Source organism: Chroicocephalus ridibundus, chromosome 3 (assembly GCF_963924245.1).
Source record: "Chroicocephalus ridibundus chromosome 3, bChrRid1.1, whole genome shotgun sequence".
Lineage (NCBI taxonomy): Eukaryota > Metazoa > Chordata > Aves > Charadriiformes > Laridae > Chroicocephalus > Chroicocephalus ridibundus.
Window position 1 is genome coordinate 49,641,415 of NC_086286.1, and position 144,179 is coordinate 49,785,593.

At 42.4% G+C, this 144,179-nt stretch overlaps 2 protein-coding genes across 6 annotated transcripts; one reads left to right on the forward strand and one right to left on the reverse strand.

The window, feature by feature from the left end:
* Nucleotides 1–19,583: 19,583 nt before the first annotated feature.
* Nucleotides 19,584–72,232, reverse strand: FAM120B (family with sequence similarity 120 member B). 3 transcript variants are annotated; one of them, XM_063329104.1, is made up of 11 exons: nt 72,199–72,232; nt 67,727–68,772; nt 64,277–64,457; nt 58,484–58,579; nt 52,363–52,535; nt 48,230–48,322; nt 31,309–31,515; nt 27,287–27,395; nt 25,905–26,018; nt 23,766–23,844; nt 19,584–21,509 (listed from the first exon to the last, which is right to left on the reverse strand). In XM_063329104.1, the coding sequence occupies exons 2-10, from the start codon at nt 68,744–68,746 to the stop codon at nt 23,783–23,785; spliced, it is 2,055 nt and encodes a 684-aa protein (XP_063185174.1). In that variant the 5' UTR covers nt 68,747–68,772; nt 72,199–72,232; the 3' UTR covers nt 19,584–21,509; nt 23,766–23,782. The 3 variants fall into 3 exon arrangements, with proteins under 3 accessions (XP_063185174.1, XP_063185173.1, XP_063185175.1); XM_063329103.1 differs by lacking the exon at nt 72,199–72,232 and adding an exon at nt 70,628–71,144; XM_063329105.1 differs by lacking the exon at nt 72,199–72,232 and adding an exon at nt 70,628–71,135 and having other exon boundaries at nt 68,573–68,772.
* Nucleotides 72,233–74,581: 2,349 nt separating this feature from the next.
* On the forward strand, nt 74,582–87,285 carry DLL1 (delta like canonical Notch ligand 1). Of its 3 annotated transcripts, none has more exons than XM_063329100.1 (11): nt 74,582–74,644; nt 79,561–79,851; nt 80,061–80,372; nt 80,615–80,675; nt 80,948–81,205; nt 83,682–83,742; nt 84,222–84,352; nt 84,493–84,662; nt 84,811–85,027; nt 85,743–86,535; nt 86,645–87,025. In XM_063329100.1, exons 2-11 carry the CDS (start codon nt 79,792–79,794, stop codon nt 86,820–86,822), a joined length of 2,241 nt encoding a protein of 746 aa, XP_063185170.1. In that variant the 5' UTR covers nt 74,582–74,644; nt 79,561–79,791; the 3' UTR covers nt 86,823–87,025. The 3 variants fall into 3 exon arrangements, with proteins under 3 accessions (XP_063185170.1, XP_063185169.1, XP_063185172.1); XM_063329099.1 differs by lacking the exon at nt 74,582–74,644 and adding an exon at nt 78,456–79,093; XM_063329102.1 differs by lacking the exon at nt 74,582–74,644 and adding an exon at nt 87,152–87,285 and having other exon boundaries at nt 79,289–79,851; nt 86,645–86,759.
* The last annotated feature ends 56,894 nt before the right edge of the window (nt 87,286–144,179 follow it).

The following is a 144,179-nucleotide window of genomic DNA, read 5'->3' on the forward strand; positions in this document are numbered from 1 at the left end:
TGGTGAACTTTGCTTCTGCCTCTGACACACGCCTCTTTTATTGCAGATTTGAAATATTAGTGGCACACCAATGAAAGTAAGCAGTAAAGGGAGAAGGAGTGAACATCTTTGAAACAGTACAGAAAATGCACACACTTCATACAATTTCACAAGACCAAGCTCTAATCTAAAGGCACATCTGAGAATGCATTTGCAAATACTCTTCTGAAAGCTGGCTAAGTCTGCAACCAGATTCTGTTTCAGGATGTTGCCAAATGCTTGAACAAAAATGAAGCACCACAGATTCAGGATTATGAGAAGTATGAATAACCATGGCCAAAAATAGGTCTTTTGGGATGTCATTGGATCAAAGCAGTAAGGCAACAATGACTGAGAAGGGAGAAACTTCTAGGAAAACAAACAGGATCCAAGGAATATGAATGTGTCTTTCACCAGAAAAAAGCCCAAAACTTAAAAAACCCAGCTCCCAAAACACCTCCCCCCAAATACTTGAAAAGACGAAGGACTAGTAACCACCTGTAAAATGTAATACACCATATGCTGAATGTTGCAAAGAACCAGGAACCTTTACATTTTCAATAGAGAAACTGTGGGTGCAAGCATTCATTAATTACTGGTGATGTTGCTATTTGTACGTTAAAGCAAAGACAGCCAAAATAACAGAGCTGAAGAATACCAGATGGATAATCCAAATTCTGAATATTCTTCAGGAAAGAAACCCTTTGTACACCAAGTGATCTTTGCATTTATGATAGTCTTTGTTAACCCAGGTATGATAGCAACTTCTAGCTCAATGCAATAGTGATTCTATCAAAAAAGAAAACATGTAAACCAATAAATAATATTTCAACTGAGAAACAAAACCTTTGGAGCCTGAAAGACCAGGTTTGAAGGAGACACTAGGTATGTATCAGCCAGGGTGACAAAGGGAAACAGATCACGTATCCAGACAACTTGTTGATGGATATGCTTGCCAAAGATAATTTAGTGCTGAACACAGAGCTGAAAGCAACCAAGTAAAAATCAATAGGCATCCAAGCGGTGCTGTGCAGAGCAGTTTTACAGAGGACAGCAGACATCAAAGTATGCAGTGAGAGTGAGCTGTGGCCTTTTCAGCCCTCGGAACTGAATTAAGTCAAACGCACATGGCTTCCTCATACAATGCTAACAGGATAGAAGGAAGACTTAAGCCCATCAGCAAGAACAGAGCAACGGATAAACCTCTTTGACTAAGACTTAGTTTATTTAGTCAGATGGGGGGAAAAAAAAAACGATCCACCAAAGCCCCCCCTGAAACCATCACTATCCCATCTGTCTGTGTTATTAACAAAGACTTGTCCAAAGGCTGAGTGGTGTTAACAAGGCATCTCTGCTCATTTGAACTATGCAAAGGTGCAGAAAGTCATAAAGTTAATACATTGTTAAACATTTACCAGACAATAACAACAAAAGGTGGTGAGAAATCCAAAAGGATCCACTACCAGCATTTATTTCAAGGACACAACTGCAGGCTGTGAAATCCAAATAAGAGACAAATTTTTCTCTTGTCCCATCAGCAAGTCAAACTGCATCAAATTCTTCCTTAAAAGATGGGGTGTGTGTTTGTGTAAATCACAAAGGTAAAGCATACCGCATCTCAATTCAACTATGATCCTCTCTTTCTTCCTAACAAGAGACCGCCCCAAGAAAACAGAACTTCTGAGTACCATTGAAGAAAAAAGCTGTGTGTCATACTGCATGCTCAAATGATGGGTAAAATCCAGCAGTAATACAGATCTTGTCTAATCCATTAGAAAGCCAGAAAACAGACACAAAACATCACTCACTGACAGTAATATAATAGTGTGCTCCCCCGGGACTGACGCATGGGGAGTACTGATTGGCCTGCATGTCTTTTTGGGATGCAATGCTGTTAGTGTTTTTTTTCAGACAAAGGAAAACTGGGAGCCCTATAACTCATGCAAAGAAAATGCCATTATCAATATAACTTTTCAGTGTTTGGACAACCCTGGGAGCTTTCATCAGGCTTCTTTCAGAAATCACAAGAATTCACATGCCATCTGTTTGTCCCTAAAAGTGCAACAACTGATGCCATTATCAACCCTTCTCTGCCAAAAGGGATGAAATCGACTCCAGCCAGCTTCCCCCATGCAAAGATTGCTTATTCCAGCATGAACTGCATGCAAACTATTAAGCAGGAATTTGGAGATGATTCCTGCAATGTGAACCCACTCTGCTGGATCCAACAAGTTATGGCTGGACAACTGATGCCAAAGGGAATTTGGACATTCAGTGGATGCCTGAATCATCATCACCCAAAACTGTCTTGAAGCTTATGAATTACAGATGTGTAATGTCCATTCCTGCCAAATTGATGAATGCTTATGCATTAGTAATGGATTCAAATGCACAAAGATATGCAAGTTCCAAGCCATACCAACTAAGTGACTGATGGTGGAAAAGATCAGAGTTTGCAAGATCACTCCAGTAAATTTGGCAGAGAAAGGTGAAAAAGAGAATAATTGTGTTATCTGCAATACCATGTTCAAGAAGCGTAGTGTTATACAAGACCTGTGAAATAAACATATGACATGCTTCCATAGAGGGAAAATTCCCTACTTGTGTTCAGAGTCTCTTTTTTACTCACAAACTATATAATCAAAGTTGAGGATCATCATCAAAAACACGCTTAGCAGCACTGAACTACGCCACTGAGAAAGCTACCACATCCAGAGTCTAGAGGTAGAAACACCTGCAAGGAACTTTGTAAGAATTTTGACCACAGGAACCATCAGCAAGAGGAATGAATGACCTTGCCTCACCGGCTGTTGGCTGGACAAGACACTCACTTTACTTTGTAAGATCTCCTCAAGTGGCTTCTTTTGGAAGATGATCCAGCTGCTAAAAATGGTCAAATTTACCAAATGGGAAAACAGACAATAAGCTAGTGCTAACAGAAAAAAAAAAAAAAGTGCTCCTGCTCTTTCTCTGGCCTGGGTGCTCAGTTCTGTTCTTGGTGGTACACGTGCTATCTACTGACACAAGGATTTGTGTAGTCCTGCAGTGAACTTGACTGGGAAAAATGGATCCACCTATGTTCCCTCCATCCTCCCACCCCAAACTCTGAAGTAATCTGAGAAGGTTATTTCCAGCTGAATCTGCTCCAGTTCACCATTAGGCTGCAAAAAGAAAAGCATGGTAAAAGGAAGAGAATAATACAAGGGTGAGAACAAGCAGCCACAGGCAGAGGAAGTGTGGAACTACTGCTTTTATCAACACTGACAACTTATGCCGGCTTAAAGTATTTATCTGACTACAATCCTGGGATCTTCTAAATAGCATCTCATTTCAGCTTATATATTACCACTCCATAATCCTGTCATCACCGCCTGGAGCTGGTCAAAACACTGCAAGGGAAGAGTTTTTGGAAAAGAGAGTTTCTTTTTCAAAAACTAAACTCTAGCCTTTCTTCAGGTGTCAAAAGGACTGAATACCTGAAGACTACTCCTGCACATCTAGATCCAACGTGATTCCTCACCCCAAAATATCTTGCCTCTGCCCTTGACAAGCATGACTTCCCAATTTCCCAGCACCCAAAGTCTAAATCAGAGAACATTCTATTGGGAAGACAGCTGAAGGGACTGAGAAGGAAAACCCAGAATAAACTTGTGAAAGCCAAAACTGAATAAATCCATCGGGCATATTCATAGACCATTTTGCCCTCGTGGCTGACTAACGTAGCTTCAGCACTCCTCTCCCCAAGCTACGGAAGTGACAACCATTACCCATTTCCCTCTTTCCTCTCACAGCACACACAGTCTGTTGTCCATGTCTGATAGTGTGCAAAACCTGTGCAGGTCTCTCGCCTCCGGTGGGAAAAACAAGCAGACTTCACACAGCTCTGATCACTTATTTCTGCTCACCAACGGTGTCGGCAGCAAGTGCCAGCTTGAAAGCCTTCAGACAGGATTTTAAAATAAATGTTTTTCTGTCCATCAGCCCCCTACCCCAGGATGCCTCCATTTTTCACATTGCTATAAAAAAAACACTTCGCCCTGAGCTGCAGCTCACTAGCAACAATTTTGCTTGTACTTTTTTGTGAAATTGATTGTTGGGCCAAAACTTTTCCATTCAGCACCAGTCCCTCTGGCATCTGCATGCTCATTTACTTCACCGGAATCCAAAGTTTCTTTGAGATCAGGGGGTTTTGCGTGTGAAAAAACACTCATGCCAGTTCAGATGATGGTGTTAACCTTCTCGGTGTTCAGGTGATGAAAGGGGTCTCATTTCAATCTAATGACCCAAACCCACCTTTGCTGTAACAGCCTCCTATCCCAGGCAGCCTATAAGACTGTCTGAAAAATGCCTGGAGCTCTGGGAGTCATTCTCTTTCTCTCCTTCCTCTCTCTGGGCACTTGCATCAGCGCTGAAAATAATACCAGAAACGATAAGAAATTCCTACTGGAGGGAGGGACGGTGCGTCCGGGAGGGAGGCAGGTAACGCAGCTCCCTCCTTCTCCCCAGCAGATCCTCCCCTCAACGGCCGCGCGCACGAAAGGTTTTATGAAAGTGACATATGTCTAATTGGCTGAAAGGTAATATTCAAAGGCCCGCCGCTCCTCTCTCAGCTCAGGGACTGCAGCTGGCAAAGTGTTAAATCAGTTAACAGTTGGGCCCATTACCGCGCTGCACCACTGCTGCTGCTGCTGCTGTTACCGGGGCTGCTGCCCAGTTTGGCTCATTGAGCTCCCCAGTCAATGGAGAAGGCATCTCTATTGTGCACCTCAAAGCATGCTCACAGCCCCTGAAAGAGAAACAGGCCCCAAACTACTGGGGCAGATCGTATGACAGGATTACTTGCTTGTTGTTCCTCTTTCTTTTTTTCTTCTTTAAAGGACTTCTATTGGACTACAGGAAGGAATTACGTGAGGGGGAGACCATATTACATAGTGACAGCTGGAAAACTGGGGATTGCAGACTAGTAACAGAGCTGAGTTCCTTCTGTGCCGGCTGGACACCTACCTAAGGCATCTTTTAATTAATTTGTGCGGAGAGCGATCTCCAGAACCCAGGCAGTGCAGAGCAAATCCTCGCGCAACTGATGTTAGTGGCAGCCTGCCCCCCGCGCTGCGGCGAGGATGGGATTTTTTCACAAAAGCACACTCAATGGCCCCGTTTTGCAAACCTTAGAGTACAGCAGTGGAAGCAACTATTTCTTGTTCTTACAGGATCCAACCCTCTCGACTCAGGAAATGTGTTAAAGCTGTGATTGAGCAGATCTCTGAATGCCGAACGCTCCAGCCACAGCAGAGATCAGGTTCTTGGCTGCTAAAAATCAGTATTTCTCTAATGGTGTCAATAGACATCGACTGGCTGCGGAATTTCCTCAGCAGCCCAACAGTGCTTCTGTAACTGGTTCTGATACCCATGTCTAAGCAACATCAAACAGGCAATTTATATCCGCCCCTTTGCTTTTTGCAAGCCAAGGCTATGTGTGACCATCTCAGAAACCTGCACGTGTGCTTGCAATAAAACAAGCTGTGTCTGCTGCAGGCAGACACAGCACCAGGGACCTCCACCACCACTTCAGATGACAACAATAACTGCTACCCTTGAAGGCAGCAAGGGCATCGCTATCTGTAATTTCAACATGACCTTAGTTGTTACGCTCTCCTAGAAACGTGCAGACATTACAAATTTCTGGTTAAGTACACACATATGCCTCACCTCACCTTGTTAGTGGCATCTCAAAGCTTCGAAACTCTTTAATTTACCATTCTCACTGTTCAAATACCACTCAGTAAAGCCACGCTGTAATCTATCTTCTCAGCCACATGTAGAAACCAGTGCAACCATTTAATCTGAGCCTAAAAACTGAACAAAACATGCAGTCCTGTTCTGCATGAAAACAGTACTTTCAGTTCGGAGCTGCAAATCCTGCTGGAGGCTGGGCAGATGGTGGCTCATGCTACCAGTTCTTCGTGTTTTTTGACTGAGGGAAAATCAAGTTGTCAAATCTTAAAGCAAAGTGTTAAATTCTGCATTGTTTTGATTCAAAATGCATAGCAGTCCAGGCGTGTAACGCCAGCAAAACCCCCAAGCTCTATGACATTCTTGGAGGGGAGAAAAGTTTGGCCCAATTTTCATCTATGTCCTGGCACATTTGCACCATTCTGGCAACAAATAAGGACACCAAAGTGGATTTGAAAACAGACCGGCACCACACGAGTTGCCACAAGGGAGGGTATAAATTTAGAGTGCTGAGGCTCCATTGTGGTAATTGTGATAAACTGCAGATAAATGCTTTTATCATAACCACAACAAAGGCAAGGTAAGAGACCCAGCTTGCCACTCAAAAAAAGCGCAGAGCACTACCTCACACGCGCCACGGAATAAGACCCAACACTCAGGCACTCACCACAAAGCAGATGAGGCAATGTAAATCCCCACCCTTGCTGGCCTTGCGGTAATTTGTTCGTGAACTCGTCCCCGGGGTGAATAAAACCAGGCTGTTGTGCCAGAACATCCTGAAATAGCAACATATGCTGAAGCTGCACATTATTATTAACACCTAGAATTATGTCAGTATGTATCATATCTTATCCTGCTGTACCACACACATCATGTAGTCTCTGAGCACACAGCATTATTGTACTATTCAGTCATTTAATTAAAACAATAATTGATGTACAGGGTGAAAAATAAATAGCCCTTTTTCTGAAGAGCTTAGGCTTATGAAAAGATGGTACAGATATCTGACAGGATGCATGAAAAAATGGCAAGGGGAATTTTGTGCTAGGAACAGAAGAAAAGAGGACTTTAGAAACACGAGAAGCGAGGGGAGCTGGCAGAAAGGCCAGCCAGAGTACAACTGATCGGCCAGGCTACAGGCACCTTTGACAGAGGACTGTGGTAGCAGACAGAAAGGATAGTTTGGAGGACAGAAAGGCTAAAAAGTTCACTTTTGCTATGTAGGGACTGCAAAGGGATAACATATCTCAGAAAATATTTTGGGAAAACAGGAGAGAGGCAACGCTGGACAGAAGGGAAAGGAGAGGAATGGAAGGACGATGGGAGAGTCTTTGTCCCCGAGGCTGGGGCTGACAGATCCTGGAGGTGACTGCTGTCATCCAGGGACCAAAACCCCACGGTCAGCAGGGAAAACACCGAGGAATACCAAAACAGCAAACAAGAGGCCAAGACATTTCACAGCTTCCGAGTGTTTAACACTGTCGAACACCTAGACTTTCCACATCCTAAAGGCCATTCCTTTTTACCTTTGTTATCATGGTCAGATTCACCAACAAAGTTCATTTATCAGACGCTGCTCTTTTCCCTTCACATATAAGATAGAAAGAACTACAGGACGCAGCCTACTTGGCCCTCGTGTCTGGTATGCAGCTCCCGTTGGCACCAGGGCTGAGCTGGGGCTCTTGGTGTGTAATGAAGGGCAATATGGTCTGGTGATCTCAGCAGGCGAGGGCTGGGAGGTGGGCATGCCGCACTTCTGGTGCCAGCTCTCACACTTTGCTTTTCCCTCTTTAAAATGGGAATACCACCTGCCAGCCCCACAGCCTTGTCATGAGGATTGATTAAGGTTTGTAGACATTTTTAAGAGCGGGGGAAAGCTCACCAGACAGAGCGGCAAAAAGGCTGCGTGAGGGCAAACGGTTTTATTATCACTGCTACGGCTTAACGTGGCTTTCACTCCACAAACAGAGGTTTGCACCGTAAAGGAATGTAAATGTAAATTTGGATTCAGTTGTGCCTGAAAGATTTGGCTGTCAGGCACAGCTACAACGCACAGCAATTACAGAACCAGTGACTCTTAACCAAGGGAAAAGTTGCCCATCTCTTGCCTTTCGCTTGGCTCTAAAAATCCCTCCGTAGCCTTGCTATAGCTTCAGGGCTATAGGTTTTTCTGTGCTCTGCCAGTCACAGTTTCTTCTTACCACACAAACCTTCTAACCACCACCAAACATCCTCCCCCAACCCTGGGCTCCCATGGGAAAGCGTGCCTGCCCTTACATCCCAGCCTGTAATGCCAACAGTTTATCAGGGGCATGTTAGCTCTGCTGCAGCCTTTCACATTTGCCCTAAAACTTGTAACTTGAATTTTGACTGCACTCCCCCAGCAAGTCGAGGGAAAAGGCAGGGATGGGGCAACCCCTGTACCGCAGCGGGGCTGCCATTCCAGAGCACAGATAAAAGTGAAACCTGAGCGGAAAATGTTTGCGGTGCCACTGGCAATCAAGGGCCGGGTTGTCCCAGCAACGGGAACACTTCATCAGCTCAGCTAACAGATGGTCAGTGAGCAACAGGCAGCATATGTTCCAATAAGCACTGACATCAGCACAGATGGAGGGTGGGCAGGAGGCTGGCCCTGAAACATAACCTGACATTTCCTTCTCATTTGGTGCTGCATTGTTATAACTCACACAGGAAGATTAGCAGGGAAAAGTGAATAGCATTAGGGAATCTGCTCAGGAACCGATTACTAACACTTCACTGCAGTTTTAGATTTTTACTTAACCAGAGTGCAACATTGTTAACAACATTCAGGGGCAGAAAAGGAAAATGCAGTGGGTTTTAACGATGGGGCTTTATTTTCATCACAGGCGGGTTTTCCCAAGAACACTAATTAACAGATTGCCACCTTCTAGGACCCTAGATCTCCAGTTCCACTGATTTCTACAGCTTTTTCTTTTACTCCTTCCATCCCTCCTCCAACAGAATGCACCCAAATACCCCACAGGATTAAATAAACCCCCACAACACATTGTCACAAAGGGTATAACTTTCCTCAGCCCACAAATAAACTTTAATGGTTGCTACAAAAGACAGAAAAACAGCCAGAAAGAAAAAAAATAATAATCAAGCATATATCCCTGCTGATGAGCATTCAATAACAACTAGGAATCAAAGGAGACTATAGTCCTTGGAAATCAACAACAGATTGATCGGAGACACAGGGAATCAGTATGCAAACAGGTTACACACAAGTTGTATATTTATAGACTTGGCATTGAAGATAATGGGAAAGCACGCTGGCCGGCTCCAAAATGCCTCTTTGTGACAGACAGCAAGATGTCAAGTAGATACATCCAAATGATGTAAGCGTACAGCTGTATCGCAGGCAGATATTAAAGAAATGCAACATGCACAGCAACAACCTTCTGTTACCTCGTGAGATACCTTTAGAAGTCTTTTCCTCTGCTAACGCGTGGGAAAGTTTAGCAGGCACCTCCCTCCAATGCTAATGGGACTTGTATGTACATCCATCTCTTGTGTGAGCAGAAGAACAGACCCTCCAGTGAAGCCAGTCTACAGTCCTGGGGGACTGCCAAGCTGTTTTGGGGATGGCAAACCCTCACAACCCTGTTCCTTGTGCCTTTCTTTGGTGAGCACGGATTTGATCAGAGATTTGCAGTTTGGATAACCCTGTGTACACCCCCCTATTTATTAACATAGTTTCTTCTCTGAAGCTTTACCCAGATACTATGCAGTCCTATAGCCCATTCACATGAAGATCTCCTGCCGTTCCTCAAGCTATAATCTCTCTGAAAGGTGAATATCATCAGCCCTCTTTAAAAAAAAAGCAGCACAGGAAGTCAATTGCCCATATTTTCAAGTGTCTTCTAGTTTTGCACACCTCGGTATCTGGCCCCAGCATTACAGAGTTATTAGGGGTAATATTCCACACATTTAGTGGCCATCCACTACAGCAATCAGTGCCCAATGGATTTAAGCTTCATAGAGAACTCTAGAGATAGCGGGCTGTGCTCCAGCAGACGACAATGGGTAGCACAAGATGTTGGTATGCCTTGACCAAGGTCATAGAGTAAGTAAATGACAGGTCTAGGAAGGAGCAGAGGAATTAATCAGGTTTTCTAACTCTGTCCCATATCCTACTGATTAGACAGAATCCTCTTATGGAAGACCAAGTTAGATGCTCATCAACTCTGAAAACATGTGTTCAATGAGAACTCCCTAATGAAGCATGTATGCCAACAACCAAACAGACAATCACACACAAACTACAGATTTCTGCTTATGCAAGAAATCGCAAGCAAGGCATCCCAAGCACGTGCTCTTGTTGCTGACCTCCAGAGACACTCAGTGTAACTCTAGTAAAAACATTTAAGAATGCTTTTAACCTGAAAAGACTGAGTAGCTGAACCATTTCTGATTCATTTCAAGCACAAGGATGCCAGGCTGCTGAGATGTGCCCATTTTTATGCTCTGGGCTGCTTTATGCAATCAATGACTTTTAGCCTATCTGCAAGGCAACCTGGAAGTCTGGGATTGTCCTGTCAGAAGCTCACCTTCTTCAGTGTCATTTGGGGGACGCTTTTCCAGTCATAGGGGATGTTTCTTTCCCTTTCCTCCACCACACATGAGTAAAGCTTGTGCATACTTACTAGTTTGGTGCAGCTTCACTATCCCCATTACACCAATGACACTTAGTTCTTTGGCAAATCTTCACCGAGGTTAAAGCAGCATGGATCCTTTATTGATCAACGTGGTTCTTACATGGAAATTTAAGATGGTCAAAGATACACAAAGTCAAAATGAAAAATCCAAAGCATGTCTTTTAATTGCAGCAATAACGATGACTGTTTACTGCAGGGTGAGCACATACGACCAGTATCTGCCATTTGGAATGACATTTAACAAATGAAGACTTTTAGGATCCAGAAGGATTGGCCTGGTTTTGTATAATATGCTCTTTATCAGAAAAAGTATCTTCTGTATCTTTATTTGCACTATGTATGTTCTAAAATATGAGGCAAGTAGGACATCTGAATTAGTTATCCAACAAAACAGGCACGGAGCGTGCCATTTCCCCCCATGTATATAACTGTATGAGACAGGGTCTGGACAGAGATAATCTCTCTAGTAAAACTGGCAGCCTAAGGTTGTTAACATTGTTTAGATCTTCAGAACATTCCTGCCTCCACGTACATCCATCAAAGAATCAATCTGGCCAACGTACCTGAGCACCCCCTTCCAGTAATTCCCTCAGTTCTCTGAAGCAGTATGGATAAGGGCTTGGACAGCTGGCTAACCTGAGCAAGAAACAGGAAGAGAGGAGATGATTGCTTCCACCTCTCCTTCACTTTCCAACTTCCTCATTCCCAGAACAAGAAGCATCTTCACGTTTTGGGACCAGCACTATTCAATATCTTCATCAATGACACAGAGAGTGTGACTGAGTGTACCCTCAGCAAGTTTGCAGATGACACCAAGCTGCGTGGGGTGGTTGACATGCCTGAGGAATGGGAGGGACATGGGCAGGCTCAAGAAATGGGGCCATGTGAACCTCATGAAGTTCAATAAGGCCAAGTACAGGGTTCAGCACCTGGGTTGGGGCAACCCCCAGTATCAATACAGGATGGGGGATGAAGGGATTGAAAGCAGCCCTGTCGAGGAGGACTTGGGGGTACTGCTGGATGAAAAGCTGGACATGAGCCAACAATGTGCGCTCACACCCATAAAGCCAACCGTATCCCAGTCTGCATCAAAAGAAGTGTGGCCAGCAGGTCGAGGGAGGTGATTCTGTCCCTCTGCTCCTCTCTGGTGAGACCCTACCTGGAGTCTGAGCCCTCAGCACAGAAAAGACATGGACCTGTTGGAGCAGGTCCAGAGGGCACCTCTCCTATGAGGACAGGCTGAGAGAACTGGGGTTGTTCAGAGTGGAGAAAAGAAGGCTCTGGGGAGACTTTATTGTAGCCATTCAGTTCTTAAAGGGGGCCTACAGGACAAACTTTTCATCAGGGCCTGTTGTGACAGGACAAAGGGTTACAGCTTAACTAAAAGAGGGAAGATTTAGACTAGATATAAGGAAAAAAATTTTCACCATGAGGGTGGTGAAACACTGGCACAGGTTGCCCAGAGAGGTGGAAGATGCCCCATCCCTGGAAACATTCAAGGTCAGGTTGGACGGGGCTCTGAGCAACCCGATGTAGTTGAAGATGTCCCTGCTCATTGCAGGGGCATTGGACTAGATGATCTAAAAAGTCTCTTCCAACCGTAATGGTTCTATGATTCTAGACGACCTTTAAAGGTCCCCTCCAACCCAAACTATTCTATGATTCTATGTTTATTAAAATAAAGGTTATTCCTTTCTCCTGTTCACTGCCTTCATTCTGATTCACTGCAGCCACTATTCATAATGTAAGGCACCCACTTGCCAAAGGTTAATCTATATTGCTGATGACATTAAACTGGGTGGTGAGATGGACACGTCAGAAGGGAGAGCCATCTTACAGAAAGACTTGGATAGGCTGGAAGACTGGGCTAGCAAGAATAGCATGAAGTTTAACAGAGACAAGAGCAAAGTCCTGCACCTGGGATGACATAACCGAAGAGCCCAGCACAGTCCAGGATTTCTATGGCTGGGGAGCAGCCTTTCTGAAAGGGACCTGGGGTCCTGGTAGACAACAAGCTGAACATAAGTCAGCAGTGTGCTGCTGCAGCAACAAAACCAAATTGTATCCCGGGCTGCATTGGCAGAGGCATTACTATCAGAGACAGAGGCATGATGATCCCACTCTACTCAGTGCTTGTCAGGCCACATGTGGACTACTGCGTCCAGTTCTGGTCCCCGTAATTCAAGAAAGGCACGGACATCCTGTGCAAAAGAAGGCCACAAAGATGATCAAAGGGCTGGAGAACCTGTCCCGTGAGAAAAGACCTCACAGGATTAAGGTCTTTTCTCTCTGGAGAAGAGAAGGCTCAGAGGGGACCTCACCACAGTATTCTACTACTAAAAGGACAGCTACAAAGAGGACAGAGGCTCTATATTCATAAGGAGCCACATGGAGAAGACAAGGGGCAATGGTTACAAGTCGCTCTGGGAGAGCTTTCATCCTGATATAAAAAATAAATCCTTTGCAGTGAGAAAAATCATTCACAACAACCTCCCCAGAGATGTGGTAGAGACATCACTGGAGGTTTTCACGATATCATTGGAAAGGGTGACAGATAATCTTATCTAGGCTCCCTTTCCCATGAAAGGTTGGATGAGATTATGTTTGGACATCTTTTCCAACCTCGGCTGTTCTATGATTCTGTATCTCCCACTGCTTAATAAAGTTTTACAAAAGGCTTTTGGGAAGAGTCTGGGTTCACTTTAATATGGAGCAAGTCCTTCCACTAAAGGGAAGGCCCTGTGTTCCCTCACCTGCTCCCAGCTACCGGTTTCTGCCCCTCCATTGTGCTGGCACTAGCTTTTGTGCAGCCACAGCAGACAGATCGAGTAACTGATCAAAACCTAGTATTTATTTTTAGTTCCTTAAGCAGGTTAGCTTTCAGTCAAGCCAACTCCCTGACTTTGTAAACAAGGCATGAGCAAAGCAAGTCTGTGGACAGCAGTTTTCAATTTGCTATAAAGCAGTCCACTGGAAATTTTCAGGACAGACAACAGTAACATCAGTCGACTTCAACTTCTGTGGACATGAAGCCACAGAGATGACCAAGAATTAAATGGCAGACACTGACCAATGTGGGCCCTGTCTTGAATTTTAACCATTGAAGCTGCAAAGTACTAGCACAGACAGGACCCACAGCAAATACGCCATACTTACAAGTAAAATCTCTGACAGGATAGAGAAACGAAACCAGGGCATTAGAAAACACTTCACTGTGAGCTTCCTGAACATTTGCCTTTGGGACACGGAAAGTAGGGGTCATAAAATACAGAATAGTCCTTACTAAGAGCAGATCCTGGAGCCTATGAATGAGCACAGCAAATGGTGTAGTTGCTTTGCCTAACATCCCTATCAATATGAGGGCTTCAGTAATATGTTAAAGCACCGCAAATAGAGAGACCCCAGCAAAATTTGCTGTGAGGAAGCATAAACAGAGCAGTTCTAACGAGGCTCATGCAATGTTAGGAGCATATTTGTGCAGAGGCGGGCAAGCAATTGCAGGTGCCTGATCTTAATGCTAGCAACCGCTTCTTTTTGTCTGTACTGTAGCCAGGACTTGTGAGTGTGAGAGAGATTGAATGCTTTGTAATGAAGGTATATTGTAACATTTCTCTCCAGGTGGCACTTTGTTAACAACAATTAGATCCTGATTGATCTTTGAAGGGCTAATTCTTATGTGGTTTGCAAGGGTCCTACAAGGAGCAAGTGTTGAGTGGGGGCACTTTAAAAGTATTAGTGAGGAAAAAAAGAAGAATAGTGCCATAAGAAATTTGCAATACAATGCCCAAGCCTCCTTTGCACCCCATAGTAATTTGTTCTTATTCCTGTTATTATCCCCTCGGGCACTAATGGTCACTTTATTAATTAGTTGAAAATTGCATTCTAGGTCAAATGGCAGCTTTTTTCCCTCCCATTGTTGCAAATTGCTAGTGGTATGGCCCAGTAAATGGCAGTGTTACTGCAAAATGGGAAAGATCCTTTGCTTTTCAAGAGAAAGCCCGTGGACCAGCTGCACTTTCCGTGACATTTCTAAGCAGAGCATTTCCCCAGGCCTGCTTTTAAGCAGTTAGAAATTAAACAGAACTCACTGTCATTGTTAAGATTTCTAATCATAGGCTGTTACTGTATTTGCTCTCGCTCTCCTCACCCTCCCCCCACCATTTTAATTCTAGCCGAGCTTGTTTTCTAAGGTGCATCTCTGCAGTGCTTAGCCTCATTTTTCAGGAAAGTAGGCAGTGTGTTTAGGTGCCTTCGTTTCTGGTGCTCTAATGGAAATACTTTAGAGACATCTGCTTTAGCAGGAGGAGACAGATCCTTAGCAATTTCTGAGAAATAAGGTCCTGTCTGTGGCATCTGAAGTTAGAGACTCGAAAATTACAAATCGCTCTTGAAAATATTTGCTGGCTACTGAATGTAGAAATAGAGCAAACCACAGTCTCAGAAAACAAAGTGGGAAATTACAGATTTTGTGAAAGTTTTTCATAAAGAAAACTCCTACTGAGGACAATAGATGTTTAGCCTTTAAACCAGAGGATCAGCCCACCAGAAGTGAACATCAAAGCAGTCTATTTTCCATTAACTACTTTCTGCAGCCTACTGTGCTGGATGCAATCTGTCATGCGAGTTTGTAGTCCAGCAGTCAGGAAAGCTACCAGAAGTCAGAAGGCCTGGGCTAATTTCCCAGCACTGTCAGACTAACATATCTAAAAGGGTGCAGTTAATCTCAACACAGTTGTACAAGCCATCTAAGACAAAACCTAGCCCTTAATTTCTATTTTTCAAGCAATTCTGGCTTCATATTCTCTTAATCTTCTTCTGTAAAGTTACCTTTAAACTGATTTACCTCCTCTTCTGGCCCAATTTAAAACCAACAGAATCCAGGGGAAAATACTCCCTCTGGCCCTTCAAAGACTTAACCGAACTCAGAAAAAAGAGTAAGGTAACTTTTTGTATGGGAGAAAAACGCTACAGAGTCTCTTACAGAAAATTCACACGCGCCACCCTCACATACCTAGAAGTACAACTGTTTTAGGCTTCAAACTACCCACTCTTGAAGGACAGATCATATCCAGCACACAGAAAGGCAAATGCATCTTATTCTCCAGCAGGCTGGACACTCATCCTCTCAAAATCTAAATGCTGTGGGCAGGCACCAGCTGTAGCCCCTAAGTGAGCACTACAGAGGGCAGTTAACAACCCCTTGAATCACTGCACTCCTGGAGCACAAGCAACAGAAGAGAAGCTTCCCCCCCCACCCCCCGCCTTGCCCCGATCCTAATTTCTAAAACAACAAGCTACCAGCCTTGCTAGGTAGCTCTCTGCAGACAGATGGGGGCATTTATCAGGGAGGGGGATGGTGGACTGATGAAGCAATAACACATTAGTGTAAACAAATGCACAATCACAAATTTGGGATTTCTTTCCTACTCCAAACAAGTAAGTGTTAGGACACACAAACTGGCTTCTATTAGCACTTAATACTTTCTTTCTTTGATGCTTTTTTTTTTTTTAATTTGCTTGGAGCAAGTTTCTCACAGCCCTATTTGTTGCCAAGAATTAATATAGTAATCACTAATGCAAATAAGGAAAAGTTCATTCTCAGAGTAAAAGGAGGATGAATTTGCAGATTATTAATTACTTTTTGTTTGACCACTTCAGGAAATCATTCAAAATGTAACCTTTATGTAAAGCATAAACCACAATCAGTGTCTAGGCTTGCAGATGGGTCACTTACAGCTGCAAAATGAGCCTAGATATGCAGAGAGTCAATTAAAAAAATATAACTAGATTATGTGTATTGCAACCATCATGGAAGTATGCCCTAGGTTTCTGAATTGTTTTTAAAACCTAGAACTTTTGGCCTAGCAGCACTAGCCACCTTCTTAATACTCTGCTGCTGTGCATCAACTGTGTAGCTGCCCCCCCTCTTTTGTTTGGAAATGAAATGTCGCTAGTGGATTTTTTTGAACCTCTCTTATTTGCTCCTTTGTGGAGTCACCCCTCTGCATAGGAAAGGCAGAGTAGAAATTAAATCACACCTACAAAATGAAGGCTTTGTTAAGGAGAGAAGTATTGCAATTTGCCCAAAGATGGTTAAGGTTCTGAGCCAGCCTTATCACCATATTTAAATGCGATGATCTTTCATATGCGTATTACATAACAGGAGGTTTAGCTTTATCACCAGCGTGCCTCAAACCTGGGTAAACTTTACTCAGTTTGAAAACCCTCCAGCAGAATGTAGATCAGAAGGACTAAAGGATCTGATGGGTAATTAAACCAGAGGGCAAAGATGATTATCAAAAGGCATCACATTATACATTTACATCCTTTTAGATGAGCCGCATCATCATCACAAATGAAAATTAAAAGTATTCTCAGAAAGTAAATACAGAACCTGCTGGGGCTCTGCTATTAACAAACAAACAAACAAACAAACCGTTGACTAAAATAAAGCTTGATCTGATAAAGCTAACTCCTGAATGGTTACCTTAACTTAAATTTTCCAAATGCCATAAATGACGTGAAAGTTTCTCATCACTTTTCTAAAAATTATGATTGCTTTCACTGAACGCTGTCTTTTTGAGCTACCTACAGTATATTTAGAAATCACATCTGAGATCAGAACAGTTCTTACAGTACAGTTTTGCTCTTTAATAAGAGTCCAAAGGCCAGCAGCATACTTGGCTACCTAACTTTTGAGACAGGGGGCACCATTCTCTATTAAAAAGCCTTCAGTTATCAAGCATTTTCAGAGGGCTTATATACAGGATTGGTTTCTGTGCCTAGTATTTCTTGTGTCTTCTGGCATGAAAAAGAGAAGATGAATACATTTGAAATATCAACATATTTCATAACAAAATTCATACCTAGATTAAGTATATTAACATTAAATATATCCCTTTTTATCTATGTGATCACTACTAATAATAGGTCATTCAATAAGTGATCTCATGACTAACTGTGGGAGAATAAAAAGAACCAACACAAAGATAAAAGGCTAAAAATATTAAATGTTGTACGCGTCTCTTGTATTCTATGTCTCTTCCTTGCTTCCTAGACCATGTAATTTTCATGTTTGTGATTGTATTAGATTAGCAAATCAAGTCCTTCATCTCTGAAGGACTGGTGAGCAGTAGTTGCAAATGTAGTCAACAAGGAGAGGAGAGTCTTTTGGTGATGCTTACTGATGAAACACAATTTTGATGTCAAATATGAACACCCAGGGCAGAATGCAACACTCTGTGATAAATTCTGCAGTCAGAGCAGTTCTTTGGCCCCAGTTAAATGTCTACCTCCCTATTTGTAGTATATAGAGATATGGGAGACAGAAATTACTGCACCTGAAGTCCCGCCTGCACTCTGATTTCAAGTGCATTAAAGAGTTTTCAGTTGTGCACTACCGTAATTCCTATTCATGCAATGAGCAGTGCTTAATACAAGATCAGGAGCAGTTCTTGGTTTTGATTCCTCACCTGAACAAACAAGCATTCAAAACTGTAGGGTTGTTTTTTTTTTAATACAATAAAGATATGTTTAGCCAGTTGGCACAAGCAAAACCAAACATTAATCCTTAATTTTGTAGTAAGATCAAATAACACACATAGGCTGATGAGTACTAAGGCAGAATACCCTGCTAGTTCCCTTTTTGTCTTTTACAGACAACTCTTCAACTCATCATGTGTTTTCTCAACTGCAGAGCCCCCCAAAAAATACACACTTCCAGGTAAAAAATCCTAGCCAAGACACTGTAGGTTAAACTTAACACCTAATGTCTTACCTAGGACTTCAAAAGCAGTACAGGCCAGCAGGGCTCTAGGAGTATCAGTTGCAGGAACGTACTCTTTAACAAATGAGATTCCATGTTCTGAACCAGCTTCACTTTTGTGGCATGTAATGTTGAAACACAGTGTACTCAGTAGCCTGATTATGAATGAGAAATGTCTGGATGTCAGCTGCAAGGTCTAAGAAAGCAATGAGTGCAAGCTCCTAATTGTATAGAGATAAAAAAAGGCATTTTACTGGTTGCCGCTCTTTTCACTTTTTCGGCAGCAAGTAATCCCACAGGCCATAGGCACTGTTTTGACACTGTCCAATCACTATGGTAGCTACAGGCAAACTTTCTGACCACCTGTGCTGTCTGGGCCTTAAAGCCCACTGTCATGGAACAGCAAGGGTGGGCTCCTCCACAAGGGAAGCAAGGCAGCAGCTGCCAGTGACAACACAGGTAGGGCAGTGACTGCACTGGTAAGGGTGCAGCCCCACAGTACCTGAGCAAGAGCAGAGTAGGTCTGATGATGGTAATCAGGTTCACACCACAGTCCTGTGATCGCTGGGCAAGTCCATGGTGGTGATGCACGTCCCAGGTCAAAGCAGGAAGTCAGCAAGGCAAGGGCAGAATCAGCAAGGTACCAGGCTCAACACAGGCATGTCTGCAAAGTAGATTAGGCAAGGACCAAGGGCGAGGACCTGAGCTTAAATGCATGTCTTGAGCCGAGGGGCAGAGGCCTCCCATGAGACTTTTCACAGCTTTCTCACACAGGTCTTTCTCACACACCAGCTGGACCCAAGGTCACCCAGCTGCAGGCAGCCAAACCCCTTGGGGGTCAGGAGGAGAGCCTGGTAGAACATTCAGGGTGCAGAGTACCACGTGGCTGGCAGACACCTCTGCTCCTGAGACACTAGCAAACGCTAGAGCTTGTATACTTGCCCCCATTGAGCCCTGTCCTGAGCAACCCCAGCAAGTCTGAATGACCTACATTCAGGAGGAACCTTCCCAGGTCATCAAAATGTACCTAGGAGGGCAGCCACACCAGACTCACACAGTGCCATGGTATCCCTACACGCTCAAGCATGACTTCTACAGCCCCTAAGCTTTATGGTACTCCGACCAATTTAAAGTTCAGTGAGACAGGAAAGTAGCACCTCTATGTTTCAACTTCATGCTTCTGCTTTCACTCTATGATTACTGGTGGGAAAAAAAAATAAAAATCTTTTGGCTTGGAAATAATAATAAGCAGCTTCTGCTTATGGTCTAACATTAGGAGGAAAAAAAAACTCACAGAGAAGCTAACAGTTCTTCAGTAGTCAGGATAATTATTACCAACAATTCATAACATACCACAACTAGCACAGCAAAACTCCCACTCTAACTGTATTTAACTTTGTTTATTGAGGCCAACAGAAATCTTTTCTCATATCAAAGCCTGAAGGGAGAATTACCAACAAATTCTGGCACACAGTTACATTCTTTTCAAATACACTATTATACATCATGAGATTCCTGAAACTAGAGAACTTTCCATAAAGCTCAGACCACATTATTCCAAAAGGTTTGGGAAAAAAAGAAAAAAGAAAAAAGTGGTAGTACAATTACAGTCAGTACTGTAATGAGAATCAATAGAAAAAGGATGCAGGAATGCCCCTATCATGACAGGACCCCTGGAACGCAAATCAGACAGTGTTGTGTAAAAATTGTGTCTGTTCAGACTTTTAACAACTCGAATCCTGTCTTGCTGCTAATGTATTTGTTTAGCTGGACTGTTGCTACATGCAGAGTATGAAAGAATATATTTATTGGGTTACAAACAGAAAAATACATGCGAGGAGATTACAGTATTGAGTTGTGTATGTCTGACAATACTATTCACTTTGACATAACCTGTATACTAAATAGGAACTAAGTTCCACTGACAGTTGACTCAAAGGAGTGACCTGCACAAAGCCTAAGCAACGTTAACACAACAATAATGGACTAAAACCAACAGAGTTTAAATCAGTAATCATTGTACCTTAAAGATAAGTTTACATTGTACAGTAGCTATAGTGCTTCTTCTGAAAATAGATTTCAAAATTAGAGCTAAATTTTCTCTTTGGAATATAAAAATAATGCTTCTTCCTTATGCTAAACACTTCTAAGGACATGTAATTTCAAATGTACTTACGTACTATTCTAAAAACATACATATCCCCAAAGTAGTAACAGTCTGTGTGACGAGTAATAGACCACTGAAAATTAACACCTGATTGCCCTACCTGTACTCTGTCCATTTACTTAGACCTCTTGGGATTACCTTACCAGTATAGAGTGAACTCATGGTGCCACTAGTATCTGCAAAAGAAGCAACAGTGATGTCAACAGGGAATAAGTTTTACCCTGTGTACTTCGAACAACTGCCACTTAGGGAAAAAAAAAGCAAGCATTCAAAATGTCTGTTAGTTTCCCCTTGATTTAGAATTTCCTCCAAAATTATACTGTCCAGAGGCTCACACTCAAACCTTTACTTTGAGGCTAAAGACAGATGTAAGGTCTGGCATAAACCTTAAATGTTTTGTAAATGACTCATTAGATATGGAGGAGAATTCTATGTATTCCAGAAGAGGACTATGCATTTGATGCAGCTCTGAAAGACCCCCAAATAATAGGACATTAAAGCTGTAGCAGTTTTGTACATAGAAACCAATTTTATATCTCTCTGGAATATTTTAGCTACCCTTTTCTCATTCTCTGACACTGAGGAACTATGAAAGTAAGACATATGACAGAAAAGTATCATTTTTTTAACCATGACATCATTGTAAACACTTTAGAAGAACCCATTTTTGTCCAAGACCGGGCACTTTCAGCGTCCTATAGCATAAAGGTCTAACAGAAAAGACATGATAGTTTTGACGACAGAAGCAGATGAATTCTTAAATTCTTGCAGCCTTCTTCAACACCTCAGACTGGCCTCTCTTTTTTAGACATAATTTTTTAATGATCATTATTCATAACTGTGTCAACAAAGTTTTTGTAAAGCGCTCCAAACAGTACTATCTAGAACCTAAATTATATAATAATTGTTTCACAACATTCCATAATTTACTTCTCTATGCTATAGGCTAGAAAAAAAAGGTATACAAAATAAAATGGAACTAAAAATGAGGCATGATAAATTTCTGATTAGAGTCTTCCCACCCCATTCTAGAAATACTGATGAAGTTCTTATGATCTTCACCATACGGCATTTCATTAAGATGTATCTTGTTCTCTTATCCATTTTCATCCATTTCCAGTATGAATCGGGTCATCTGGATGATCTAAAAGACAAACACTTGTGAGGAGACAATTAAAACACATGAACATCAACAACGAAAACAACTTTAGAAGTTACAGCCTGTTGCAGGGTAAGATTTTGTGGTCTGTATTACGTAGGTAATTAAACTACCATAACGATGCATTCTGGGTTTAGTGATATATGTTTTATATATCACTATATAGCACCTAATATATCACTATATATAGCACCTATGTTTTGAACCTTAAGTTCTGCAAGTCTCAATGCAAGCATTAAGTTTTATAGCATCTGCTACTCACTGTTAGTATGGGTCAGGAGATTGATAGTTTTCAGATATAAATCCAATTTTCCAATGCTTATAAAAATAAATAATCCTGGCAGTAATACAATAAGAAGCCTAAGACTGAGATCAGTTTTTGTAACAGTAAAATCTAGAACAATGATTATGAAAACTACACTAACAGAATACTAACCCATATTACTGAAAACAAAAAAGAAAAATAATCCAAAAGAGTGGACTTTCCAACATAATAAACATTAAGGTCACAGTTTTCTGCATAAATACAAAGTTTTGTCCATGTGCAACACCACTGACTTTACTGTTTGGAATAGTCACCATCCGCAACAACTAAACACACTCTTACAAAAATTTGCAAACCGTATCAGATTTCAAAGCTTGCTCTTAACATTTTGCCTCTATCTTTGGATATCCTCTTTTTCTGCTGCGCAGTCTTTTTTTGAGAGCAGGAACAGACAACAGGCTTTCATTCTTTCATCATATACCTCCCGTATGAGAGGAGAGGTTATTATATAACTTAAAGTACTGAAAATGCTGAAATACAAAACTAAAGATACTATGATTCCAAAGAACATAAGTAGACAAAAACCCATCAGTTCCATAAACACCCACTTCAGTCAACCCAATTCAAAGATTGCTAGAAATCTAAGAAAAGCATACAATTGTTGAAGATTACATAGATGAAGAAAATTTTCACTTAGGTTAAGATGCAGATCAGTAAAGAGATAACCGTGGTTCTAAGTGTGTCACTCACTTTCTATGTGACATAAGTATTGACACTTTTTTATTCTGCTACAATTTTTACACTTTGTGATTTAAAATGGGATTTCTACATAACTGTCTAATTTTTCTTGCCTGAAGACATCGATTAAGTAAAGTAAATTAAGTAAAGATTATTTTTAACTGAATGGGTATGCAAATGTAAGACATAAGAAAGTTGCTGTAATCTCTGAAACAGTTTCTTAAAAATCACAAGTAATGACTTGAAGAAGGACTTTCATGATACCAGTTTATCAATATATGATCCTATGATGCTGTTAAAAATCGCATGTGCTGTTATTTTATGTTTCTTTGGTACTATTTACAATAACTCTATATAACATGAATTAATTTTATATTTAAAGAAATACATACATCACTGAAATTGATTCACAAAGTGAAATATATCAATTTTTAATAAATAGTTCTGAAGTTAAGTGTTTAAATTACAATTCTGGATAAGAAATAATACTTAGTTCTCATAAGTACCATTTATTACAGAAGTAAAGCATAACAAGACTCAGACTCTTTCTCTCCTCAGCAGGGATGTGGGTTTACTCCACACAGTCAGCTGAGACGGGTAGAAAAAGTTGCTTAATTAGAAGTTCCAAAAGTAATAGCAATTTTTGGCTCTTGAAAGAAAGTGCTGCATTTTACAGGAAGGTCAGTTTATTTCACTGGCAGATGATATTTACACGAGTGATGTCATGTTTCAGACTTTTCAACAGATTTCAGTAACAATGGTATAACCCTTAAAATAAAGATATAATCCGCAATCAAAACACAAATCACAATTCAGCATGGATATGCACATTATTCATGGTAAGCAAACTCTTGTAATATACACAACTATAACAAAAATAGGCAAAACTTATCGTTTAAGTCTTAAAAGTCACAGTCAGGAGTATCTATGTTGCAAAAGCACTTCATACCTTCCAGTGTCAAAGGGACAAAACAATCTAGCTATACTGGGATGCTACTGTGCTTCAACTGGTATCTTTAACCTAAGTTTTAGTGATTCTGGTCTCATAGCAACCTTAGACCTAACATGACCAGTCATTAACAGGCTGAATATCCTCAGCTTTGAGTGATTTCCTCCACAGTCACATTTTACTCTGTAAAGTTCATAAAGTCACAGTTACACTGTACAGTTCATAAAAAGAGGCTCTCATAGACAAAAATTATCTCAATGGTAACTATCCCATCATCTCAGTTTGCTACCTGTATATGTGTATTCTTTACTGAGGAGGATGGTGGAATCTTCTCCTCCGGTCTGGATGTCCCGATCTATATTCTCTACCTGGAGGGAGCAGGAGAAGAATTAAATATTTTTAATTAACATTAAAGCAGGACAACAAAAGCTTATTCAGATAGGCTGCAAGAAAAAATACATTTACACCTATACATATATAGGCTTGCTACCTCAGGCAAGACTTTTAAACTCAAAGCATAAATATTATGAAGTACTGCAATGCAAAGTTTTATATCTCAATAACAGAAGCCCAACCTTAGTTTTAAATTAGATACTTATGATCTGTTTAACAAGCATCAGAACAGACGGACACTCAGAATGGGATACACAAAAGTCAGCGTGCTAAATAGGAAGCCTTCTAAATTAACAAACAAGAAACACTAAGGAAAAATCTACTTCACTGTGAGGCTTAGATGTCCTGCTCTGAGTTACATGGATGCACTCTCCATTTGTGACACACAGCCAAGAAATTTATGAAGAGAACTTTAAATAAATAAATATAAAAAAATCAAAACAAAACAAAAAAACCGCAACCCCCTGAAAATCCCAAACACCCACAGCTGAATTCCCTTCTCTCAAAATACAGCTAGAGGATGAGCTGTTAATTACAACAGATCAGTGGTTAGCATTCACCATAAAATGAGGGATGCCTAAATTCATTTCACGTTCCGCCTGAGGGGATTCAAACCACCACCTCAGAGAAACAGCAGTGCTTCTTAGGTTTATGCTTTCTGGGTGGAGGCACTCTTTCCTCCACAGGCTACATAATGAAGCAACCCAAATACCTCTCTAAATATTAGCAAACTTCGGAAAAAGAAACTTTGTCAAAATGAGTCATCTTAGCAGATCAGTTCAAAAGGAGTTCTAAAATATTGCAGGGCTCTTTTGTAAGGACAGATATATTTTTCCAATAAATCTTTTTTACTTATAAGAGAGACAATTTCACTGCACTTATGGGATCATGTTTTAAGAGCATCCGGAGGGTAGTAAATAGGGCTAGAGTAGAAGAAGCCAAGATGAATTAATAATGCTACTGAAACACATTTATGACACAGTTCAGCACAGTTACTGAGGAACACACTTTGTGGAATACATCTAGTCGTAAGATCTCTGGAGTTCGTCAGAGATGACCCAAGCCCTGAACTGCAGGCTTCTAGAGATGGTCACAGTAACAATGACCGGATTTGGTTCTGCTCACAGTCAGCATGCACGCTCTGTATTTTAGCTTTACATTTTGTGTACAAAATCAGTCTTATCTGTGAATCAAATGAAAGTATCTCACTCTCAAGCATAGAACAGTGGCAGCTGAAACACATTAAAGACTTTACTGTATTTATTTTTTATCCTCCCTAATCACATCATCAGTCTTCTTTGAAAACCTCACCTGAAAACACAGAAGAAATTTAGGCTCTGCAGACTTAATAATTGATCTTTCTTAGACACTTACCTTCCTTTTCCTTATTTTCTTCAATCTACTTGTATATGCTGTAACTCGTAATAATAAGGAAAAAAACCTGAATTATGTTAGTTCAACAGCGTTATCCACAGTGACGCTTCATTGAAATGTCTGTTCTGTTCAGGAAGTGAGGTCGTTGAATTACTTAAGATTAATGCCAAGACAAGATAGAACTTGCATTTATATTACTTAGGCAATGATCTGGAAACTGAGACCCTGACCTAGAAAACCACTTAAGAATGTCTTTAACTTTATTCATAGGCTTAAGTGTTTTGTTGAAGTATGAACTAAGATCTGCAGCTAAAGACTTCAGACAGACATTTCTGTGCAGCTGTGCCAATTTGTTTTAGAACTATTACAATTTTAAACACAGTTCAGCTGAGTCCAAGCATGGAAAGTTCAAATATCACATGAAAGCTTTTCCCTGGAACACTGTGAGTAAAAGATGACTCCAGATTATAATGCTACACTCTACCCCACCTTGCAGAGTTAGTTTTTGCTAATGGTAGCACGCAACCAGAACTGATACAAGTTTTGTTACTGACTGCTGTGGCCACAGGGTAACTGCACACATACAAATGCAAACTGCATATAGACACACAGCTGTTATACTGCCGATAAAGACGATTCCAAATACGCATGTATTTTTTACCTTGTGGTTGAGGATTTCTCCATAAGAAGCCCCTCATCTGGTTATGATATGGAGGAACAAAAGAACTTCTGTGTGTTTGTTGGAACCTGGGATTAAATTCTCTTTGTTGTGTTCCTGAAAAACAGTATTTCCTAAGCAACTCTGACTGTATATAAGATTAAATGAAGAAAAAGAGAGACGCCATATTCTTTTTTGGGAAACAACATTTCTTAGTTTTATGCCAAAATACTTCTGCACAATTATGATTTTTTCCACACTAAAGTCAGCCTAATAAGCATGGTTCTTCTCCTCATTTCCATCTATGCACATCATGATTACAAGCTGTTAACAAGAGTATTTAGAAACCAGATCAAAATTTTATGACACAGATTTGGAGACTGCAGTCATTAAAACAAAACAGAAATCTCTGTTCAAATTGGAATCACTAATCATAATTAAAATGTACAGCTCTCAAGCAACAGCAGATGCTAACAAGGTCTGGTGTCATAAATCACCAACAGATACCCTTAGTTTTGAATGTCCAGCACCAATACGGTGCAGTAACACATCAGAAGTTTTGCTGTCACATAATGCAAAGTACTGAAGTAGCAGAAAATAATTTCTGTCTCTTGTAATTTGCTCAAGGAATTTTGAAGGGGTATTTTTTTTATCCTCTCAGACATTATAACTGTGATCAAGTATTAAGCAGGTAATAATACCAGCATAAACACTGAGATTCAGTGTGAATTATTTCAAAGCCTCAAAAGCCTCAACTTTGAGGCTGATCTGTGAATGGTGCTGAAAACCTTTTAGATTTCTTTTTTCCCCCTGAAAGTCAGGGAGATCAGGTGGGAAAACCAATGTCTGTAGTAAACTGAGGCATAAAGTTGGGTCAAAAAAGCTCAAGGTCTTAGGCAAAAAAAGGCCATTCTCCAGGTTGCCCAAAAGCTTTCTTTTATTTTGAACTGTATCAACCAGTCCAATAAGGAGCACTCTCTCTTCAATGCCTCGCTCAGACCTTCAACTATCAATGTTAAAATAACTCCCCTGAGGGAAAGGAAGAAAAAAATCTCTGAGTCATCTAATTCCTCCAATAAAAATAACTTTAGTCACTGAGTAAATAGCAGTGATGTTTCTGTCGGTGAATGTATTTTATTTACTGCATATATCTCACTAACTATGCAGCTAGATGGAAATATACTTTTATCCAAACTTGGGTAATCAAATTCACATGAATTCCAAAAACCAGGAAATGTTTTCTTAGATGTCTCCTTTGGTTTCTTGGAGAAAGACTTACGATTTACTTAGCTTGATGGGCTGCCTATGTAAATGCTGCTGCTGTTGAAGGATAATAGACCTCATCAATATATTGACTTTATTGAAAAAATTAACGCAATGCCAACCTGTGATAAATCCGTCCCCTCTTGGTCTGCTCTGTATTGTTCTCTTCTTCGCTGTGCAAGCCTTGCAAATGAAAGACTTCAGATTGTGGAAGGGTGCATACAAAGACTCCTGCAGACAATAGGGTTAAAAAGCAATGACTGTTCTGCTTTTCTCTCTTCAGGCGTAGCACAAATCAACCGCATATACAACAAAAAAAAAGAATTTTCTTAGCCCACACTCATACATATATGAAGGTGGTAGATCTGGTTCGCATTTTTTTGGGAAGCAATGTTCAAAAATTTCATATTACAAGTGGATCCTAGGAGGGATGAGTAGGGGACAAAAGGAATGTTCTCCCCTTTCTCAGTGAAGTTTGGTTTTCTTCTCTGCTCACATCTGTAAATCACTTGCTTTTCCTATTCTATTACCTTGCACTTGTAGATATACTTAACTAGACTTCTCTCAGCAATACCTCAGGCAGAGATGGTTAAAGCCTCCAGATAAGGCCTGATGAAATCATGGAAAACACACCAGTGAAAATCAAAGTACCTTAATCTCATACATTAAAACAAAACTTAACATACAGTTAACAAAACTTAACAATACATCAGCCCCAACTCCTGACTGATGAAATATAATGAAGTCTAAAGAGAAATGGGGAATTAAATAGAAAAGTTTACCTTGTGGTGTGATGACAAGTTCTACTATAAAAGGACAAGCTGAAGCTATTTAAAGACACAATACTAAGAGATGTGGTATACCCTTAACTTTCACTGATTTCAGTGAGCTTTGAAGTATCAGATCTTAGAATCTATTTATTTTTTATTGATTTTTACTGGGCATATGGGTAATAGCACACATTAAAAAGAATTATGAAAAGACAGATTTTAGAGCAATAGCATAATTTGTGATTTTCATAAAACTGAACCAATTTTTACAGGATGACAATTCCTTTTTGTAACGACCAAGGTGGAGCATGAGCAGGAAGGAGGGGAGAAGATTACAGGATAAGGTAAAAATCCAATAGGTGGCAAGACTACAGCAACTAGAGAGGTTTCTTAAATTAGAGGCAGAATCTGAATCCCTGAACCCTCCCACGAACTTTCCTAGTACGTTTTTTAAGTTAACAAACCTCTTTATAGAACCTTAAGCAAAACTCACAGATATTTCTTTTTTTCACACAAATGAGTACATTCTGTGAAGAACACTCACTAACTTTTCATTATATTCTTGGGAGAATAAATTCAGAATGTGTTGATGAAGGCTGGATGAAAGGCATGATCAGAAAAGGACAAAACATACCAGTTATGCTGACCCCATTAGGTAATTTGGTTTTAATTTAAAAAAATTGATCATGAACATACTCATTAGTAAGAAGCACAATAAAAAGGCTAATAAAGTGATAATATCATTGCCTCACTGCTTTATGAGACTATTATATCCAATTTTCTGTGTGGATAAACAAACTAATATGATTACCGTTATGAAAAACAGATAACTAGCATAATATGAGCTTAGCATATTTTTTAAAAAAAATCAAGATGCCTCTATTTTTGATTCTTATCAGAAGCTTTCCATTTTTTATCTTTAACAGCTGCTAGGCTACAAAGAGCTAAGCTACAGAAAAACTTGCCCACAAATATATCAACTGCATTTTATTTATACATTTTCTTCTTGTTGGTACAAGAATCTGTGGGAAGCAACCCTAAAATGTTCAAAATTTCCGGTATACATGTAAATATTTAACTGAGATGCCATTTCTACTGTAATTTTCATAAAGCTATTAACTGTATTTAAGCCCATCATAATCAAAACAATGCTGATTCTGAGATGTCCTGAACTCCCTCAAGTAACGTAACCGTCCAGATCATAGAGAAGGGACCTTAGGAGTTAGGAGACAAGCATCAAACACCAAAAGGAGTAACTTTTTCCTGTTACTTACCTTTTCTATGACAAAACATCCCATCTAGAATAACCTTTTTTTTTCTGAATACAGTGCTGTTGCAGTTATCAGATTAGATTTATGGTGCTCAAGGGTAGGTTGTTAACAAAGAAGCGCTGAAAGATCTTGGCTTCCAGTGGTACATTAAGCTCTGCCAGGAACTAAGTACCAGTTTTATTTATTAAAGTTGAACTTATAATAATAGGAAAAACCAATCACATATGCTTGTTGCCTTGCCAGTGTCCCCAGCTAAACTGGCATCTCTTGGCAATTCTCCCCAAAACAGATTCTTGCCTTAAACTGATAAGCTGGAAAGTTATATGTACCATAAAAACATACCTAAAAAAGAAAAAGATATTTAATCTACTCTAAAAGTTCACAGGGACTAGACTATTTTTCCCCACAACAGAACAGTTTATCTGAGGTTCGGTTAAACTAGAGTATCAGGATTTTAAAAACCCTAACCTAGATATTTTAGTTGATCAAGCAAATTTCCAACTCTGTTCTAGGGATCTAAGCATCTTTCAAGACAGGTTAAAATATAACTTTAACTTGACCACTTCAAGATTTTCAAATGTTAGCTAAAACATACTACCTAACATGTTTAAAAATACTTCTCAGCCAATACAAATTTTGTACAGATTTAGATACATATTGCAAAAGTTATTCATTAACCTGAATTCTACACAAATGGAAAATAAGTATCAGTTTCACATAGATTTGTATAGTTTATTTTGTTCCATTTATTTTTTAGACACTATTGTTCTGCAAAAGTCCTACATGAAAAACTGGATGAACCACTGGCCCAATGCAAAAATCTACTGAAATCAATGGAGCAATTAACGGGAACCACAGGATTTGGATAGAGGCTATAGTCCTAATCATATGATTGATTCCATATGGAAAGGATTATCATCCTTTTCTATGCTGAAAACACATACATTCCACCCACCCACAAGCGTTCCACTCATCACTCCAGATCAGGACAGTATGTAATTGGACACAAAATTAGAAAAGAAAACTAATTATACAACAACTGATATTGAATGCATGAGATTAAAATCATTCAAACCCAAACCCTTTTTTCTCTGTAATCAATTCTATTTATTTTAACCTCAAGTGATATATGTAGCAGCAGGTAAAAACATTTACCAAAAAGGTAAAATTTTCAAGAGTAATTAAACAATACAGGATTTTCAGTTCCACATTGAAAAAGAGACACATTAATTGAAGACCTTAAGAGCTATCTACATAGATGAGTATAGACCTATCCAAGCATCTCTTTACATATTCTGTGCTGGTGGGGCACGAGCCAGGTCTGGTCTGAGGCTTCACTGGTGCATTAGTAGAGCCTTGTACCCAGCCTAGCAGACGCTACCTCTGAGCCTGGACATGATGCCACCCAAGTACGCCAGATATGGCACATACCCAGCAAGACTCTGCTGATATCTCCCTGCCATTGCCTGGGCAGACATGTTTTAAGTCATACTGGTTTTTTGGTAACATAACATGCAAATTGTACAAATCCCCAGCTTCTTAAAAGTGGGACTGAGAGCTAAATAAATACTTAAAGGCACAGGAAGGTACTTGGTGAGATTCTAAAAAAATACCTACATATATGCCTTCCTCTGATTTCCTGTTCCTCTTTGAATTCACCAAACCTTCATCTCAAACTTCAGGTTCCTTAATACCTTTAAAACCATCATTCTTAAACACTTTAAAAATTACACCCAGTACGCTTATTTAAAGGCATTCTTAATATTTTGCCTAAAATCTTACAGGAAAAAGATCTCATTAATATCTTAGTACTAGAAAACCATTACAGGCATTTTCATTTTTTGAAACTGAACCATTTTGACACTTCTTTATATTATTTTCTGACTAGTGGAAACAAAATAAAAGGTAACATTATAGCTTCCTTCATGGTCTCAGTATTTCTACCTTTTTTTTGGTGGAGAGAATAAAAGAGGAATAAGGAAGAGAGGGAAAATACAAAGAAAGGGGACCAGTGTAAACATGAATATTAAAAAAACCCAACAAACATGGCCAGCTATATTTTATAAAGAATACAGAACTATCTAAGAAGATGCAATTACTCACATTGCCTTCCAAAAGCCCTTCCAAAGAGCAACCTCGGTGCGACTGCTGGTATTTTTCTTGAAAAAGTTTCCCATCAAACATTTCCCAAGGCATCAAATCATCCATCCTGAATGGAAAGCCACAGGCACTATTGGCCAAGAGCAAAGTTGTAAGGCCACGAACAAACACAGCACCAAGATGTACAGCTCTGGAGTCCACTTGCGGAAGCTGTTAAAATTAAAAAAAAAAAAAAAAAAAAAAAAAGTAGGCCTCACAAATCAGGGAATATAAGCAACCTTACCATCATATATAACCATGAGAACAACAGAGCAAATGATAAACAGTCCCAAAGCTGTGACAATGATGGTCCTCTATTGCACAGTAGGATTCATCAAAGGATTCTGTATTTGTCTTAATTCAATAAGTGAAAGAAGTGAAGTTCATTTAAACAAATACAGCATCTCACTCAAGTTTGTAATACAGATAAATTCAAAATGAAAATGTAAATACAAAACAAATGGCTGTTCTCCATAGTACTTCTCAAACATTAGCAGTCCCCTAGAAAAAAATGTTAGTGGAATGCAAAACATGAACTGGGAGTATAAAATGATGTGTACAGTGATCCATTGACCTTCCGCAGTTTGATCAACTGGGAAATGTTACAGCACTTAGAAACCATTTAAATTATAAGATTTGACAAAACAAAGTTTATTGTGCCCAGACCTTTATTTTAAACATTCTGAAATTTCCTCTGACTGTAGTCTGAAAGTCAAATTATTTCATTTCAACATAGATGTCTCCAGAAGAAATACCGGAATGGTATGACAACATCCAGAAAATGCAAAATGAGAAACTCAACAAGACAATTAAAACTTATGGCCAAAATAAACTTGATGGGTGAATTTAACATCCTGCTGTGGCAGAACATAGCAAACTATAAAAGCCTTGAATCCAATATGGGAAAAACTGTGATTTTAAGTATTGTGTAAACAGTACAAAGCTCCTCAGTGGGGAATGCCTCTTCCACAGTCTGTACTGAAGCAGTCTGTCAGGATCAGGTGGGATTCATAACAATGCAGCCATCAGCACTGTAACCCATGGCAGCTGCTGTACCCTTACAGTAGTTTTCCCTACAGTCTAAGTTATACCAGGAATGGAACTTCACCTGAAATAGTCCAGAACAGAAAGGACAAATATGTGGCTCAAATTTGTCTTAGCCCTAGCTCCTGAAGAGCTGTAAATTTTTTGTTTGAAATGCAATGGAAGGGGTTGGCCCATTATTACTATATGTACAATAATAACATGTTACATCTTGAGAGATCCCCAAAAGACTTAAAGGTATGAACATACACCATTAGTGTCCTATTTTAAAAAATGACAAGTAGCAGCAGACAACAAGAAATGTTGTACTAATGGATCAGAACTTTTACCCCCATAAGGTCCACATAACAAAATCAGGAACCCTTTGCTAGCAACACGGATCTACAAAACTTCTTCCAAAAGAGAAAAACCACAATAAATAATTTCGACAATATTGCTAGAACCTGGTCAAGGACTTAGGTTTTCTGTATTATTATGCAATGAGATGAAGTCTGTTGTACAATTTAACTACATGAAAATGGCTTCCGTGATAGGGTTCCCCCTAACCAGAGGCAAGGGGCAGTAGGGTTCTGTGAAGCCGACTTGAAGATATGAGGTGTACCTCTACTGGCTGTTTTTTCTACAGTGTAAAAGCAAAAGAGGACCTCGAGATGCTGATGCAGGCAAAAAATATGAGGCAGGGTGGGCCAGAGCCCTCTTTGACGACATTCTTCTGCCTCTAGTGATTCCTGGAAAGGCATCAAGCTGGCCACCAGGGCACTGACCCAACATGACATTCAGTATTTTAAATTCACCCCCCAGTTCAGATAACTGAAGACAATCACTGACCTCCAGAAAAATGCAGAAAACACAAGTCAATTTGAGCAGTCATTTAGAAAATGAAAGGCCCATCCTTTTCTGACTGTGACACTCATGCTTGAGTAAGGGAGACCTCTTTCTTCCCTCCCTTTAAAATAAACGTATTTTCAGTATGGGATCAAGCTATTTAGTTATTGTCTCCAGATGTAAGCTATCATTTTGCCAGCTGAGACTAGTAACTACAAGCACACTCATAACTCTTGCTCTGGCAAGTAAAGCAGGTTTTTGCAAACCACTGAACAATGCTGAAAGGTACTTGAAAGAGGAATGTGGTTTAAGTAAACCAGTATTATTTGTAATAAAGTAGAGTGTAAGACTGCACACAGCCCGTTATCATGTTTCGTGTATCGCACTAACCAGATTGTTTCTGATCACCTGATCAAATCTCAAGACCTGCTAAGGAAATGAGTCCACATCATCAAAAGTTTTACGACGAAATCTGCTTGGTTTGTGATCACAAAGAAAGACTTTTTGAGCAGAAGAGTAAGAACTGCTGGGAATATTCAGAACTCCTTTTTTTAATAAACTAATCCAGCTAGGGAATTCCTTCATAATTTATACACCCTGGTCTCTTTCTCAATGCAACAATAAATTGAACTTTAAATAACTTCAATAAAATACTTTAGAACACTTTGACAAGCACTAAATGTAGGTAAAGTTTTGCTCTTAAAGGTGTAAGGAAAATGGATGTGTCAAGCTACAATTAGCAGTAGAGTCCAAGAGTGACAGTAGCACACCAACCAGCTGAATCCAACTTGGTCAAATTTATATGAATGTGATTTATACCATCAATAGTCTCTTTATTATAGATCAACACAAATTCCCTGTCATACAAATCAGTATTTTCTGTCACTGAACTATCAGTAAGTACTGATAATGTCAAAAGATTTAATTGCTGAAAACAAACTTCCATTAAGAATAATGAAAACAAGTACTTAACCTGCTGAAAAGAAAACAGTAAATGCTGGCATCTGCAGCAAGCAATTTCCATCTTCTAATTTAATGGCTGTGTACCTTATGACTATTAATTCATACCTTTTTGTCATTTATTGACAAAACTGCTTTTACTGTCCTTTTTAATCCCACTGGTACCAAGGATGTAAAACAGCTGTTAGAACAGATTACTAATACTATTGTGGAAGCTGGATGCCATCTGGGACATAAATCTTAAAATAAAGCTTTTATATCTTTATTTTATTTTGAAAACTCTAAGCATATACCCCAACACGAATATGTGATTTTCTTCAGTGACGTTATTCAAGTTAGTGCAAAACAAATGCATACGTATTTGCAGAAAAAGTGTCTAAATGAGAATTTGAAAAATTTTGCTTTTGATGGTGACGCACAAAACAGTAAAATACAGAAGAGGACCTTGAGTGCTGTCTCAATCTGGAGATCAGTGCAGTACTGTCACTAATGGTAATTGTTACTTACTGCCTAAGTGAGCATGAAGTCTGAGCCACCAATACAACCCTAGTTGTGCTCTTTTCAACTCCACTGGACACATACTGGTTAAAAAGATAAAATAATATTGCTGGTGACAGGTTTCACAGGTAGAAGACTTCACTGACTAGGGATATCAATCCAGAACTTTCCTAAAACACTGAAGTATCGGGGGTGGATATCAGGTCAGGCTTGTTTTTTTAATGGAAATCAATATCAGCAAGACCAAGACAAGAACTATTAACAGTGATTTCTTTTCCATGTCCGGCATTGAAAAACAAGGAAAATGAAAGCACAGTGAGTCTGTAACAATAAGCCTGTGCACATGGCAAACCACAGACTTGCTTTGCCATGGGAATGCTCACAACTGCTTGGTGCCTGCAATGCAAAGACATCACGGCGAGGAGAAGTGGAAAATTCCAAAAGAAAAGACGGCTTGCTTCCAGGGCATTTCACCCTAGAGATTACTTCTTATTGGAAATTGTGTCTGTTCTTTTTACTATTTTTATAAACTCAGGACCCCAGTGAATCATGTGAGATACACCCCTGTGATCTCGCTGCTGCTACTTCTACCACCAGCTGATGACATTTGTGTGCGAGAGACGGGGAGTGCGTGAGAACTGCTCCTCCTGCATCAGCTGCCTGCCCTGTGCCCCTGCTGCTGCTCCTACCAACAAGCAGCTCCCCACCCTCTCAGGGTCTGGGGGAAAAGATTACTTTTCCTATTTGCCAACATTAACTGAGGACTGAGAACAGAACTGAACGCCCACGGTCCTCTGGTATCATTGCAGCAGAGGTTACTGATATTGTGCTTAGAAGGCCTGAGCTAAACTGGGTAAGCCCACTTGAAAAGAGCGAGAGAAGTGCTATAGCACCCACATCACTAATGAATAATGTTTTTTCTAACAATTTGGGAAATGTCTTTGCTAGAAGAGCCGTCATCATAGACTCATCTCATATCACGCCTTTTTCTGCTCTACAAACACAGGGCTATAGCCTGTGGACCACAAGTTCAGGCTGATCTCTGTGCTTGTGTGCATCCTCGCTAACCACACAAAGAGGCTTTGCAAGAAGGCAAGCGTTTGCTCACAGGAGCGGTTTGCAAATCTTACACCCAGAGACTGTACATCCTGCTGAAGAGTTTTTACTTACAGGAAGAAAAATACATGGATCTTGTATATGAAACACAAATTTCCAGTTCAAATTACATCTAATTAAATAATAATTAAAAAATAATCAGGATCTAAAAGTACCTTTATGTTTTAAGGAAATACTACTAGTCCTCTGAGGCTTCTTTGTGGATTCACAAGTGATTTTTTGATAGAGGTGTAAACTTTATCCTATACACTTTGAAAGCTGCACAAGCTATTTTCAGGAACATACTAAAAAAACCCCACAACTCCGTCATCCTTTTAATAGAATTTGAACCCTCTAAACTCCATAGAAAACAAATAGGTTCTACCGCACTTGAAATGTGAGGGCAAGTATCTGAACATGCCAGATGTCAGCAGACAGAAATGAATGCCAGAAGTGTACCCACCGGCAAAGCACGTCACTGTCTTCATTTGTAGAAACCAAGGAGAAAGCTAAAGATATGATAATAATTTTACAATTCTTTACTTGTGCTACTTAACACGTCATCTGTATCTCAATGCACTAAATACTACATTTCATTTAAGAACTGGTTCCTTTAGTAGGATTTTCAACATTCTGGGGATGCACTTTTTCAATGCAAAAAAATGGTATTAATAATTGTTATTCAGGTTAAAGTTGTTCTTATGCATTTCATTTTTTTCCCTAATCTGCTGCCTTCTTCCTGTGGTTGAGCTGAATCCAGAATATATGGCATGGCTAACATTTTGAAATATAAATTTAAAAAGAAATAACTTGAAAATTATATAAGGCATTTTTCCCTCCCCTCCCCCCTTCTCCACCCCACCCACCCTCAAAAGAGCATACTTGTTTCTGTTATGAAAACACAACACTCAAGTACAGTTTAGTATTTGCTAATTCCTAGTTAAAATTAATCAATTGCAGAACACCAATTAAAAATCAATTAAATTTGACCCAAGCAATAAACTGCTGGAATTCAAGTGATGGTGATCAAAATCTGAGTACTTTCCTAGTTTAACCGGTTCTTTTTAGATCCATTTGAACTCAGTCAGTATATTATCCGTATACTACTTCTTACATTACCTCCCCCAAACCCACCTGTATCCTTAAATGATCAAATATTTAACCACAGGCAATTTATGCTTGAGCAATAAAGGCAGCAGGTAGATCCTATCTCAGGAAATTGTCATTAAAACAGTAAGGCTTAGCTTTGCCTAGGAGAGGCAAGGCACATTGTGTTCCAAATACGTAAACTGTCAACTGATGACAACTTCACTGAAGTTAAATTCTCTGCAATGGAAAGTATCACGAAACAACTTATTTCGATCAAAAGACAGAGTGCTTTCCTGAATTTCAGATCTTCCTGCCTCCAGCCATTAGTAGAAATTCCCAGTGTGAGTTGTCAAAAGACACTAAAACCTCTGTGCACTGGAGTTTTATGCTCTGTTCTTGAGCAAAGATGTCCTAAACTGGTGCAATGGTTGTGAATTTAAGGAGCGTTATCCTACAGAGACGGCTGGTGAAACAGTAAGTTTACTTGCCATCCGTCAGCTTTAAGCAATAGGCTGCTGGAACGTAGTACATCACCGGTTTCCTTGACCTGTCAAATTGAGCAGGGAGAGGAGCAGCAGTATTTTGAAAACATGACAAAGGTTTATTCTGATAAAAGATTACGGCTTAAATTAAGCTCTTCCTGCTTAAACAAGGCGTGTGCAAAGAAAAATGGGGATTGAAAAGAGATCCTATGAGGGCATCTGCTGCAACAGAAACTAGAAAAACCAGTTTTTAAACACTTCTAGGGCTTTGCAGTAAATATTTAGCAGTAAACAACCCAATTGTTTAGTGTTTATATGTTGAGAAAAGTTTATTTACTGGGTTTTATCAGAAGTTTGATGTAAAACGATACCTCTGTGGAACAACACTGTTATTTACATTAAGCTGAAACCTCCAGTGAAGTCAACCTAAAAAAAGGTTCAAAATTGCTTTTACCTTCAAGCACCCTACAAAATAATACCACAAAAGTACTACTGCTAACCAATCTGCAATCAGATCAAAATCTCCTGCAGTTCCAAATAGATTGCTTCTTATTTCTTGTTTAATTTTCAAAAATATTGGCCTTTATCAGAGCTCTTAGCCATACCTACAACAAAACTCAGCATAAATGACATTTCTGTGATGATGAATATCACCGGTTAAAAAGTTTCGCCCCTTCAGCTTATTCGTACATGGCTATGTAATAGACAGCGCACTAGCACCTACAAAAAAGATTAAAATAACATTACTTTTCTTATTTTAGCCACATCTGTTTGACTCAGATCTAAAAGATTACTGGGCTAATGGCAGTCCATAATACATGTGACATTTACAGAACATTCACATAAATTTTGAGTTATAGTCATCAGGCTAACCATCTGAGTGTAGCCCAGCCAGCGGCCTCATCCTTTCTATTAAAGTGAATCGATTCATTAGGATTTTAATTCTTACTGTCTTAAATACGTGCTTGTGTTTTTGGTGACATACTTATCTTTGAACCTCCACACCTTTCCCTCATGTAGGATTTATTTGGTAGCAATATATATTTTATTTGTTTGTGACTCTGAAAACTCTTATGACCACATTTTTTACCCTTTTTTTTGTTTTCATATATTAGTTAAATGTTGTGGAATTTTGAGAAGGGGAAGTATTGGTAGCTCCATCTGTCTTGCAACTAATAAAGTTTGGCCCTGCTGGGGAACAAAATGCTGACAGACTCTTGGTACATCCGCAGCAGGAACTGATGGGCTCCTCTATGTGCTATGTCACTGGCATCTGAAATGGTTCACTAATTATTTGAAATTTTTTCCCATGCCTGTAGCAATGTCTCCCTCTCACATGGATGCCCTAATAATGTGATGTCACATTAAAGCATCCTCCTGTTGGGCAATTTAGAGAGGCTTCCCCTTCTCCCCAGCTGTCCATTTAAAGCAATCAGCAGTAATTTATTTCTCTCAGAGACTCCTACATCTCTGTCAAATGTGGCTGAAATTAGCCAACATATTCAGAAGTTATTAGGGGACACAGAGAAAAAATTAAAGAGCATAACAAAAGGTCACCTCCCTCTCTTAGTTCCAGTAACTTTCCATTGTAAGCCTTCAAAGATCATACTTCTTCCACTCCCTTACTTTCTGACAGTCGCTATATATTTCTGTATTCTACTCCACACCGCCTAGCTCCTTTACCAAAATCTTTAAAATGAGGGGCTTCATTTGCCACTACCTGCATCTTGACCATACTCCTAAAGTCCTTATCCACACCTTACCCCAGCCTTTTCCCTTTGTTTAATCATAGGGACTGGTTCACGGAACAAAGTTTTTTGGAGTAAAAATTCTGCCACCAACACAACTCCTGGGCAGAGTGTGCTTGGCTGCCTTTGCTAACACAGTGTGTCCTTCCACAGCCACACATTATACTGGCAAAGGACAGCTGGTTTGGCATGCAGCTGCTCAGTGGGCTGCTGTCTGGTGGCCTATCTTGTGGACATTTTTTGCAGTGTACTGTGAAACCATTGCCGTGGATTAAGATATCATTGTGACTGCAAAGAAATTTTGATGGGTGGGAGTTCACTTCTAAAACTGTCCAAGGATTAATTAGCCAAGCTTAAAAATTAGTTTTGTTTTTTTTTCCTCCCCAGAGTCGGAGTAGATGTTTAAGATCTATTTAATTGTCCTAATGTATGGCCATTCCCTCTCTTAAACTGTTTTGAGTACATACTTTTTAGGGGCCCGATATATTTCCCACTGAAACCAACAGAAAGACCAGTGAACTTCAGCAGAATTAGATTAGGCAAAATTTAGTATGCCCGAAGCTCTGTAGCTTCCAGAAATATTATGACAACTGTTACTAATGTCATGTCTGGTATATGAGCTTTTAAAATAAAACTGTCATTGAACCAGTATGGTTAGTATAGAGAATTCCAGGAGAACAAATACTGTTTGCCAGTGCAATATAGGTTTTCTCTGGGGTTTTTTTGCCCTTTTTTTTTTTTTCTCCTCCTAGGGTTTCTTTGTATTGCAAAGCAGCTGCACAATAAGATTGTTGATACTACGGTTCACCTTTTGAAGTGATATGGTCCAAGGTAAACAGCCCTGGCTAAGGAATTTTCCAGGTGTTAAGTCCACAGGTTGAGGAAGAAAAGAACTGGTCTGCTTCTATTTCATGACAATCCCGAGGTCCAAGACAAATCAAACTACGAATCAATGCAGCAGTATCTCAGATGACCTATGAAAGGAACTGGCAACCTGCAGCCTGCGATCAGGTATGTTCGAGATACTAGGAACTGATTTGTAATTAAGCTGCAATAGGGTATTCACTTCCAGAGCACCTATTTCTTTTGGATGGAAAACTGCCATACACGGCTTGAAAGCTGCTACCTTTTGGCACAAGAACATCAACCCCATGCTGTAGTTTAGATGAACACATACAGTTAAATCAGAGAATCTTTGTTTGGTGCACACAGCTGTTGCATGAAGATGGTCTTCTGAGCTATTCAAGAACTGGCTACAAATAAAAGTTTTAAAGAAAGTAACATTACTTACGTGTAATAGTCTACATTTTCTTGTATCAGCACTATGTCAGAGCAAATTGAATACAAATAGGGAAACAGTTTATGTGAGAGTAACTTGGCCATTTTTAAAGGTGTACTTAACATGGAGAAGAATGCTCTGTAATAAGCCAAATGTTGGGATTTCAGCACTTCAGCCAGCATTGGAGTCTGCAGGCACTTTGCTGATGAAATAAGTGTTCACTGACATTCCAGCCTCAGGAACTGATCCACAGCCATTTTAAAACAAAAGGTACCTATTTTTTTTGGCACAAGGGTCTGTGCCAAAATAAACTTCCTGCAGAACCACTATGCTTTCAGCCTCTTATATTTGAAAAAATATTACTTGCCATTGTTGCTAGACTGAAGTATGCTCTCTGTTGTATTGAAGCCTCACTGTACAAATACAACATACAATTGTATAATTTTGCTAAAAAGTAAAAAACACTGAGCAGATTGAGGGATGTTTTTTTCAAAAGCGTATTGGCATAGGTCTGCTTTTATTAAATTCAGTAGTAAAGCTCTCATTCACTTTAGTAGGAACTTATGGAACTTCAGGCCTAGCATAGAAATATTTTCTGCCAAGATGTATTTCTGTATCCTATATGCAGAAAGTAAATAGAAAACTATTGCTAAATAGGAAACGATACTTAGGTATGCATTAACTGCTCTTGCTGAAACCAATACATACATAATTTCATATTTGTCAAGGAACTGAACGTCTCTTCTTTTAAATCTATCAGGGCAATATATAGCAGCCTAGCTGAATGTAATATACCTTTGTAGTTCCTGTGCATATACTTCCTACTAGTTCTGGTGAGACACTAGACACGCTGATTAGATTCCTAAACAATTAACTAAACCTCCCCCATATATCACTAATTTTGTTAACACACAATCACATTTACACATCTGGTGTTTACTGTCCCTGTGTGTTGTTTTCTCGCTTATAACACTGGGATAGAATTGTCTTAACGAGTGATGATGTCTTGAGGTACTGAGATATAACACTGGTATGGGATGTTAGAATGTACATGTATCAATTTTCTCTTAACACAGCTCCCTTTCTTTATAGAAAGCTCCTTTAACCACATGTCAGCACATGACGTTCAGTGGACATCAAATGAAATAATGCCAAAATAAAGGTGAAAGGGAGGAGAATATACTTGACATCAGTATTAGTGATAAGAATATATTAAAAATTCACATTTATACAGCACTTTTGACTAAAGAACTTGTATTATTGAGACTACTGGTTCATGAGTGTTACGACTAAGAACTAAAATATGAGAAAGAACTGAACAATTTGACCAAAGTCATAGAGGAAGCAACAGATAGGAACTGGGCACGGTCTTGACTTTTAACCCCTGGACAATGATAATGTCAATCAAGAATACACTTGAGAAGAAAGGGAACAAATCAGTTCTTGGTTAGCTTTGCTGTTTCTGGTATCTGCAAGATGAACATTTCAACTATTGTAATTCGAAAAATTCCACTACATCCTGCAAAGCACTGTAACCATATGCCTAAAGGCTTGTTTTATCTTCTTTCTCAATCCACCTATAAATGGCTCATTAGAGGCCATTTCAGAAAACATTTTTGCTTCTCCAAAGTTACACACAGCCATCTGCTTCTCCAGGGAAAGCCTAGACAGATGTGCAGCTTGCATTCCTGCTCAGGGGTGACAGGGGCAGGCAGGCAGGTGCAGGCAGCCCTGAGCAGATGACAGGCAGGTGCACACATGCCATCTCTTCCTGATGGCACGCTCCCTTCCTTCCCTGGCTCCAGCCCCTCCATGTCACCTGCCCTGTGGGTACACAGGTCAGCCCTTAAAGGCAATGGAGAGCAACCCCACCTACGCCACACAAACACACCTCCAACCCTCACGTACTGCCTGTCCCTTCTAACATACCATATGCAAGGAAGTGAAAACTATTTATCTCATTAGTAAACGTACACTTTGACCAACATCAGCTTAGCAGGAAAACGTCAGTTGATACCAGAAATTATTATTTTCCCTCTCTAATAACTTATCACTGACTTTTTCAAAGCTATCAATTTGCTTAATGTTTTGGGAGAGGTTTATTACTGTCACTACCAATAACTACATTTCACCTTCTGCAGTATTATGGAGCATGGATTAAAAATTAACAGTAATTTTGTTATCTGAAATTCCAGAGTGTCTTTTACCTTAAACATCGTGAAAAATTCTTTATGCTATATGAAGTCTAAAAGGAATTTATAACTGAAACATTGGTGCTGTTTCCTTGCTGTTGAAACCTTGCTAATAATGAGCTACATGGCAGTAAAGGGGAAAACTCACAGAAAAGCAGAGCAAACTCATACAGTTATGGAGAAAAATGCAAGATCATCTTCCACAAAAAAAGAATATGAATCCTCTGGTTTAAGGCCCTTGCTCAAAATCTTGCTTAAGATTTTCTCCATAAGCAAACTGTGCCCAATGAAATGAATGCATTTTTCTCAGAAGGTAGAAGAGCTGATCTAGTCGTGCTGGGGTTTGTATTTTTGCCAGTGACACATAACAGAATGCACGGTTATGTGAATTCTGATATGTGAGCTGATGCCAATGTAAAAAACGTTCAGGGAAACAGACTCGAATAATATTAATAAATATACCCAATTTGATAAAGAAGAAAATGGGGGAGAGCGAGGCAGAAGAGCAATCTCGTCTGGAAGTTGAATATGTTAGCCTAAGAAAGTCTTTTTTATATATTTATGAACCAACAGCAGCAAGGAAAGATAGAGCCAGCTGTCCATGCAGCAGGACCAAGAAAACTCAAATTTCTTCAGAACTTCAGAAGGTTATTATGAAAATAGCAACAGATTTAGAGATGGGACTTCAAAAAAAATACTGTAAACAGTGACTAACTTCAGCTCCAGAGATATAATTGTATTTGCAATGCTTGATCCATGCAAATGCAATACTTTACTTTCAGTAACACAATGGGGGAGCCATACCCACCACTTCAAAGTCATCAGAGAAACTAAATAGATGCTGCGATACTGAACTAGGCATGGAGGCCTGGGAGGCCAAAACACAGTTATTAAGAGACAAGCAGAGTATGGAAGCCTGAATACATTCAGCCTTAATGCACAGATTTAATATAAGCAGGTTCATTTGATGCAACTTCCTCTTGATTAATCATGTAATTTTTTTTTAATGTTTTAAACCAGAAGTAATTTAGCTGCTGGAGGACTTTAACTGTTTCTATTTGGATTAGTTCATTTAAGACTATCTTGAGGAAATGACAGGAAAGTTATATTTCTGAGGTTGAACAGGGACTAAACCAATCTCATCTTGCAATCACATCTCTTACTGCTGACTTTTGTTCCAGATTAGCCCAGAACACTGGGAAAACCTGAAGACTGTGGATGAGAGAATGGGCTGGGAAGCAAAGCCAAGATCAGTAACCCATCTCAAACCCCCACATTCCCCATTCCCTGCCAGTTACAATCTCACCTATCATTTTAAAACCACTTTTGACAGATGCAAATTTTGAGGGAATATAAAACCCTGATTCAGTAAAGCATTTGGGAATACACTCAAATTCCGCTTTAGTTAGTATCAATGTACATCACAGAAGCAGGTCCCAAGTATGTAAGAGAAGTTTATCTTTGAGATCTTTACAATATTCTTACTTGTATTTTATGTTTTCCTCAATCCAATTAGACTTCAAGCTAATATTTACTAGGAAACAGTCACACAGGCACAATAAGCATACACCCCCTGGGAGAGAAAGGATTTTTTTTTAAACAATTATATTTTGAAAAACATAGAGAGCTCATAAAGCCTGTTCGGAGTCTGTCTGAAAAGCATCATATCTAATGGTGTTGACAAACGTATCTAGGCTTGCCAAATAGGTCAGAAGATTGAAATTCTGGAATGTTCAGAATCTGGATATTATTTATGCTTTTCTGTCTGCATGGCAAGGGAGAAAAAATACTGAGTTTAAAAATACAGAATAGATTTAGCAACATCCTTCTGAAAGTTGCGAGACCCTAACCAAGATACCTACACACTAAAACATATCGTGTTTTTGCATGCATGAAGCTATCTATCCCTCAGGAAAATATTCAGAGAAAAATATCTTGTGTAATATTGGTATAATACTATTACCAAGCTAATTCTGCTTCTATGACTCTGTGACTCTTCAATGACAATGGAAAACATTCAAAGGTTCCATGCAACTACAATTCTTGCTAAAGCTACTTCTGCCTGCCAAACTAGTTAACTAGTTTGGTGAATATTTTTTTATTATTCCAAAAGCTAATTAAGTAATACTTAATATGCATTTTGTGGAAGTTCATTTGCAATCAAATTGCAAAGACTCTCTGGAGCTTATCATTTAAGATCTAAAATGACTGTGCTCATTTCATATCAGTAATACTTTTTAAGTAACTGGATGCACTTGAAAAATTGAAGGAATACAATTCAGCGCTTGACTTTCTTACACCTCATACACAGTCAAACTCTTCCTTTTACAAGTGGCACAAAAGATATAATTATTTCAAAGCAGGTATTCTGGCATAACTGGATATTTTATGGCAAAGCTATAAAGAGCTTGCAAATGCCGTGAATTCCAGCAGTAGGTGATGTGTATGTCCAGCCATGCATCTGCTACAAACTTTGAGTTCATATTTTCTGACATACATTTCACTTTTAAAAGCATTTAACAGGATCCAAATTTCATCTACCATTTTCCAGGTGTATTTCCTCTTTAACCAAATTTTTCTATCTCATCTTTGGCTACAATGTTCGAAAAAGATATGATTCACAACTTTACACCTCAAATAAATACAAATTTTTCATATATTCACACACTTAGAAAAATCTTAGAAGAGGTATATTTCTGTTTATAATTCACTACGGCCTCTCCTGTTTGGACAGCATTTTACATGCATTACAGGTGAAAGATGATCTATAATTGCAATTGTAAACAACAGAGGCCAGGACAACATAAGAAACAAGACTGCAAGCATGACTGCTGGTGCCTCTTTCTCTACAATGGCCTCAAAGTTAGACTGATGGCTCTCCGGGCTTTTTGCCAAAACCACACACCAGATTAAAATAGAAAGAAGGGAAACAGGCAACCTGGGGTCCAAAATTTAATTCTGACCTTATGTATAAGTTCTATGGGAGGTTTGGGCAAAGCAGAATGTTAATCTACCATATAAGGGGGGGGCAAAAGGAAACTAGAAAAAAAACTTATAGGGGAAAAAAAAAAGCCCAATGTATAAAATCTCTTCTCTATCGTGTGCACATTTTGGTATTTTGAAACCTACGGTCTTGAAAAATAATCAAATCTTCATGTATAAACATTATGTTATTCTCAGAAAGTAACTACTTAATGTGCATTTAAGTTATATGTCCACAGCCCGTTTTCTTTCAGCATGAGACAAACTATATTTTTTATGGATTTAATCCACTTTATTCAAACCATGGACGTTTCTGTTTCATAAATTTGCAGGTTTATGGATCATTAACTATGAAATATGGATAGCATATCAGAAAGCAGATTTGAAAGTGAAGGCTGAAAAGAACTCTTCATCCTATGAGAAGAGCAGGCTCTATTTCCATTTTCTCTCATACTTCACAGTGGAAGTTAAGTTTTCTTCTGATAAAACACATTTGCTAATTGACTCTCTTGCAGAAACAGAGCAATTTATTTTTTTAATCAAATCAGTGTTCTTCACAGAACTGTTTACAAGGAGTAAACACTTCTACATTTAAAATAACAATACGGTGTTAAGTCCAAAATTGCAAATGACCATTTTCATAAAATTTGGCAGACGCTACAGTTAACATAACTTCCTTGAAAGCTCTGTTATTAAATTATTTCTGGGGATCATGTTTGACTTCTCAGTAGAGAAGAAAAAGTTAAACTCTGTTCCTCTGTTTTCCTACTATAAAACCCATATATTAATTAGCTACATACTAGTGTAATTCATTGCACTTGGATTCTCCACTGATTTAAAATACAAATACCTAGAAAATTAAGCTATTAAATATCTATTGATAACCTACTTACTACCTATTAAAATAACTTAACATCATAACTCAATTTTGTAAAACTATTAAATTAACACAGTAATGAGTAAAACCAGTTTAAACTATTTGAAATGGAATCTTGAAAATAAGATACTTGAATTAAAATGCTCAGTATGTTTGCTTTATTGATCGTTATTTTTAGAATATTCATATAAGATATTCTATTAGTTCAGTCCCCTGCCCTTACAAGAGAAAATTCACAGGACATTAAGTTCATCCACACACCCCATTTCATAAGCACAGAAACGAAAAACAGACCATTTTACGCACTTCCTGTGAAGAAAGATTAACCTCATATGAATCTTCAAATTGATCCTGGTGCTACCAAAAAATTACAGGTGGCTTATATATGAAGAAAAAAAAAAGTACTTCTATGGCAATTAATACAACATAACATCCTCTCTTGATATAGCTTGACCAGTCAGAGATACACAACAAACTGAGAAACAGCAGCTATTTGCCACTGGGAGATCCAAGTCATTAAAACAGAGGAAGGGAGGTTAACTGGAAGGTAAGAAGGGAAAATTGTGGAACTCACCTATTCACAACCTCAGAAGGGAAAGAGGCCAAAATCTTTCCTCGCTATTCTCTTCAGAGGGATTTATTCTGGCTCAAACTACTAACAAAGGCACTACCATGAATTTCAATAGAATAAGACAAGGAAGTGCTCTACAAAATAGGCTGGTACAAAAATTTCAACTGCATTATATGAATCTTTTTTTGGTTTTTAGCACAGCAGAAAGCATTATGTGTCAGCGTGTGAAGGGCTTACACAAGTGGCAGAGTGATGTAACTTTGGAAAGAACCTGCCAATAGCACACACAAGTCGATTCCAACAACATACTGTCCACTTTCTGGGGTGATACATGACACAGTATACCCCAGACATACTTTTATGTCAACAGTGGAAGAGCAGACAATATCTGATCTGCCATAAGCTTTGTGGGAATGTTACAAAATTTTGTGAACAGCTTTGAATTAGTAGAATGGCTGCTGATAAGTAGTATACATTGATTAATATTATGTGTTTGGATGCAACACTCATTTATAGCTTCATAGAACCACAACACAAGTGAAGCACACAAACTATTTAGATGGTTCTACTGCAACAACCACCAGGGAACCTGCTTTTCCACATGCGGATTCAAGAAAATAGGAAAGCAAAAAAAAAAAAAAACAGATTTGCACAGAGTATATAAAATTTTTTAAAAAAACTCCTGAAGAAGTACAGAATAGTGTGATCCAAAAAGTCTTCATTACAGTGGGCCACATTAGGTAACAAGACTTTTTTTTTCTGGTTAGGTTCATGTTATGTTTATGGTCTCCCGTAGGCAGTAATACTAAACTTCATTTAATGTAGTGATTTTCATAAAACTTATGTCCCAAAACACTATCCTCCTCAGGAAAAAAGAATGAAGCAATGTTGCAAGACAGGATTCACCATTACAAATTTTCCATCAGCTGGAAGTCTGGAAGCCAAGCCAGGAAGAAATTTGAGACTAATTCGCTCACCCTAGGACTGCAACCACTAGAATATGTCCTTTCTATTTTATTTTTTTTTTAAATTATTAACAAATTTAAGTATCCACATGAACTGCAGCACATTAAAATTTGGTATGGTATATATTGGTATACCATATGGTATATAATGGTATATATTTACCATGACCCTCAGTTCCCGTAACTGAAAAAACTTAATGTAGAAGAATTTTACCCAAAAATATTTATTCCAAAGTTACTATGAACATTTTATGTTACTCAATTATTCCAGTCCGTACCTGCAAACCGGCTAGTTGAGCAGCTGACTTCCCTTTGAGGCAGAGAATGACTGCCACAAATGCATTTAAGTCCTCCAGAGAAAGGCTGCTGACCTAAAATAGATGAAGAAATAACACATTATCTGAAGACTCTGAAGAGAAACTTTCTGAAAATTGGCTTCTCTTGCTCAAACACATCAAACTTAAATCAATGATGTTGAGATGTTACAACCACCGTGAATGTATCATCTAGGAAAAGACATTAAAGGGAAAAAAAATACTTACTTTCACAACTTGAATGAAGTGCATATCCCAATACCCGTATATAGTGTATATACATGGATTTTCACACACCAAACAAAATGCCCACCCTTCATGTATTCCCTTTTCCTCTTCCCTTTTTGTTTCTTAATAACAGGAAATTTCTTCATGTCTATAGTACTAAGCACAGTAAAAAGCATTTATAAAAAATATAAATTGCTTTACAATCAAGACCTAGAATAAAAACCCACCTCAATGAGCCACAGATGTGATGACCATTAGGATTTCTTTCAAATGTTTACACAGTTATCTGTTGGAAACTTTAAAAACAATCTAAAATACTTTAACTACCTATTTTAAGCTAAATTGTAGGATCTAACAAAACACGTTTGTATTCTTTTAGTTTTTTAGGTTACATATTGAAGTGTGAAGAACTCAAAACTATATGAAAACTAAGCCTGGGAAAACATAAAGGAAAATTTTAAATTTGTGTAACAGTTCACTCTAATACTTCTATCAGAAAAGGGAGAATGGGGGCATTTACTGTTGTGAAAAAGTATTCTGAGATTCTGTAGAGGCACACGGTCACCTCAGGAGAAAAACAGTGTCTCTAAACCAGCTGGGCTGATTCCCTGACAGTACCAGTGCAGTTCTGATCACTTGCTTCCTCTTACAAGAACACTACTGATTATACACGCGCACCAAGACCAAATACCTATTACAAATGTTGATGCTATACAGAGGGCTCTAAGTGAGACCCATAAAGCATTACAATTCGTTATGAATTGGAATTGGAGGGAAGATGTCTCCTGCAAAGCGTGGAAATGTGCATTGTGGGCTTACGGTACAGTTAAAAGGCCACCTAGAACTCTGCATTGCCTTTCTTTTAACACCTTGATTTTCGGGGAATGTTGTGTTCAATCCATTAGGAGTTTCTATTAAGGCTACTAAAAATCAAGAAGTGACATAAAAATGAAGGAGAGAAAAAGAAAAAAAACACCACTAAGAAGCCGTTTATAATTACTTCATTCATTTATTTGCTTAGGAGGAGTAAACCATTCTTTCCTCCTCAAGATAAAAATTATTCAGCCACTACTGAGAATTTCTTTTCTTTCCTTTTTTTTTTTTTTTTTTTTTGTTTTAAAATCAGGCCTTGCTGCTTGTCCCACTGTAAAATACTTTGCCCCCTATGTCTCTGTTAAAACTTGCATAAAGTACAAGAATGTGAGGGGTATCAGAAAAGTTTTAAGCTTTCAAAATGCTCCTTGGTATTCATTAACTCCACCTGGCTGGTAAGATCTGATAATGGCCCTACTTTACCCTGTATTTCAAGTCAGGTGTCGCCTTTGTGCAGATGGCAACAAGATAGATTTAGTAAACCTGCATATTTCATACATTGCAGTAACAGAAAAAGTGACTTTCATCTACAAAACAATTCTTAATACTTGCAGAATTTTGGACTGAGACAAGTAAGTCAAAGATCACTTGCAAGTACAAGAGCAAGGAAATGCCCCCAACAGAGCAGATCAGCCAACATGCTTATGAATGTCAAAACACTTTTAAGAAAAATACTTTATTTAGTAACCAAACTTGGTGAGTTATCACACGTCCACTGTTAGGCTTCCAAAACTGTAAGATCTTGAAAAAGAAATTCCCCCTTTCTATGGAGGCTCCACAGTTTGATATTTGAACTCATCTACTTCTTTCCCTAACCTATTATTTTTGGGTTTTTTCACTATTTTTATTCTTAAATATGGAGGATATTTGAAAAGTACCCTCACCCAAAAGATTACTCTTCAAATCAATACTTTCTTTATATAGTCAAGATTTGCTTATTGGAAATTTTTTCTCACTTAAAAAAAAAAATTGCATCTGAAGTTTTCATTAAATACTTGCATATAAATTTTGAGGAAACCAGATGGGTTGTCCATTATGCTGGTTCCTGCAAAAACCTAAGTTTTAGGTTAGATTAAATGATAAGTAACGAAATTTTTAAGAAGCGTATTTCTCCCTCCTTCCCTGAAGGAAATTATGTCAGTCTGCTTCGAGGCAACCTACAATTGCTCAACTTAACGTTACCTTTAGGGTAACAATCCACTTTCCCTCTCTAATACAAATGTAAGGCTAAATTAGGCCACAGTTAGACAAGCATTGTTTTCCCAGCTACAAAACAAATGGAAGCAGTATGGCAGCTCAAAGCATGGTTGCTGACACTCTAGTTCTCATTTTTTCCTCTCAAACGCTCCAAGAGAACAAATGGATAATATCAGACAACTAACAAAGTTTAGAAGAACTCAGCAATGAAAAACATTTTAATGCAAATAAATTCCCTAGTCTGGTTCACAGAGTAGATTTATCATTGCAACTCAGAGGGCAGAAGAGAACCAGGAAAACAGGACACGTGTTGAGAAAAACTGCCATGAAAAACCTTCTATCAAACAAAGCCCTTTGCACGATCTCTCTGCTATTATTCTTGTTGAAAACATGAGCTGCAAAACTCTTTTCATCTCTGTTTTTAACACTAGCCATTGGATAATAAATTCTTAAAACCATATCCCTAACAAGGATTTTTTTTTTCATTTTATTAATACGCTGTGATCAAGACTCAGTAAATCCACATTTCTGTAGGTGTTCTGTTATTCCTCTTCTTAATCCCACTAAAGAAACACTTCTCAATTTAGTAACCATGCTATGGAAGGGTGCACAATAAATAAATTATATAGCACAATAAATGAATGAAACTGGAAACAGACAGATAAATCAAAAGGTGATTTCATATCCAAATATGAAAAACACTTAAAAGTTTGTTTAAAGCTAAGTACATGATATGTATCTTGCTGAATAGAAACCACAAGGTATAAAATGATGTTTCATGAGTTTCATCTTCAAAAACCTTTCCATTTCCTTTGCTATACAAAAATTAAAGAAAAAAAATAGCTATATGGATCATTTGTATAATTCCCATATGTACTCCCTCAATGCGTCATCTAAGTTCAAACAAACACATATGAAGCAAAAAGAAAGGAAAAGTCAGGGAGAACTTGTTTTCATGTTATCACACACCAGTATAAATCTGTTATTGAGGCAAGTGAAATCTGAAAAAGCAAAATGAAAGACAAAATGTAGTTTGGTGTAAGTAAAAATGCAACAGAGCTTATCAGATTAGATAAGGGCATTATAATTTCCCCATCCTTAGAGAGGAAAATCTGCTTCCAAGATCAGCGTTTGAAAGGTGGCAAGTACAGACAATATACTAAACACCTAAGAGAAATGTAAACAATGAAGCAACATTGTATTTAATCTTGTGTTTCTTTTTATTACAATTAAGGTAGATTGCAGGCTGCCAAACGTTTGGAATTATAACAGAACTGCTACCTAATGATCACCTATTACTCAGAATTTAATGAGAAGGGCCATATCCTCAGTTCTGGCTTGAAATCGAGTAGATTGACAAGATGGCATGAAAGAGTAGTGAGAGCTGACTAAATATTTATATTGTCTGTTTGCACAGCCTGCATAGTCACCTGAGGGAATGTTTTCTTTTAACAACAAAAAGGAAACACAAAAAGAGTAGCTTTAATTTGCAAACAGGTCCCAAAACGTGGGGGGAAAACCCTCAGTTTATACTCTGTTAAACTGCCCAAGGGGTTTTGTCATGGGCATGCGAGAGTTATGATTAACTACTAAAAAAATCCCAAGCGTTTCTTGAACAGGATGACGCATGTTAAGTGGAGTAATTAAAAATACTGTAATGCAGTGCTATTGTATTTGATCAACTATGCCTACAGTAAAGATTAAGACAAAAATCCAGCCCAGTCTAGCAAGAAACATTTTATTAGTCCACCACATCTATCAGGGCTGACAGCGGAAGAAAAAGCAACTGTCTGAATTACCTGCATCATAAGATACGCCAGCAAGCAGCAGAATGCTGCAACAGGTGCTTCTAGAGCTTGGAGCTCTTCCATTCCGTCCTGAAGGTGAAAGCATGCCAGAAATGTACTATACCGTTGCTTTTCCACATCAGGGCCTTTGGCAAACCACAGTGTTTTCAAATCAGGTGTTCCACCTAGAAAAGAAATCCATTATTTTATCTTGGCAGCAACAAGATAAAACATGCCTACCTCATTACAATCTGAAAGGAAACAACTGATCTGCTCTTGGCACTTGCAAGGACCACAGAGTTGAAAAAAAAAAAAGTATTTGACAAAACTTGGCATTTGAAAAAAAACTAACAAAAAAAAAATTAAGGCCTATAATTTAAACAAATTGCATGGAATACAGGCATGTTTAAGCAGAGTGGACTGAATTCAACTGTTACAACAATATAGACAACTTTGAGACATCAGGCTTTTACCCTTTGCAAGAACAAAGTTTGCCTACAAGTGTGTCCTTTCCCTTGGGAATCCACAGCATTAGATGAAGTTAGCTTCATCATAAAATAGCGATTTAGCAGAAAACAACCATACCTGTTTCCTCTCTCTCTCTTAGAGCTAGCGTATCAGGAGTCCTTGAGGGATCCTCGCATTGCCTCCCATATAATCATCTGTTTCAGTGAACAAACCGGTCACCTCTGCCATTTACTGGCAAATGCATTCTCCACAAAACACTGTGCTGGTATGACTCCTCTGCAGTAGGTTCCAGGTTGGGAACAAAAATCAAGGCTATCTAGTATTTTGCACTCCCTAGACTACTGTATGAAACGCTGTTGCAAACACACACAAAAGAACTGCCATCAGTTATGTATAATGTATCTTCCCAGACTTTCTATAGTATCTTCCACTCTGGTCTCTAAATCCTTAATATTTACCTCATGTTGCCATCTCCCTACTTGTGACACATGTGAACTAATGTAGAATTTGCTCCCCATTGAAATTACATTTAATCCATTATCAAAATAAACACTAATGCACGTGAAATAACAGAACAGCTAACTGGTTATGCCTAAGAATCCCAATTAAAAACAGAATCCTCCCATAAAGTACTGCTGCTTCTGTAGTTAAATAGAACGAGGTGTGAATTTTAAATGTGGACTAATTAAGCTACATTTGGTAACACCTCTTTTTTGTGTGACATGCAGCAGCTGTAGTCCAGTCAGGAACACTTGGTGATAATAAATGGTTAAAGTGACAAGGTGCCGAAATCTACATAGACAATGTTTATTTAACCAAGAAAGCCCATTAACCAAATGGTACTAACTCTTTGGAGAGGGGGAAACTGGAAGAGAAGTTAGTATTTTCTTCATCTCCCTGATGGATGTTTCTTTTACTATTTTTAAGACTAACTGCCATCAAAAGTTTTAACCATGTAAAGAACTCCCGTCATACAATCTGTAAGTTTCTAACTTTAGTTTGTAGGGAAATATATATATATTAAGAAAAAATGCCAGTTTCTTGATTGGAGTTAGAAATGCAAATTAACGATAACACAAATGCTGGCAGTGAGCCGACCAGTACAGACAGCACAATAAGACTTGGATTACTGGTTTGCATGCTGGTAATTGCTGCCTTAAGTAAAAAACAGAACAGCAGAGACTGACTTCCAGGAAGAAAAGCAAAGATAATATGCATAAAACCAAAACAAAGTCAACTTTTCCTACCAAGGCTAAGCAACTTTAATGTGTGAGACAATTTTTACATAGGTAAACTCAAATAGTTTTGATGGTTTCTGCTTTCTAGAAGGTTCCCAATCAGCTGCATATGAACAGATATGCCAAGAATCAGTTAAAGGAAAGTAGTCTTTCCATCTGTAAAGTTTTTTTAAATGAATTGCATCCAGGGGTATATCCAATAATAGAAATCCTTCTTTCTTCAGAGTAAAACCATGAACTACACCAATAATCAAGATTGCATATCTATATTGAGAGAGCTGAACAAAAAATTCAAGACATCTCTTCCATAAACACTTTCTTACACTTTCAGAAACAACATCTACTTGCGCCTGGGAAATAAAAAAAAGAGGTACTGATGAATTATGAGTTATTCACTCTGGGAAAGAAAACTTGACGCTATCTCCTTGTAAAACATGCCAACCAAAAGCATAATTTTTCTGAAAGGATCTCTTCTATAAGTAATTAAATTCCATGTGATACCCAAGAGTGAGCCGTTATATTAACCCTTAAATGAAAGATAAGTAAAACAAAGAAAACAAACACACTGAAATTTAATGACTCTCTCATCATGCATACAGTGACAGAATCATAGAATGGTTCATGTCGAAAGGGACCTTAAAGATCATCTAGTTCCAATCCCCCTGTCAACGGACCTAAGATTCATATACAGCAGACCTACAAAACTGTTCTCTGCTCTAGTTAATCCTCATGACATACTTCACAGCAACTAGAAAACATTCCTGAAAAACAGAAATTTTCTGGGATAGGAGGGAGAAATATTTTAATTTCTGAACACATCTAAATATTTGCTAAATTAACCTAAAAAAACCCCAAAACTGAGTAACAAAAGGGAAACACACCAAAACATACTTAGATATATACAATTGATACATCTTTACTGTAAAGATTAGTCACGAGAAAATGATCTATCCTACTGGGGTCGTAGGAACTACACGTTCCCGTGAATTATAGAGAGATACTCAAACACTACATATGCTTATGGTTATTCTCAACATGCACAAAACTGTGTGAAAACCATATTCAGTACCATGTAAACTGTAGTCCTTGGGAAGTCCAAGAAGAGGAGCATCACAAAGACCTCCACGGAGGTCAAGATGTACTACTTGCCTAAGCACAAAAATGGACAACCAACAAGTTAAGAGAGAAAGCATTGATTGTGTTATTTTTTCTTTTTTCCTTTTCACTCACACATTTAAAGACATTGCCATGTAGAAAGCATCATGATAAACAAGAGCACTTCAAGGGAATACATATTTTTTTTCCCATTTGTTTGAACTTCAATAACTGATTTATGAATATGCAATGCACACAAAAGTTGTGGAATACACTAATACACTAATATTACAGAATCACAGAATGGTAGGGGTTGGAAGGGACCTTCGGAGATCATCTAGTCCAAAGCAGGTTCACATAGAGCAGGCTGGACAGGAATGCATTCAGGCATTCCTCAACAAACTTTCCTGTGGTATGAAGCTACAATATCCTACACATTTTCAGAAATAAAATGACAAGCAGAATCCATACATTTCCAGTAAAGACTTTAAAACTTCCTCTGTTCCATACGAACTGCACACACACACCAAATAGATCAGCAATGTTCACAAGATATGGATGTTAAACAGCATCTTCTTGGATCACAGATCTTGTAACAAAATTCATTTCTCAGAGACATTTTTTATCAATTTAAGTGCTGCTCTGTCAGTGTGTGGGAAACATCATGTTCACATTCATTCAACTGAAAGGAAACATTCCAGAAGGGAGAAAGAGAGACAGAGAATGTGAGCAAGCGCAGATGCTAATTCAGAAGACTGCCTCTCAAGAAAAATACATATACATAACATACACTATATTTTAAATATATTTTAAGCTATCATCTTACAGCCTTTAGGATTCAGTATTTCATTTTTTAAAAAAAGCTAACATTCAATAAGTTACCTGCAAGCTTTTCAGATGCATGACAATTCTGCTGTTCTATACACCCACAAAAAAATCAGTGGGAATTCTACCTTTTTTAATTTATTTAATATCAATGTGAAATCTGAAACATTTATGGTTACGCACATTACAGTTCAAAGTTTATATCAAATGTTTTTTCTTCAGACTTTTTAATCTAAATCACTTTCAAGAGTCAGGATTTCCCATATATTCTCAGTACACTTCTAAAGTAGTTGTGATGATGAGGTTATTTTTTCAAAAAAAAAGATAAAACAAAGAACCTTTCCAGATTAATTGCACCTGTGATTTTTCAAATAATTTCTGGTAAGGTTTTTTTCTCTTTTTTGAGTAACCTGATCTTGATTGACAGCTTTGAACTTTAACTTCCTATAACTACTTCTTTAAATTTAGCTCTAAGTATGATCCCTGTCTGAAAAATGTGATGCGCTGTTGAGAACCTTATTTGGTGAATTAGAAAGTCATGCGGTGGAAAATAAAAGATGCATGAGCGAATGTAAGGCATACAAATATGGACTGCAAAAATTTTAGAAAAATATTTGTTCGCTGAAGGAATGACAACAGAGCACTAAAAATAAACACTAGAAGTCCTCCTCCCCCTTTTTAATAGTTTGCTTGAACAGCCTTTCATTACTGAGTTAGTAAAGATTATGGCTGAGAAGATGCTGTTTTTATAAACTCCTCTTGTACAGTTGCTATAAACAAACACACACAGTGATTTTAAATCCTGTTTATTGTCAATATGAAGATGGGTTCTATGTGTAGCATGTTTGCAGAGCAGTAGAACCAGAGTACATGAGATTAAGTGGATTCCTCTCCAGAAAGGGAGTAAGGTACTATACTATCTGGGAAGGAAAATTTCATAACAATAAATGCAGTGTATTTGCCATGCAAACTGAAATTAACTACCTAGGTTTGGTTTATACTTCATTGAGTTTTGTTTGCTTGTTTTACAAATGCATGTTCCCAGACCATTGTATGCTGAAGTAAAACAGCTGTACAGTACAGACCAATCAATTTTTACCCTGCATACTCATATCCATTTGGAAAATTTCACAGCAATTTCATGCTATCATCAAGTCAATCAGATAATCACTCTCCTAATATTATATCGGGGTACTGGACAGTGCAACTACTGTATATCAAATGAAACCTTGTTTGTACTTTGTCTATGTAACTCATTTCTTTCCAAACAGTTCCTTTCAAAAGGACTTTGAAAAGGCTGATTCTAAAGAGCAACTCTTTTTCCTTCATCCTTGAATTTGAAGACTCTTATTAAATATGTGAGTTTCAAATATGAAGATAAATGTACAATCTTAGGATACCTTAAAAGAAAATTTACTGTAACCCTAGAAAATTAAAAACAAGTAGGTTCTAAAGCAATCCCTAACCAAAATAAAAATATAAAAAATATGTGCATGTTTTTCATCGTCTGAATCTGGACTTAGATGAGATCAGAACAAGGACTGCTACAGAAAGCTCCAGGGAAGAAGAACTGGTAATTACTCTGAAAAATCAAGTAGATAATTTTTCTTAATAAGATATCAACAGTGTTGCATATAAGTCATTTCATATGAAAGACTAAAAAAACCTCTGAGCTCTTGATCCACATGACAGCAGATGCTAGACAGAGAGTGAGCTGTGAGAGTAAAGATAGAGGGGTTATGACTACAATAGCATGGACAAATAAACCCTCTGAAATAACATCATTGATACAGTACTGTTTGGTCCCTATCTTAAACTTACATTGCATGATACAATTTAGTGATAAAGAGATGAGTGACATACACAGTGCCCAATCTTTTCACTAAAGTCTATGATACTTCCGTGTAAATGTAACACATTCCTTGTAACACTAATTTCACTAAAAGCGTTCACGAATGCATCCTTTACCAAAGGAAAGAAGATAAAATTCACACAAAACACTTGATGCTTAAGACAGTAGAAACAGCTTCACAGAAACAGACAGCCTACTTATTTTTTATTGAAAGCTGGATTCTCTTTTTGGGTTGTCACAGGTGATCTAAAAATGGTCCTTTTTTATATTCTCCACAAATCTCGTTAACGCATTCTCTCAAACAGCTTAATAGAAGAATTTTAGTATGGCCCTACACAACCACTTATCCTGGCCTCAGAGCAGTATTTAGCAATATTTAGAACCTCTAAGAAATTGTTTGCATTTTAGAATTGATGTCTGAATTAGCACTGGGTTTAACAAGACATAGTAATAACATGTAGCTCAAAGCTGAATCCTATTATAATTACATGGGGTAATTAAAAAAAGAAGTCACAAGCATGCAGCATTTCTACTTGAGCTCCTTGTTCTCCACACTTGTTTTGCATTCCATATCAAATATGTGATGATGGATTGTCTAACCCGATTTTAGTGATGTCATTATTTCAGTTCAGATTTAAACACATTTTTATTCTACCTGGAACAGAAGGTTGTACAGGTTGTATCAGCTCTGGCTGCTGGAGAGGATTGCCAAAATAGACAAACCACTCTTTTACCAAAGGATAGGCTCCACCTAAAAAAGACAGAATTGCATCAGTAAGTCAAATGCAAGCATTGACAGTAGTGTAAAAGTTGGAAGCAGTGGTGATCAGGATTGTAAAGTAATAGAAGGCACTTCATAATGACTTGTTTGCTCAGCTTCTTTAAAAACAAACCAAGAAAAATTAGTTTTAGTATCTTTATGACAAATCATCAGAACAAATGAGAAGAGTTTGAATTATGTACTATAAACATGAGTTTGCAGTCGGGAATTGCAGCCAAAAATGTAAGTACAAGTGCCTGTGGAAAGCGTTCTAAAATGGCTTTCAGCCAATTTTAGGCCTTCCCATTCCAAGGCAGTTCAGGAAGCTGTGGAGGCATCTGGCATAGCTTAGGGACCTACATGAGCTACCTCAGTCTCTCAGGGCTGTCACACTGCCACATATGCAGGCAGTCCTTAATATGATTCTCCTCCCAACTTGCCCTGACATTTCCCGTGTCAGGGTTTGAGGCAAAATCTTTATAAGGAGGCCTTGATGGCTATTTGAAAGCTGACAGCAATGGAGTCATCCCACCATCAGATGCAGAGCTTTTACAGCCCATTGTTCCAGACCTTTTATCTAGTATAAAGGGATTGTTTATGCATAATAGCTCAAGTGGCTTCCTACCCTCTAACCTCAACTCTGCCCCGCCTCCCAGTAAAGAGCAGGGTGCCTCTTAAATTAAAAATTGTACTACTTGAGTTAGCATATAACTACTTGATGCTTCAAAACAAACAAACAAACAAAAAAACTAAAAATGAAAATGCCCTCAGAAAAAACTCAAGCATTTCAGAATTTTTGAAATGCAGTCTATCCAATTTCCAATAATCAGCTCATAATCATTCCAATGCAAGTCTTAAAAAAACCTCCTTCGTTATTGTTATACCTGGTGCTTCTGCATTCTGTCCAGATTTTGCTTATGGTAACCATGTCATAGTGCCCTAAATTTCCACCCTCTGCAGTCTGGTAAACAGTATGAAGTAAACAGATTTAGCCAGTCCTGGGCGCTTGGAATAGTGTTTTCAAATCTTTTCCAGGCAAATCTCAAAGCTTTTTTTTCCTTCCTTCGTCCCTTTCCAGATTCACAGAATTGCATTTCTAATTCCTTCCAGCTCTCAGCCAGTGCTGAAGCCACTGTTCTTAAAAATTCCTACCTTTTGTCATCAATTCCAATCACCCTGCACTTTACTGCACAAGTATTTCCGATGCCACATTATGAACCCTAATCAAAAACTTCATCTAGCTTAAAACAAACCAATCAGATCTCTCCAATGCTCCCCTTCCCTTCCCTATACCACGCCAAACCGTTTGGTCACATTAATTTCCTGATCACACTCATAGCTCAACGCTGCAAACGACTGTTGGCACGAATGAACAAGTAGTGTGCTATGGTGCAATGGCAGAAATTCCTCAGATGCTAGTGTCAGCGATAAGAGTGGGGGAAAAGAACATGACAAAATCTGTTTTACAGCCCTGCTTCTTCTTCCTTCCTTACCCATGGACCTACAGCACAAACTCCCAATAAAGGTGAGGGACTAAAGAACCAACAGCTGGACTATGCGGGACAGCATTACAGTTGCCTTGCCATGCTTCACTGTTCATAAACAGATGACATTATGAACAAAATGAAAAATGCCTATACCAGGGAAAAAAAACCCAAACCTTAAACTGCACATTCCAGTAGCTGAATAGTCTCACATCTTGATTATAAATCATTGCCTATGATAATGCTATTTCATGAATAAAACCCACCAATTTAATATCCCAAAGTCACTTTCAGAAAGCTTCTGATGTTTTAGCATTCTGTTTTAAGATTTATTATGTAAATTACTCTGCTTTATTCAATCTATTCAGCTCAACCTCCCAAATTTTAGCCTGGCTTCTTAAGGAAGAAAGTAATTCATGGATGCACTGCTCTGTTTCAACTAAATCTGACAGAGGAGAAGAGATTTCAAATGTATTAAATTCCTAAACAGTTTGTGAAACTAGTGACTCAGCTGACAGAGGGATGCTATTAGGGCACCAACTGAAAGACAGACATGAAAGTTCAAGTTACCTGTTGTATCTGAACGCACTGGATGGCAAGTCAATACACAAGTAGCTATGGAAGAGCTAGAGCTGAATAAAAAGGTAGACAGGATGTGGGGAGAGCAGAAGGCAATAGGAAACATACTTGAAAACACCATATATTGCAGGCAGGAGTTGTGAAGGACACGGGAAGAAGTTAAGAGCTGCTAGGAAGGAGCCTGGAAATATAAAAGCTTTGCTGAGGGGAAGCTGGCGAGGAGAATCACTCTTTCCGAGTTCCACAATTCACAGAACAACTTATCAAAATGTCACTTGATTCCAAATGGCAGTGAAATATTACCTTTACATCACCCATCAGGCCCAAGCACAGTAAAGAGAGAAGTCAATAGGAAACCTCTAGTTTTTTTTCTTTTAATCTATGTGAATGTTAGTACAGGACGTAGCACCACATCAGTACTTTTCACTATTATAATCCATTAGCAACAAAAGTATATGACTATTCATATAAGTAGCCAAAAAAATATAGCTGAAAGCAAGATCCTGCAAACTGACAGCACATTAACATACCAAGAAAAAAATGGAGCCACAATTACTAAATGCCAACCCTCCTTGCATGGAAATGTCTCTGGAAAAAACCAGTAACTTTTCAAACTTTTTTTCCCCACAATGCACATACAGAATATCATCAGTCAAATTCGAAACATAGCAGTTCCTTTGTTTCAATAGATTCCAAACAACCTGTGGAACAACCTGAACAACCTAGGCAGCCTAAGGAAAATTTCAACTATGTACACAACACCAAAACACGAGACAGTTGGAAATGCTGTTATGTGTGCTCCTCTATGCCTGCAACAATGCCAGCCCTCCTGAGTGGTCACTGGTGATAACTGGCAAAAATTCTGCTAATGGACTTTTTTTGACAGAGTCAAAGCGAGGGTCAGTCTGGCCTGCTAATGTTAGAACTGGGAGTGATGCCAGGACTTCCAGGAGCTGGCCACAGGCTTAGGCTACATTACACAACCTCCTAATTGGCAACAGTCACGCAGGTGCAGGTATTTCCATGGACTGTGCTAGTGCCAAAACCTGCCAGCTTTGTTCTGAAATCTTAGCACACAAAAGAGAGCTTGGCTGGCCTATCAAGCTGCATTACTGTTATTTTCCCCTCCTTCTTGAATTTTTCCAATAGTACTGTTTTTCTAGGAAAGATGCTAAAAGTTAACAATTTATATGTCACTAGAGGCGATACTCCACTTAATGATCAGAAACGGTTCAATTAATTATAAAAATGCTTTTAAAATACACAGGCAACAAATGCCATGTTTTCAGGACCACCATCAACCCTCTATATATTTTTGTAGGGTCAAAAATAGGCTGTGATTCTAGTAACATTTCCATGAGTAAAGGTACGCACATGCTTACCGTATACCAAACTATGCCAAAGGCATAGCTTCATGAGCTTTCAGCAGCACTGCGAACTTTTACAGGCGACCATGGATTTGCTCATTGCCACTCCCTGCCATTCCCTTGGGCTGTTTCACCACAGCTGTTTGTGGCTACACAAAGAGTCAGGTGGAGAAACAGAACCAGGTTAGTTACCTGACTGCAAGAAAGGGAAGGAAGAGAGAGGGCTATTTTCAGTATCTCAAACTAGGCCACCAAGCAGCTGCACAAACTGCTGCACCAGCACAACTGAGAGGTTGCACAGGGACTGAAATGAGTGGCTCTGCAAGAGAATTACCTAAACTGGCACTGACAGCAAAAGAAACACTGGTCACACTATAGCTTCAGGCAAAGTGGCATGGTCTATGCAGGTGATTTCAAAGGATATGACAAAATCCAGCTCCTATGGATTCTTGGGTCTCTTAGGCACATTAATTCTACGTTATCCTACAACCCACATACAGCGTAGGTTACTTCTTCCTATCCTACCCCTCATCAAATTGCAAAAAACAGTCAACTTGACCTCATCTGAGGGAAACTGGCATAGGATTCTACTTACTTTGTAAAGAACAAAACTTCCTTGTAGGTCTAGCAACAAATTCATAAAAAATAATGCTGACACTTACTTATGAATTCCCATACAGACTCTGATTAATGGTCTACACTCTTGACTTAGAAGCAACTATATGCTAAGATAAAATACCAACCCATGAACTACTAGGAAAAGACGTGGTTAAAGCAGTTAGAGGTAGACACATGCACTAAAAATGCAGATTTAATAGGGGTGCCCACGCAGACACACTCTACCTACCTTTCTGGAAGGGTTAAGGACTGAGGATGCACTATGATTTACTTTAGAAAATTATCTCTGAAATTTGAAACATGAACTGAGAATAAATAATACATGTTATCTGTGATTTTATTCTAAAATCACTTTCTTAAAAGAAGACCTCTTTCACGTCCAAATTTCATTTTCAATAAGATTATAAATTAATGTTTCTGATTTCATTTCTAATCTTTTTCATCTGAGTACTACAAACACTGTAACACAAATGCAAATCTGCCTACTACCCTGCCATCTTGCAGCAACAATTGTTAATTAGAAGTTTTGGTCTGGGTGTTTCTGAAAACATCAATGAATATCCTGCTGCTTAGAGGAATAAACAAAACCCAACCAAGTTATAATTGTCTACAAAACTTAGAGGCAGTAGGCCGAAAAAATGAAAAATGACAGATGTGCATAATTACTGCTGAGATTTTTGTTACTCTCTCCAAATGCCTACGTAAACTCTGATTCAGTTTTTCCTATTTCTTTTTTCCTATTATGGCACAACTTCAGCTTCTAGTTGCTGAAAGAAGTCAGGTACTTAATTACCTTTCTGTGCCCTTCTAAGCACATAGTTTGAATATTAGGTTTGATGGCGGTGCACTTTCATCAGTAAAGATTTCCTTTTTACCAAGGAAAAATCAACATATTAAAAGGAATAAAAGTTCAGTACATTTTTAATTTTCAACTCACTGCCTAGAAGACACTGTAGCTAAAGAAAACTTTTAACTACTGGAAGTCTTTAGAACATAAAATTTGTCCAAGGATGTGAATAAAGAATTACCTGTCTTAAAACAGAAGAATGTAAGCATAGATACTTATACCTGCTACAGAATCTGTTTACACCACTGGATAAAGAAATCATATTTTCTTGCACTTTGATGAAAGAACTAACAATCACTGGCATGACTACTTACATTTGTATTACCACTATAACCATATTTGACTATCCACTGTTCTTAAAATTGCAGACTTAAAACCAACAGAAGGTAAAACTGTAACAGTGCATTACACTGTATTACAACTCACTAATTCATCAGGAGCTAGACTTAGCAAAGTAACATAAGGTTTCACATCCTCTCAAACTTTTAAAATCTTCTAAATGTTATCGCTTTGCTCTACCCTTTGATCATTAACAACTTTCACAACTTAACAAGGAAAAAAACCCCCAATTTTTAGAAAATCTCTTCAAAAGCACTGAAATCGAACAGCATGTAGAAAACCTGCAATTTCATTGTCACATTTTCTCCTGATTCCTTAAGAAGTACACTTCAGCTGCCCACAGTTTTTATCCTAAATGTCATGCTGATGTAGCCACTGAAACAATTAATTCAAAATTTCATATTTCAAAATTGAAAGCATACTTGAATAATGGTGTAAGTAGTTTAATCCTTACCTTTTCCAGATTCCAACAGGACAGAATAAATATGCTGACGAGCAGGACGGTAGATAAGTGCCTGTCCGGGAATCTCTGTATCACGTTCATCTTCCAAAGAGTTGCTGCACTCAGTCTCTCCACTGCTCAGGATATTGAAGATTGTATAATTCTCAGATCGGATATGCTGTTCTTTAGCTACCTGTTTGTTCAAAGAAGGAAGAGGGCATTATCTCCAAAATTAAAAAGGATCATAAAGCAACAACCTGTTCAAGGAAATGGCACTTTCCCTATCAGTGGAAATGGAGGGAATAGCCAGGGAGAGAAAAAGTGCCTGTTCAAATAACAGTAGTATGGCATACTTTCAGACATCTATCTTTTTTGTGGACAGGAATCCCCAGGAAACCCTGGGGATCATTGCCTTTTTTAGCCCCTCCTTGCATTCTTAAAACTTGGCATTTTTAATGACAGTTTTTAGGGAGTAATTATTCTTAAAAATTAATTCTGAATTCAGAAATAGAAAAATGAGCTGCCCTCCTTTAGTCACCTGAAAACATACCTTCCCTTTTTAAATAGTGAGTGAAGGCATGACAAACCCCAAACTTCTAATTTTATTGCAAGATGAGCTACATAAGACAGCTCCATTTCTTTCAGGAGCTGACTTTGCATAGTTTACATTGTGGTGAAATTAGAATACTTAAATTCACCACACTTTTACTTTGCAATAGCTCTTCCTCAAGAAAAGAAATACAGTCTACTCTAGTGAGGGGTCTGCAGGCTGTTGCTGAAAAGTAGAATCACAGCATCACCCAGGCTGCATACTAACCATGCACTGTATGCAGACGCACCTGGCTACAGCAGCAGGCTATAAGCAGCTTCAGTACCAACAGGGACAGCCAGTCTGGAGCCGCTTAGATGCAGAAGCAACCAAGCTGCTCTCAGGCAGCACAGAATTTCAACCAGTAACACCTGTAACCTAGACTGGCCAAGGGCAAAACCAGACAGACTTTCCACTCCACAACATCAGACCAAAACTGTGGGGGTGTTCAAACAGCTGAGCGGAGCCAATTATTTCCACGAGATGCCACTAATAATAATTCTCCTGGGCTCTCCATGCTGGATGGTGAGGAGGCACTGATGTTTCTCTGCTCTGCATTCCCTACACGTGCCACGCTATCTGCGTGGATTGTGCTATCCATGCAGCTATCTCAGCCTTTTTCACTAGGAATTACCAGACCACTGGCCAGAGCCAAATTCGCCAGTTCTGCAGAATTCCAGTATCCGCAAACCTGGGAACTCAACAGGTCAAAGCTGCAGTCAATCACTGGGTCATTACTGATCAAAACTAATTCTACTGAAATGTCATACTTTCAGAAGAAATTCTCACATGAGCATAAAATCAGTGATAGGCTTCTGTGTACGATGCCTATCAACAGAGTATTTTCTTACAGCAATAAATTAATAGTTGCCCTGAAAGAAATACTTCAATATCCCCTAATATACGTAAACAATGTAATTCCCCAAATCTACTTTTGTATAAAACAAAAGCAAAGAGTTAAATATTTCTAAGCATGATTTGAATGAAGCATTGAACTATTTCATACAAACCACTATCACAGATATGAGATAATTTGAAAATACTAGTTTCTTGCAATTTGCCAATAATCTGTACATCCTTACATCCTGAAAAAGACACAAGCTATTTCTAGAAGCATTGCTGTATTCAGTGCTGTATCTTTAAAAATATTTCTGATTTACACATAGAGTCAGCTAGAAAGTTATGCTCCTTTTCTAGAGAAGCAGCAACCTGAGGCTATGTCCTCAAGGTTGGAAGTGAGCTGTGTATGTCATTTACGTGCAGTTTACATTATGTGCAAGGTAAGCGGAAATACGTATAGGTTTCAAAATACGACACAAAGCACACACATTACATATACAAATATTTAAACACCTTTTACAAAACCAAAAGACAAGTTAACATTTCTACAACTTTGACTGTAATTTCCTTGGCCCTGGGACTGGCTTAACATAGGATTTATTCAGCAACAGTGAGGCATTCTTCAATAGTGTTTCTAAACATTATTATTTTATTACAGCAGTAGCTCAGCATGACGCTAGAGAACTGCAAGCCTTCAAATGAAAGATCTAGCCAAGAAATAATGACCACTTGTCATAAAGACCGCATGGTACATTCTCTTAAGGAGCAAGGATATTACCACTATTGTCCTGGACATAATCCAACCAAGATAATTACATTCTGGTTAATTTTAATTTGCACTTCAAGCATAAACAATATTTTTCAACACTTTGTTAGGATGTAGGGTGGTTGGTTTTTTTTTAAATAATATATTCTATTTAACTACTACAGTCAAAAGTGACACGTATTGTATCTATGTGTGGTTAATTAAAAAACACAAACGTATCTGCAGTTTAGCTGAAATGAGAATTGCACAGGTTACAATGTAGTTTTTAAATGTTTTAGAGTCCTTTTAGGAAAGGAAAATATAAATTACATTATTAATTTAGAGTAATATGAGGAAACAGAAAAATAGTTTTAAAGAAAATGCTCAAGATAAGTAAGAGAGACAAAAAAAGACTATTTGAAGTCTATAGGTGCTTAATAAAATAGGGAGTAACAGATGGCTAATCTAGGGTCTAAAATACACTACCTTGTATATACTTTTTTTTATCAAATCTCAATGCATTATCTTACTTGCCACAAATTTACAGAATTGTACTCCGGACTTGCTACTATTGTATAAAGTCTGATGTAAGGTAGCTCAGTTTTCTATTAGCCAGGTAGGCTACCCTAGCTAATACATCCCCAGAGTGACCCAATCTGACTGTGCTGTTTCTCACCCCAACACTAGAGCATCCCTGCCCATGTGGGAAACTGTGAGTGAAACTAGCTAGTGCAGCCCTGCCCTTAAGAATTAACAAGCCACTTGAAGTGCTTTTGGTTCCTCCAGGGACAATGAATCTGAAGGATAATTAACCTGATCCAAAACCCACGAGATACAGATTTATAGGAAATTTCTTCATCTCCTCTACAAGAGCAATTTCAATTTCTGCATTAGCCCTTTTGATACCTTGACTGCATGTGCCAGGCACAGCCAAGCACACCGCTAAATAGCTGTAGCTGACCTGTGTGCTCTCAAAGCAAAACCCAAGTAATTACACCACGCAATACACAGGAATTACATCTGTATGCCCAGCTATAGGCATATGCAGGAGCTGCTCCCCATTATTTGACCTGCCTGATGCTTCAGCAAGAGAGGAACTGCTTTTAATTAAATGTGCTGCATCGGCCCTCTTCGTGATGCATGTAATAGTCCTAACCGTGGCTGTTCTTAACAGACAAAAGATTTTGCTCAAGCAAATTTAAATCAATAGGTTCAGTGTACTCATTACCAACTTCCATTAAGCAGTCATAGCAATAAAGTGACCATTAAGCTTTAAAAAACAAGGTACCTGAAGGATTTCCTTATCTTGACACATGGCTGTTTGTTCTTGAAGGGAGAACGTTTGGCAATTTGTTACGTTGGGAGGAATCCATGGAGACCGCTGCCCGGGCAAAAGATAGGACTGCACTCCTCTGTAAAGTAATGTCATGTCTGATCCCAAAGGTAGCACCTCTTTCAAGTGTTCCAGGCTGCTGTATGAGCATGGAACTTTTGAGATGTAATTTGCTACGGCTAGAATTACATTTGCCCTTCTGCTGTAGCTGTTATTCTTGTGGGGACTGGTGACTAAACATTTATGCCAAAAGCCTTCCAACAATCTTTCTGGAACAACATCATTGCCAAGCAAGCAAGCAAAGAGAGGGAGGTGTGTCAAACTAAGACCCAACGCATGGCAAAGATGTTCTCGAGAGTACATAAGAGTGACCAGTCTGTCCAAACGGAGCTTCTCAATGGAAAAGTAGGGGCACGTGTTATAGATGAGGTAGTCGCTATCTTGGCCAAGAATTCCTATGCAGTTATGTTCCAAACCATATGCAGCCACCTCAAAGTCTGCCTCTTGCAACGTGCATACTGTTTTTTGACCAAGCGACTTTAGGGCAAAACGCGTAAAAGTAGGCAAAGCTGAGGGAACAACAAACATTCCTCTCCCTGGTTGTTTCCTGTGAGTCTTGATAAATTGAAAAATTCTGGCTATTTCCTTGTTATTCTGAAACCTCCGTTTGATCCATTCATCTCTCTTTTTCTCTTCCACCACTCCATCAAAGTAAAACACCAACTTGATACCAGCTGCCATAAAAGCTTTAATAAAATCCTCTAAAATGGCAAGGTACTCCCGCCACTGTCCACCACATACCCAGGATTCTGGTGTGTACCAGTATCTAACACAACTCATGGCATCTACTACGATAACAGGTGGGAAATCAGGGTGATCGATGCGATGTTTTTCTGCTATTTCTCTCAGATCTACCATTCTGCATACATCAGGGCAAACTGTTGCCACAAATCCCTGCAAACCTTTAATGCCCATGGCTGATCTCTGAAACCCACAGCAGTCTGAAAGAAGAAAAAGAAAAACAGCATTCTAAAATGCAATACTGAGAAAAGTAATGAAATTCTACAATCAGGAAAAAAAAAAAAAGCAGCTTGGGAACGGAACTGTTATTTTTCTGCTTTTGCTGAGAGCTTGTTGTATTGTCCTGGCCTTTATACAGTTTGAACCAGTTTTCTTCCCATCAACAAACTGAAAATAAGTGCCCATTCACTTTGCCTTCCACTTCTGCTTTTTATATCAGTGAAAACTGTAAATATCAAAAGGTTTTCATGAATATGACTTTAAAAATTTCTGGTTAATAGCATAACATATAGAAAAGTACACATTGCTAGATAAACAAGTATAGACCTAATTAAAAGCTTTATAACATCTTACCTGTACAAGCTTTATAACATCTTAGTGTACAACACAGGAATTAATGGCTTGATTTTCACACTAAAAGTATATGAACGTCTTTAATTGAAATCAGCAGAAAAAAATACATAATAACTTTGGAAATCAATCTTGCACCTTGATTGTGTGAATGGTTCAGTTACCATCTGAGTTTATAGACAATAGTTCATTGATAGGGCAACAGTTGCAATGCTTCTGGTAGTATCAGTTCTGCTTTGAATCAGAAATTCAATCCATTTTACCATCCTGTCATTTGAAGACATAATTTTCAAGACTTGTTTAAAGAATTAGAGGTTTACCTATATTTTGTGAATCTACAAATCTGACCATCATTAATAGTGAAGTTAATAAATTAAATGGCATTTCTAACATGCACTGCAATTTTGAACCAGTCAGTTTTAGAAGACACACATGCAAACATAAACTAGACATTAAATAATTAAAATGGTATAAGTCTATTTTCAGTTTAGGAAATACCAAAATATTGAAGAAGACAGTCTCCACATTCTGTGGCAGAACTTTATAGCATACAAATGAAACAATTTACATATTCCTTAGAGAGAGAGTTGTGGGATAAAATGAAAACCATTGATGACCTCCATTTTTATTTCTGGAAGTCTCAATGCAAAGAATTTTGGCATAGCCTGTAGGACAGAAGTGTTCTTTCCCCTACGACAGCATCAATTTCCTCTACCTTAGCATCATTTTATTTTAAAGGACCTTCTAATGACGAATGGATGTAACAAGCTCCATTAAGCTTTGTTTTCTTTTTTATTCTCAGAAAATCTGTTTTGTTTTTATTTTGATTTTACTCGACAGTTAAATCCCTTCTCAGTTAAACAGTGAAGAAATTCACTATGTTTTAATTAAACAGGTACAATTTTTCCTGTTTTTCACACTGCTGATTTCTGACATTTCAATTACTGACTGTCTCAGAGGTGTTACGTTACAATATACATGCTTATGGTATACAAAAAGAAAAAAAGGAAGTTGAATTCACAGAAGTACTGTGAATTGACAGCTTTTAAAAGTATTCCTGCAGCCTCAGAGTTTAAATATCTAATACCCTCCAGATACAGGTTTTGAATAGCATCCTCTTTAATCATAGAATGTTTTAGGTTGGAAGGGACTTTTAAAAGTCATCTAGTCCAATGCCCCTGCAATGAGCAGGGACATCTTCAACTAGATCACATTGCTCAGAGCCCCGTGCAACCTGACCTTGAATGTTTCCAGGGATGGGGCATCTACCACCTCTCTGGGCAACCTGGTCCAGTGTTTCACCACCCTCATTGTAAAAAATTTCTTTCTTATATAATGTAATATAACATACAAAATAAAGCTAAGTGCATACAGTAGACCACATTGTTATAAAATCAGAAATAAGTGTGTATAAATCTGCTTCATTGCTGCACATGGATACAAGGTAGGACACTGCTCTCTCTATGATGCTACTTCCAGTGTTACCTGGCTGCTCTTAAGACTCCAGCCATTTGCTTTTCCAGGAAAGACGCATCTCTGATTCCAAACAGTTTGATCACTGGGAGGTTACCGGTTTTTGTTACTTTCCATGGAGACCGAGCAATGTGTCTGTGAAGGTCTTTATCTTTCAATCACTAACACGTGCGGTCAGACTAAATGATATGAGGTTGCTACACAGACGCAGTATATCATGGCAGGTCTTACCTCTGCAAAAATGCATTGCGTCCAAGCAAGTTTTAGTTATGAGTCAGTACAGTGGCTACACTGTTCAGATAGTGGCTACACAGTAGCCTAGAGCAAGAAGTGCCAGTAAGTAGCAACTTACTAGCTATATTGTACTATAACAAATGGAAACAAAATTTCCCCACCTCCTCACACCTGTATTTTGAAGCATTCCTCTTGCCTAACAATTTAACCAAGTCTACAATACAGAGTTTCTCAGAAAATTTTCCAGTGTTAGTTTAGCTTAATCAATAGCAAGTTCACAGCCAAACACATAAGCAAGCACCTTGGCCGCTTCTAGCATTTTCATATTACTATCAAACACATTCGTTGAAAGCATGATAAAAAATGCAGTTTATATTCTGTCAACCGTCCTGTTTCACTACTAAACAGTAACAGTCATGTTAAGGAAATTGCTCTCTAATCCATCAGAGTAACAGAAAAGAGAACAAGTAAGATCTATCTACTGTCTTGAGAAGTACTTTCACCAGAAGCACCTCAATAATGTTGGCAGAATCAAGACTAAAATGTTTTATGTCGTAATGCTAAGTTTCCCAAGAGTGGAAAACATGCACATTCTGTGCGACAGACAAACAATTTAAGACTGGATGCTTATTTCTGATGTCACTTGTGTGAAATGGAGACCTCGGGTTACCATAGGATCTCAACTGCATTACTATCAACTGCATGAATCTGCAAGGTGAAAAAAAAAAAAGTTTTCTCCACAAACTAAAATAACCAAAAAACATTTTCAAGCCACTTTATACAGACACAAAAATTCAGAGAGATGACCCCTATAACAGCTGATACCACTAAACTTCATCCTGCCAGCAAGCAACCACCACGATACAAATTTTATTATGCCCACAGTAACACACAGCATTGCAACGGGTTGTTAGGAGAAACGTTCACAATAACCACTCCAGCAACAGCCCAGAGGCCCACAGCACAAGGAACTAGGAGCAAAGTCCTCCACTTCCGACGTGCAGCAGCGCCGGGACAGGCCCGCAGCCCCCCGCCGCCTTGAAAGGCCGGAGCCTGTCCCCGAGGCAGGGCAGCGGGAGGCCGCGGGCAGGCCAAGGGCCGGCGGCATCTGCCCGCCGCTGAGGGGAGGGCCGGGACTTGCACCGGCCGACCTGGGAGGGCCGCTGCCTTCATCCCCGGGAAGGCCTCGGGAGGCCGTACAGCGCCCAGACCACGCCGCCGACCAGAACCGCAGCTCTATCCCCTCTCACCCGCAACGAGTTCCCCCTACCCGCCCCGTTCCCCCGCCCCCGCGCGGCGTGGCCGTTAAACGGCCGCCCGCCCCCTCCTAACGGCACCCCAGCACTGACCCGAGCCTGCGCTTCCGCTTCCCGCGGGGCGGGGTTGCGCGTGCGCCCGGCGGCTCGGCTCGGCTCGGCTCGGCTCGGCTCGGCTCGGCTCGGCCCGGCCCGGCCCTGCGGGAGCGGCCGCACGAGCGGCCGCGTCATCTCCGCCGTCCCTGTCCCTGTCCCTGTCCCTGTCCCTGTCCCTGTCCTTGTCCTTGCCCGCCCCTGCCGTGCCCGCTGGTAGCGCCCTCCCTGCCCGCTCTGCCGGGGACAGCCGGCTGCAACGGGGTCCTTCGCATGACAGCGGCGGGGGGCCGGGCTGGTTTGAACAGCGGCTGTCCCCGCCCGCGGCCTGGTGTCCCTCGGCTTTGTACGGCCACAATGGGGCCGGAGAGGCCATTGTGCCCCCGAACAAACCCAGCCGGGACGGGGGCGGGGGACCGGGACGTGGGGAGATGAAAGCTTCGCGCACCGAAATTGCTTGAAAACGCCCGAGTCGTACACGGGAGATTTATGTGGCCCCTGAGGGCCGCTGGCCGTGGGGGAACAAAGCGGCCTGGGGCAGCATGGCGGGCGGCTGGGCAGGACCCGTCCCGGAGTGGGGAGGGGGCCGAGTTTGCTTTGCACTGGTCGGCGCTTGCCGGTTGGGGGGAACCCCCGTTTCCCCCGGGGCACAGCCCGGGTTAAGGGCCTGGCTGCAGGCCTGATGGCAACACGACCTGCTCCCACCCTGCCGGCAACAGGTGGGGACCTGAATAACTTCACATCTTTTCGCGGAGCGGGGGGGAGGTAAAGAGGGACATGGGGGAGCCGGTGGGAGGATTAGATCAGATGTTATTGCCGGTGAAAAAATTAAACAGAGTGGTGCTCTGGGGAGCACAGATTAATATATTTGGTGACTCCATGCGCACAAAGGCTCACCATTGTAGCTGTGTCTGAATGCCTGTGAATAGGACGGAGCATATGTGGCCTGTCACCGCAGGTGCCCACATCTGTTCGTCTCCGGGCAGATGCTCTCAGAAAAGGGGAGAGCATTTCCAAAAGCTCCGGCCCGCCCCATCCATACCCATCCTCTTTCTCATAATCACCTTCTGCAGAGGAAGCTTCTGCCCCCTTCTCCCTCCTCCCCCCCTGCTTTTCCCTGCACATGGAGAGATGTGGAAAGAAATAAAAACGACGCAAATTGGAAGTGGCTCGGAAAGCCCTGGAAACATACGATCGAACTGCCCCCCCCCTTCCAAAGTTTATTAGCAGCAGGTTTTGCGCCGCAGCCAGCAGACAATGGACAAGATGTGCACACCGGGCAAAGGGGTCTGCAGGCCACAGGGGAACAGAAAAACCCTTCATGCATGAAACGCAGTACAGTACAGCAGCACGCTGCGCTGGCTGTCATAGGGGAAGAGCAGTCTGGGCAACTACTCTGGAGCGGTAGTTTGCCGTTACTATTTAGACTGCTGGCTTAATGAAACTGGGGAAAAGAGAAGAGGGGTTTTCCCTATGAGAACTGGTGAAAGCAGCGAATATTGCTGATGAATTCGATATCAGAAGGGAATATTTCCAGCCATCCAGTGAAATCTCGTAGCCGGAATGCAAAACATTTTTCTGAGAAGTGCTGTCATGTTTTTTATCCCGTGTACATGATCTGAGACCAATCGCTCGCCCTCACCACTCTGCGACACTCCACCAAGACAAGCCAGGCCTCGGTGCTGTGTGGGGTTACACCGGGCTTGCCTGCTGGGGCAGACGGGTGCTGGTGCACAGGGGAAATCTCAGGATCATGGGATATTTCGTGTGGGAAGGGACCTCAGAAGGTCATCTAGTACAAACGCGATCCGTGGTTTCTAGAGTGACAAAGATCGTGAGCATCTTCACGGAGTTAAAGGGGGGCAAAGAGGCCAGTTCTCCGAATGCGAGGCCGAGCTGCTCCCCAGTGGGACACGGTGGTGTCCCCGAGCTGTGACCAGGGGAGGCAGCGGGACCCGCCCGGCCCGCGGCACCCGCGGGAAGGTTCGGGGGAAGGTGCTCTCTGGGCCCGGGGGGAGCCCGAGGGCCCGGGGAGACCAAGGCAGGGGGAAGCCTCCTTCCCCCGGGCCCCTCGTCCCCGGAAGGCCCCGCGGCTCTGCCCTCCGGGCGGGCGGTGTGCTCCCTGGCAGGGCTACGCAGCCCTTCGCCTTTCCCTTCACTTTGGGAGCAGCGACAGTTTACGCACACGAGTGACCAATTTTATCCCTCATAGTTTCCCATAAGCAAAATCCCGTCGGAAGCAAGCCAGGGAGCAAACCCAAACAAACAAGAAGCGCAAGGGAGCGGGGCGGGGAGGGGGGGAGGGGGGGGCTCGCTTTCTCCTCGTGTGCAATCAGTAAAACACATATAGGGGCCACTTCGGGATTTGCCCAGGGAAGGGTTGGAGAGCAGCTGGCTGCGGTAATCTCCTCGGGAGACAAAGGAATGCCCCGTCCCAGGATCACAGGTAAACACACAACCATTGTCATGAAAATGAGGGGCTAGGATAGGGCCGGAGCAGATGATTTGCGATTTGAAAAAGGGGGCTGGGGGGGAGGGAAGGCCCAGAGCTGCTTATCTATCATCTGGCCTCGCTGTGTGCCAGCTGAGCCACGCGACTGCCCTTTCTTATTCTAATCAGCACATGCCTTTGCAACTTTGGGCTAACCTACACGCTAAACTTCTTAATCCCCCTCCCCGCACACGGCAAGGGCGGCGGAGCGCCCCTCCGGCACCTCCGCGCCCGCCGCCCACCCGCCTTGGGTCGGGGCGCCCGGCGGCGGGGATCCGGGCAGCCGCCAGCACCCCGGTCACGCCGCCGAGCCCGGGGCCAGCGGGGCAGCCAGAGCTCCGGCCCGGCGGCGCCCAGCATTGCCCTCCCCTCCCCTTCCCATCTCCTTCTCATCCCATCCCAAGCCATCCCATCCCGCACGGACAGGTGAAGGGGGCCTGCGGGGAGGGCTGCGGCGGAGGGGCAGCCGCGAACACATACCTCCGTAGGGACTATAGACCTAATTAAAATATTATGCACACTCGGCTACACATAGCTACACACGTACACGTCCCTCCGCCGACGCACCGTTCGCCATATGCCCGGAGCCGGCCGTCCCGGGAAAATTCAGGGTTGCGCGCCAGCGATGGCAGCGCGTCGCCCTAATTAACAGCCCCCCCCCGCTTTGAAGTGACTTTTCCCATCATCTGGCGGCTGATGGGGAGCTCTCGGCCGCGCTGCTGCGCGGCGGGACCGTAAATCCTCGCCGGGGCAGGAGCGGCGGGGGAGGGCGGCGTTGCGGGAAGGGTATCAATTAGGGGCGAGGGAGGGGGGAGCACAATACCCCACCAGCTCCGGCAAGCCGCTGGCAGGCGGGACAGGGCCCGCCGCGTCCCGGCCGTGCGGGGTCGCCGCCGCGCCCCGGCGGGGTCCCGGGCACAGCGCCCGCCCCCGGGGGGGTGCGTCCCGCCGCCGGCTCGCCCCGTCGGGGTGGGCAGAGCGTCGGGCGGGAGCGGGCGCGGGCGCCCGTCGGGGGCGGTGGGGCCCGGTGCGCGGGCGCGGTGAGCAGCGCGGGGGCGGGCGCGGGGGGCGGCGGGGGGCGGCGGGCGAGCGCGGTGCGGAGACACGCGGTTGGGAGCGAAAAAGCGCCATTTGGTTGGGAGCAGATGGCTGGCTGGGGGGCTGATCGCGTCTAAAGGCGTGTCATCCCCCTTCAGCGAGAATCCCTAAGGGCTCCCCTTGTCTTCGAAATCAATGAAAATTAAAGTGCAGAGAATGGATGAATAGTTAGACCTCGAGTCCCTCCTTTGTTCGCCTCAGCTACTGGTGGGCAGGAGTTAAACTACAACAGCCTCCTATAGAAACACTTAAGTTAAACAGTCTCCCCGTTAGCCCAGCATCTGAAAGAGAGAGGGAGAGGGGGGAAAAAAGCAGAAAAAGGAGCTTTCTGCTTGATTTCCCCAATACAGAATCGCGTGGCATAAATTAAGCCGGAGAAGAATGAGCGCCGTGGGCAGGATCCTGCCGGCTCTCACGGCGCCTTTCAGTCACGCTCAGCAGCGGTAATCGAGAAATCTGTGCCACGTCAATTTAACAAATACCCGGTACCGAAGGGGGGTTGTTAAGGATTTGGGGGCAAGTTTTTTCGGGTCTTTTTTTTTTTTTTTCTCTCCCTATCGCTAGGTTAAAGCCCTCGCGCGTGTAACTTTTTATTTCCAGTTTTTTAAGCAAGGGGATGCTCACGGACCAACTTTCTGTCTCTCGTAGATTAAAAGATCCGCGGTGATATATCACTTCTCGCCTCCACCCACGGGCTACCCCCAAATTTCAAGACATATATTGCCCCCCCCCGCCCCCCGACCCACTCGCTTAGTAAACCCGATACGAAATGATTTCTCCCCCGCCTCTTTCTCCGTTTCCCGAGGGTAACGCCGAATCAAAGTTTGCGAAGCAGCGGCAAGCCACTTGAAAAGATGTTGACGCTAGGTGGCAAAAGTAATGTACAGTTAAACCCGGGGTGGCTGCGGGGCGGTCCCCCCCGCCCCCGCTTCCCCGCTCCCCGCCGCAGAGGCCGGGCACCTCCGGGGCGGGGGGGCGGCCAGTCCTCCGGGGACCCGCCGCCCGCTCCGCTCCCTCCCCGGCCGCCTTCCCTGCGCCCTCGCACCGTGCATGCGGGATCGCTGCTCCCCTCTCTGCCCAGAGATAACTCCGGGGTAAAAAAAAATACTAAACCCCCACACATTCCTGTACATTTAAGCTTTCGCTTAAGCGTCGAGGGGCAGGGAGAAGAAGAGTACCTGGATGTAGGTGGCTCGTTCGACCAAAAGTAGATGTAAAGAACGCACACGTTGAGTGGCGAAACGTTGCTACAGTCTGGATGCTTGTTTAAGTACCGAGGGTACCTGCCTGGATTTGGGGTAGGTGCCACAAGTCCCCAGTAAATGAACGTGGGCAGCCACAGTCTTGGAACAGTCAAGAAGTGCTGGGCTGAATGAACTCATTAGTGATTTTCTTTTAATTGGTATTACCCAATGCTTTTACTTTAAGAAGTCTTTAAGATTTTTTTTTCCTAGCGCATTGTAAGATAATTTGTGATCTAGACATCTGCTTCAATGAAAGTCACATTTTGCCATGCAAATGCACGTTTCAACCCAATAAAGTCGCCATAATAAGGCTTTTAGCACGGCATACCTACAGTGAGGTTATTGTAGCCAAATCCTCTCCTTTCGCACACAAGCTTAATCTGTGCTGAAATGATCTGTTACAATTAAAATGACATTTACAGAGACAGTTACACCTTGCATCCTAATGAATCCGCCTGCGCCTACCGAAGGTGTTTAAACAGAGGGCCCGAACAAAGTGGAAAACCCCGCTTCGAGTGACATGCCAGAGTCAGCCTCCAACTTTTATCCCCCGCTTCCATCCATCATTAAGGAACTGCTCAAATGGTAATCATCTCTATCCCTCTTTCACCGCACCAGTAAACTCCTTTCCATGTTTTTAAGATCAAAACAAAAGTTCTAGTGTCTGATGGATATGTAAAAAAAAATAATAAGGTGACGGTTGGTGTAAAATTGGGTTGTGGTGGTGGATTTTTTTTTTTTCTTTACGGAGGGGGGAAGTGCTGGAAGGGATTTCTTTAAAAAATGTGCGGACATTGTTGTAGAGGCAGTAGCGTGCGCCGAGGGGAGCTCTTTCTCTCCCTCGCATTGTGCAGGGAGCAGGTGCTGTCTACATTACCATACAGCTGAGAGCACAAAGAGCTAACTGATTCAGCCCTCACACAATAACAAACGGCCTTAATGACAGCCACGCGAACGACACACACCAAACTCACTTTTTACTAAACTGAAGGAGGAAAAAAAAAAAGAGAGAGAGAGAGAGAGGGAGAGGTTGCTGGTGATGATGATAATAATCATAGAGCGGTGCGGGACCCGGGCGGAGCGGGTGACTCTCTCCGGCAGCGGTGGTGGCGGGGACGGGACCCGCGGAGCCCCGCACACGGGTCCCCTCCACGGGTCCCCTCCGCGAACCCGCCCGCGCCCTGCCCCGCCGCCGGGACCCCCGGGGACACCCCCCCCGCTTCCCTCCGCCGGGACCCCCGGGGACCCCGCTTCCCTCCGCCGGCGGGATGAGCGCGGCAAGGAGAGCCGAGGGAAGGGCGAGTCCCGGCTCGGTGCGCGCAAATTCATCCCCCCCCTTCCCCAGTTATCCCGGTTACGCCAAGGGGAAACGCGGTGTGAATTTCAAGGGATCGGATTCCCCTTGTTGTGGCTCGCTGGCTCCCACCTCCCTCGTCCCTTTAAAGCCGAAGATGCCCCTTGGAAGTGGTCATGATCACCGAGTCACTTTTTTGGGGGGCACGGCGGTTGCTTTTGCACGTTTCAAGAGGTAATTACAGACCGCCGTCCCCGGGGTTGTTTTCTCGCCGGAGCGTGTTGCGCTGCCTTCTCCCCGGTGCAGAGGGGGTGTTACCCTCTCCCCGGAGCAGAAGGGGGATTCTTGCGGTTACCAAATTTGCAGGAATGTAAATGAGCACGTTTTGTGAGCGCGGAGGGGAGGGGGAGGAGGGTTGCACATTTTACAGCTCACTGACCATTTGGCGATCCATTGAGAGGAGGGTTTGGAAAAGTGGCTCCTTTGTGACAGCTCTAGCCAGATTGGGGGGCTGCTCATTTGCATCTCATTAGGCATGCAGGCGGCCGGCGGGATATAAGGGAGGCAGGCGCCCAAGGAGAGGCAGATCCTTAGCGCTTCACCCTCGGAGAGAGCCGCCGAGCCGCGGAGCGGAGCGGAGCAGGGCAGGGCAGGGCAGAGCAGAGCAGGCACCCCCCTCCCCCGTCGGAGCACACCCGGACACGCTCAGTGCGCCGCTATTGAGACACGAGCTTATTTTTGTTGGCTGGGATTCCTCTAAAAACAAAAGTAAGCCCACAACAAGGGAAGAGAGCTTCGCTTCTTTTGCAAAAAAAAAAAAAGGGAAAAGAAAGGGGATCAAGGCTCCGACGTGACCTGCCCGCCGCCGCTGCCGTTTGACACCCACCAGCCCCGACGTGCGCAGGGCGAGCGCAGCCGCGCAGAGCCGCGCAGAGCCGCTCCCGCATCTCACCGCACCGGGAATTATCGCCGCTGCCGCCGCGTCCGCCGCTGCCTCTGCAGGGATTGCCAGATCGACGATTTTTAATCTTCCTTGGGAAGCCTTTTCTCTGCCTCTGTTGGGAATTAAGTTGCTTTTATTTTTTTTTTTTTAAGTTTTTGTTCCTGGAGAAAAGGAGGAGCACCGTGGATTGGGAAAGAAAAAGAGTTTAGCAGATTAATCTTAACCTTTTCTTTTTTTTTTTTCCTTCTTTTTTTTCTTTTTTCCCTTTCTTTTTCCTTTTGCCATCCGAAAGAGCTGTCAGTCGCCGACAGGCTACACCTAAAGGCATCGACAGAGGGAGAAAAAAAAAGTCAGAGACACTCCTGAAAGAAGGAGACCGTGACACTAACTCTTCCAGCTCTGCTGGGGCGAGCGGCTTTGGCCGCTGTGTTTTTTCTCTTCCCCCGAGAGACACTTTCCCCTTTCCCCTCGGACGAGAAGACAAGGGGGAGGAAAGCGAGGGCACCAGAGCTGCCCCTCCAAAATGGGAGGTCGGTTTCTGCTGACGCTCGCCCTCCTCTCGGTGCTGCTGAGCCACTGCCAGGTAAGTGCCCGCGGCGTTGGGGGCAGAAAGACCTGCGGTGGTCCCTGCACCTGGGGGTCCCGCGGGGGTGCCGGGGACTGTCGCTGCCTGTTGCAGCCGGGAGAAGCAGGGAGGGGGCTCGGGGAGGGGGGTGTCAGTCCCGCGGACGCCCGGCGGGCCGGGGGAGCGGGCTGCCCGGCGGGCTGACGGCCGCTGTCCCCTCCCCGCAGGTCGGCTGCTCCGGGGTCTTCGAGCTGAAGCTGCAGGAGTTTGTCAATAAGAAGGGGCTGCTCAGCAACCGCAACTGCTGCCGCGGGGGCGGCCCCGGCGGCGGCGGGCTCCAGCAGTGCGACTGCAAGACCTTCTTCCGCGTCTGCCTCAAGCACTACCAGGCCAGCGTCTCCCCCGAGCCGCCCTGCACCTACGGCAGCGCCATCACCCCCGTCCTCGGCGCCAACTCCTTCAGCGTCCCCGACGGCGCGGGCGGCGCCGACCCCGCCTTCAGCAACCCCATCCGCTTCCCCTTCGGCTTCACCTGGCCCGTAAGTGGGGGAGCAGCAAGGGTTGTGGGGGGGCGACCCTCGACCCGTCCTGTCCCATCCCATCCCACACCCTCCAGCCGCCCCAGCCGGGCGAACGCCCACCTGAGGGGCCGCCAAGCCCCCGAGGGTCTCTTGGGGGAATGTGTGTATGACTAACCCCTGGAGGGCTGGGGGAGCTGCCTCCCGGCCCTGCCCACTCTCACGCTCTCCCGGGGGGTTGTCTCTGCTCCTTCTTTCCCCAGGGCACCTTCTCGCTCATCATCGAGGCTCTGCATACGGACTCACCTGACGACCTCACCACAGGTAACTGTCCTGAAACAGACCCTTCCCCGGAATAAACCCAACCCCGTGGCCCCACTCAGCCCCTCTCTCTGCAGTGTGCAGTGTGTTTGCCCCATCCCATCCCTGCTCCTCTTTGGGAGACCATGGGAAGAGAGGCCAACCTGTTGGCACACAGCCCTATCATCCTGTCCCTGTGGTTCCCGTCCCACCAGAAATCCCCCGTTGAGCATCTCCCTACACCCCTGCTGGCTTCGGGCTCTCTGACAACACTTCCCCTCTCCACTTTCATACAGAAAACCCCGAGCGCCTCATCAGCCGCCTGGCCACCCAGAGGCACTTGGCGGTGGGTGAAGAGTGGTCCCAGGACCTGCACAGCAGTGGCCGCACTGACCTCAAGTACTCCTATCGCTTCGTGTGCGATGAGCACTACTACGGAGAAGGCTGCTCTGTCTTCTGTCGCCCCCGGGATGATGCCTTTGGTCACTTCACTTGCGGAGAGCGTGGCGAGAAAGTCTGCAACCCGGGCTGGAAAGGCCAGTACTGCACTGAGCGTAAGTGTCCACCTTCTTGTCTCCTTGGGCCCCGGTTGCAGCAGTGTCCCCTGAGCTCTCGGGGAGGGGGGATGACACACGTTTCTCTGACATCAGGCCCCATGGGAGAGGGGGAACTACAGTGGGTGGAGGTCTGGTGCTGTGTACAAGCTTTACTGATGTCAGGGACAGGAGGTCTTCAGCATTGCCAGAGAAACTTAACGCAGACAGCCCCTTCTCAAGCTAATAAAATGTCAGTGTCAACATTACACTCTTTACTCATTTGCTGTACACATCAAATCTGATAGAAAAATGTTCAGTAGTTGCTTGAGGATTTATTAAAATACATCGGGACTGCTTTTTATACCTAGCCACCCCTTCAAACAGAGTATATTGATATCATCATCTACATGATGCACGGCTTCAGGAGAGGGAGCTAGGCTTTGGCAGCATCCATGTGGCAGGCCTATTGGTAGGCTCATTATGGTCTGATGTCTTGCCACCTTACACTGAGAAAAGTATTGGGAGGTACAAGATAATTCTTTGTGGCCTCTAGACCGTATGTTTCTCATTTGGGGTACTCATAAACTGCCAGTAACAGAGATTGTTCCACAAGAACATTCAGCTTCTTCCCCATCTCTCTTCTGTGCCATTGTCAAGATCATTACCACTAATAAAGTAGTGAAGGACATGAGTTTTAAAGTACACCTGAGCTTGAAGTTGTTGAGGAATGGGGTGTGTTGATACAGCAGGAAAAGCTGGGACAGTAAGCAGATCAGAGAGAGGATGGTCAGAGATGTCAGATGCCTCCAGCCTTGTACAAGATTACTGCCCTTTGTAGATCCATAGCGGTGTACACCCAAACATGCACACATTGCTCCTGCAGCAGCATGTGATGGCATTCTCTGTTTGTGTGTAGACACGGATCTGAAGTAGCTGGCAGATGACGAACTGGGTGAGTGCTCCTCCCCAGTCATCAAAGTGCCAGGCAGGCAGGGAGAAAACAGTTACAGGCTACAAAGCAGCCTCTTGGTTTTCTTCTTCTTGTGTTTTTGTTTTTCTTAAAGCCCACCTACACTGTGGTCTCAGCTGAGCTGCTACCAAATGACCCCAGATTGATTATTCAGACTGTTAGTGACTGCTAGGATGCTTTTAGCAGTTCATGGTACAATGTTGCACAATAAACAGCAGGCAGAGGGGCTCGCATTTCCTTTGATAGTGTTTTAAATAGGAACTACAACCTTTCCCATGATCAAAAGTGCCTAGCCCAGTTGTGTCAAGGGGTGGGGAAAAAGGAAGCATTTTGATAATGAGCTCTTTTGGGGCTGTCAGCACTTTTGGATGCCTGTACATCGCTGCTCTTCCCATAGCAAAGTAGAAGGCTGTCCGTCTTTCTTGACTTGTTACGTACGCTCTTCGCTCTGCTTTCCCTCTCAGAAAAAAAAAGCTTATAACAGCGAGGCAAACCTACTAGGCAGGGGAGATGTGTTTATGTGTGCATGCAAAAAGAATGTTTTGCCGTTAGCGAGCGGAGCTGCCAGTCGCAGATTGCTTCCCGTCGCCTTGCCCCCAGCTCCATTCTTTCCAACTTGGAGGCGATCTGATTATCAGCGCCGATTCTTTCTTTCTTTTTCTTCCCCCCCTCCCCTTCCCCTCACATGCCATTGTCTCTGGCTGGCTTTGTTGAATTAAAACTTTGCAGTGCCTGCTTAATGAGTTCCATAACCAGGCGAAGTAATGAGCAGAAGTCCCTTTTTTCCCTTCCCTCATCCTCCCTCCCGCTGGCCCGCTTACCTCTTTTACCAGGGCTGCACCCACCCGCCCGCCCCTTTTCGGAGCAGGATGGAGAGGCGGGGGGCTGTGGGGGGAAGGAGGGAGGAAGAACTTTAGACTTATTTATTTGAATAAGAAAAAAAAAAAAGTTTTTTTGCAGCGAAATCACGCGCGTGCCATAGATTAGCTGTGGGCAGGGATAGGCTGCCCGGCCGCCGGCCGCCGGCCCCATTGGCTCCGGGGCCGGGGTATTGTTGCAGTGGGGCAGCTGCTGGGAGAGAATAGACAATAGAGCAGCTGTCTTGCACTGGCACCCTGCACACCAGCTGTCCACTCTTATCTGCACACACACTTTCGGGGGATATTAAGAGGTGGAGCTGTGTGCATAGAATTGGAAAAAAGGACTTCTGACCCTCACTGGGAAGGGAAGGGGGGGTGGGGGGGTGAGGGGCTGTGGGGAAGGGAGCAATTGTGAGCCCTCTTTTGTCTGTGTGCAACTGTATTAAGAAGAATGCTCATCCCTGGCGATAAGTAAAGTGCCCAGTTACGGGGCGAGATCAATACTCCTGCAGACTCCAGAGATTAACTCAGCTGCGCTTAACTGCCCCGACCTAGTAAAAAGGGCTCGCTCCCCACCCGCAAGGTGCTCTCGGGATCGGACTTGTAAAAGGGAAGCGCTCGGGGCCCCAGCGCTGATGTCTCTCTCTGCTTGGTTTGTTTACAGCGATTTGTTTGCCTGGATGTGATGAGCAACACGGCTTTTGCGACAAACCTGGGGAATGCAAGTAAGTTTTCCAGCTCGCCTCCTGCTCCCTTCTTTGTCTTTAACGTTGATGCTCTGGTGTTAAGTAAACCATTGGTCATTGGAAGGGTCGGTTTAAATGCCTTTCTTCATATTAGATGGTAATTTGAGAAATCCAGGTGATGCCAGATCAAAGTATAAATCTACAAGTCAAACATCAGTGCCATTAATATTAACCTAATGAGTTTACAGTGCTGTGTGTAAGGTTTAGCTGTTTGTTACTAGAGTAAACAAATTAACTACCTGGAACCACGGCTCTATCTAAGGAAGTGGAAGAAATAGCTGGGACCGATGAAAGCTGATGCTACGGTTGGACTCGGTGACTTTCTCACATGAAGGATCACTGAGGGCTTTTAGGAAACTTGATCCCTGGCATCAGTGTGTTTGCAGAGTTTGCGATAGGGTTTCCAACTGTGAGAAGTCTAAATCTGACGAGACTTTGTTGTTGGTTTTTTTTTTCAGATGCAGAGTGGGTTGGCAGGGGCGATATTGTGATGAGTGCATCCGATACCCAGGCTGCCTTCACGGTACCTGTCAGCAGCCGTGGCAGTGCAACTGCCAGGAAGGCTGGGGTGGCCTTTTCTGCAACCAGGGTGAGTTCTCAGTCCTTGTCTGAGCGTCTGTTTTAAAACGCAGAAAGCAAGCGGCTATTTCCAGCTCACCCACCCTGTGCTAGCCTTGCAAAGTAGCAAGTACCTTGACCGCCCTCTTTTTTAAAAAAAATCTTTTGCAGACCTGAACTACTGCACCCACCACAAGCCCTGCAAGAACGGTGCCACATGCACCAACACTGGTCAGGGGAGCTACACTTGTTCTTGCCGACCCGGGTACACAGGCTCCAACTGTGAGATTGAAATCAATGAATGTGACGCCAACCCTTGCAAGAATGGTGGAAGCTGCACTGTAAGTTTGAGTTGCTTGTGCCATTTGAAACCACAAGGGTGGAGTCAATGTCAGTTTTACTGATTTATTTTTTTTTCCAAAATCCTTTTTTGGATTTCAAAGCAACTTCAGATAAATATTTTGACCGTTTCTCATTTCTTCCCCCCAGGATCTCGAGAACAGCTATTCCTGTACCTGCCCCCCGGGCTTCTATGGTAAAAACTGTGAGCTGAGCGCAATGACTTGTGCTGATGGACCATGCTTCAATGGTGGGAGATGCACTGACAACCCTGATGGGGGATACAGCTGCCGCTGCCCACTGGGTTATTCTGGGTTCAACTGTGAAAAGAAAATCGATTACTGCAGTTCCAGCCCTTGTGCTAATGGTAAGGCCAAAGATGCTACAGTGAGCTTCTAAAATGAGACCATCCAGTTACTTTGGCTTCTGGTCTGTTCATAGCAAGGCCCACTGATCAATCATGGTCTATGTGATGTCAATAGTTGACTTGGTGGAGGAACTGTACTTAAAAAGTAATGGTGTGGTTTGGGCCACTGCTGCAGATTGCATTTTCTCAAGGCGTGACTGTGGCCAGGTAACTTGGCCTGAAGCTTCATGCATAAAAACGTGGAGGATTGTATTTAAAAATGTTCTGCAAAGACTCTTTGAGGTCTGTGGATGCAAAATGCCATACGAGTGCTAAATATTATTACTAGCAATCTGGTAACAGTAATCTTCCTGTTTTGAATAAACTAGTGAAGACTTTCTTTACTGCAGTCCTCCTTATTCATCATCACTCAAACTCTGTAACATGAGGTTGTGGTATTAACCTGATCTGGACTAGCTTTGTTGTCCAAGCTGAGTGAAATGTCAAAAAGGGAATAGGATGGAGAATGAAAAATAGAACTGATTAACAAATATCTTCCTTAAAAAAACCCCATACTTTTTATGGTGGAGTGGGCTTGTCAAAGGTTGAGCTAACCTCTCAAAAAGAAAACTTTTCTCAGCTGCCGGTTGCGATGGTTGTCCTGAGAGCAACAGGTGGGAGGCTGTCGGGTCTGCCTGTCCACCACTCGGTGCTCATCCCCTTTGATGTCTTGCAGGAGCCCAGTGCGTCGATCTGGGGAACTCTTACATATGCCAGTGCCAGGCTGGCTTCACTGGGAGACACTGTGATGATAACGTGGACGACTGCGCCTCCTTTCCCTGCGTCAATGGAGGGACCTGCCAGGATGGCGTCAATGACTATTCCTGCACCTGCCCCCCGGGATACAATGGGAAGAACTGCAGCACCCCGGTGAGCAGATGTGAACACAACCCTTGCCACAACGGGGCCACCTGCCACGAAAGAAACAACCGCTATGTCTGTGAGTGCGCCCGGGGGTACGGCGGGCTCAACTGCCAGTTTTTGCTCCCCGAGCCGCCTCAGGGACCGGTCATTGTTGACTTCACCGAGAAGTACACGGAAGGCCAGAACGCCCAGTTCCCCTGGATCGCTGTCTGCGCCGGGATTATTCTGGTGCTCATGCTGCTGCTGGGGTGTGCAGCTGTGGTCGTCTGCGTCAGGCTCAGGGTGCAGAAGAGGCACCACCAGCCTGATGCCTGCAGGAGCGAGACGGAGACCATGAACAACCTAGCGAACTGCCAGCGCGAGAAGGACATTTCCATAAGTGTCATTGGTGCCACTCAGATTAAAAACACAAACAAGAAAGTAGACTTTCACAGCGATAACTCTGATAAAAATGGCTACAAAGTCAGATACCCATCAGTGGATTACAATTTGGTGCATGAACTCAAGAATGAGGACTCTGTTAAAGAGGAGCACAGCAAATGTGAAGCCAAGTGTGAAACGTATGATTCAGAGGCAGAGGAGAAAAGTGCAGTACAACTAAAGAGGTATCTCTCACATCCAAGCGCGGGGGGCAGCTTGACTCTGAAGGGTGTGTGTGTGTAGCATTAAGCAACAGCCATGTGACCTATGTTGTCTCTTTTTTGTCCTCCATAGTGATACTTCTGAAAGAAAACGACCAGATTCAGTATATTCCACGTCAAAGGACACAAAGTACCAGTCGGTGTATGTCATATCAGAAGAGAAAGATGAGTGCATCATAGCAACTGAGGTTAGTATACTGCCTGGCAGTTGGAGCAGCAGAGAAAAGTCTCGATGCGCGACCCTCACCTAACACACGTCAGGGCAGCTAAACTGTTTTCCTTGGTGCCGCGGTGATTTGTACCTGCTGAAATCCAGCCAGCTCGAGCTTGTCGTGCTGTGGATACTGTAAAGACAAGCTCAGTGACTTGCTGCACTGGCAGTTATGGGTACGATGAGCTTTGCACACAAGGGTACAATGATAGTGTGGTTGTGGTCTGCAGACTTACCCCTTAGTGTCCTTCATGGAGAGCCCGTTCTTGCCTGGTGTAAAGAGAGAGTCCCAACCCTCTGCAGCTTTATAGCCCTCTTCTTACTTTCCGTTAACCTCTCCTGATCTCTGCTCATGTTTTCTCTCACCAGGTGTAAACCAGAGGCGATATGGCAAGGTGGTTGTTCAGAACAATTTCAGAGGAGACGTGCCCCGATGAATGCTGCTGAAAGAGGAATGGGAGATAGATTCCTTCACTGACTGCTGCTGAGAAACTAAATTCAGGCTTGAGCTGGTTCTCTACTGAAGTTAGCAAAGTGACTGCAAAATAAAGAAACCAGATGGACACCAGGCAAGGGTCTGTGTTCAAGGATTACTGTTGCACTGCCTTTTACGAATTTTATCATTGCACTATGGTCAGTTGCTTTTCTATATATATTTAAATGAATGGACTTAATTACTACATAAGAAGCATGCACTGCCTGAAGTGTATATTTTGGATTCTTATGAGCCAGTCTTTTCTTGAATTAGAGACACAAACACTGCCTTTATTGTCTTTTTTGATACTAAAATGTGTTTTTACTAGGTGAGAAAAAGTGTGTTATTTTTTTGAATCTGTAAAAATATTTTCATGATAATTGTAAAGCTTGAGTATTTTGTGATGTTCATTTTTTTTATAATTTAAATTTTTTGGTAAATATGTACAAAGGCACTTCGGGTCTATGTGACTATATTTTTTTGTATATAAATGTATTTATGGAATATTGTGCAAATGTTATTTGAGTTTTTTTTACCGTTTTGTTAATGAAGAAATTCATTTTTAAAATATTTTTCCAAAATAAATATTATTAATGATGATCAGAGTGCTATGTTTATTTTGTTACCAATGATAAACTGACTGAACCTTGCAGCCAGGCATCTGACAGGCTTCTGTGGGCTCATGGGTGGATGGAGTAGGTCTGAGACCTATCACAAAGACTGGGGAACAACTTGTTCTGTGTAGACCCCCCCCGGACTCTTTCCCCTCCTAAGCTTCTGAACTGTTGAGTGCATGGTTGTACTCACTCTTACCCCAAATGCAAGTGCCGGTCAAAACCTCGAGTAATGTTTGCTCAGTCATGTTGGACTGTGTATATATAAACACATTCGGCATCACTTCCCGAGGAAGAGCAACATGAGCGCAGTGCATTGCAATCCAGACACGGGGCTTGTCGTGACTCAGCTCTTCATTTCTCTCACTTGCCTGGAGCCCAGGGGAGTCTGGGACACTCAGGGCATGTCAGCAAGGGCCCCCCGGCTCAGGCCTTTGCTGCACACCCATGGGTTGTGAGGTCCCCCAGTCACACCTGCCGGGGGATGGCACTTTCCTCCCTGGGAAAGGGTGACACTGAATTGACTGGTGGCCACAGCTTTCCTGTCTGTGATACCTGCCTGAAGTATTAGTTGCACCTCTGGTTTCAACTCTGCCCCTGGTCCCTGCTGCCTTCATACTGGGGCAGGGTGTGATCCCATCCCCTGGCTTGGCCCCGAATGCTCAGGCAATTTCCCCAGTTTAACTTGCCCCAACTAGCTCTCCTTCAGGTTGTGCTGCATGTTAAAACAGAAATGGGAGAAGTGTTCTTCCGCTTCAGGAAGAAAAGGAAAATCTAGGAAATAAATAATTCACTTTTTGATTCATTAAAGCTGAACCCACCCCAATCATTGTGGGCCACCTCCTGCGTCTTCTGGGACCTGAAGAAAATATGCTGTTTTCATTCCCTTCAGGGGAGGGGGATGCAATCCTAAACACAAAGAATGGGTTAGAAGATATGATCAAGCGATTATCGCAGCTGGTGATCTATAACTGTAAAGTATATAGGTGCTCCCCTTGTTTTAGTGTACATAAGTATGTGAACCACTGGAACTGTAGTTGGTGTGCGATCAATAGAAAAATCACGCTGACAGCAGGGGCTTGTCCGCCCTTACAGATCCTTGCTAAGCCAAAATTTAGACAAGATCTACTCACTCACTTCTCATGAAGTGGCTCACCAGGGTAATCCTCTTCATTTATCCCAAAGTGTCTTTTTAGGGAGAGTTTGCATGAGGAGAGTGATGGGAGGTATTAAAAACCAGAGTGTCAGCGATGGTCCGAAGAGCATTTTCAATCTGAGCAGTAACATAACAACCTGCCAATAACCAGTCAATGCATCATATATTAAAGGAGGCATGAAGGTGTGTATGGCACCAGGTGTTCAGAGCAACATAATTTCACAGATTAGGCAAACAAGTGAGCCTTGGTAGGTTTTATTGCCACCTCCGTTGCTGACTTGCTCTTCAACCTTGGGCAAATCACTTTATTTCTCTCTGTTTCCTCTTCTTCCCAAGCTTTTTGGAGCAGGTTTGTCTCTTACGACGTACTGCGCAGTCAGTGCCATGGTCTCAGCTGGGCCCTCTTAATGCTGCTTCTGTAGAAATAGCAATCACTAACGGAAGGTCATTGATGGCTGAGTGCCTCTGTAATGTCAGGTCTTTAGAGCTGCAGCAAGTAGTACTTTAATATGGTGTCAGATAAAGGTCTGGAAAAGCACACAGCTCCTTGCTCTTGTAAAGAGGCACAGCACTGGCGTCTACCTAACTTCGCTTAAAAATAAAACAGCTTCAGAAAGCTCAGTTTGTCCAAGTGTGCTAATTACCAGAAGTGTTGAGCTTGATGAGCGAAGGAAAATGGACTATGGGCAAAGAGAAGGGCATGGTCTTGTCCTTCTGAAGCACCTTCTGAAATGATGGCTGTGCATATGAGCCCAATGGCATCTTCTGTTTCTGCCTTGAGCAGTGTTGGGGCTACCACCACATGTAGCATTTATTTCTTGTACAGGAATACTAAGTCCCCCAAAACCTGAGTGTGTGTGCGTTTACTGGGACTCTTGGTGACTGGAGCAGGTTGAGGTGTGTAGTGTGGAGCACTGGATCCATGCTCCTCACCTCTAGTTCCAGGGCCTTTCTGGGAAAAAAAAGAGGACGATCTGGGCAGGGGGTGGAAGTGTTGTATGCATTTGCTTGGGCGGGAGCGGGTGGCCCCGGCAGGCCCAGCCGTGTGTGCAGGTGATGCAGGCTGTGATGAGGGGCAGCCATGGTGCCTGCCCTCCCTGGCCCTGCCAGGGCAGCGCTTGCCCGGGTTTGGGAGCGCTGCTGCCAAAAAGCGGCAGGAACCTGCCTGTCAGCAGGGTCTCCGAAAGGCCTCCTCGATCTAAAACGAGAGGAAAGCCTGCCTGGGGAGGCCGTTTAGCCAGGACAGCTGAGAATTCAGGGCCTGATCCAAAGCCCATTAAAATTAATGGAACGGCTCCAACGAGCTGCAGGGACACGTGGCACCGTGCCCCTCCTGACACAGCACATCTCCAGCTCTCCCCGGGGAAGCTGCACACACCGATGCTGCGCGTGTCCCTGCAGGAGGGGACATGAAAGCCCATTCCCGGTCTAGCTGGCTCATCCCCCCGATGCCAGGACCTTGGGGGCCTGGGGTCCCTCCTCAGGCCATCGCTGTGGCACCGTCCCTTCATGTCCCCACCTCGACCTGCACCATCCCCTCCCCTCCGCCCAGGGAGGGCTTGGCCCTGTTCGGTGCCAGGTCTCAACAGAGTGGGCGGAGAGGACACCCCTCAGCCTGTGCCTCTGCCTGCAAACCTGTTTCTCTGTGGCAATCAGCAACGTATTTTGCAGGGCTGGCATGGATAGGACACGTCAGAGGCTCAAAGGCACTGAGAGAGCAGGAGAGGTTAGATGCAGGGAGGGATTAGCTGCCCTGTCTGTGCAAGGGGTCTGTTTAAGCGAGGCGTGTCACAGCTTTCGAAACGTAAGAAGCTCTGGGTTCAGACGGCATGTCTCGGGTTTAATGGCAAGACATGGGGTTATAAGTTGCTTTAAATTGATATTTGTGCTTACTGTGCACACAGTGCGGGAGGACGGCTTTGGGCGTCAGGAAACTTGGGTACTATTCCTGTCTCGGCCGCAGACTAGATGTGTAACCTTGGGAGAGGAAGGATGGTCTTGTGGTCAAGGCACTGCGGAGGGACTCAGGAGGGCCCCCTTCTATTTCCAGTGCTCCCTCCAGACTTCCTGTGCAACCTTGGACCTGTGTCACTTAATCTTTCCAGGGCCTTAGGAAAATGGGGGCCTCCTGGTTGTGCTAAGAGGGAGAAGGTCATCTGTGCTTCTGAGAGGATGCTGCAGTGGTGGGGAATGTTAAAATACCCTCCAAGGCAAGTAAGGCTATTTCCTATCTCTGCATGTCAGAGTGCTTGTCTGCGAGGTGGCGAGCTATTTTTGTAAAGCGCTTGGAGATTCTTGCATGGAATAAAGACCCCTGTCACAATTGACACATCCATCATCTCAGAGAGGATACGTAAACCCTGCACTGGCAGCAAGGAGACAGACTGGCGGGGGGGGATGGATGCAGCTGCGGTGGTAGAAGCGTGTGTGCAGCGCTGTGCAGGGGGAACGTGATGCAGCTGCGTGCCCATGGGCCAGAAAGGATGCCACTCGCGGCTGTGTTAATGTGGGGGGACCACAGTGCCATCAGCCTCCTCTCACAGATCGGCACCTGCAACCAACGTCTGCAGCTGGCTCTCTGCTGTAGCAGGCTCTCTTCCAGCAAAACCATTTTGCAGGTAGAGGTACAGGTTAAACTTGGCTTGGGACTGTGGGGGGCAAACAGGAAAGCTGCAGGAATGATACAGATGGGAATTCTCTGATGACAGACCATGGGAATCCTCCCTATTGTTATGGTGTAACATCCAAAGTCATATATTTCATAGAAAATGACCTGAGAACTACTTCTCGTAGGCCAAATCCCAAACTGAATAGTGATCTGTTATGATGCCGGAGATCTACTTGTGTCAGATGAATGGGGAGACTCTCCATTCTCTTCCCTCCTGGGGAGCCACTTTTTTCACCTGGCTGTTAAGACCTGTGTCTCTGCTACCTACTATGCAAGTCAGAGAAATCAAGAGCCCGGCCGGAAAAGACCCAATATGCACTACGAGGCAAATTTTCAGATGAAACATGGGGCCTGCTGTTGTGAAAATGTGGCGGCCAATCCTGCTGCTCGTGGTGAGGCAGAGGTGGACGACAGACCCACTGCTGTGCGGGGGCTGCTGCCTGGTCAGCGGGGCAGGCAGGCGGGGGAGATGAGGCTGGAGGCCACAGCACCCTTGTGACAGGGAAGAAACAGAAGAAACATCCTGGTCTTTTCTCCTGCTGCTACGGCCTCATCTCCTGCACCAATAAATTCAGCACTGCTGGGGCTGCTCTCTGGCCCTGCATCCAGTCAGTAGGGACCCGTCTGCATCCATGGTGTTAAACTGCCTTACTGTCCTGAACCGACTGCTTACATCCACACCACCTGTGGGGAACGGCTCCTGCTTTGTGCCTGGGAACAGCCTGGGACGCTGCTAACTGTGGGGGCAAAAGCATGGCAGGGACCACTGTAGCAATGCAACTATACACATGATTGAACTCCAGAGACCAGGAGCTGCTTAATTTCTCAGCACAGGTGTATCCAGAGCATCTTAGTGCCATTTTCAGGAATGCCTTACTCCTTGGCCTGGACGAGGAATGCTGTGTCAGCTGTGGGGATAACCGTGAAGCTCAGTGCAGAGTCACATCACCTGCTGGGGCAGCTATATAACCTGGCATTGCTTACTTTAAAGTCCACACTATGCATGGGTTATATATGACCAGGGTGATTATTTTATTATATAAAACTATACCAGCTGAAGAGCCAGTGTGGATGCAGCTACACTGAAAGAAAGGTCACATACATCAGTGCAGATACCTTCCCTTCCTTTTTTTGTATATCTAAACCACGCTAGTAAAAGCAACTTAATACCACCGTGTTCTCCAGAGCATGGCCGTGCAGCTATAAAGACACAGGTATAATTCAGAAAATACGTGTCTGTTCAGACAAGGCTTGAGCGCTCACAGCCGCGCAGGATCAGGATTGCTGGTTAGTGCGTGTGTCTTCCACAGGGTGATTTCCCAGGCTGCTGAAGGCTGAGCCAGCGAAAGGATGAGGACAGGGGTGCCCTGTGTTCTCTTTCGTAACACGAAACTGGAACTTTGTAAGGACAGCACTTTCTGTGGGAAAGGACAGAGAGATAGACAACTCTGACCAGCCCCTAGTGCGGGGAGGATACGTGCTGCAGAGCCATTTCTGCATCCAGGTCCCACCACTACCAGGATGTTCATGCTGGAGGTGGCTGATGATAATTTCTAATCAGAATTTTTACTTAGCAGAAAATTATATTTTTCTACAACACTTGAATGTCAGTATTTTTATGAAGGACATTTTCAGTCAGGAAACTGTTTTTCAGCTATGGTAAACTGAAACACCCTTTTGAAAAGCTCTCATGAGTTTCACTTTCTTTGTGAAGCAAGATAGCAAAATGACAAATGCATGCTTCCCGACAAACACCAAATTAGCTGAAAACTTCCTTATTTATTTTTTTTTTTTACCCAAAATAGAATTGATCTGGGAATTTTATCTCATTAAAAAGTTGTATATTATACTTCTGATTTTGCTTTAGAATGTGAACATCTTTAAAGATGTTCACCCCTCTCACCCCATTTTCAGGCCCTAAGTAGCACTTTAGTGGCCTGAGGAAGGTCGTACTTAACACAAGCAAAGTTCAGGATTTGACCATATGTCAGAAAATACTTTTAATGGTAAACTGCACAAGGAAAAACTGGTATCCTCAAGAACAACTAATTACATGAGGCACAAAGCATTATGTGATATGAACTCCTAGCATAAAAGTTTAATACTTTACCACTAATATAAATAAATTAAACCTCTTCAGAACATTTTCATCAGGCATAGAGTCAAAATACCTCATCCACATTTAAAATAAAAATTGTACATAGGAAAATCAGGCCTCCAACACTTGGATGCAAGTTCCGCATCCAAGATAATTTGACTATTACTTGCGTGCTTTTCTTATCAAGGCACTAAGAGATTTTCCTTTACAAGATTTTTCATAAATGCAAACATGGGTGTTTACAAAGGCCACCTGTCTGAAAAATGTAAGCTCTTTGCTTGGGTCTGGTTTTACCTTGGTCTGAATCAAAGGGCCCGTGGAATTCTCCACTGACCCACAGTGGTGATGGTTTGGCACAGCTGCTGCTGCCGCTGCCGTGATTGCGGGCGTCTTTGGAAAAGTCAGATGCCCAGCACTCTGGTTCAAAGTGAGCTGGATTGTTCAGAGCAAAAAATAACATGGAATGACTACGTATCATGCTGCTTGTAGCGTGCATCTTAATTTTCTTTCTTTCTTTCTTTCTTTCTTTCTTTCTTTCTTTCTTTCTTTCTTTCTTTCTTTCTTTCTTTCTTTCTTTCTTTCTTTCTTTCTTTCTTTCTTTCTTTCTTTCTTTCTTTCTTTCTTTCTTTCTCTCTTTCTCTCTTTCTCTCTTTCTTTCTTTCTTTCTTTCTTTTCCGTCCTTCCTTCCTTCCTCCCATCCTTCTTTCTCTCTTCCTTTCTCTCTCCCTTTCTTTCTGTATCAGTTTAATAAAGGAACAGTGGAAAATGTATGATGTTGTGTAAGTTCTTCTAATTGACTTCAGGAAGTGTTATCTGGAATGGCAGTTGTGAGCACACAAACTCAGCAGACTTATCTGCGTTATCTAATTACCAGACTATAAAGTTCTGCTGACACTTCCTTTTGATAAATACAATACACTGCTTTCTTTATCTATCTGTATTAAAGAAACAATGTTCTCCTAAATCCAACCCCATGCACGCTTTTTACTAAAACAATGTTATAAACCCCAAGACTAACAAACAGAAATGTTGCCAGAACTTCACCAGTCCTAAATGAAAGCAGCGGCTTTCAGATGAAAAACATTATCTAACGGTGGTAGGAAACCACTACAAATCTCAATGTTTAAACTGTGAATAAGCATGAAACAGATTTGACGGATACTTATTAATGAAAAAGAGAGAACTGGAAAAAGAAAAAGGAAACGAAAAGCAGCAATGCTTTTTGTGAGTGTGGGGAACAAGCAGGAAAAGCAAAGCAGTATGCTTGCATTTCTTCACTGCTGCTGTGTTTAACTATGTGCATAAATATAGAATCATTGAATCATAGAATCATGTAGGTTGGAAAAGACTCTTAAGATCATCAAGTCCAACTGTAAACCTAACACTGTCAAGACCACCACTAAATCATGTCCCTAAGCACCACGTCTACATGACTTTTATATTATACCTTGGCATTTACCGTAAGGTTTTCAAACTAGGATTGCCAGAGCCAGTTGGACTTTCAGAGCTCACTTTTGCGCGTGTACAGGAGGGTTTTGGATGATGGTGGAAAGCAGGACTTCCCACACCAAGCTTTGGCACTGGGAGCTTACAGGTAATGGATATAAAGGAAAAGTGCCTCTAAATGATGCTCATCACTGTTTGATCTCCCCTGTTTTCTTCTGCTATGTGAGAACAGGTTTGGGTGCCTCCTGCACTGGGAAAGGAAGGGGCAAGAGGCAGCCAGGGGGTGTTGCGGGAAGAGGTAAGTAAACCTGGGCATCATTTTGCCCGGGGATACCCCCTCCTCCAGATGGTGGTGGGGAGCTGGGGGAGTGGTGGTCACCTAGACATGCTGGGGGGGGAAGGTGGGTGAGGAACCTCCTCGCCAGCTCTGCAGGGGACCCTGGCTGGGCTTGCTCTGAGCAGGGAGATGGAGGCTCCGACAGAAGACAAAACTGACACAGAAACATTACACCACCTGTAGCACTGAAATCCCAGCTTGTAAGCCCTCTGAGTTCCCATTTGCCTCCGTGAGAATTGGGCATAGGGGGGACGTGATGGTTGGTAATCCTTTGGCACCTGTACACACCCCACAATCACTGCATGCCCCTGCCCCTGTGGCCAATTAACCAGGGCATACCAAAGACTAGAGGCTGCACAAGTATTCAGGAAAAGATATGGGATGTTCAGGGCTTTTTAAACCTATGTTTAGAATAAAGAAAGAACCCACAAGTGAAAAAGAAAAGCTGCGACACCATGTTGGGGGAAGCCATAAAGACACCTTGTTGATCAAATACAGCCACTGAGTTCTGGGGGTGTTTCACAGAGCGCAGGGTGTTCAGATGGAAAAGATACCCATTTCTGTCAGAAATGCTAAAGGAAGTGTTAATGACGGGAATAAATAACAGGTGCTGGGAGCAGCTGTTACTGATTAATGACTTGTCTTTTTTTAAATAGGTTTTCTGTTGGGGGAATCAGAAGTTTTCAGTAATGCTTCATTGTCAGATATTTGAGGAATGTTTTTTCCTTTTTCTAATAAAGAGCTTCCCCATTATTTCTAAGGCAGAACAGATTCAAGAATCAAGCTAAATTAATAATTGAGTTTCAGGCCATTAATAGTTGAGGAAAATCCAAAATATAAATGCGTTTCAATTGCACAAATAAGCTTTCTTTCTTTCCTCTCTTTCTTTCCTTTCTTTCATTCTGTTCATTCCCATCTTCTGCTCTCTCACTCTTCCTGTTGTTTTTTTCTCTCTTTACCTCTCCATTTCCCTCTTGTTGTCTGCCTGAACTGGAGACAGTGGTTCCAATGCCATGTATATTTGGCCCTGAACTTGTCTTTTTGTAAGCATATGAGGGATGATGAGATTGAATGTTACAAGAAAGACTGGCACTGTTGCCATTTTTCAATGATGAAGTAATTTAAAAGTCATTGAGGACAGCTCAGTGAAAACATCTGCTCTGTGCCTTCGGGCCATCAGAGAAGCAAACAAAATAGTGTGATGGAAAACAATATGGAAAATGCAGTAATAATTATAATTATTTTGTATTTAATAATTTAATTTTTATATACATCTAAACCCACTTCAGAAACAATGGCAAGTACCATGATATCCCATTTTTCAGCACAAAAATGAAGGCACAGGGGCTGCTATCCTGGCCCCTTCAAAGTCAATGGCAATGCTGGTATTGACTCAGATGGAGCCAGGACTTCTTACAGAAATCTAGGTCACCCAAGACTGCCTTTCCAGTAGTCTAGAGACCCACCTTCCTGTATCCTAAAATGGTCAGAAAGCCACAGTCAGTTCCCATTTCAAAACAGGTAGGCTCAAAACTGAATGGACTGCAGAGATTAACAGTGGAGGTGATGAGGCATATGGAAAGGCTTCCATGTCATGATAAAATGCTAGGGTTTCCTTACTAAAGGGTAAGTAAAGGTGGAACATAACATGGAACATAACATGGAACAGTGAATTGGCTTCTCCTACTTGCTTGCTGGAAAAGGCCGAAATAAGAGGACTTGAAACCACCACTTACAGTTCACCAGTGGAATTCAGAGCCTATGAACAACTTTGAAGTCATTTCATGAGCTTAGCATGCTTTAGAAAAGCACTGTTGTTCATATCAATAGTGAGGATCTCTACAGTTACATTAGAGACCACAAGTAATAGAATACAAGCCTTTATATACTGAAGGATAACATTATCATACCTGGGACATGTCTTGTGTTACATACTCTTCCAAGGCTAGTTGCTGTCCTTATTTTTCATTGAAAATCTTTGCCTCTTTCTTTTAAAGTGACTGCTTAAAACAATCACCAAAGACAAGATGCAGTATTAAATAAACACAGAAATTTGTTCTGGTTTAGACAGAGAGCTGAAGCGAAGAGTTGAGAGTTGCTTCCCCGCTGTCTGGGAGTTTTCAGTAACTCTGAGTTATCTTCATCTGATCTTGGTTTTTCATTCATCTGAAGATAATGTTAAAAGTAACACTATCATGCTATGACTTCCATGTACTGAGCCCCTTAATTATCTTTGCTCATATAAAGAAAACAAACTTTGCAACGGAGCCATCACTGGGGAAGAACACAGCACTATTTTGTACAGCACCAGTTAGGTGTGTCAGGTTGAAGAGAAAAGCAGATATAATTGTAAATATGAGGGGAAGAGAAGAACGTTTTGGTTAGGCAGAAGGTAATGGTCCTTATTGGCATAGGTGGCAAGGGCCATTAGCTTATGGGCTATAAGGATAAACCAGCCCCTGTTCTGCACTGTGCACGGGGGTACCACTGAGTGATGTTCCAGGCGGAGCAGTGCCACTCGCTGCATCACCACTGCCACCTCCTGAGCCCTGCGACACCAGGGCTGTGTGTGAGCAGTCCCACTGCAAACCTAGTGCTGTCGTGTGCCTTCAGCCCATTTGCAAGGTGTAGGGAGTTCAAGTAGTTCAAGGTAGCGCAGACACATGGCTATGGTCCCAAGCAATTCTAGAGCATCCATGCACAGCAGTCTGTTTTTATCTTCCACCCACTGTATTTCTCATCTGTAACCACAGCTAAGATTTTTTTTTTCAGCTGACATGACTGAAACAAAAACTGTCTCTACATTTAGATTTGCTGATTATAATGAACAAGCCACTTCACAGTCATTCCAAGAAAACATCCTTTGCTAAAACAGTTTCTGAGAACACGAAGTGCCAGCCCTAATGGATCTGTTTGGTTTTGCATGCTAGTCCTGACCATCCCTGACTGGTTTAAAGATCTTCAAGAAGTATTCCCTCTGCCCAAAGAAATCCATTCCACAGTTTTCAGCATCCCTCTCTGACAACCAGGATTTCAAATCCCTTTATCTGGAGACAAACAGAAAGAGTGTGCTTGTGGTGAATAATTTGAGCTGATATTCTTGCCAGCTGTTAAGGGACACATGCAAAAAAAAAAAAAAAAGTCAGTGACATCTGGTCAGCACTGATATTTCCTAACAGAAGTATTTGTTTCGGGGTGGGGAAGGGGCGGTGGGGGCAAAGAGAAATACCATCTCCATGCACCCCTTTGCCCCCTTTTGAAAAGTGAAAGCGATAACATTGACCACAGCAACTGGAACAAAAATTGCAACTTACATCATGGGGAAACAGTGACATTACATTAGCCCATATTACACAATGGTTGAGCAGTTGCTTTCACACACTAAGCTTTCAACTTTAACTTTTTTTTTTCCCCTTAAGCTACACAATGGATTTTTTTGCTGAGTTGGAAAATATCAGGAGACAGGCAGAAAGCCTTCCTTTTGTTCCTTCATCCTGCCGAGCACCTCACCATAAAGATTTTTTCCCTTCTGTTCTGTTTTGCTTTCCCAACTTCCTTTCCCCTTTTCACCTTCCCCCACTTTTTTGTCAAATTAATGTAACTAATTAACAGCATGACTTTTTTCCACCAAATTGTAAAACCACCTCTTTTGACTTCATAAAAGTGATAACACTGCATCCTGGTTTGTTCTTGGGAAGTAGACTTGTAAACTACCTTCTAAGTTCTTTGCTTCGAGTGATGGTTTTCTTGGGCCTCAGACTGGAAGACAAGTTGACTTTAGTTCAAGAGTAACTTCAGCTCTCTCCTTCTCTTTTGGGCCTTTTCACGGAAGTACACCCAGCTCAAGTCAGTAGATAATAGAAATCCCAGAATGGAAACACATAAAAAAGTTGTTTCCTGGGGTCAACAAAGGACAGGAAAAGAGCCAACAATTACTTAAATAAACAGTATTCAGAGAAACAAAAAAAATAAAAAAATACACGCCTGGACAAACTGAGTTACGTATGAGGGAAGCAATGGTTTAAAGCAACCCAGTGCTCATTCTGCTGAAGTTCAATACTGTTAGGAAAAGGAAATCAAAACCAAATAAAATTCGGAGGGCACTTACTCTCAGAAAAACATCTTTCCCCCCTGCTTTCTCACCTCATAATAATAGTCTGCTCTTATATAACACTTTTCTTCCTACGAGCAGTACTGACTGCAGGGTGGACATTTCCTGGGGATTAATGACTAGCTGAAGGTTAACGATTTTCTGCTGCACCTTGAACCAACAACTCCTCCTCACTTGTCAGGAACGCTTCAAAAATAATCCCTACGCCTCAGCCATTGCTGCTTATTAAGATTAGGAATAAAAGCATCATAGAATAATTGTGAGTTTTGTACCATACAGTTATCTTAGAAGAAGCTTTGTAAGAAAGAAAGTAGAGAGTTGAATAACGTCTTTAAGCTGCAAGAGAAAGATGCAATGGGGAATTCAGTATTTGCTTACTACTGACGACTACTGTCAACATGGCAAAAATCAACCATACTAGCAATTGCTCTAGAGATTTCTGGCTTCTTAGAGAAACCATAGGGCAACTCAGGGGAGAACATGCAAGCAAAATTGCCCTCCTGGGAGAAAATGCTTTGCCTTGATATCCAGAATGCTCAAGGAAAAATCCAGGCCCCTACAAAGGCAGGTGATGTGTGAATTCAAAGTGTGGGAAGCTCTTTGCTCCCCAGCACTGGCTCAGCGGGCAGAAGAAGCTGTCCTCTGCGAGTTTCCTGGCTGGTAAAATTTAATGTTCTTTTGCAGAAAGCAGTGTGAAAGCAGGAGATGGGAGTCAAGACTCTGAGAAATCTGTGAGAATGGTGGGTCTGGCCCTTCTCGAGTCCCTGAGCAAGGAAGGACGTGCGAGGACGCGCTATTTATTTTCTTCATTCCTTTGGGCTGTGCCTCCTACATTTCCCTCTGCACTTTGGTGTTAGAGACTGTCTCTCTGCCTGCAAGGTGGGTGAAGTGCTCTGAGACAACCCATCTGATATTATAGACTTAGAGTCTCCATTAAAGGAAGGAGCTCTAACTCCCTTGAATAGCTACTTCCAGAAACACAAAACCTATCAGAATACATATCAGGATCAACTGGGCCACTCAATTCTATCTAATCTGCTTCTTCCTAATTGTAATCTTTTCTCGTAAATGTGAGTTCAAATGGGTAAGGCATTTAAGGCTAAGTGAGAAGAGGTATACATGCATCTCCGGTTTGCTGTAGTGCCACTTTTTACCTTGCGAAGTCTTGTGGATGAAATTCATGTCTTGCGGAAGAAATTAATGTCTTGCAGAAGACCAGTAAAAAGCTGTCGGTTCTTAGCACTTAAGTCCTCAAAACAAGACTTCATTGGCACGCTGGTTTGTTCTGGCTGTATGTGCAGAGCCTGTCTTTGCTCTATTAGAAAAACCCAGTACATTCTGAATCAACATCAAAGGGTCCAAGAAAAAGCCCTCCTTGACTCTAGTATTTGGTACGACCTATTTTTTTTTTTAATTTATTTTTTAAAACACCTAGAAATAAAGGAATGAAGCAATAAACTGATGAGAATACTTCACTTGGGTATGTATGTATGTATCTATCTGTACCTGTACCTGTATCTATGTCTATCATCTCTATCTGTATCTCTATGTCTATCTCTGCCTCCAGACATGCACACATACACCACACACAACATCATATTATATTTCTTCCTATTAACTCCTCTAAGACTTTTTTATTTAATGAAACTGAATTGTTCCTTCAAATATTTTTGAGACTGTCTTATCTAACAAATTAATTCCTGAGGCAGCTAACAGCAGTTATTATCTTCCTCAGGCCTCCCCTGCCTAGTGTTTATTTTCAGAGAAGTGTGCCCTCAGAGTCAGGAGAGGGGTCTGGCGCTCCGGGACCATAGTTCTCACAGTGCCCAGAAATGAGGGTGAGATTTTTGGCAAACTGCTTTGCCCCAATGTCCCCATCTCCAAAAAGGGAATCGTTGTGCTTCAACTTCTTGCAGTGTTGTGGATGCATCCCTGAACATTAGCACTTCAATAATTGCCTCCAAAACAAAGTAGGAAATAGCAAATGGGATCACTTCTATCAGGAACCGAGTGGCAACCTCACAGAGACCGAAAACAGCCCTTCAGAGAGCACACAGCACTCCAAGTACAGTATAATCAGCACTTCAGGTGCAATGGCTTGGGAAGCAAAGTGTTGCATAATTAGGTGAGCATAAGCGGTGAGGTTCAGCGGTAAATGGCAGTGAAAGCCTTTCAGTTTATGAGTTCTTTGAGAGCAGTTAGAACCATTTAAATTGTTGATCTTGTGTGGCTGAATTTCAGTGTTATTATCACTGAAGCAGCATTGAATTATAGAGTGTCACAGGTCGACTGAACATGAGAGCAGAGTCAGCAGGTGATCTGAAGGACAAGAAACACTTCTGCAATAGAGTAATGAAAACGAAGCTAGTCACATCAGGAAGGTTGCTCAGAACTGAACTTAACTTTATGAGGATCAGCCTGAAAGGTGTGCTAACAACTAACCAAATATTAATCTTATTTACACGACTTATTCAATTATAGTACCTTGAGTCACCAATGAAGGATCAGGTACTAACACACAATAAAGGCATAGGGCGAGATTGAAATCACCTCTTCCAGCACCGTATACAAAAGCTAAACAAGACTGAGGCACAAACAGATTAATTCAGAAACCCAGTTCCCCATTGCTGGGGAGGTACCTAGCATCATTCCTAGCATCTGAGCTTTCGATCACAAAGTTCCCTGAAATTCTTCCATTGCCACAAGAGCTATATGGTCATGAGGAAAGACATTTGTCCAGGCTAAGCTCATGGAACTTTGGAGACACCTATGCTCTGCCTGAGTGCACCGACAGGGCTGATCTCTCAGTGTGTCTTGACCCTGCTTAATGCACCCCAAGAGCATCGAGGCCCTTAGAAAGGGTGCTAGCTGTGGTGGAGCAAGCAGCTGCTCACCTGAGCGCACAAAGCTAGACAAAAAAGTGAGTGCAGAAGAATGAAATGTACGGTTTGCAGCCACAGTAGCTTGCTGATCAACTGGCAGCAGAAAAAGTGATGCAAAAAAACCCTCTCGGCTTTTTACTGGGGAGTTAGGAAATTTGTGGGGGACAAAGGTGAATGTACTCATGTATTGTCCCCCCAGAAGAGGGTCCAGTTGAAGATGATGGCATTCACGCAAGCAGTATATCACTCTCAATCTGTGATGGCCAAGCTGATAGCCAAAATTAAGTTTAAAAAAGTTCTAGTTTAAGGACTGAGAAAACAAAACCTACTTGGATGGAAGTAAACCCTGGCCTATCCAATCCAGAAACAAAACCAAACTCAGATGACTTCTGTGAAGTTCAGGTGGAAAATTCTGAAGGAATGGGAATGTGCTGAAAAAAAGCCAGCCGGGGACAGTTTGCCAGTAATCTGTGACTATACGATCGCCATGAAAGCTCAGGAACGAAACAGTTTTGCTTAAGGAGCAAATTAGGCCTGTGCGGCTACTGACCTTGCAGAACCTCACAAGCAACTGAGGATTAGCACTTACAGAGGCTATTTGGGTCACGGAGCATCTTCAACTGTGAGGTATTTCCCATTTTTCTACTCCTCTTGATGCTTTCTGATCCTCAGCTGCAACGCAGAGAGCCTGATATGGCAGTGAGGTCAGCTTCAGCAGGTAAGATCAAAGTCCGACGGCAGAGGCAGCCCCACACTGCTCTCCGGCCAACCTTTTTTCATTAATGGAGGCACAGGCCAACGATTGCTGCAATTCTTGGCACATAACGCAGTCGTGGGACTAAATCCCTCTGCGCCAATTTTTGCAGAAACACAACGGGGATCTCTTGCTCCGTGCTCTGGCCTGTCATCTTTTCAGTGATTGCAAGTAGCAATAAAGAAGAGTGTGTGTGGGGGGAAAGAACACAGTATTTTACAGTAGGTGGATGGGGTCTCGGCGCGTGTGCGTGGCCCGAGCGGCAGTCTGCAGTGTACGCCTGGAGCAATGTGCGCTTACAATTAGTTGAATTTCACTGTGTTGGAGATGGAAGCTGACAGGCCACCACACAAAACCTCCCGGCAGCCAGACTCATGCTGAGATCCAGAGCGGAAAAGGATTTTAAGTGAAAGGCTTTGAAGGCTTTAAATATGGAGGCAGTGAATTCATGCACTGTTTACCTTTGCAGGCCTGCCTTTGACTCTGTCTTTCATTTTGTTTTAATGAACTAGGTGGTCTCATGTAATTCCCAATTATTGCAAAACTCCAGTCCCCTAAATCCCATACCTTACAAGTTATGAATATTCATGGAGGCTCACCCAAATTCTGAGGAGGTGACAATACTGCAGTATTTAGACAGAAACAGCTCAAAACAGGTATATCCTCACAGAACTGTCTATTACAGGGGCTTAACAGCTTCTGAACAAGCATGTGCTGGTGGCTGCACTGGGGTACTCAATTAAACGGACCAGAAGTCTGAGCCACTATGGAAATAGTTTCTGGATTCTTCTGTTTGCAGCCTATTTATTCCAGTGTTGATCTTATCTCCGAAAAGACCAAATTCTTCAGAGGAAGGTCTGACACCTCACAGGTGCAATTCACCTCTGGATCATGTTTCTACCTGCCCCCAAACATTTTGTTCTGGTTTGTATTCTCAGAGATGAGGACTATCATATAACACACGTGCATTTTAGTTTAACAGTTGACTCTATATGAATGAATTTCCTCTTAATATAATTCCTCACCCTTCTGAGAATCACAAACCTTATATCCCACAGCATACGGTGGAAATGGGCTCATCCCACAAGTTCTCCATCTCGGCTCTGCCCTTTCTCTTCCTTGCCCAAGACAGGACAGTGACCCCAGCTCTTCATATGTGGCAAGAGAATTCATCTTGCACCTACCCCACTGGTAAACCTCTGGGAAAAGTGAGTTTAGCTTGGATTAAACAGAAAAAGGATCCTACGGAGTGTAAGACTCCATCCAAAACCCAGCTAGCTCAGTTGTCATAACACACATCTCCCACTTGCAGCCCTCTAAGTGCTTGCTCTTCCTCCTCCTGCCTGAGAACTGACTCAGGCTGAGGTGGGACGAGTGCCTGTCAGACCATTACTTCTTCCCACTGCCTTCTGAATCATTTCCGCTAACAGGAAGGCAACAGCTCCCTTTTGGATTTTGGAGATACCCTGAGTATTCCCACTCTTCAGGTTCTGAGCTACAAGGGAATTCAGTGTCCACAGTCAGCTTCACTAGTGGTCAATATTCATTAGTGCCCAGACTGAAGTTGCTAGAATATTCTTTTCTTGACAGTGATATGGGGGATCACCAGTGCAAACTAAAAAGGAATTTATTCCATGCAGACACATCACCTTTTTCTCTCCAGCTCTAGATAAATGGACTAGAGTGTACATGTGTTAGTGAGGACCACTGCCAGCCTTTGACACAGATTGCCTCTGGCCACGGTCTATCTGACAACGGCAGCAGCTCAGAAGTATACCACATGAGAGAGCATCATACCTTTTTCTTGTCCTTACTTTGAGAATTGAAGTGTTGCTTTCCCTAGCACCCAGCTTGGTTTGGGTACTGGAAAGGACATTTGTGTATATGTGAAAGAAGATCATGTATGGCAAAGATTTAGTTGCACAAGGCATGACTTGCAAAACCCAGGTTCTTCCTAATATTTTCTGGATTCTTTTCTTTCTTGTTCCTATCCCATACACCTATGTTTCATAGTTGTAATATAACACAATCTGCTTGTGAAGTGCAGTGTTGGGAGCACCTCATTCAGTTGTCAGGAAATCCACTTGCAGCATGAATCCTTCTACCTGGAGAATGCATGATGGGACCTCACTCTCTTATGCGCCTGTGTGTATCCCTGAAAGGGGCAATGGATATTCACAAGGTGAATTTCTCACTCTTTCAGGCTTCGTTTCAGAGCTCTGCCAGCGGTTCTAACTTCCTTCACCCACTCGGGACACTCTCCCTCTTGTCTGCAGCAGCAGACACAGATTTACCTTGTAGAAAATGTCACTGGCCAGAACTATTTGTGCAGGCTTTGGAGCACGTGTTGGTGCCCCCTGTTAACTAGACCATCCTGGCATCTCTGATCTCCCATGGCAAAGTCACCATTCCCAGGGGGCATCCAAGGGAGACAGGGTGTCTGTGGCTTAAAGTGTAATTGAAAGTCCCCCTCGTAATATTATCTTCACAGTACATTATCTTCACAATAGCGGAGGTATCAGCTGCTCAGAGAAACACTGATAAAATTCATGATTAAAATTTTCCTCTCTAGGGCATTAGTTTTTATTAACCTCTTGACGTTCATATTTTATTTCTTCCTTTATTATTTTACCATCTTAGATTCAGCTCACTGTGTCAAGTCACCCCTCACATGAGCTTGCTTCATTAAAAACTGAAATTCTCTGAAAATGTCCTTTGGACATATGCACATGTGAGTGAGGCCAGATGTCCTTCCACTGCCATCAATGGAAGTTGGACTTAGGCCTCCTTGCTCCTGTTTTGTGGATGGAATTGTAGCTATAAACCCTCAGGCCCCAGAGACCGGGCTCAGTAGCCTGATGGGTCCTTTCAGAGACTCGTGCTTGCACAGACACCCTCCCATGGGGCCACCAACAAACAATGGTATCCACCTGCAATGCACTGCAGGCCTGGGGCCTTATTACCTCACATCCTCCCCAAGAAATCTGTGTTCACAAGAGGTCTTTACCACTTCAGAGGACTCCCCTTTGCCCCGAAGTCTTTTGTTGGTTCAAAGAGCAGATGTGGCGCAGGCAACAGCAGTGCCAGCTTCCCCCAGCACTCACCTGGAGGGAGCAGCTGGACAAGAGGAGGAGGTGGTTCAGCCCTACTGCTTTTTCCATTCTTCAGCCTTTTAGCTGAGCTGGCCTCAAAAAAGTACCAATTACTGCCACTTGTAGCAATGGCCTTGATGATGGGGAGAGCTGTCAGCTGGGAAGTGGACTGACACAACCAGTTCATTTCACATAGGTCAGCAAACAGCCATCAGATTAAAATGATTTTTGTTCGCTATCGACCTGGGCTCGATTGGAACCAGTGACCCAGAGATGAAAGGCTCAGAAAGAAGGGTTTCTATTTTGTGTATGGTCACACATCACTTCTGTCTCCACCTCACTCATTTTCTTGTCCAAAAGTCTTTCTTTTCTTTTTCTTTTCTCCACCCCAAAAATTATAAATCCATCCTCTACTCTTTTAATTGCAATGCACCATATGGGGATCTGTTGAGGTTTTGTTAAGGCTTCAGTAATCTATTAGTCATTCTCTCCTTTGTGTTACAAAAGATCTATCCTTCAAGAGGCATGTATTGATTTCAGCATTTCTGCAGCTTGTTTGAGTTTGGAGGGCACTTTGTGAAGTAAAGCAGAGCCTGGTTTGAAATCAAGAATGACAGCAAATAGCATTAACAGTATCAGGAACGATCTTATAGAGAATTCAACATGCAAACTATACAAGAAAAAGTTAAATGAATGGGAAAGGAGAAATACTGGTAGCCCAGATCTTCTTCTTTTGGGGAATAGAGTAATGTTCTCTTGGGTCTGAAATTTCTCTATCCATTTTTAAAACGTGTGCAACTCTTTAATTCTATCTGATCACATCCTTTTCTCTCAGGTTTTGTTTTCTAGCCTCTCCCTACAACATATAAATGAAGTTTATAACCCTTTTTTTATGTTATAAAGAAGGACACGTACTGGGAAATGAATATGCTTAACAAATTTTTTAGTGCTAATTTATTGTTCCAGACCTTCTCCATTTATCCTTTGTTTGAGAGAGCTTCCCTCTCATCTATGCTTGTGTCTAAGTCCCACTGTAATAACAGGACTCTCAACATTTTCCTGAATTAGGATCTTTGTTGCTTATGAATTTCACAAGATGCTCACAAACCTTAGTTTCTTTTTAGCACGTGCATAGTTTTTTCTTTCTATGCCAGGGACAAAACAAAGATGATATAAATGCGGCAAGTAAAATTTTAGAGCCTATAAAAATGATACCAATAAACATGTGGGACTCTGTAATGGCTCTCCTTACCATGATCATGACATTAACACCCATTTTTTAAGGATGGCAAAGAGTATCTACATAAAAATGCTACATTCTCTCTTCTCCTACATGAATAGTGCAAATATGGTAGCCCACTACTTAAATCAATGTAATTTTCAGGCATTCAGAACAAGGCATTTTCCTAGGACCATATTCCCCTGTAAAATTCATTATCTGTGATAAACTATTCATTTTGATTAAACCTGTAATCCATCCCCTAAAACACTGGTTATTATCATCCTTGCTACAGTTGAGCAGTATCATCATCATCCTCACCACCATCATTACCATATGAATCGCTGGTAATAACTGATTTTGTTGGGATAATTGCTTCTTTGTCATGTCTGCTGTTGCATTTCCAGTATGTGGGTGATGGTTGAAGACCAGGAATGGGCAGTAGTTAATTCCTTCAGACACTTGCATTTAACCCACAGAAGTCTGCAGGCACCAGCCCTTATTCTGAGGCTTTTACCACTCACAACCTGGATCTGGCTAGTACGGGTCTTCGGGTCTTTAGAGGGAGAATTCTTTCTCTTTTTTGAGACTGAGCCCTTTTCATTCAAGTGGTAATACTTAAAACATGGACCCCAGAAAAACAGTCCTGGAAGGCATCTTTGGAGGTCATCAAGTCTGTAGCACTTCACGAAGGCAGGATCAGCTCTACCTATGTGATATATCTCCCTTCCTGAGAGATTCTTTAAGAAGTTCTAGTTTCTTTAAGACCTTCAGTGACACAGACGCTGCAACCACTCACGCTGACCCAGTTGGTCACTGTCACGACTATCAGAAAGTTTTCCTAATGTCAGAATGAGCTCCTGACCTGTGGATAAGGAAAGCAGGTTATTCTCTTCTCCTTTACTGGCAGCCTTTCACGTATTTGAAGACTTCATCCTGGTGTCCCTCGGACTTTTCTGAATGTGGTCACCCCAAGTTGTTCAGCCTTCTGTCATCTCCTCTGGGCTTCCTCCAATTGCCATGCATCTTGCTTCAACAGTGATACTCAAATTTGCATGGTGCACCAATGGTGAGCCAAGTACAGGACTGTCATACACTGACAATACCTGCTGTAAAGTCAATATATGCTTATAACATATATTATAGTATTACACATATTTATGAAATTAGAATATATTCTTATATTTATACAAGCCAAATTAATATAGCAGTGGCATAATTCATTAAGAGCATACAATAACTGCAGTCTGGCACTATCCGGGCATGGGGCTCACATCTGTGGCTTTGCCAGTTGTTTTTCTTTGGAAGAATGCTATTCTGTCCTTGACAAACTTCTAGGCTAAATCAAGTTGCCTCTTTCCTTGGAGAATTCACATCCAGTATTAGAAGATTTTGACCCTTGTTTTTGTCTAACTAGAATGAATTCTAGAAATGGGATTGTTTCTGATGAGTTGTACAGCAATATTTTTTGCTGAGAGGTCTCAGGCAATGGACTTTGGAGTGTTTTTCCCCATCTCTCATGCACACAGAGTATACCAAATGCATTATTGTATGGTGCGATGGCTGTGTGATACTCTACTTGTTCAGTGAGGTAGCTGGACCCATGACAGCTCCAAACTGGAAGCTGTGGCTAGAGGGGTGCTGAGCCTTTGCTAAGAAGTCCTGCTGGGAGATGGAGGAGAAACCACCTTGGATCCATGCAGCCCTAACACAGCTGCATGGCTGCTAGAACAAAGTTTCCTTGGTTTTGACTAGGGTGGAAAGAGTTTGTGCTTGCCTGGAGTGTGGGCAGAGTAAGCTTGTGTCAGCCTACAAAGCTTTTGCAGCCAAACCCTAAGAGAGTGATGCAGAGTCTAGGTATTTCTTTAATACGTTCTGATTCATTTCAGAAACTCTGGCCCCTGGAGCTTTTCTGAAATACTGTCTAACCAGTTGTTTCCCAGCCTGAGTGCAGTACACCATGGGCTGTCCAAGGAGCTAGTTTATAGAACAATCTTCCCTTTAGAGTGCACTCAGCTAAAAGGTGAATGTTTAAGGTACCTCGTGACTGACAGAAATGAGAATGGCTGTCGCAAGCCTCTGATCCAGAAAGCCTGATAACTCCCATACTGAGAAAGTCTCCAGACTCTGTACCACATCTTCTTCAACCAGTAGCTGGTTTGAAAGACCACAAAATCTGGTACTGTTCAACAGAGTACTGATGCCTAAATAGAATGGGTCCACAAATAGGACTCTGTAATGCTGCAGAAATATGAACAACAGAAGAGGCACTGCACAACACAACCAATGATGGAGTAGTTAAAGCTTGGAAAAGTTGCTAGATGTTGTGCAATTCTCTGAAAATGTTTCACGTATCAACAAAGTCTCTTTATTACTGTGTTTAGTTCCTTTGCTGGCTTATTTTTAGCCACAGCTTCTGTCTACAAGATATTTCTGGGTAAACCAGGGATTGCATGGTATGTGGACCAAAGCAAATTGTGTGAATGCTGGTAAATGGAAACTGCAGATTTTTGTTCAGCTTTCTTGACTGTCTGCTGCAAAAGAAGTTCAGTATCTCTGGCTGTAGTATTAGGAATAGAAAATTATGCAATAATAATAATAATAATATAGCAGCAATTATACCACTTCTGCTCTTTCCTCACTGATTTGCAAGAATAGTTGGCCTCAACCCTTTGTATAATACTGTGTTGGGTTGCAGACATTGGCTATAAGAGGCATTAGTGCTGGACAATGTGGTGACTTTTTTTAAAATCTAATAATTTCCTCTCTAAGAGCAGTATTTTTATTTAAAATTTGGCAATGAGTTCCTGTACGGCATCTTGGCTCCTATATTGCCTAATCCGTATTTTGGCATTGTTTCCATGAAGCTCAGACTCAGGGATTTGGCACCAGAGCCCAACATGTTTCTCCTCTCACTTTTCTCCCACTGCTCCCCACCAGCTAAACTGGAACAAGAAATAATGACATCCTTACATGTTCCAAGTGAGGGGGGGAAAATGCGCCCTATGGTAGGACTGACAGTCCTTGTGCTGTGTAGAGATGAATTCTCGCTGAGAGAAATATTTGTTTTGCAAGTAGATATTGAAATCCCATTTAAAAAACTCATTAAGGTATATGGGTGAAAATCAGAAATATTTATTCTGTTTTTTTTTTGTTGTTGAGTTCTTACTTGAGTGTAGCAGAGGATATTTCTTGCAGGAACACTTTCTTCAGTGCAGAGTAAGAACTTCTTTTACCTAGTGGGTGGCCCAAAATGCCTGGATTTCTCTCTCTGTTTAAGAAACAGCTAACACCATATGCGCTCTGATGCTCATTTCACACAGAATTATCCAGGGAAGCTAAGCCTACCTGCAGATTTACTTGAGGTGAGAAGAAGCTGCAGTACCCTCTGTAGGTCCTGTCTCCCTCATACTTTTTTACATACAGGGGCTTCCCAATGTCCGTCAGCCCAAGCAGAGCAGTGCCTCTGGCTGGATGTTGGGCCATTGCTCACGTGTGCTCACAGTGTACTGAGACAGTCCTGCCGGTAACTGCACACCTACCATGTGCCACACACCCCCATATTTCTGCCTGGGATTTCTTGAACTGGTTTTGATGCTTCCTCTGCATGCTCTTGCCAATGTGGCACAGCCCTGAGAATGCAGTGATGCAGCCTGCAGCTCTAACCTGGGACTGCATCAGAAGTTATCGACATATTGGTATATATCTCCTTTCCTCTTGGAAAGAGGACTTCTTTGCACAAACTAACAAAAAGTTTGTTTACAATTTCTTAGATTTCCTTCAGGGAGCCAATCACAGTGTTGATGTACTAAAAATGCAGTACATCTTTATATTTTCTCTGGATAGAAGTGATATTTTACTGTAATTGTGCACTTATCATAGGAAGAAACAACAAAGCATTAGCAAAATATTGAAAGCAGCAGTCATAAATAAGAAAGCATAATGAAAAAGTTAAAATTGGTAACAAAGGATATAACAAGGGATGAAATGGAGAAAATTGATAAGGGAAAGCCAAAGTTGGGTAAAACCCTATCTGGAGTTGCTGAAGACAATGAACAGCAATTTTTTAACTGCTGTAGGAACAAAAGAAATCCTAAGGAAGGGATATAAATATTAGCAGTTGGAGATTACAAAAGAGGATTCCCAGGATCTGGAAAAATAGGTATTTCACAGCTATGTTTTTTTTTCTTTTCTTGATGTACTTCTATTTTATGAAGATCATAGAAGCTCCTTTCGGAGACTGAGTCACTGCAAGGAAAGCAAGGCAACATTTTTTAGTGATAATAATTTATAAACCACCAGGGCTCAGTAACTTATAATCATAAGTTCAGAAACCATTGACTGAGGAAATCTTCAGCTTGTTGACATTAATTTTCAATTCATCTCAGAATACCAAGGATATTCCAGCTGTACAGAGTGCAAATGACCTGCTGATATTCAAAGAGGGCAAGTAGGATGACCCAAGTAACAGTGGCTCAATTAGCCTACCATTTATCTAAGGGGAAATAATGTTTAGACTGATATAGATTCTAATCAATAAAGAATTAGAAGATGGAAATATCTTTGGATTAATGACACCAAAAAAAGCTGATCTTATCCAATAACTGCAACTCCTTCTTCAATAAGATTCAAAGTTCAACTTTTAAAGGTGGCTACAGAGATTTAATGTATTTCATACAGCATTCATGCTATGGGACACTAATTAAGACTGAAGTTCTTTAAAATACCACCAGATAGTGTGATAAAAAGATTAATAGCTAGATGCTGGCCTGTATTGAAGAGAAGTTGTCCCTGGGTAGTTATCTTTCAATGAGATTTTTCCTAGTGTGCTTGACAGCAGCCAGATGCACGCCTCATCTTGCTCATCTTGGAGTAAAAATAAAATGCCCTTCTAAAGACAGATTTACATAGAAAGATTAGTAGAATGGTTGAGGACACAGCAGTCATATGGAGCACTATGATCATGTGTCAGACAAACACAATGTGTTTAAAACTGCAAAATGGTACACACTTAGGAGCAAAGAAGGCAGGCCACTCCTTGAGAAAGTGGGGTTATCTCCTGGAATATGTCAGTTTTGGAGAGGGTTGGCACTCACAGTGGACAAGCTGCCTGAGCATGACTATGGCAAAAGGGTCAAAGCAGTTCTTGGGTGCCTGCATGGGATTAGCAAATGGGAGTTGGTAATCCCCATTTAACAGCCAAGAAAGATCAAGGAAGTGGCTTCCAGTGAACACCCTAAGGAGTTCAACCAGTTTATAATGTCAAAAAAATTGACATGAAGACACAAAGATTGCAAAGAAATCTACACACTTTCACAAGATGAGAAAAACAGGTTCAGGAAGGCTCTTTTACTCCAGTAGAGCCTAATCAGGCAAAAACTGAACACTGAAGCCAAGCCCACTCAAATGAGAAACTATGCATGTTTTTGAAGAGTGAAGGTCATTAAAATACTGGCACAAACTACTACAGGAGGTAGTAGTTACCCATTTTTTTATTTCATCTCATTAGGACAGGATGGGTGATCTGTTTTAATCAAGTACAGGTAATTAGGCTCAATATGGGAATAACTGGGTGAAATATGATGGCATATGGTACACGGAAAGTCAGAGCAGATGATCTAACAATCCCTGTGGTCTTTGACTCTGTGAAATTATGAAATCTGTCCAATCAAATTTAGTGCTAGCAAAGTGCTGACCTCCACATCCAGGCTTGACCCAGGAGAGTCTTTAACGTCTTTGGACCCAGGCAGATCAGCCTGCTCTTACTGCAGGCTTCACAAGTGGATCCTGGAAGTTCATAGAACTCATTGAACTCATTGAATTTATGGAACATTGAACTTGCATAAGTTTGCAGTACCAACCAACTGTGATTAGGTCTGGGGAGGCTGACGAAGGTGGTAAACAGCAGCAGATGTTTGCCACTAAGCAGTGACTGTATACAGAGATGGCCAAATCTAGAAATCAGCAAAATCAACGCAAGGAATCTCACTGACTTAAGTTGACTTAGGATGTCAACCTAGGCAGCACCTAGCAACCTTAGGCAGCACCAAGGTTGTGATGTTTCCACTTATTTACATAAGAACAACTCAAATCCAGAGGAAGTGATAACAGGGTTTAATATAAATACTATATACAGGCTGCACATGGAAGTTGATGCTGCATTCACTCTCACTCAGTGGCTATTGCCTGTTGAAAGCTCTTCTCTGAGATAGCAGACATATTAGCTTTTAAATATTTAGCATATCATAAACTCATAGGTTGCAATGTCATCTTTGCTGTTATCTGTGAAACAGGTCCCAGTCTTTGATTACTAAAAATATAGAAAAACTAAAGAGCATTTAAAGTCTGACCCAGGCTAACCGGAGGCACTAACCACCAAGCCCAGACTGACACACAGGCACCTCTCCTGCTCCCCTTCTTGTCACAGAGCAAACAGCCCTATGTCCTGTGATGGCAACAGGACTGACTCCTTCCATCCAAATGACGTTCCAGCATGTGGTGTTGAGTCAAGTTGCACTCTTCCCCTCCAGGGGACTTGGCAGCAACACTCCCTTCTCCTTCATTTTTCATCCCAGGAACGTATTAAAAGTAATCAAAGCCATGTCCTTTGCCAGGCACTCTGTGTCTGCGCAGGAAAAAAAATGAATGAGTTAAAGGCAGGGCACCGGCCACTATGTTGAATTTCCTGTCTTTTGTGGTCAGCCTATCTTACAACACCCAGACATTATTTTGAGGCTGTAGTGGAGACCGATATAGATTTGTATTTATTAATGATTTTAGTGTATGTGAGGGCTAGTCACTTTTGTGTGCGGTTTTGGGTTTTTTTTTCTGTGTTCTGTTGTTCTTGCTGACACAAACACTTGTGCCTGGAGAAAAAAAGAATTAAAACGGGGGAGAAAAATAGATCGGCCTCTATCAATTGGCCTGTTCAGCAAAGAAGGAATAGATTTTACTCTAATCTGTACCATTAGCATAACAAGAGAAATGCTGGAGCAGTTGTTAATAACAGCAAAGAGGTTGTTTAAGTCAAGCATGTGTTTCAGCTCCACGGGCTGATTAATCTTGTCACCATTTTTTTTTTTTTTTGTTCAGAAAACTTTTCACTGGAGGCAGAGGGGAAGGGAGGGGGAGCGAAAAAAAAAAGCCAAAAAAAAAAAAAAAAGGGCAGCAGAATAGCCACGTCCCCGCCTTCAAACCTGTCTCTGTGTCTACCCTTACTTCTGCCTGGATTAGTCGACATAAAGCTGTTTTCTACAGCCAGGGCCCTCAATGGCAAGTTAAATTCAGACAGATTGTGAGGAGTGGAGAACATGGGCCTGAGAAAAGGGACCCGGCTCCCGCCCTGACCCCGCTTTGTTCCCCCGCCGTGGTCACCTGCCACCCCGCACAAAGGCCCGCGCCGCCGCCGCCGCCGCGCCGCCCTGACCCGCCCCGGCCCCATTGGCTGCTGCCCCGCTGTTGCCGGGGAAGGAAGGCCGGGAAGAGGCCGGGGAAGGCCGGGGAAGGGCCACAGGAGGCTGGAGGAGGCCAGGATGACAGGGGAAGGCGGAGGGATTGGATCCCAGCAAACCCAGCCGGAGGGTGGTGGGGCGGAGGCCGCAAGCTGGCGCCTCGTGGGCGATGGGCAGGAGGTGGCTCGTGGCCGTGAGGCCGTGAGGTGGGGTCGGGTGGCCGATCTCCCCTGGCGTGCCACCTCCTCCTCCAGGGACCCCTTCACGGTCGAAGTACAGGCCTCTCCTGCCACCGCTTCGCTTTATTTGAATCTCTGTTTGGCGTGGTGGGAGCTCTAGCTGCTTGGCTAAATTAAAAAAAACAAACCACCAAACAGTGGGTCAGTGAGAGGCAGCCTCCGGCTCACATTTGCTATCAAAACCTACCTGCAGAAGTTTTTTTCTGGTTTGCAGACAGGTCTGCTGACAATAATGCTGGAGGGAGGAGAAGAGACAACAGATCCTAGCCTAAATACCCTGCTTGCCCATAATAAAGGAATTTTGTCCGTACTTGTTGCTGCTGCTGAGACAAACAGGGGAAAAAATATCGCTGCCGCCTTGCAATATTTCCTGATTCAGGAAAATGTTTACACACATGCTTGTCTGCAAATGTGCCACCGCGGCTTTTCAGCCAGGGAAGCTGCTGGCGGGCTTGAAGTTAGCTCTGGTTGACAGCGCTGGTGAGGCCTGGGCCCCATGTTGGCATCTGAGGGGCAGGGTGTGCCCACCGCCTCTTGCAGGAGCTGCTCACTGACTTCAGGCAGACCTCAGACAGGAGTGAAAATGAAGAGCAACAACAGAGTCCCTATGATCGGCCTGAAATAGGAAGAACTATCCAGTGAGGCTTGTTGAAGTGATGTTATGCCATCAGCGTGCAAATCTCTTGCTGTTGAAAGCAGTGCTTTTGTGCCTCCTTACATCTGCTGTATTCTACTGAAGATCTCAGGAAGGTCATAGTGCCCTTCGTAGTAATTCTTACCTTGGTTCACCTTGTCACAAGAAATAAGCACACAGATCCTCCTGCAAAAAAGCTGCCAGTAAAGGATCCTGTATCGTGATGGAAATAGCAAAGGATACGGTGGTGCCTCAGGGAACTACAGACTCAGAAATGGTGGTAAGTTTGCAGCAGTTGAGCTTCCACAGCCAACTTGGGAGGAATCTGTAGCTTGACATCTGTTGTTCAGAGCATTTGTATATTGTGATCCCACTCAATTATTCTGTCACAAGTTATGTTATGTGGCGGCTAGGATAATTTTATTGCTTTCCATCTATGGATATTAAATGCTTTATAAAAGTGGGTCACATAGAGTTTGCACCTGTGGATTCCTTCACGTGCACATCTTCCATCTTTTTTTTCCAAGGAAATCACTAATTTCTCGATGCAAAACTGCCTGTGCAGATTTTGCAGCCATTGTGGAGACCAGGTGCTGTTAAGTACCGAGGTCCAGCTCTAGGTACTCTTTGTTTCCCCAAGCTCGTCCTGTCTTAGCAATAGAAAAGCTGCAAGTGAGTTCCCAGCCATGGTTTTCCTTCTGTTACCTGTTGCCTCTGGAAAAAGGATTTCAGAGTGCAAGGAGGAACTTGATCTTGGATTCAGCAATGTATTTTTAATGGTCTTAACCAACAGCAGCTCGGCAGATCTGTTGTCTAACATCATACCTGGCTTAGCCTGTAAAATGTCGTATTCTCCCTCGCCTTTTACATGCACAGAGAGAATGTGAAACAGTTTTAAATCAGACTTCCTCATTTAAATTTATGATAACAGTGAATATGGACTTTAAATAACTAGAAAAAGTGTGAAGGCAAGATGAACTGGTGCCAAAGAGAGTAGTCAGTCTGTACAGTACTTGTTCTTTACATTCCTTCCATGCTAGTACTACCGTCAGCAGTATTGGAGCAGACAAGGTAAAAACACAGTTGAAACAACACGAATCCCCACTGAAAATAAGAATCACAGAGATTATAAAATAACACAATTTCCCCCTTCCTCAGAAGCCCTCTTCTGGGGTAAATGTAATGTAGGTGATGCAAAATATAATACAAAGGAGGCTAATAGGGGAACATTAGCCAAATGTAGTCTTATAAATGCTGCCCTGATATTTGCTTTGTCACCAGTGCTCTATTGCACTGCCTGACAGTTCCTCAGGCCTGGGCAGAAGGAGAGATAAGGATTTTGGAGTGGTTTAATTTTAAAAGCCTTCTTCACAAGTTCCCTGTTTGTTCCCATCCTCCCTCTCCCTCCCATCTCCCCCCTGTCTCTCCAGTATTTTGGTCTCCTCTGAGATGGATTTAAAAAATCCGTTAATTATCAACATTGCTTCCAGAGTCATCCACGTTCCTTACTTTAACTATTACAAAACTGTGAAAGTACCTCTGAGGGGATTTAGGTATGATTCCATACATAATAAGTAGCCCCAAAATAATGAAAAGTTAAAAGAAGGGGAAAAAAAGGATAAAAGATGTATGAATGCCTTTGGTGAGATAAAACATCACTCATGCTCTATGTATTTTAGGAAGAGATATTTACAATTCTTATGCAGATATACAAATTACCATAAATACAGCTGGAAGTGATAACTAATAACGATATTATTTGAAAGTCCACACTGTTACAAATGATCTTGGGAGAATGGGAGTGGCACATACAAGTGAGAGATGTGTTGTCTATTTTAATCGGACTAATTCTCTATGTGAAGATTTATGTGAACAGAACTGACTTAAAAATCCAACCGCTACGAACCTGGCTGTCTTTTAAGTGGGTTTTGGTCAGAAGGTACATAAGGGCAATAACTTTACAGAATTGTAAACATGGTTTTACTAGTAACATCTGTTGCGCTTTCTTTCTCCTTGCCCCATAGTGGGCTATTCTGAGCTGACACCAAGGATATTGTCGTGAGTTAAAAGTGGCTCTCTGGAGACCGGACTGTTCTGCGCTTACAGTCTCTTACTCTAAAAGTTCCCAGGAGAAGCGCTTGACACACTAACTGTTTGACAGAAGGACAAGGCAAGATGACAGCTTGGGACGCCTATGTCCATCAGAAGTCTCAGTCTGTATCCCACTAGCAGAGGGTATTTAAAGATCAGACACATAAATAATAGCATTCACACACATTTGGTTACAATGCTTAATAGCCGTATCAGGAATCAGGAGAAAAAACAATGCATCCTTTATAGCATTTTTAAAGGAATTAAAATTGCTAGTTAGGACATTTTTTGATTTTTGTCTTTTTGTTTGTTTGTTTTTAAACCTCGAGTTTACTTAATGCCAAACTGTCATTATTTTAAAAGTAAAAAAAAAAAAACCCAACAAAAAAAAAAATCTGTTTCACTTTCCCATCCCTTGCGAGCCCTGAAGGTTTTCCTTCCAAAAATGGTCCAGGCTGTTTTTTTTTTTATTTTAATGGTTTGATGCATAGGAAAAGGGTTAACTGCATAACTCAATCACACAATATCTTAGATTACAGATAGCCTGCAAGAAAAGGTTTTGCAGCGTGGTAATAACTACCACTGCATCGTGGGAACAGGCTGTGGCAGACAATGATGGAATTGACAATGGTGCATACAAAGGCCACCTTTGGGAGAAACCATATCTCACAGCATGCTGGGAAAAGTGAGAAATAGTAGCAGATGCTGTCAGGACTATAAGCAACAGATGCCTCCTGGCCAGCGTTCAGCCAGTACAACCAGATCACACCATTCATAAGCAGGGAACATTTTTTTTCTCCCTCTCTTTGTAGGAGGGAGGTAGCAAATACAAATATTGCAGAGGAATTAAAAACAGCAGATGGTGGCAGCAGGATTTGATGAGATCAGGGTCAGGTATGGGTATACATTTGGTAGTGGCATTAATCATCCTTTCCCTTTGGGAACTGAAAGTTCAGGCCACTAACACAGCATTAAATTGACCACCTTCAGGTTATGTTTTACTTACCCAGTCACCCTCAATACCCCCTTGTCATCCTCCCCCCACTTCAACAGCATGGCCGCGTAGCTCTCCCGCGCAAGCTCTGGTAGATTTAAGGGAGTTTAAAAGAACATATGTTCAATATTTGGTTAATTCAATTTGTGCTTAAATCATTAATAAGCCAGCCAATCCCGAACAGGAAATGTTAAAAGCCTCCTATTAAACCCACTGCATTATATCTCTCTCTCTTGTGCCAAGCTGGTTGTTTTCACCTTCAAATGCTCTCTGTTTATTATCGGCTTGAATATATTTGGTCACCTTTCATCTTCCATCTATTGCTCGAGACATTTAGCTTATAGCTCCCATCGTAAGAGCTCCAAAGGAAACGAGGAGGTAAATAATACAGCTCCCTTGGAAAAACAAAGTTGGAAGTGTAAATGAGCTTTCTTGCATGTGTTGCTCAGTGCGTTGGGTTCAATACAGCCAGATCATTAAAGGAATGTAAATGAACAATTTGTTTCAGAAAGTGACACAGATTCCTTTTCAGAAGCTTGTTTCAGATTTTAGTTTTATTTTAAGAGTGGTTTGAACTCATTACATGTCTCTGTGTGACGACTTGTGAAATCTCTGCGATAATTTTTCAAAAACAAAATGTATTTTCTCTCAGTCATTGCTCTATTACTGGATTGTTGAGCAAACAGGATGGTGATGAAGGCATAATCATTCTTCTGCTAGGGTTGTGGGTTTATTTGGCAATTAGGAGAATACAGTCCAGTAATTAGACGATCTGCGTTCTAGCATTGTCTGTGATGCTGGTTTCCTCACCTTAGGTAGGTAATATTTTTTCCATTCCTCATTTTTCTCTGTTGTGAAATAGAGATTTTTGTTATACCTGCATCAAAGGAGTAGTGTGGATGCTTAAACAAATTATTCTTCATTTGCCCAGTGAGTTTGTGGAGTCTGAAAAACATGCCCAGTAGGCATGTTGAGTCAGATGCCAAAGCCTGACAGTTTGGTGGTTGTAATCTGAAACTTTGACACATAAAATGTAGGTTCTGAAATTCAAGGTGCAGGAGAGGTGAGAGCTGACTTCCCTTTATTGAATTTCTTTTTTGAAACTCTGGTACTAGGTTTGCGCAGAGTGTTCTGGGAAGACGCCCAGCTTTGCCCAAGCACCCTGACTTTCCAGGCCAGTGGACCTTTCTGGCCACCCAAAGCACTGATTGTCTAGACATAACAGGGAATCTGGCAACTGGTTGTGTGTCAAATCAGGTCCTCCAATCAAACCACTAGATTTTACTTTATATGCTTTTGTAGATATTTGCTATGTGGATAATAAACTTCTACATCCTCATTAGAGGTTTTTCTTTTAATTCTTACTCTAAAATTCATCCTAATTATCAGTGAGTTAGGATTTGGAGCATATTGTATCCATATGCTGGGGATAAACTGGAGATTAGGGAGGCACTATTTAATTTATTAATCTGTCTGTTGCATAAATACACTGGCATGAGCAAGAATGAAGAAGATATTCTCTGGGCAGCAGGGGAAGAAAATACTTCCAGTCTCCTCTGCATAAATTTTTCTTCTCCCAGATTGCTATCTTCAGCACCATCAGATCCGTTCTCCTCAGGGTCTATGGCTTGATCTTTCTCCTACTAAAGCCAAATGACTCATCACTACTGAAATGGTAAGAAGACTGGGCTTTCATTATTTAGTATACTCTTCTGTTGTGAATATTGAACAGAAATGGGGAAAATTTGTGTGTTCAACAGGAGATTGCACTGGAGATAAATGTTACTTCCTACTTACTTCTGCACACAGAGTACATGAAAAAGGAATTCTCTTAGTTAAAAGGCAGCGGGTGTAAAATGAACAGAAGGGCATGATTCTTTATGCTAAGTTGTTTCACAGAGCTCTGAGCCAGATGGGACAACTAGATAATTTAGTTTGACCTCCTGTTTATCAGAAATTATTACATTTTTCTCAGTTATCTCTCTCTCTCAGCCTGGTTGAATGCATGCTTGCCTGAAGCATAGCTTGTGCTTGGCTGATGCACATGTGATTATCTGATGGAACTCACGGCTTTGGGATATTAATAAATAAAATAAATAAAAAGCAGTAGACATCTGTATGGATAAAAATATTACCCACATGAATGCTATCCGGTCTTTGATTATGAATGATAAGGCTCTTCGGGGACATTAAAATTCAAGGTATCTAGAGTTACAAAAACTGAGGGCTTTATGAGGCATTTTATTATTCTTTTGAAGGCTCTGGCATTGGCCGCTGTATTTACAATACTGGCAGAGTTATGACAGGGAGATATTTGTTCTGTTACTGCTGTGATATTCTGTTCGACTCAGAAGGTATGGCAGACCTCTGCTGGATCTTGTTGGATGAAATGTTTGTATCAAAACCTGGGCAAGCACTCAATTTACAACTACCAGCAGCTAAATGCCTATAGAGTAGTGTAATCAAAGAGAATGCTTTTACTAGATAGATATGGTTCCTTTGACTGAAAGAAATCAAGCAACCATCTCGTCTCTGACTTATTTGAGGTCTTGAAATGCGAACGATTTTGTTGTACAAAGTGACAGATTGGAAGTGAATTTTTTTGGAGTCCAAACCCTACCTTCCTCTTCCAGAGGTCTGGATTACAAACTAAACTGACCCCTGAACCAGATGCTACAGAGCCCTGTAAATATGAATTTGAATGATGATGTTTTCGAATCCATGTTTAGTTATGGAGGCAGGTATTTAGAAATGGGAAAAAACTGCCCCTGAAAATGACCAATCCTGAACTTCGAGGTACTGAAATCTTGCAAACAGGATTACAGATTTGCTTTCCTGAAATACCTTTGATTGTAATAAAATGACACACTTAAATATGTTGACTTGATCCTATTCCATGTTACCTTTTGACATGCTAAGAAAGACGGTATGTATTAAGTACATACTATCTGATCCTTAAAAAGAGATGTTCTGAGGATTGGCAGCAAAGAAATTACCCAGCAGAGAAGGCAGAGCCATGCTCAGGGTGGTGCGGATGAGCTTTGCAGTGTGGAGTGCAGGCATGGATGTGACCAAGGCAAGATGCGTCCATGCTCCAGTGGGGATGTGGGGATGCAGCTTTGGAGACTTTGGAGCAACTTGACTCTGGCAGGGTACGATCCTGCCTGATCCTGCAGTCCTTCACATGCTGAGATATAGGTATCTAGAGTTAGGTCCTGAAAGATCTGGCCTGACTTTTAGAATATTGACCTCCTTTTTAACTTATATGGGGGCTACCAAAAGCTTTTTACTGCCTCTGCACGTGAGACCTTTGATTGAAACTCGAAGAGCTGGATGCAGCTCTGACCTCCCACACCTACCTTGGAGGACCAGAAAGATCCATTCTTTTAATTTCCAAATTGCAAAGAAAAAGACTTGTTTGGGAATGTATTTTTTATTAATAGCCAATTGTGTGTGGACGACACAGTTCTCTCTTATTCCGCTTTCGACAAAGTTTGAAACCCCTGTGATTGCTAGTGAAAGCAAAAATTTAAAAATGGAACTTCAGAAGCCTAATCAAGCTTGTGTATTTGTTTTCCTGCTACGTTTGGGATAAATCTTTCCACCCAATAGGAAGTTCTTTTGTTTTAACTTTCTGTCTCGAGGAGCCAATCGTCCAACTTCCCCCAGTGCCCACAAGTTCAGCTGTCATTAGTCCTTTCTTCTGAAATGACTAATTTCCATCACTCCATGTCATCCATGAATGGGAAAGTAATCAGCACCATTTAGAGAGAAAAACCACTTGAGCTGCAGGATCCTTTTCTCTCTGTCGGCTGATTGTGATTTCATATCTTTTATGTAAAGCAGACTTTCAGAGCTGTTACCTATTTAAGGAATTTTTCAATTAACATTTTTTTTCTTCAAGAGTGACCAGGGCCTTTCGATTCCACCACAAAGGATTGGCTTACTTTTCATATAACACTGGGCTCAGTTCAGTTCCTTCATCCTGAAGGTCTTTTATTTGGCAGTGATAATTTAGTTTAAACCCTCACCAATCAATAGCTGATCAATGCACAGCAGGAGAGGATTTCTATTGAAAACCCATTACACTTCAAGGAACTAAAATTTTCTCATTTGAACAAAAAGTGCTCCAACCTTATTCAAAATCTGTCTAATTGGCTCTTGGTTAAAAACAAAAATAAGCCTAAAAGGGAAGAAAGTTCCATGTGAACATTAAGGAGGGACCGAGGTTAAGGGCTGTTCCTGAAAGGTAATGAGAACCTTTAGTTTTTGAAGAACTCAGTCTTTCAGGACTTGGCAAGGTTGGGCTCTAATGTTAAAGTGCATTTTATGAAGAAGGTTATATTTATTTGTAAATGTTTGCATTAGGATTGATTTTCCTTGAGTGTGAAGTATATTATTTCCAATAAATAAATCCTTCGACGCACATAGTTCTTCTGCCTTCACGGGATGGGGTAAAATCAAATCCCAAACAGCATGTGTAATCCATAATTTACCTACCTGCTAGCTGGTTGTTCTCTTAACCAGCGAATATCATAATCATGGGGTGTAAATGTTGTAAAGCTGGCCTCAACACTAGTTGTGATATAGAGGCTTGAGCTTTCCTGCAGAATGATCTCAGCTTTCACCTGTGCTGTGAACCTCACCTGATGCAACTGATGTTGTGGGGAGCTTTGTCATTGATTTCTGTGTCATTGCTTCTCTGTCCAGCTGAGATTGCAGGACCACACTGATATGGTCTCACGACCACTTCTAGGACTGCTCTGCAAAACGCCCATTGCAAACTCCTGGTTCATCAGGTGTTGGCTGGATCTTGGTCTGATGTCTTACAGTTTTGTCTCCATCTCCCTTCTGCTCCTTCCTCTGCTACTTCTCTCCTCTGTCTTAAGCGGATGAAGTGAGACAGCGCCATCTCCTCCATGCTCCACGCAAGAGCATGGGCTCCTGGCAAAGATGTTTCTGTGCCCCAGCTGAGTGACTGCTGACACAGAGCAGTAGTGGCTGCCTGATGGCCTCAGAAGGCGTACAAGCTCTGTGAGTGCACCTGTGCATGTGGGGCCCCAAGGAAGCCTTCTGCTGAGTGCCACCTCTCCGAGCCATACAGAGATCCTCTATTCCCCTGCTCAAGGACAGGCTGTGCCCTAAGCCACCTCCCTAGGGAAGAAGTGACCGTCTCAGGCTTCTCAGAAGTGGGGGAAAATTGTAGTTCTCCATGTGATCTGCAGAGAGAAGGCAACACCTTGATCACCCACTCTTAACCCCACTGAGCAGCAGATACTTAGGCTCTGGGTTTGCTTTGTCCAACCAGATTAAGCCCGAGTCCCCACAGAGCGCTGCTGTCCTCTTTGACCACTTCTGGTGAGGGTCTCCTGATATGGGAGACCCCATGTAAGTGAACAGAGGTCTGATCCCAGCTCTCCTCCTGCCCAGCACCCATCCTGCCTGCTACCGCCTCGCTTGCTGCCTCTGTTGCCAGAGGTGAAATCCAGCCCTGTGCAGAGGGTACAGCACGGGGTCCCCATGCCACTTAATTCCTCCTTAATCCCTATGTGCAGGGGCGGCACTCCTTTAGCCACATACGTCTTTGTCTTGGCTTTCTGCACTGAGCCATCTTGTTTGTTCTGTCCCATCCCACTTAGACATCACCAGGTGAAACAGCTTCCTGGGTGCCTGTGATTTAATGCAGTGATAGAGTACAAACAGTGACACAGACACCAGGTTGGTAACTCATATCCCTCCCTCACAATACAGTGTTTCCTAATCCGTGGTTGTTTCAAACAGCAGGGAAAGCAAGCATGGCCACATTGGAGCTGTTACGTTCTTGCATGAACGTGGAATTGAAAAAGTTGCCCTTAGAAAACCATTGTTCCAATTCTTATGCTAGATGGTTTTATTTTCAAAGCTTTTTAAAGATGGTGAAAACACCAAATCATCGTCAGAATGGTCTTACGTTGTAAGATTCTTCTCCCGTATTTTTTATCAGGACAACACGTGATTTTTTTTAAATCAAGCACAATGTATTTTCTTAGTGGAAAATAACTTTTCATCAAACAAAATCTTTTTGTTCTGTTCTGAATAAATGCATAATTAAAAAAAACCACCTTCACCTAAAAACTTTGTTAAAAATTTTAGTAGAGAAAAAGAATATCTGAAAAATATGCTAGAAAATCGTGAAAGAATGTATCCACTGAAAATTCTGTAAAACAAAACCAGTTTTGATTTGCACTCCTATTTAGTAAAATAATTTTCCTGAGTTTTGGTCAATTCCTTAAGAAATGTAAAGAAGTTAGATTCAATCTTAGAAACTAGAAGTGGAAAACATTTACATTATTTTGCTCTCTCTGGAAAACAATGGATTTTTCTTCTTCCTACCATGTGTCTTCCTACATTATGCTTTTTCCCGACTAGGACATTTTTTCATAGAAGTAATTATGGACATTAAAAAAAATACAATCTTTATGAGTGTTATCAATTTCACTTTGACTAATAAAATATCAGATAAAGGGAGGTAAGGCATTCTGCAGCATTGAAAATACTTTAGGAAGGTGAAGACATTTAGGTTGGTTTTATTTCAGTTCATTTCAACTAGTTCCTGTCTCTCTGAAGTTTTAAATTTTCTATATCTACTGAAGATTGCCTACCAAGATGACTTGTGTGGCAACCCCTCAATGTTTTAGTGAGAGGGTTACCCCTGCAAAGGGACTCTAAACTTAAATAAACCTTTAAATGGGAATGGATGCAATGACCAGTACATTTCCTGTAGATTTTTTTCTTCTCACTGAAATCTGTGTAGGTGGATGGAAAATCTTTTTTAAAGAAACGAGCACAGAATGAATTGTTACAATAAAAGTGCGATGTGGCGTGGTTTCACTGGAGAAACCCCAGCTCCCCTGTATGATACAGCACACAGCTGTGCTCCACGGACGCAAGCAGGTTTCTGGCTGTCCTATTTCCCCTCCTCAGCATTGTTTGGGACTTTTTGTCAGGCCGCCTTCCTCTAAAGCCGCCTCCCCTGGGACAGGGGCTCTTGGCTGCCTTTGAGAGATGACCCGTCCTGCCGCCAGCCCCAGCTCTGCAGCCCCGCAGCATCCTCCCGCACAGCCCCGCGCCTGCTGCCCACAGCCAGCGCTGCTGCTGGAGGGAAGTTACGGCAGGAAGGGCTAGTCGGATGTAAAAAAGAGTGCCCCAAACTCCAAAAAGCCAGAAAAACATATTCTTATTCATGAAGGATGTGGTCCTCTGCTGCTTTGCTTAGGGGAATTTACACAAGTATCACATTGTCATAAGTGGGTCACTCTGGTGAGCAGGAATGACTTGCATGGGAGGGTCTGCAGGAACCAAACCTCACGTTCGGTCACAGTTATACTGGTTTAACTCCAGGGTAATACTATGCCAGTACTTAATTTGGTTTGGTTTCAATTAACAATGGAGATCAAATATTTCTGCTGCTCTAAATTCGAGTGAATGTCATGTACGTAAACACAGCCACTCCCATCCCAAATACTGTCAATAATTATTTTTTTCTGAAAATATTTCTTAGTGAGTTACTTGCCTCTCTGCACTCATTTTAGTGAGGATGAGTCCTGTTTCATGTGGCAGAAATTTACCCGTTGCTGATGTGAAAGGCCTTGCAAATCCCATTACGGAAAGGCTCTTGTAATCCATGTCCTCAGAAGCTGCGGATGAGCCCTAGCTGTGAGACCCACACCACACCCAGCACCCAGAACTTCTTTTGTTCTGCAGTGCAGTTCAGAATGGTCCCCCTAGTTTGGCCCGATCCAGAGATGGACTTAGGCTCCTCAGTATGGAGTTAACACCCCAGATTTCAAGAAGCATCTTCTTGAAGCACCCCTTAAACGTCATCAGACAGATGTTAGGTAAAATGAGAAAGGATGGGAAATCTCAGAAGGGATCCTGTTTTCAGACTTCCAGATCCGCCTGCAGATCCTCTTGGAGGATATGGATCCAAATAACAGTGCTATAATAATAACAGCAACAGAAACAACAGTTTGCGTATGATGCCTACTTTTCAGTAATGTACTCAGGAAATCACGCTATAACGCCGGTTCTTGAGCAGCTTTTGCAGGAAGTGAGGCTTTACAGGCTGTCATTTTAGTACTCTCGCTCTTCTATGCCACTTCCTCGACCATTAGCCAAGATTTATTTTGTAGGTAGATATTTTGCTATCTTTTAGAGAAGAATTGGGTGCTCTCATTTCTTCCTTTCAGTTTTCTGTTTTAGCAGAAAATCCAGCAATATACCAGCAATGTGGTAAAGCCACTGACATTTCCGGGGAGGTGGCGTTCCATATCGATATAAAATGGTGACCATCAACTTTGAACTAAGTTTTCTATACACTGAAAAAATTCCCAGGGGATTAGTCTAAGCATCTCCAATGACCATTAAAAAGCAGATAAGCAAGCATAAGGAAGAGCATTTATTTTGACAAGACAAAGTTTTGGCACCTTTACCCATGCTCCCTAATCTCTTACACTGAGCACTGACTTCAGCAGGCTCCTGGGACAAGGTACTATTCAAGAGGGTGAACCGAAAGCCCTCTTTAGCCCTGAGTAGTTAAAATCCAAAAAGGTGCATTGTGCTAGTAGCCCTTTCATTACTCCTGCCTCTTCAATGATAGCCATTTCTCCTTTTGAACCCTTTCTACTCCTTTTCTTCTCTGTTCCTCTCTCCTCCTTTTAAGGCTCCTTTGAGCGAGTGCTGTGCCTCTTGTTTTTCTTTGCCTGCTTCCTCCCTCTTATTTGTTTAAACCATTCCCGTGTTCATCTGCTCTCATTTTCTTTCTGCCTCTAACCCCCCCATTCAGTGTTATTCTCCGTTGTTTTTTTCAGTGTGGGTGTGAGCACATTCTCCTGCCTTATCAGCTCTCTGGCCCTTTCTCTACAACATCTGAGTGGATGCTGGAATGATCTTTAGCCAGAATCTCCCTAGGGGTCTCAGTCCCAGGCTCCAGAGCTTCTGAAATGAGATGGAAAAAGAGAGACACCCTGGCAGCAGCTTGTCCCTAATGGCCAGATGGCCAGCACTCACATTAATACAATATCAGGCATTGCTGTAGTTCTGCCTTGGAAACTGCTTGCCTGTGCTGGCATCTTCTCACACTCCTCTGACAGCCATGCCAGTCCCAGCACCCTCTTGGGAAAAGAAATGGAAATGACCACATAAATACTTTGAATTCAAGTCACTGTGCAACAAGAATTATCTAATATTTTCATGCGTGAATGTTTATGTTATCCCCTCCCCCTGCACACTCCCCCCTCTGTCCCCCTCCATTTCCATTATACATTGTCCTTTCCTGTATGTTTTGCTGATATTGAATTCAGCTCCCTTGCAGCCTGGGACTGATGTTTTTGAATTTACCCTAGCTTTCATGTGTACATCCTTTCACACTGTGCTTTGTCGGGTGGGAGACCAGAAAGCAATTGCACATGTCAGGACTGGAAGCAGCCAACTATCTACAAAGGAACAATCGGTTGTTAATGTTTGGCTATGGTTAGATGGAGGAACAAGCAGGCAGTGCCTTTTTTTTTTCCCCCCCTTTTTTTTTTTCATGACCTTGTAATACCGTGGGGCTTTGCTTTGTGTCATGCCATTCCCAGAAAAATACGGATGTGAAAGAGAACGTTTTGTGGCTGATGGCAGGATCAGAGGAGGCAGAGGTGGAAAAAAGCTGTTGAGTGCATCTAGCGCTCACAATCGCTCTTCCTTCTCTCACCAGGAGTGCATTATCCAGCCTGCCTCCGTTGCCAGAGCTGCCCCCCCGTGTCTCTCTTCCCCAAAACTGTGCTGAGCACAGTGCAGTGTGAGCAAGGGCTGCCTGTGGGGCTCTTCTTCCTGGCCTCCGACAGGGTACGATGCAGTTCAGCTTTGGTTGTTGTGAGCTCAGACTTGGCCCGCTGAAGAGCAAGACGTGCTTGGTGTCACTTGAATGGCCAAGCTGCAGTTGCCCACCCAGGTGTGTCCGCTTGTCTGCTTGCAGCAGGCTCCAGCCTGTGTGCCAAAGGAAAAGAGTTACCTACCTGTGTGGGAACATCATCTCCTCCTGTGGATCCCAGAGCTTCCTGCACTCATGTGTCAGGATGGGTGGGCAGCCTGAGCGTGTAGGAGCACCTAACACCTCAGTGCAGCATCAAAGCATAAGTCACTGAGTGGAGAGGTGAAATGTGAGGTAGAGGTTTATTCTTTCAGAGGAACCATGTGTGGAGTCCTTCACTCCTGTTGGTAAAGGAGGGCTCTCCAGGCCAGCCCTGCTGGGACAGCTCAGGTGGACATTCACTTGCTGGTGTGAACAGGGGCACCACCCAGTGCTGCGCGTGCAGCTCTGTTTGCTTTTTAACCTGTGCTTGTCTCTTGCTTGTCTGTCTCCCTTACAGCTTTCTAATCTTTCCTGGTTTTCTTTTACTTGGAGTGGAAAGGGGAGGGAGACTTAATCCTGTACTGCTTCCTTTTTTTCAGTAGGCTAACCCTTGCTTGTTTAGGATCTGACCCTGTTCCCATTAAAGTAAATCCCAAAACCCCCATCAAGTTCAATGAAAACAAGAGCAGGCTCTTAAACCATTACTGTTATTAATTATGTTACGATGATGCTAATTACTACTGCTATGACTATTATGTCTACTACAACTATTACTATTACTAGTATTTCTAGTATCGCTATTACAACTAATAATATGATTTATTACCTATTTCTTTTTTTCTTTGGAGCACTTTGTAGAGGTCGGGAGCAACACATGCAGCTTAAAGGATTTCCAATTTCTGGCTGAAAAGACAGAAATTATTTTGGTGGGAACCTTTAGCCAGGAAATTACCTCTTAGGCTAAAAGAGGCAACAGCATTTAGTCGAGTTTACATCTAGGAAGTGAACAATGGCTGAAGTTAAAAAAGAAGGGGACTGAAACAAATAGAGCTTGGCAGGTCTGTCTCAGCTTTGTCGGAGACGTTTATGAGCCTCTCAAGCGTCTTGGACGTTGCAGGTCCAACCAGACAGTGCTACCTTTAGACTTAGGGAGACACAATGAGAGGGGAGAACAGGTGGCTGGGCCCTTTTATGCGCAGAGGGTTAGTAAATATTTGTCAGCAAACAGGGTTGGCATTAGTGCACAAGCCTGAGTGGGGCTTCATTAAACACAGTTTCTGCTTCAGATCATTAATTCATTTTAATTATGTGTCCACTGGTCAGCGCGGGTTGGGGGGATGAATGGGAAGCCGGGAGGTGAGGGGCGCACGCGAGGATGCCCCGCGCGCCGCAGCCAGGAGGGCGTCCTCCATGCACCCAGCCCACGTGGCCCCTCTCCTCCCTCTTCCTCTCACCCGAGTGCTAACAAATTTTGCACAGGACATTTCCTCTGGGATTAAATAATGCCTGGCTGGGGTTAATAGCACTTGGCTGTGCTTCATGTCAGCAGCTCCACCTAGCTGGTCATTAATCCATGGCCTCAGGGGAAGTCCTGTACTTCAATTATTGTTGGATTAATGAGATTAGATCTAGTCTGTACCACTCAACAGTTAATTTCCTCGTTTGAATGTTTAAAATTGTGTGAGTGATGGGGAAAAAATTTTTGCTCTTAATATAAAAAATTCTCATCTCCTTTATGTGAACTGCGTTGTGGGCCCTCGTTTGATTGAGGCAGCGCTCCTGAAGAGACAGCAGGTACTGAGGGAATCGGTAAGTGCAGAAAGGTTAAGGCCTGTGTTAGAAACAAAAATTGCACTAACCATGGCTGTCACGTTAGAATTAGTGCAATGGACTGACAGTGAGTTCCACTTAAACACCAATCAATATTAATAGCAATGGAGAGAACAGCTTCTGGCCTAAGCAGTATGTGAAGTAGTTCTCATGCATATTTATTATGACATAAGTACGTAGTCTTGATCTACGTAGTACGTAGTAGATCTGCTGATCTAATCTGGTTATATTATCCAAGACAGCTAAATATATAGATAAAAAAGCATGTGCTGATATATCATTAACTTAAACAGCTAATATACAATTTAATTTTCCTCTATCATGGGAAATAATCTTGATTCATCCGTTATTATTTCTGTCTCTGGATTGCTGAGTTTGCATGTCTTTTGTTCATGTCTTCTCTCCAGGTATAAGACAGGTCTTGTCTTAATCTGTAGTGCTAACATATGTGCACCTTTGCATATGCATATTGTGAAACCGCTTGCTTCGCTCTTCTCTCCATGCTGGCATCTGACTTCACGTTTCATGTCTGACAATTAAAAGCGGCATAAGTGCCCACCGTTCATCCCTCTGTGCTACTGCACACTGATGTGGGTGCTGCTGTTCCCCTTCCCAGACCCTGGACTTGCCCTCCTGTCCTCTGGCCTTTGCTGCTGGTGGGCACGGGCAGGAGATGCTCCCTAACAACGCTGCACACTGACCCCTGACTATGCCAAAAAAGAGGAGGGAAGAACACTGATTTCCTTAAACTTCTGATGTGTTTTCAGGCAAAACTGAAGTAGCTGTGAGTATTGTGTGAGAAGAAACACAATATAGGTCTAATGTTTTTTTCAAAAGCCTAACTAAAGACAGAGATATCCCCATTACAAATCAAAACTAGCAACTTCTGTCCAAAGACCGGATCATGTTAAGTATAAATCCACAGCAGGGTAGGGCTGAGAAATTGAGACTCAGGTATGCCTTTAAAGGCAGAGGCTGCAGCCTCCGGCTGCCTTGGCATTGCCTCTCCTTCTAGCCCTCAAAGCCTTCATCCCTCAGAGGGCTGTGGCCACGTCTGGGAGGAGCGATGGAGGCATTGCCTCTCTGCTCAGCCGTTCCCAGCATCTTCACTAAGGCACTGCCTCCCCAGACCTGGGTTTCCCACTTTCTAGGGGGGTGTCCTGGCCCAAGTATACCACATCACAAGGCCAGTGGGGCTGCTGACACACGTCCTTCAGTTGTGTTTAAAGGGTAAGAGGGTCCTGTTCAGTCCTTGGACATAAAGCACTGAGGCATTAACTTCAGAAGGGGAGTCAGGGCAGTAGGTAAGCATGTGGTTTGTACAGTCCTCAGTAGGGTGGTCAGAGGCTTAAGATTCACTTACATTTCCCCAGTTTTCCACTAGCTGCTCTATAAGGCTGCCACGGCATCAACTGCAGTTGACACCAGTGGGCAAAAGGTGTGCGAAGTGCCTGGAGCAGGGAGAGGCTCTGTACCCCCTCCTTCTTTGTGCGGGTGATGCCAAGAATCTCAGGGCAGCGGAAACCTCGCTGAGAGGCCCGAGATCAAAGAAGGAGAAATGAATGGGCAGGAGGATTGGCCAGCGACCCTTTTATCAATATTAAGTTATCAATAATAAGTTAAAAAATAGCAGCAGATAACTTGCAGGCATCATGGGGTCTCAGCAGTGATCTTATTTGGCCCAGTATCCTATCTCTGATGATGCTATTATTAGGGACTTATTAGAGGAAGGTGTATTAGACTCCTTAAAATAGTTACAATTCAGGCAATGTCAGTCATTGTCTGAATTACACTGAAAGCACACAACTCTGTATCTCACATACATACATACGTAAAATGATTCTGTCTGCTGTAACCAGATGTCCCCATTATCCATGTAAAGGATAGAGGGCATCGTGAATTTTTCATGCAGAGTGATTTCCATTTAAGTGCTGATCTGGATAACATTGATCTGTAGTCCCCTGGTCATGCTATTATTCTTCCATAGACGTGAACAGTTTTGATTCTTCCAAGGGGAAATATTATTTTTTTTTCCTCCATGTTGGTGTAATGAATGGGACACTGAAATAAAAAGAAAGGTTGAATGGAGCAGGAAGCCTGCGTATGACCTAACAAAGAGAAAAGTTTTGTGGAAAACTTTCTAAAAAATGCAAAACGTTGACCAGAAGTATCCTTTAGGAAAATGATATATTTGATTATTATAGCCGTAACAATGAGCTTTAGTTACAGGAGTGGTAAATTGAGTATCTCACTGGGGACAAGCCTGCAGATTAGACTTCAACTTGGAAATGATATACATTCAAGTAAGCTGAATTTGATCCCAGCCTGACTGTGTAATGTGGTGTGGGGGGGCAGGGAGAGCAAGAAGAAAAAGAGGGAGAGAGAGATTATAGGGTGTGTGGACCATATAATGCCTGTGTCTGAACCTGATCCACTTGAGGAACCAGCAGGATGTTATGGTGGGGGCCCACCTTGTCCCTTTCATCTTAAAATTCAGAGAAAGGAACTGTTTGCATCAAAATTTGTCCTCTATTAGAAGTTTATTTTTTCATAATGCTCTTCAAAGCCAAGCAAGGATGGGCAAATATCCACCTACATGTAATTCACCTGCATGCCCAAGCACATGGCAAACATGAGGAAAGCTGTTAACATGTGCAGAAAGGTGGGAGGACATGTTGAGGAAGTTCTTTACTGTCTTGCTTGGGAGATGGGCTGAGGGGAGCAAACCACCATCACTCAGCTTCCCCAGGCCATTTTTTCTGGGTAGAGATGACAAATACCCATCTCACTTTATGACTGTGGCCCATATCCTGTGTGATGAGATGCTGCTGAGCAAGGGAGAACGGCGTCTCTGAGAAGTGTCCCACATCCTCAGCCTCTCTCAAATGGTAGTCACTGTTCCTGGCACCGGTTCCCTTGTGTCCGAGATGAGCACTTTCCCAAACATACTGTGCATGGCTTTGCCTGCTCTCTTGCCCCAGCAGAGCCAAAGCCAGGAGGTGGGAGTGGGATTTAAGCCTGTAGCATCCTCCCACAGAGAAAAGGGCGCAGCGTGTTTAGTCTCTCACTCTTTTGTACAAACATTCCCTGAAATCAGCGGATTTGCTCACTTCCACGAATTTTTCACTTTTGCTTCCTGTGCTGAGGATGTTGTTCCAACAGACCCCTGGGTACCAGGTAGCGAGAGGGCCGAGGCAGTAAGACATCCCTCTCTCTTCCCCCACCCCCCTTTCTTTTTTGGAAGCCACCAAATTTTACACAATCTGTTCAACTCATCTCCAGAGGTAAAAGACAGAAACAGTTGCCAGTTATGTGGGGCTCAGTGATCAGCGGTATCAATGCAGTCCCTTCATTTGCCTCCTGGCTCCGGCTTCCTGATCGGTATGGCCGTTAGCGGAGACAATGCCAGCAGAGCAGATGCAGAACTACAAACCACTGAAGGATGAAAGGGAAAGAGAAAAGTCTGTTTATTGCAGCCAGCTCTAAAGGGGGGAAAAAAAATGACCCAAACTCCATCCAATTAAATTTTCTAATTAAACTGAGGACACACACATTCTCTCCCTCCCACATTCCCTTTCTGCGCGCGCACACACACACACACACACTCATGCACACGCGCACCCCGGTGCTTTCGGAGTGGGGGTCCTGCCGTGGGGCTCATCCTCCCAGTTCCTGGTGGGGCACATTATAACGAAAAGAGAGGAGCCTGGTCAGGCTGCAGAAATTATAATGACGCTAATGACTTTTTTTTTTTTTTAATGGAGAAACTTCGCTGCTCCAGCAACTGCATTTAAGGGAAGAGCAACTGGTAAAACAATATAGAAGAAGCAGTAAGGAAAAGAAGAAACAATGTGAAATAGGTCAACCCCCCACGTTTTCTTTGCAGAATCATAAAATTAAACAAATCGTCTGGAAGACTTAAACATTCCCTATGCTAATGCAGTATTTCGTTACTTCTCCAGTGCTAACTAGAAATGTGTGTGGCTGGAGAAATCCTGATGTGCCTAGCTGGAAGTCCTTGGCCATGCAGCTGGCCCTTATTGCTCTCAGCTTTGGGAGGGGATGGCTAGGGTGACACACTGCTGGAGTCAGCTGCTGCTTATACCAGAAGAGTCTTCAGGGTAACTTTCTTTAAACAGGGCTTGGAGACAGCTAGGTCTCCGTAAGAGCATTGAGGAACTCCCATTCCCCCTGAGCACCTCTTTCCAACCAGAAAAATAGTTGGACGTGATCCTTAAGCAAGGGAAATGCACAAAGTCAGAGAATTTAGAAAAACAGGAGCTATAATGATATATTTGACAGTAAATACATCCAAGCTAGGCATGAGTCCCTCTAATTCAACTGTGCTTTGAAACTGGCAAAAAAATTGTCTTGAATTGAGACTTAATAAAAAATCATAGCCAAAACATAGTATATGATCTCAGACATCTTTTGCCAGTCTAAGCAACAAGCATCTGTTGATGAGGGTCTTGTGACTTGTCACCATAAACATGCGGTGTGCTGCTCAGAACAGGAACTTTTACAGGGTGATACAGAGACATCAAGTATAAATAATAATCCAAATTAAAGTATGTCCAGCGTGTTGAGAACAACAGAGACCAGGGCAAGGTCTCTGCAAACAGCTCATGGTAACACCCAAAGCTACAATTAAGGTAATCCCCTGGTCACCTCCACCTCTTTCCTATGGGAGGTCCCTGGGGCTTCAAGTGGTCCTGTCCCTGTGGGTGAGCCAGGAGAGGTGTCTGCAGCACGGAACTAAAACCTAGCGGGGTGTTCTCACCACAGTTGGTGTTGCTGGTGCGGTGGAAAGGATGATCTAATGTTTACAGAAGGTTTGCGCTGGGATGAAGGTTAACTGGCAGGAGTTCACACAAGATGAAACAGAGGGAATGGTAGGTTACAGACAACAACCAGAGGGGTTGGATACAATTATATCACTCCCACCAATTATAGTGTACGGGAAGCTGTTATTTATGAATCAAGCTGACAAGATGTCACTGGGTACCAGGCTGTCTCTCGAGTTCCCAAGTCGCCTCTATGCTTGAAGAGCCCACTTGGGCTTGATAATGGTGCTTGTGTGTTCACCTAGGAAATGTTTAACCTTCAGGTGAGACAAGCTGGGCTGGGGGTTAGGCACTGCGATCTCTCTGATGGAAGGGCTGGTCCAAGCAACAAGCTTCTGACTCTCTGATTTGCTTTCCTGCCTCAGTCATCTCGTCCCACAGGCTCCGTGGAGCGGGCTGGGGTTCAGTATCGGCACATCTTAGTGAAACACCGAGCCCAGCCTGAGCCTGTTTTTTCTGGGTAGCCAACCCGAGTTAATGGGGTTTTATGGACTTTTGGTTTTGTTCTAACAAACCGAGAGCTTGAGGTCAACAGTTCTCAGCTTGGTAATTTCTAAATTGAAATAGACAAAACCCCAAGCTTTCAGGTTGTGGGCAGCTCTGTGTACAGGATTGACAGAACAAAAAAATGAAACTGAGCAATCATCTGCAGCAAGCCCTCATTAATGGGACTGCACATAGGTGACCAGAAATAAAACTGATGTAAACTCAGTATCCACTCAGCCTGTAGCCTATGAATGTTTTCCACAAGCATTTCCCTGTTCAATCTTTCCAGCTGCCCTTCATATAGTCTTTCATCTGAGCATCTATTCAGGGGAAGCTGCAAATTATTGACCATGCTCACAGCATCACCCAGCTACTGAGTATGAAAAGTTTTTCAAGGACTGAAGATGCATTGGAGCTCTCTCACATCAGACATGTCAGTTTGTTGGGAGAGGACGCAGGATTGCATCCTACCTCTCTGGACGCAATCCTGCAAAGGTTGTTGAGATCCTACCTTTTCAGCAAGTCGCCACATACTTTTGCAACCAAGACACTAATTCTCCGACAATGTTCTGCCACATTAATCTGTGAGACACTATCTCAGATTAGAAAAGTAGTTTTTGCTGACTGCCACCAGTGTAAAGAGGCACATCAGGGGAGAAACTAACAGTTGACCCAGTTTTCAAACCAGGACCAACCTTAGGAGCCAAATCATTGTGTCTGAACATTCAAATGAGTGCACTAGTCCCTAAAAACCCATCTCACTAATCTAAAAGACACTTGAGGAACGTGCTGCAGGGTTAGGGTGCTAAACTTCATTGTCTAGATTTGAAAATAGGGCATTTCATCCTAGGAGCACAGAAGCAGAAGGGAGCTTTGGTCACCATTCACTCCAGTGCTGGAGCATCACTTGCAGCAGCCGGGCAGTCTCCCCTGGGCAGAGGCTGAAGCAGAGAGCTGGGGCTCTCATTCTGGGGAGGAGGAAAGACCTAGGAGCTGGGGACAGGTCCGGGTAGAAGGGGTGTAGGGGGGATCAGGCTGGGTTTGGGTGGTATGACCATCTGCCCGGGGAGAAAGCAGAGGCAGCGTTGGTTGCATTTAATAGAAGAAATGCTTAACAGATCTTTTGGCATTTGAGTGGGCTGTGGCTTAATACCCAGGTCAGGGTATCTGACCAAGCCACCTCCAGCACCCTTTGGGCCTGAAAATCTGCTGCTCATACTCCTGATTTATCTGACCAGATCCAAGTAAATAGGATCTATGTCACTGACACCTGTGTGGACACACAGTGCCTGCACCACAGTTAGGTAAAGGAGCTATTTTATGAACAGATGATTGTTTTTCTTACATTTCTAAATCTAAATGACTTGTTTCTACTTAAGGTGACCAAATGCCTATTGTTAGCTGAGTTGATCCATGATCTACCTGGTCCTGTAGAGAGCCTCTGGTCCTTCCTTCTTCTGCATTCTTCCAGACAAATAGGAAAATACATAATTATTTTGTTCAATTAGCTCTCTTCTGATTCCCACTGGCAGTGGGACCACTGGATGCTTCTGTTCAGTGCTCCACCTCATGATAGATCTATCCCCAGAGAGGGACTGGTGTTCCTCACCAGGGAAGGGTGCATGTTGCTCTCACCTTTCTGAGGAGTTTGAAATTATTTATATTTGAGATATTACAGGTATCTCTGTGGTGAGACAGGACTAGTTCTACATGAATAGTACCACATAGATCAGTAGATGGGCAGACAGAAAGACATACAGAAGGATATCTATGGCCAGATTATAAAAAATGCTGGCACCTACTATTCTCAGTAAAATAATTTTATGTTGTGAAAAGGAGCAATGGTCTGATATTGCAAGATAAGTACCTTCCTTAGGAGTAGAAGTTATACAGCATGTAGTAGGGTTTGATCCTGTGCAAGTTTTCCTTGACTCAATCTTAACTTTTTTGCTTCCATGAGGTTAAGGCAGTATTTGTTATACTTGAACAGATCAAAAGTAGTAATACACATATGTGCTTTCTGTGAAAAGACTAGTACCATCGGTTCTCAGAGGAAGACAAATACCTCCTGATGTGCCTCACTATATTTCAGGTCAATAAGAAAAGAAACTTCACATTCAAAGAACTTTTACATCAGATTTCTCTGTGGGAAGCGGAAGGCACTGATATGTTCCTCACTCCTGCTTTCTCCTTTGCCAAGAGGTACACCGCACAGATGAGGTCTGGCACTGGGCTCTGCTCTGCTGTTTTAAATTCAGTGTGGGAGAGGTCCAAGTACCACATACTAGAAAAAATTTCTCTTACATATTTGCAGCACAAAACGCATAACAAAATCTGACTGCCCAGCCACAAACCACTCAGCAAACATACAAACATCTGTGCAGGTACGTCCACAGGCAGCAGCATCCCAGGAGGAGGCATGAGGGAGACACCTCTGTCTGTCAGTATGACCCAGATTAGGTCACCAGCACTGATCCAGCACTGATCAACGCTGGTGAGGGCCATGATTACCTTTTGCTAGAAGGGTGAACCTGCCTTCCAGCCATTGGTGCCAAGCTAACTTGGCACCAGCTGTAAGGAGGGGTGATGGATGTGGTGAGGGTGACAGGCTCCCTCTCTAGAAGTCAGAGTAGTCTCCTTATGGATCATGTCTCTAGAACTGGCTCCATAGGGTGCCAGGTTTTCACCACAGCACTGTGACTTTCTCTATAACAAAAGCAGAACAAAAACACAAGGTCGTGATCTTTCTGCCAGGTTGAAACTTTACGTTATGGGATATAAACCCACATGCAAGCAGACTGTAGCTATCTTCATGTCCAGTGATGGACTCAAGTAGCGAAAATCTGCCTTCTAGGCTGTAGCTTTGTTGGGTGCAGAACTGAGAGAGTATGTTGGACTACGTACAATTTTTTTTGCAACTTTTAAAACCCTCAAGCCCCATTAGATGGGATCTTCAAAGGTTCTAAAAGGAAATGAAGTGTTGACTTTCCACCTTCAGCTCCTTTGAAAGCTCCCACCTGGATTCATTTAAATGTTGTAATAATGTGTAAAACGATTAATTAGAAAGGTGTCTTTTAGCAGTGAGGTCAAGAGTGGGGCAGGGGGGTAGTCTGAAATACTGGAGAGGGAAGAACAGCCAAACGGAAAGCAAACCTATCAGAGCATTTGAGAGGAACAGTGTCTTCGGGAAATAAATCAAATATTTCCACATGATACTTTGCCATGCAATACCTTTCTTGTGTCTTTGAGGGTTTCTAGTAAACCTTCTGCCCTGCTGCCTAGAGTGAATCTAAAGCTAAGCTGATCAAAAGATAATGCCACTTAGCTTTTTGGATTGATTTTTTTCCAACTGAAGTGTCTGTGCTTGCCTTCTATTGGTCTTATGAGAAGTCTGCTCATGGTAGGAAGCTGAAGATACTTGTGTGCTCACTCTTTTGGAGTGGAGCATAGTTCAGTAAGATGCAGACCAGGCAGGTCTGGAGAAGGAAGCTGGCCAAGCCTCTGCTTGGATTCTTTGATGTCTAATAATGGCTGAGAGATTCCAGACAGCAGGGTCCTTCTGTATCAGACCTTATGAGGGACTCTTTCCTCACAAAGCCTTTCACAAACCTTGTGAGAAGGTGATGTACAAAATATCTCTATCCGTCTACCAGACTTCATTGAACTTGCCCTATCGATTCAAAAGTTGTTAAACAAAAAGTTGACATAAAGACACAAACAGACAGCAGCTGAACCAAAAGGTAACTTCAAGTATAAAACCTGCCATGCAGGATTACATTTGCTTTTCCTGTAGCCATTAAAACTGTATATTTGCTTCTCAGTACTGTTCCTGTGACTGGGTACCTTTTCTGCATGACACATTACCTGCAGAGAGAACATCCAAGAAGGTATTTGAAGAAGCAGAGCACGGAGACAAGAAAGGTAAAAAATCTTTTTGCAGAAGGAGTTGCTTTCACATGTGTGTCTGTATCCCCCACCATGCTGGAGATTGCAAGTAAATAGGAGCTATTCATTTGTTAACCAAAGTTTGATCCGTCTCTGGATCCCAATTGGCAATGCGGCCCCACCAAGGGCCTGAAACACTGTTTGCATTGTTTACTGTATGTGGTACCATAGAAAAGCTGGTGTTACTGTTATTTAGCACCAGCACTCTCCAGGCTGCCAAAATCCTTGTGCCAAAACCGAAAGGTCATTTGAACCTCAGTGTCTGAAAAACAAGACCAAACTGTCTACTGTGGGAACATGCTTTTTCTTGGGCTGATCCCATTCTGCAGCCAGAATGGGTAACAGCAAGCTCTTCCCCTCCTGCTGTGCTTGGAGGTGAGTCCTAAAATCCCAATGAATCATTTTGTTTGTTTTGTGATGCCTTTTATTTTTTAATAGACACTCTGCCTTTTGTTAATGACAAAGAAATGGCTCCTTCCATCTCTCCAAATAGCAATTGCTGCTGCAAGCGGCGTGTGCATCTTGTGGCTGATGGAGCAGCAGTGGGGTGTGCACCAGGGCTACCCTGGTCTTGGGCAGAAGATGCTGATTTTGAACTGCTTTTTGCTAGGGATTATTTCCCAGTGAGCAGCAGAGATCTGGTTGGAGGTCAATGCTCACAAATGCCAAGGTTTAGGAAGGTTTTATCTCTGCTGGAAGCATCCAAATGTAGGTGGCTGGGAAGCGCCTCAAATCACCCAGCAAGCCTTAAAGCATCATATTGCTCCTTTGGTATGAACAAGAAATCCATAACTACAGCTTCAGCGATGACACTCACCATTTGCTAATGTGCATTTTAATGGTTTCTGAATTAATGTCTGTTTATCTCTTTCATACAACCTGTGAGTGGTAACAGATCCAATAACCCTAATAGAAGAGTAGGGGTATTGGCCTGGTGGTCTAAACACAAGTTTGTTTTATCTCTGCACTCTAGGGCTGTAGATGTAAATCTAGGCAAAACTGATACTACCTTCCACTGCTCTGTAACTGATAAACCGAGCAGTTTGCTTTGCAGAAGTGGCTGATAGATGCAGTTCATGGTGTTTCTTATAAAAATAGGGGTTTACTTGGAAGGACTCTGAATAAATTTCCTTTTCTCCGAATCAGACTCATCTGCTGCATGCACTTTGACTTCAGCTCCTTAGCTTTCTTGATATGCAGTGTGCAATGCTGTGCATGAATTTTCAAGACTCCCAGGGTTTTTGTGCTATGTAAGTGTAAATATGATTAATTCAGAACAGCACTGCAGTTCTTTCAAAGATATGAACAGCTCCTGCTATTTCTACATCTGTCTTGGTCTTTATTCATGCATCCAAAAATAACCCCTCCATTCTGTCTTTTGTGATGCTGGCAGGCTCCCTTCCAGTACTGTGTATGCACCTCATTTACTGTTTTGGAAAAGTCTTTCCATGATAAACAAATCTCATCAGAAGTAGTTGTGTGACCTCAAAGAGGGTATGCCCTGGCGCCAGTTGAGGCAGTCCATTTGCAGAGGTCTACCTTCAGCCTAGTGCCATCCACTGCACCATAGCACACGGGTTTTGCCATCCCTCAGCACTGTGGCTGTTTACCTTGGACTTACCACTGGAAAGAGTGATGGGGCTGTTTTTTTTTCTGAAGAAGAAGTTGGAGGAAGCCCTTGTTCACGCCCAGCACTATCCTCTGGAATTGGGCTTTCACTGTGTCATAGCTGCTGAGAAACTTTCACTTTCCCTGGTGAAACTGGCCTCTGCTGCTGTTGTGGGACTCCCTGGTTGTCCTGACAGGAATCTACAGTGGTACCTTCACATACCTGCATTAACCATCATGTGAAGAATGAAAACCATGTTGCCAGCATGGATGACTGGATTTTTGTGATCCTTTACTCTGTAATGGATCAGCATTATTTACCTTGCTCTTGCCATCTTTCAATACTCAAGTCAGAAATTTTTGTCAGAGTCAGGGATAGACTACAGATGTCCTCAGCTTTATGCTTGGGAATTAACTAGGGAACTCAGGGACCTTCTTCAGTAAGCCAGTTCTGTAAGTACCCGTCCAGCACTATCAATCAAAAATCAAAGCATTGGTGCTGTAGCAGCTTGTTTGCGATATATCACAGCTGAGTATGGGCACATTTTTTCGTGACCTCAGGGGAAGTTTTGCATGTAGATGAAGGGTAATAAATGGTGCCTTGTTTCGATATGGAACAAAACAACAAATGATGCTGGTGTAAGTAGCAACAGATCTACACTGTGACGGATCATCACTGGGGTGTGTTCTTGAAGAACAGCAGAGCACCAACTAAGAGGAAGCTCCCATCACGGAATGTAGGAAACAGCTTTCACAGGTTACTGCAGTGACCAGAGATTTCAAAGCAAAGGACAAGACAGGAGAGAATCATGTTCTGAGTGCTTGGCTGCTCTCTGTACCTATTCTTGTAAAGCAAAGGTGCTTACAGTGCACAAGGGCACAGAATAAAAGAACAAACAAGATGGTGCCCTGCATTTTGAGAGTCTCTGTGCAAATACCTCTGATTCACTGAGAGCTAGTAGACTCCAGCTTTCTTTTCCCTTCCAGGAGGAATGCAATAACACTAGTAAGGAAATATACCTGCAGATTTCAAGCAGCGAAGCATACCCAAGGCTGTCCGCATAAGACTTTTGTGTCAAAGTCTAGTTTGCAACTGTCAGTGCCTGTTCATAATTGCCAAACCCTGGTGCAGCACTTTCCCTGCCTGTTGGGAAGTGTGCGTGTTGTGTGCAGATTTGGCTTAGAGCCCAGAGCAGTCTGGGTTTTGTTTTCCTTTTGCATGAACATGGAGAAGATTTTCCAGTAGGATGGATGGCTTAGCAGATAATGCGCTGGCCTTTCAAAGTTGGGAGCGTGGTCTGGGTTCAGCTTGAGGTCTCAAGCAAAATGATATTACTGGTCTAGGCAATTCAGTCTTTTTTGGACAATATTTTGTAAGCTATAAATTTGTGTCTGATTTGCCCCGCACAGGTTTACTGTATTTAGAGCACAATACTAGCAAGGGCATACTGCTATGTCAGCCCTAGCTACCTCCAGTGAATGTGATGGTCCTGCCACTGCCTGCCATTCCAAGTTCCGGTGAAATGAAGAGATGTCTATTATGTCTGTCGGATAGCCATAGTTTATTAGCTTAAATATTTCCTCAGTAAGGTGGGCCTGACTCTGCTCCCATTGGCTTGTTGGGAATTTTGCAGTTAGCTACAGTAGGCATAAGACTGTAACACACTATTTCACCAGGAGACATGACCTGTGAATCCTAGGGCAGCATGAGCAGCACCCTTAGGGCTCAAGGCCGTAAGTTTGCACTAAACTCAGTGTGGCCAGGGTGTGTATCCTTAGGGGTTTGAATGCATGATGAGACTGCAGGATCCCCATGCAATGGGCATCAGGGATTGCCCGCAGTGGTGACGGCTCCTGAACCCCAGCTAAGAGAAAAGCTCTCTGCCCTTGAGCGCACTATTGATCAACAGCAAGCAACACAACTAGTATCTGTTGCAAGCATTCCTGGAGTGCTAACAAGTGTGCTTCTTCCAGCCAGTATAGCCTTCATCGAGGTACGCGACAGGACTTACCCAAGATAAGGACAGCTATGAACACCTGATTATTGGCACACAGGACTGTTTCACTACTGCGCTCCACTGCTGTGAAGGCAATGCTTCACCTTCTCAGAAAACCTTTCTAAAGCTTGTTGCAGCATCCATTAGCCAGCGTTGCTGCTCCTGTCTGTCACAAGCACACTATGTGACACTGCAGAAGATGGGTGCATGTCAGTGGAAGAGCTGACCCTGCTTGCCCTGAACTCAAACTCTGAGCTGATGTGAGACACACTGGTTTAGGTCTGGAAATCATAGCTCTGTTAGTGTGGCACTGAGCTGGAGACAGCATGCACTGAGTGCTATTCCTGTGAGCTCACCTACAAGATCTTCCTTCCTTTCTGGCAAAACCTGAGAGCTCTGCATGTACTGAAAAAAAAGGCCCAAATCCAAATCAGCTGATTAAGTTTCATCATCAAATACTGTTATTGGAACCCAGTTACTGTCCAAAGGCATGGACATGACGGATCGTTTAATCTAATCACAAAACATTGGTAATGTCTTATCTGTACTAAT

Coding starts and splice junctions, on each gene's coding strand:
- DLL1 (XM_063329100.1), top strand. CDS start 79,792: ATGGGAGGTCGGTTTCTGCTGACGCTCGCCCTCCTCTCGGTGCTGCTG. Junction 79,852..80,060: donor TGCTGCTGAGCCACTGCCAG/GTAAGTGCCCGC, acceptor CCCTCCCCGCAG/GTCGGCTGCTCCGGGGTCTT. Junction 86,536..86,644: donor AGTGCAGTACAACTAAAGAG/GTATCTCTCACA, acceptor TGTCCTCCATAG/TGATACTTCTGAAAGAAAAC.
- FAM120B (XM_063329104.1), bottom strand. CDS start 68,746: ATGGGCATTAAAGGTTTGCAGGGATTTGTGGCAACAGTTTGCCCTGAT. Junction 64,458..67,726: donor AAGATAAGGAAATCCTTCAG/GTACCTTGTTTT, acceptor TTGAACAAACAG/GTAGCTAAAGAACAGCATAT. Junction 52,536..58,483: donor TGTACAACCTTCTGTTCCAG/GTAGAATAAAAA, acceptor TTTCTTTTCTAG/GTGGAACACCTGATTTGAAA.